A 121,896-nucleotide genomic window follows, 5' to 3' on the forward strand; every position below is an offset into this window, starting at 1 on the left:
CCTTCAAACATCTGTGACAGCTACCAGTCAGCAAAGACAGTCTGGATTTTTTGGATACAAACATCAATATAATATTTGAGATTACCAAACAATTTGAGATACCAAAAAATACAAAAAAAAAATAATTGATTGACATCAAGAAGATGACAAATAAAATATTTTACTTTTAGAGACTGGAAATCCTCACTCTCTTTTCTTTCCCCTCACCCTAATGGTACTTTTTTGGATCTTTTTTTTTCCTCCATTAGAGATCGCCTAATTTTCAAATATTAAATGTTGATCACAAGCAACCACACTTAAACTTTGCGTCTTAAATTGGCATAAATAAATCAGGAACTATCTGATCAAAGAATAAGTAACGAAATTATGAAACTGATGCTACAACCTCTACAAACCAGCTGTCCCAATAGCATCTGTAACCAGAGTCATAGCTATCAGTGAGGACACTGAGGTCATGTCCTCTGTATTTTGTCAGCAACCTACTGGGAGTTTACCATCTATATTTAAAAATTGATCTATCATTTTTTTTTTTTTTTTTTTTTTTGCCCACAATGGCACTAAATTAGTACAGATTGGTAGATTCACTATTTCATTTCTGGCATTGTCAACTGGATTTATCATGTGGAAAAGATTATAGAAACTATAAACAGTTGAACAACTAAAATATGAAAAACCCCAAATAACAACATTTTATGTACTTGTCTGGGCAGAAGTTTGGGATGGAATGGGGTCGCCTTCAGGGGACTTGGCCTCATGACCTCAATATTTCTAAAATCCTGATCTTGTCTGTAACTCGACTTAATTCATAGCTTCTTTCAGTCTTCCAGAAATCTAATAAAAAACACTGAGGTTTTTTTTCCATATTCTGATGAGTATCTATCTACTAATGCCAGTAAAATGTGAACTGTCATTTTTCTTCTCATTCAACAGCTAAGCTCCCATGAGGCTTGGACAGTGGGCCAATGGCTTGCTACGAAAAGGGGGTGGGACTCTATATATACACACTGCAAATATGCCCATAGAAGGGTAGTAAAATACAAAATGAATGCTAAATCTCTATGGAGTACTCCATGCAAAGCATATGCAAAAGAAACAATTGTGTTGACTGACATCAAGAAGAAGACGAACAAAACATTCACAAATTCAGGCTCCTTGTTTCTTTTAGTGACTGGAAATTCTCACTCTCCTTTCTTTCCGTCACTCCCCCAATCTGAATGTGCTTCCTCTACCTCCTCATGTTCAATTTTCCACTCATGTTCGTCTCATTCTTTTCACATTTACTCACTATCCACCCACTGCATCACGGCTAGGTGCTTGTGACAAGCTGTGCCGCGAGGCATTATGAAAGTAAAGTCCCCAGTGAGTGGGATTAACAAAGAGGTTAATTAACTTATGTTACACACCCAATGTTTGTGGCCCATTGGCCTCAACAGATCAGACCGGACAGGTCCAGATTACCCTCAATCTGGAGCCACAGCAAAGACACTGAGACCAGGCTGCAAAGCTGCGCACACACACGTCTGCCTCGCTATCTGACATGTGAGTATATGGGAGAGCACTGATACAGAGGGGCCCCTCAGGCTTCAATAGGAATGTAATGGCATGCATTATGCGCACACACACACACACCTGCACAAACACATTAATCTATGACAGGAGGTACAACAGATGGGAGCTGGTGTGTGTATCTCTTTCTGTGTCCGTCAGCTAGTTGCCATTTTTGCATTTACCCCCCCACCTCCAAAATACATGCTGTACCGGTTCATGTTTCAATCCTTCTCAGGGTTCAAATGAACCCTCCAAAAAATCACCTCCGACATCTCCCATCCATCCAGGACTAAAAACAGATATTCATTAACCAGCTTTTGCTCTTAAAATACTCTCCACGCTCTCCTACTCTGGTTGCCGGGATGCAGGAAGCACCGTGCAAAATAATCAGGAGGAGTGTAGTGAGAGAGGGGAGGCTGGAGAGGGACTGGCAAACACTTGTAACTATCGTTGTTTGGGCTGGGGGAGCAATCCAAGAAACAAGAATGAAAGACACCCAGGCCCATGAGCAGGGTTACTTTCACCCAATGTAAGCAGCGCTGCAGTGAAACATCCAGGTTCTGCTCCAGAAGTAAAACAAAAAACTCATTCAAAGTCACACAGACATTTGTAATAACGCTGATTACTAAAAACACAATAATATAAAGAAACATATCAATGCCTCATGTCAGATGAAGTCTGTCATTGGCCCTGTACGAGCTTTCAGAAAACTTTCCCAGTTATAAATCTGATTGTTTTTTCTTTTTTACATCTAAAAGGTTTGATGTGAAAAGATAAAGAAGTTATGAAGACTAAGCGCACAGCCATACTGGTACAACTTGATGGGAACTGTAGTTTTATAATCCCAATTATCTATAATAATATTTATTAAATCCATGAAGGGTTCAAGAGCAATAGTAGACAAATGATAAATTATATAGCTACAGTTTAAAATACACACTCTGCTCTAACATACCAGTAATAGTTCTATGTTTATTTGACCTATCTTTGTTCGCTTGTTTTAGCTGTATATCTATTTCTGTCCTCCTGTAAATTGTGTGTAACATTGAGAGTGAACTTAAAACCAGAGTCAAATTTCCTTGTATGTGTATATACTTGGCTAATAAAGCCAATAAAGCTAACAAAACATAATTGAAAATTCGGTTTCGTTGTATGGCAGCCCGGTCTCCTAAAAATTACGTTCCCATTCACCCAGGAGGCTGTTCGTGTGAAAACAAAAGCCAACGTAACAAACATACTTATTTTAATCCAAACCATGATGTTTTACTAAACTTAACCAAGTACTTTTGTTGCGTTTTCGTTTTTCTTTTGTTTCAATTAACATCGTTAACCACGTGTTTAAAACTGTGACCGTAATCTGGGAGAAAATATGACAATGCAGTTTAGTTGTATGGGAACGTAACGTTAGGAGACCAACGTCGTCAGTGAAACATCTCCCTATGTAGCTTTAAACAAAGCGTTAGATCAAACAGATTTTAGATTTCAGATTTATGAAACTGCCATACAGTGTTTTTGCAAACGTTGAAGCTACTTAAGGGGAATTTTTAGCTCTAAATTAGCTTATTTTGGACACACTGACGGAACAGAAGTGGACACCTCAAAGGGCTCATCATACAAGAATCGATTCAGCAGTGCTGACAGATCCTCCTCAGTGCACCACAGAGACCTTGACACACAAACACAGACTTTTATGGCAGCAATCTAATCTGCTAGCGTGGCGTTTGACTATCAATGATTTCTCAATCTCGTTAGCGCAGAGCATGCAGCTACCCAGGTGGCATATGCAAATCTCCAGCCATTGACTGTAAAGCTTTTGATTACATATACATTGGGTCAAAAAAAAAAAATGCTGAATGGCCATTATAGTGAATGCAAATGAGGCTGAAGGTCGCGCATATTGAAGAATCAGTGAATTTTCTGCCCTGGGTTTGTTATCAGTAGCCTCTGAAGTGCAGGGACTGATCTGTGTGCATGTTGTCGTGGCTTTTACATTCAGTTCTTTATAGGAGAACACATAAAACAGATCTTCTTAATGTATATTAATGTGTTTCACAGCAGTATACCAACATGCTGCACTTAAAAACATATCAGTAATATATAACAAGTCATTTATTCTTACTAAAGAAACTTTGGTTACTGGAATGAGAGTTTGCAGGGTTCATTTGACTGCAGTGTTTTAGAACAATTAATCGTGTTTTATAGGAATTAGAAAAAAACATGTATTGGTTTGTTGGTCCTATACCAACGTAGCAACAGCCAATGATACAAAAATAAGAAAAAGAGCTTATTCTCATTGTGGATAAACTAAAACTAGCTAATGTTTGTTATCTAAACTTAAATATTTATTTATTAAACATTGATTGATTTCCTGACAATTACTGCTATCCAAATCATGTTACTATGTAGTATAGATTGATCAGTGAAGTCTGCGCTACAGTGGAACTTTTCCAGAAACACAGGAGCCTTTTTTTGAAAACATTAACCTTGACCAAAGGAACCAGGGTCTAAATTTAGTTCCTGGCCTGAAAAAAAACCTCCCTGCTCTGTGGGTAGTACCTTTCATACTGCTGTTGTTTGGTCTTTATGGTTCTTTAGATGCAGAGGAAACATAAACAGGATTGAGAGACTTTTAGTTCCCTTGTTTAGTTTAGAATTGAATTTCGTGGGATACATACAAATTATAGTGCATTACTTTTCGTAGGTGTAGCTACAAACAGTGTATGAGAACAGCCTGACAAATGACCAACCGTATGACAGCTGGTACAATGGAAGATCGAGCATCGAGTGAAAATGTCAAAATTAACAAGTTATTTTTAATCCAATTCCAATATGACAAGTCAATTGAAAAAAATGTCCTTTCCCAGCGTTACTTAGAATCATCAATTGGATTGGATTTTTTAAATCACAAGTTCAGTGTTGACAGATGATGAAAATGGTTTTGCTTTTATCAGATTACAAGTGTTACCGAATCATCATGGCATTGTATCACTGTCTCGCTTTAGTATGTACAGCTGCATTTTTTAAATCACATCTCATTAATCTCAGTTTCACTTCACAAGCTCTTCATCACATGTATTCTTGGCCTTTCATTTGTGTGACATCGTCCCCTCATCGAGGGCCTGCTCCAAATCCAATAATTCAACCCCTTAAGGGCCTCTCAGGGCCCCATAACTAACGACGTGAAGCACTGCACCATTATATTGTGTTACACCACATTTCTCCTATAACAATGTTAGCAGCGACAACATGATGCACAGAGATCTAAAAAACTGATACGCACATGCATTCAATCAAAAGATAACACGTCGTCATGGTAATTCTAAGGGCCTCCCCAACAATGGCAGGATGGAAAAAGCCAGTCAGAGACGCAGCGGTGAGGCAATGTTTGCCCAACAGTCAGATCTCGTAAACAGAGAGGGGGGGCTTTTGCAAGCAGCTGCAAAAATTCCAGGCTGCTGCGATTAAAAAGTAACACCCACATTGAGGGTGGGGAGGGTGTTTGAACAAGCTAACCCTGGCTCTGTTTTAATGAAAAGAGAAGAAGCCATTTGCAGTGAAAACAAGTATACGTCTCAATGGCGCATTGTGCCGAGCCCACTTTTCACTGCGTGCTGACTCCCAGGTCCCTTCACGCAGAGATAGTTCCAACGTTCTGTCATCCGAGGCACGGTCGAGGCTCTGCAAAGGAACCGGTGGATCTGTGTGTGTGTGTGTGTGAGGAGGGAGGGGGAGTGAAGCGATCAATGACATACTGATACCGGGGTTCCTGCAAGTTTCATCAACTGAGAATTAAGATGTTTCAAGACCCTTTAAATGCTATACTATGAATGGGAAAAATGTCAATACTTTTGGTCTCGCTGTTAGTCAGATAAAACAAATAATGAAAATGATTAAATGAATAATAGAAACAATTTTACAATAAAATCAACTACTGATCTATCAGAGCCAGGTGCTTCAATAACTGGTTTAATTTCCAACTGTTTACAAAAAAGCTGCAACAATGGAAGAAATTCAAAATCTAAATTCGAGTTCAAAGTGTAAAATGTGAAATCCCATTAACAACCATTTATTAATGCGGGGCACTCCTGGTGCTTAGTGGATACAACGCCGACCATGAACCTCAACCTTGAGTCTGGGGACCTTTGTTGCATCTTTCGCCTGTCATTTCCTGTCATCTCTCTACTGTCTAAAAATGCCCAAAAAATACTTTTAAGGTCTTGAAATGAGATAACTAGCATTGGATATCGACACTCAGAACTTTTTGATTATGGACCCCAATGTGTCTGAGTATTAACAAGTGTTGAAAGTGTCGACAAATTGAAAGTTGTCATCGAATGCTTGGTTACATTCTCAGTCTTATTACTTATACTTTGATCAGGTAACAAACATTTCTAACTTTGAACGTGTTTATATTCTGCAAACTAAGATATTGTTTTTGTATCAGTCATGTACATCAGTTTCACTACAATATGTACCCAGAGATTAGAGAACATTACATGGCCCCATTTTTTCTGTGTACAAATTTGTTTTTGGTCATTTTGATTAAATACAACTGTATTCAGGAACCATGTGAGCACACAGTATACATTTTATATAGGCTGAATACATATATATAATTGTTTTTAAATATATATTTGTATAGACTCCTATTTTTCACCTACTTGTCCGTACATAGTATATTTTACCTATATTTGCTGTTCAGCTTGGTTGCCCTTGTTTTCAGCTGTATGTCTATTTCTATCTTCCTGTAAATTGCTCTGTGTGCGTGAGAAGCAACTTATAAACCGGAGTCAAATTCCTTATACGTGTACACATACTTGGCCAGTAAATCTGATTCTGATAATAAAGGTCTTAATATAGATTCTGTCACATGGGCCCCCACATGATCACACAAGATCAGGACCTGGCTTAGTTGACACTGTGGTACAAATGGAAAACATCTGTGATGAATCTGCAATTATAACAAATTATTACCAAAAACCAATAGACACGCGGTGAGTCGGGGCTTTTGGGGGCCCGCTTGTTAATCCCACTCTACTAGTACTGAATCTGAAGACTTGTCCAGGTCTTACAGAGACCGCGGGATGCCAACTAGGCTGACCACACGATCACACACACACTTCAGAGCCTCCTTTCCCTCGATCACTTTTTCTGTTTTCCTTTTACAGCCCCCCCCCCCCCCCTCCCCCACCAACCCCCGCCCATGTGGCAGCCCACCGTATAACTGTAATGGCACACAGTGAAAGAATCCAGGAATGCCATTAAAGCATTTCCAGTGACGGAGCACATTTTAAAGTGAGGTACAGCTGTTAAATGAATATGTGGAGCCAAAGATCCTGGCGGGAGGCCGGGGCCCCCGTGCACTCCACCTGACTCTACTGCCTGATAAAAAAAAAAAGAATTTAAATCTAGCATTGTACCATGTGGATAATTTGATAGTTTATTACAGTAGCTTCATGAGATTGGACTGGGTTTCCACATCCCTGACAGAATGTTGACACAGGAGTTACAGTGCATTCAGCATGTGTCTATTTCAAAGTGGGTCTCCCTGATCAGGTTTTATGGTCACATTAAAGTGGGTGGTGCAGGGTTGGAGGGGGAGGGGTCAGACCGGACGGCTGATTGTTTTTCAAGACGAGCCCTTTGATACACGGCTGAAAAATACTGAATAAACATTCAAAGAACCACACCAGTGGTTTAGCCCTTCAGTGTATGCTATACAACACACTTAACCATGATGCCTCCTGTAGTAATGCGAATGTACTTTGTCCAACTCTCCAGGAATACACGCTTCCATTCATTTCTGTACGATATGAAACTCCAGTAAGAGAATCTTGAAACTGGCTTAATGCAGACTTGATGTTCTCTGTGATGAATCACAAAGGTTTCCAGAGTGTGTTAATTGATTTTCCAGCCGTACTGAAAATAAATGGAAACCAACAGCTGCTTGGAGATAACTTGGATTAATAGGCCGTATTCTCAGAAGCTGTCGGATAAAGGAACAAATATACGACAACGATCCTTCCTCGACACACTGCCGGTTGGTCGAAATCACTGTCCTCTCTGTAACATTGAGTGAACTCAATACTTTCATTTGGATTTTGTCAAGAGGTATGAAAAGTAAAATATGAAATTGCTGCTAGAGTTTGGAGACTCCAGTGCTGACTAGACACACACAAAGAAAACTATGTGCTATGGCTTTAAGGCAATGAAACCAACAGCTTCTTGGAACAAAAGCTTGACCAATAAATTGTCCGGGCCGATATATCCGCCCAATTTTGGTTTATCATATAGACATGTCAGCATCACATATATGTCGACTGCAGCCCGGTCGCCAGGACTTTTTTTTTTGGCATTGTACGTTTCTGCAAACGACAGATAAGTTTTTTTGAGAGAGCAAGTGACGCAGTATATCGAGCAACCGTTATTGAAAGTTACGTGGTATATTAATGAGTATAACAAGCGAGAAACCACTAAGGACAGGTAGGAGGAACGGTGGATGGGTCCAACAAACATAGGACTTTCACCCAGGAGACCGCTGTTCCAAAAGTAAACGTTGACTTGACGACTGTTACGTAAACGTTACGGTAAGAAAGTCCACTAGGGGCGGTTGTTATTTATTTACGTTAGTTATGTTACACTTGTTACGTTATTATTTTAACCCAAATCATGATGTTTTTTCTAACCTTAACCAAGTGGTTTTGTTGCCCAAACCTAACCAATCGTTTCACAATGTTAACCACGTGTGCATTTCTGCAAACGTGATACGAGGCTGATTTAAAACGTATTTATGAAACGTACTTTAGGTTCAGTAACGTCGACATTCAGCGTATCCGCGGTTTGCAGAAACGTACAATACCAACAGTTTTTCTGGTGACTGGGTTGGTCGACTGATAATTAGAGAGAAATATCAGTACAGATGTGCAAAAGATATGTTCTAGGTCGTAAGTAAGAAACACTGTCTCCATAACATAGATTGTCCACCAGAGAGCACTCACAAGCTCACTTTCATACTGTAAAATATTACGCTTAGCACATATCTGGGTCACAATTCTTTAACGACCACATTTAAGGGATCCTCATCAAAAATGTTTATGTTATGTGTTTATGCATTAAACACTGAATAAAAGCCAAAATATTGTTATTTTTTTAATTGGAACAGGAGGAAACTTGCTGTGTTTGTTCCCTCACTGTACCATTCCCTTACAGCCATCAGTGTTTGGCTATAATCTTATACAAAAGCTCAGTGTACAGTTGAGTCTCATGAATACAGAGGGACATAGAGGACAGTTTAAAATTGAAAAAAAAAATGAGCCACGCAGCAAAGAAATACCTTAACCCGGCATTTTGTCTGTTATCGAATGCTTGAAATCCATTTAAATCAAGTCATTCAGTTTTCAAACAAGCAAGGGTACATTCAAGAACATCACACTATTCTAAAAAAAATTGTCATTGTTTTAAGTAAATGTGCCTTAAATGACTTACTAGTAAACAACATGACATGACATGTTAAGATGAATATTTTTTCAGTACGGATGATTTGAGTGGCAGGGGGAGGGGAGTGAAATCATACACCGCTACAGCTGAAGCTCCCTCCTCCTCCTCCTCCGCCACTTTTCTATAGTTGTTAGAAAAACAAGCTGGAAGAGGCACAATCCACAACAAGGAGTGGCTCCATTCATATACTGACATGTTCAATACATGACAGTACAGTATTCACACAAGGAAATGTCATGTCTAATGCTTCAGAATCAGCTTTGCTGTCTGTCTTGTGAAGGTTTTGAGAAATGACACAAAGCAGGGAACTGCTCTGAATGTCAGTGTTTTAAGGCGAGACACTACAGGAAAAAACATTGTTTTTTCATGCACTGGTCCATTTTGAGATTTTGAGCTATTTTGCTTCCATAACACGTTTTCTTTCAGACTAGTGGAAAGAAAACATCCAAAATACACATTTAGGTGTTTATTTTACTACTTTGTCTATTTGTATCTGTAGATTTCTCCTAAATTCACCAAAAGTTAGCATTAGATAATGCCTCATTTGCATATTTAAAAATAAAATGTCAGAAAACTTGTGATACAAAACAATAGTTGTCTTGATATAAGTAATCAACTGGGGAAGTTTCATGGTGGTATCTATTAATTAGATTGTCTGTACCCTATTCACCTGTAGTGTATGGAATTTTACAGTACATATCTTTAAAGCCTGTTTTCTCAAAAAAAAGTTGTATATTCTGAAGGTTTTTACTGAGGGGGGTGTTCATAGCCTGCTATAACAGTTTATTCCTAAAAACATGGTGAAAATTGATTTCATTGATTTCATTGATTTCATTGATTTCATTGATCATTGATCATTATTTTCTGATTCCTGGAGTGATGAAAAGAGATATCCAAAACCCCCTCTGTAAAAACCTTTGACTGTAATATGTCAACAAAAGGAAATATATAGGTATATACTGTTACAACCCTACAGGGACAAAGACGGAATAAGATCAGGACTTAATCATTTTATCCCTAACAAAGATGGATATGTTGTTATGTTAAGGGAGTGGCATAAAAATCCAAATTCATGCACTCCAGGGAATTTAGTTATAGTTTTAGTTTACTGTTGCTTTTTTGATGCATGTTTGGGGGATTTGGAGCACATTTCTCTCAATGTTTGTGTTTTCACTCTTGGATTTGCAGTGCATTGCCTCACTGTTTTGTCCTTATAAAACCACCAGAAGATCCAGATGCTAAACATTTTCTGTTATTTAAGAAAAATAGAAGATGCCGCCAAGAAGGGTCCCTCTGACTGCAATTCTAGTTTACTAAAAGCCCCTTCATATTTCAGTGGATCAAGTCAATATTTTACAAATGATAAAACACTCCCTCCCTTGCGTGTTTTAGTAGATTTTCTACAACTAAACACACGTTCTGGATTACTGCTGAACATCTTTTGAAGCATAACATTGTCTTTTTCCCTTCCTTCCAGACTGTGTTTTTATGTTCCAGTTACACTTGAAAATCAACTTGCAGAGACTTGAAACTGCAGTCAGTAATCCACCAGCGTGAACATCATGTCTGCTTTGATTGTTGTAGGAGTTCCATTATTGTTTTGTGGTAAAGAAGTGCAGGCTTTTCAGATCACATAACTTTGACAATAATAAAAGCAAGTTCAAAGTATATTCTATAGTGGCCTTTAAACAGCAAACAAAGGCTGTAAATGGGAGGGTTGGGGGTGGGGAGGGCGTGAGATAATGCACATATCCACTTTCATGTTACTCCTGTCATTAGATATTTTGCAGACAAAGAAAGAATACAGCTTTTTGAGTAGACATGTGAGTTCATATGAAACAGTACAATTGACTCTCTTCCAGTTTGCTATCATGTTTGTTTATGCAAAATGCCTGCAAGCTCACAAATCCATGCCAACAACCATTGTAAATAATGTGTGTGTGTGTGCGTGTGTGTGTGTGTGTGTGTGTGTGTGTGTGTGTGTGTAAGAGAGGAAGCATGGCCGAGTGTGTAACAGCACACGATTTTGTGTTTCTGTTTCGTAATAGTTTGGCACAGAGCCGACTCCCAGCTTCACTCATACACACTGCCAGACAGGGAGATCCCTGCATTTTTTGGGTGTGAGCCAGGCTGGAATACCACCAGATCCAGTTTCCTGCATTTCCTGAGCCGCTGCCAAAACTATACGCAACAGCTCCCTACACTCTCTCTCTCTCTCTCTCTCTGCCTCGGGTCTTTTTGTCGTCTCCGTCCGCTCAGCATCTTTTTCTGTCATCACCAGGAATTTCTTTTATGTTTTACACTCTCATCTCTTTAGATTTCTGACGCACATTGTCTCCTGCTGGGTCATCAAGATAAAATACCTTTAAACCAGGTGCCTGTCATCATTCTTTGCACAGAATATTTGGGTTATGGTTACCTTTAAATTGTATTAAAGAATATACAGTATACATATATATATATATAGTGTTTTTGCCAGCATTGCCTCCCATGTTGTTCCTGAGGTCTACAGAAGTGATTTAGGAGCTACCGTAAACACCGGCTGGTCCCATTTGGTTCAGATCAGATTAAAACTTCTCCGCCTGCACTGAGGCCTTTTTATATTTAGCCCACATCTTGTTCCTATTTCCAAAGATGCATTTACTGCCTTCAAATGTGGTTTTGTTTTGCAGCTTTGAGCATGCTTAGTATGCTGGCTCCACTCTGTCTGCCAAGCAGCCATAAGCATCCTTTTATTGTCCCATGACCATTACACTGAATGACTACATACAAATGACCCCCACAATAACTGCACATCCTGAGGAATCTTTTGAAGCGTATATAGCCTGATGGGTACATGGAGCACGCATGCACGGCCACAGGAAACTTTGTCTTAATGAATGAATAGTATAGAGTTTTTCTGCAAAAATTTAAAGGCTTTACGACGACAATAATAGAAGCTGAAGCTTTTCTGTTGTTCATATAACTTGAGCAAGGAACACTTACATCATATCCTGTGATGGTAAATGCCAAGCAAGCTATGAAGCCGACACACATAACATGAATAATTCTAAACATGCCATTGATGAGATGTGAAGATAAAACAAGGAATTGGACGGAGAGCGCTTTCTCTCACAGGCTCATTTCACCATGCATCCTCCACACCGTAATTGTCTCTATATTGAGGCTATTGGTTTCAGCCCCTATTTAAATTGCATTTCCATGCATTGGGTTGCTTTAATGTGCAGCACTAATGCAGTCACTAATGTACACATCACATTTAGGGAAGTCTGTAAATGATCCATCATAAATAAAAGATGACATGGAGCATCCACAACCGCTCAGAGAGTATAGATCTGCCTGCTGCAGGCTGGAAACATACAGACGGTATCAATCAAATAACTTACTGTCATTAACTGCTAACAAAACAATAGAGCAAAATAATGATTGACTTTATTAATGCTTAACAAATAATTTACTGAAGCCATTAATAGGAACAACTTTTGGGGGGAAAAAATACCGTTGACTGATATGGCCACTTACCTTCTGGGAAAGGGTTTGAAGCAAAGTCCATTTATTAATAACTTATTAAGCATTTACTATTGGATTACCAAACTTTTATTACCAAATTGAAAGGATAAAGCATTTTTATCAACCTGGCAACCAGAAAGGTGTTCTTATTAATGGTTTAGCTGAGTAAATATACTTTTTAGTTGGTTATAAATGTTTGCAACCCATCAAATAATGCTTGTTCATAAATGGACTTTGATCCAGATCCTCTGCTGACTCCTGTCAACTTAAAAGTTGTTTCTTATTAATCTTATAACTGGTCTATAAAGTATTAGTGAATGACTTAATTATAATTATTGATTAATAAAGCTATTAGTCACAGTTTATATCCCTTTATAAATGATGCCTTGTTTGCAAGACTCATTCTAACTTGTACCCAAGTTTCCTCAGCTCAGTTCCATTTTCAACTTTTTACAGCATCAGCTTAGTTCAAACTCTGCATTTCTGCAAACACATGTGTTGTGTGCTCACTGAGAAGCAAACAGACTCTTTCTGAACATGTTTTCCTTCCAGAAAGTACCCTCCTATAGCAATATCTTCTTTTTTTATACTCTATTTTTTTCCCTTTTTTCAAGGCTGTTTTCATATATGCAATCCACTGTTTCTAATCACAACAGTCTATAAACCAACTTTTAAGTAGATTAGCTTACAGACAAACCCATCAAGTACACTATAAGAGAAAACAACCTCAACATTCAAAACCAAAGCAAAACCAAGAAGAGAAATAACAATAATAATACTATAGCAATATCAAGTGATGTCAGCCATATGCGTTATATGATGTGTCCAAATGCGCAAAAATAGAAGTTGGCACAAAAAGCGTAAAAAAGTTTCCCAAAGTCTTTCAAAGCAGAACTTTTGTTTTTATAGGACGAATTAAATGAAGAAAACCCTCATAATTATTCAGAGATACTCTTCAGAGTGTATGGAGCAGAAAGCTCTGGAGTGACTCCACAGAGTGGGTTGAAGCGTCTCTTACCTGCTTGAACTGCTCCTCGTAGGTCCAGTCGTGGTGCTGTGGCTGCGGGTGCGCTGATGGAGACTCTGCGCGGCGCGCCGGAGCCGGAGCGAAGGCAGCAGCCGGGACTCTGCAGGCCATGAGCTGCACCGGGTGGCTCTTCGGAGGCAGACAGGCTCCCTGGAGGAGCGAGGAGGGCTGCCGGTGCAGGTAGTGGTTCAACCCGGCGTCGCCTTCGCCCTCCTCCTCCTCTTCTTCTTCTTCTTCTTCTTCTTCATCCATGATCTCTTGCTCCTCCATGTCACCCTCCTCGTTCTCCTCCATGTCCCGCTCCGAGTCTCTGCTGCGGACCTCCATGAGCGGGAGCGTCGAGTTGTTGTTGTTGTTGGTGACTCCTCCGGCGGCCAGGGCGCCTCGCATCGCCGCCTGGTAGTGGCGAAAAGCCAGAGCTTGTTGGTGTATCTGGGACTCCACCATGGAGCGGAGGTCTTTCTCCGTCTCCGCCTGCCGGAGCTTCTCCTCCAGGGCTAAACGCGCCGCCTGTTGCCGCTGCAGGTTCTCCATGACCGCCTCGAGCTTCATGCCGCCGCCGCCGCTGCCGCTGCTGCTGCTGCTGCTGGAGGCGGGCTGCTGCTGGTGGGACTGGTGGCCGGGGAACGGAGCGTGAGAGGCGGAGGAGGAGGGAGGCTGGAGGGAGAGGCTGCTGGAGGACGAGAAGGAGCCGTGCTGTGTGGAGAGGATGGTCGTGTAATGATTATCATATAAGATTAAAACACACACACTGACAATTAGCCTCATTACGCACACCTGGAGTCCAACTTTTAGTCTAATATAAAGAGGACAAACTTGCTCCAAATGGCTAAAACACTGTAAAAACTGTCCAAATACAAAGTTTCTAAAATGTGTAACAGTATTAGTAAAAGTGCATTTGAGAAAGAGTTAAAGACAACCTTAACTGTGAAGTATATTAAGTCTAATAATAATCCACTAGCCGCTTACCAAAGCAGATTTAGTTGCTATACTTGCGTTATCAACCATGCTTCTTCTCCGTCAAGATGCGCAGAAACAAATATCTATGAACCGGATCACAAGAGTCTTCCTTTCCTTCCTTCAGTCCTGCTGGTGACGCTCCGCATTCAACATCCAGATTATGTATAGGTCTCGATATAGTTGAGCTGAATGAATAAATACTTGAAATGTGTTTGGTGTTGAATGGTGGAGCCCCGAGCTGCTTTGGCAACAAGTGGCAACTGTAGTGAGAATGACCTCTGGAGGCAGAGATCAGCCAGCCCTGCTCCATCTGCTAACTACACGTCAATATACTGACAAATACAGTATGAGAGGCAGGCAGGCAGGCAGGCAGGCAGGCAGGGAGACTGTACACTGACACACCGCAAGACTGTCTGCTCAGACCATGCTCTGATGAAACTCCAAGTTATGTGAAATAAAAATATTAAATTAATTAAAAAAAAAATTGTCATGTAATTAAAAAAAAATAGGCGTACATTAATCATTATTTTGTATTATTTGAATGCAGTTCCCATAAACCATAGTAACAAGTTTTTAGAACAGATTTTTTCTAAATTATGTATCTGTCTAATATTATATATCATATCATAATCACAAGATTATTGATAGAGCTGTATCTTTTTTATGTTACATGTAATTTTATTCAGCCGATTAAACTGTTGTCAGGCTATTAAATAGGCGTTATCAGTCGCTATAAGCCCCATAGATGTGGCCTACTACACCCACTAGTAGGTTTTATCGTCTATTCACATGGTAGATCACTGAAAGAAAGAATAGAAGCACACGACAGCGACCTCTAGCGACCGTAGTAATTATGACAGGAGCAGAAGCGGAAGTCAGGCGCTGTAGTATAGATAGTGTGAAACTCCGTAAGGGGTGGAGGTCGGGTTTTCACCCAGGAGACCAGTGTTCGCATCCCGTGTGAAACCAACAATGTGTGGTTGTCTTTGTGTTCGTAGTTATTTTAACCAAAAACACAATGTTTTTCCCTAAACTTAACCAAGTTCTTTTTTGCCTAAACATAAAGAAGTTGTAGTTTTATTGCCTAAACCTGTTTTTTGCCTAAACCTAAAGAAGCCTTTTGTTTGTTTTCAAAACGTGACTTTTCATTCAGTTTTTCAACATGTTCACTTTCACAACGTAGTAGGTGTAGTAGGCCCCTAATGACCCACATCTATGGTGCTTATAGTGACTGATAACGCCTATTTAATGGCCTGATAACAGTCCAATTGGGTGGTTTTATTTTGCAATATCCATAGTGATACAGTATATCTTCTGTAAAGTAAATTGAAAAACTCTAACTGCTTTGTATTATAGTATAATGATAATACTAAATAATGCAATTGATTTATTTATGTTTATTTATATATATATATGATATTGTTTAAAACATTGCTATGATGCCCATGTCTATAATGCATTATAAACATACTTATAATGTGTTATAATCTGTTTAAACACTCATTCATAATGTGTTCTAACAATAATCATAACACATTATAAATCATTTTATAATGACTTATAAAGTCAAGTATCATAATACTTCATAATTGCTGGTCATTCACTGACATTTTTGTTTTTGCTATGATCAAAGTGTATTACAATTCCCATAGTTGTAATCCATTATAATCTTTTTAATAATGCATTGTAATCACTGTTATAATGCATTATAAGGTGCATTATAAGTGACTCTAAGTGGTGTTTGCTTGAAAACAAATACGATTATATCTATGCAAGAACAACACACAACGTTGTAAAATACATTTTTACTTTACTTAAAGCAAACAATGACCACTTAGAGTAACTTATAATTACACTATAATGCATTATTAAAAGATTATAATGTAATGTATTGTACCTGTGATATTATCAATATATCTGCGACCCGCATTTTAATCTGCATGATAATTAAAGATGAAAGTTGAAACTGAACTGTCTGTTTCTGACTAATCCCGCCTGACAACTGACAAAATACTGTTCAATCTTATCTTATCTCAGGTAGGCTACTTCATCACATTGATGCAAACTCATATAAAAGTCCAATATTGCCACGAAGCAGTCCTGCTCATTGATTTGCAGCATTGACCATGGTGCCTTACTAAACTCAGAGATATGATCAGGTACGATACCGCTGCATAAAACACTAGATTTGCTGATAGTTGACAAATTGGAATTTCAGCCAACCCTACTGGGACCTTTCACCTGTATTTTCATGTGTACGTTCATTATCGTGACCTCGGAGAGCACAGACGCCTCATGTTAATTCTCACGTATGCTCACAGATGGAGGGAAAAAGGACACCTGTCCTCCACTGACTGTCACACAGCCACTATTGCTGGAAAGTCTTGCGTTCGGCCTTTCAACCGGTGTTGTTTGTGATCCATAATGGTATCCAAAAGCAAAGCACTTTCACATATTCACTTTCAAAAATGTTGTTTGAAGTGAATAACTATTATACTTACAGTCCATGTCTGCATTGGAGTGTAAACACAATTTCTGTGAACCCTACAATTGGCCACCATTTACCACAGTGACCCTACAATTAAGGCTTACTGTGATGTCGGATATATCATTTGGCTGAAGCAAATCAATTATCATCAGCAGGGTCAGCACTGGTATGGTAATCTATTCTCTCTGAGAATAGCTGCTTCTTCTGGGAACTTAGCCGAGTGCCGCACGTCAAAAAAGCAGTCTGAGCTTCAGTTTAAAGTTTTTTTTTTCCAACATTAACCGGAGCTGTCTGTCTGCCTTTTATCCAATAAGTTCATCTGTTACACGCTGGCTAAAATGTATGTTTTTATGGAGTCATGTAAAAGACAAATTTCTGCCACTTTGTGATTGACTACTACTGATATAAGAATAATAACAATAAGAAGAATCACACATAGTTTTACCTACAGTTACGCTTTTAGTTACAGCGCCTCTCTCTTGTTTGAGCACATATGACTGAATATTTCAGTTCTTCACTTCTTTCAGTCTCAGATAAAAAAAAAAAAGTCTTCAGTCTTCCTCTGCTCAGTGACGAGTCACATCAGCTCTTCATGGGTAGGAAACTAGAGACAGGTAGGTCTGGAGAAACTTTTCATTATTCATGCAAAACTAATGTGATCTAAGGAATGTCAAATGAAATAACATGAATAAAAGCCTGAGCTATAGAGGGGCTGCATCTCAACCTTTTTTCAGGTTAACTTTTTATTTATAATGTATTTATCTTTTGTGAACTCTCTCTATATATATTGTGCTTTACACTAAAATTAAACCATAGGAACAGTTATCCCAAGTTAATTTGTTTTCTTTTTTCAGTGAGTTGTATGACTTTTTTTCAGTCATTTTATGATTATTATTATTTCTGCTATTACTGCTCTCATTATATGTATAATTTCTGTTATATGGATAGTCTAAGTTGTCATTTTATTACAGATGGATGTTATTATGGCCCATCTGTCTGTCCAGGGAGAGAGATACGTCCTCAGTTGCTCTCCCTAAAGTTTCTTCCATTTTTGAAGTTTGACCTTATCTGATGCGAGGGTCCAGGGACAGAAGGTGTTGTATGCTGTACAGATTGTAAAGCCAACATGAGGAAGAAATGTGTTGTGCGTTAAGTTATTGTAAAACATATAACACAATCCCATTTTTTATTTCTTAAAAGGATTCTAGAGATTTTTTTTTTGTATTTTCTAAAAGCATTACACGTACCTCTAACTCATCATAAATAGTTGTTAGTTGGTTTGATGTCTGAATTTGATCTATTTCCATACAAAGTGTTTTACCTTGAAGGTTTGGAGCAGCCTTGAGTGTTAGCAGGCAGACACCGACACAGTGTGCTGTAGAACAGTGCTGCCTAGTGGAGGTTCACAAGACTTCACTAGAGCAGCTGAAGTCTCCCGAGCTGACAGTGAGGACTGTCACAGTTACACATACACTTTATTGCAGTATTGTTCAGAACAAATGTTGCTGTATTTAGTCTGTGTGTTGTGTTACTCGCTCCCTGAGGGGCTGATTTAATCAGGAGAGCATCATTTTGTGTCCACGGACAGGCGCCGTGATTATCTTTAACGTGTCGTGACCTCCTGTTTTTCACATTATGCCGTACTGATCTCTTAAACAAATCATGCAGCCTCTCTCTCATCCATTTGGAAATAACACTGTGCATTATAAGAAGGTTGTATTGACATAATATCTTTTTCACTCACAGTTTGGTGATGTTTATGGCCTTACACCTTTCCCTGTGGTTGGTGAACAGTATATCCATCATGCATATACTAAATCATATCAAGACAATAGAGAAAGCCCATAAACATTCAATCCAACACATGGCTTTGAGTGAATGGATTTATCGGGGTGGGGGAGAAAGGAAGATGTAGGGAGAGAAAAAGCAGAGCAGATGTGAAGGTCAATAATGATCAGTGATATTGACCAGCCACTTGGAAATGGAAACATAAAAACACTGGGTTAGATAGGATGAACAGAGGAGGCAAGTGCATCCTGACTCATGGCCTTGTCCCATTTTCTGCTGTAAATCAGTTCAACAAACACCTAATACTAACCGGCTCAACATAGATAATAAATGAAGGTACGGTAATGCTTTATATTAAGGTCCTTGTACTAAGCGTTAGTTAATAGGTAATAAAGCCCATATAAGTCCTATTAAGATGCTTATTGACATTAATATGTGGTAATAAAACTATTTTAGTGGTAATAATAGCATTATAAACATGTTTATATTAGATTATATTATTTATTATATTATTATTATTATTTTAAGACATTTATAAGCACTTATAGGAAACTTGTTAATAGTTTATAGACTGTTTAAGAACCTTAATAAAGCCTTGGATTTCTTATGATTGTTTATACCAGCATTACCAACACATTTATTGAGTTTAAAGCTGCAGTTGGTAACTTTGAGCAAATATGATAAAAAGTTATATTTTATAAAACTGTTACTATATCCTGACAGTATAGTGTATGAGACAGGTAATTTATTGAAAAAAAAAAAAAAAATCAGGTTCCTCTTCCTCCTCCTAGTGCTCATAAAGGCATTTGCAAGATTTCCCCGCGCCTGAACAAAATCAACCAATCAAAGCCAAGCAGTCTTGGGGCAGCTGTCAATTCGCGAACTCCAATCAAACGGGTCAAACTAGGCAGCGCTGATCAAATCTGAATTAAGATTCTGTTACTGTAATGCCTATTTTTTTCTTAACTCAAATGTTTTCAGAAACATATTTTAGTGTACTGTTTAGCTGATCAGCAAACTTTGCGCTGCTGCACCGTTACACAGGCTAGACCCAGCGCACCGCCAGCACCGCTGTGACTCCTGGCGCTGGGGTTCGTGCTGGCCAGATTTGAGTTTCTGCCGCCGCTGACTGGACATACGTCTCCTGGAGCTGCAGAGTGCCGACCAACTTTCCTCCTGGTGAGGTGGTCTCCCGACTGAAGGGAGGACGAGATGAAGGTTGGAGTTGTTTTCCCGTTTCTGCCACTTTGTATTTAATCCAATAAACAAAGTATCAAAGCGTACGTGGACCGTACAGCCCCGGTTAGTGTCACAGTAGACACACAGATGGATAACGGAAACCTTTTTTTTTTTTAATAACTGATGACTGTGAATTTAGATTGAATGGACCCAGTAGTAGAGGTGAAATGCTGCCCCCATTTCTTTGGAGCAGGTGACTCACTGTTACACGTTGCACCTTTAAGATGATGAAAGACAGGAAATGAACTTCATTACTTTTCACCACTGTTGTCATCCCTGAGTTTAGCCTCAACCTTTTTCTTTGGAATCCAACAGATTGAGATCATGAGCTCATGTTTCTAATTTGAATAATCTTGAGATATTAATAAACTATGTGAAGCTTTAAAATGCAACTTAATGTAATTTGTGTCTCACAGCTCCTTTGAAGTTTCTTTTAATCAGTGTAACAAGGTGTGTGTATGTATAGTTTATCTGCTCAGGGGACACATTAAAAATGGTTCATTTTACTCCGTTATAACATAAACTACATAGAATAATGTCATATACTCTTTTATTGTCTCAGTAGTTTTCAGACAGCCTGTTGCTCACCAGAAACCGCTTCCTCCTCATCCTCCAAGGCCTTCCATGTTTCTAATCTCTTCATAAAGTTGGGAGCTATTGGTGATTTGAGGAGTGGCGGCTCTCGAGACAAATTCTCAGCGAGCTCCAGATGAAGGGTTATTGACCGAACCCCGTACGCCTTGAGCCATGGAGAGGTTGACCCCTCCATCCTGTCAATGATTAACCTCCAGGGATTGTCGGCCAAATCGCCGGGTGCAATCAATGGCTTCACAACTGTCACACACTGACCACTTCCACTAATGACGACAAGCTAATTAGTTGTCTTCTCACTGCAAGGGCATCAACTCTTCAATAATTTATTTAGCCTTTTTTATTCTAAGGAAGTATAATGACTGTGTCCTGCGGTTCAGAGGGCATCGTCTGGGATCCTCTGTTCCTGTCTACCTGTCACCCTGCTATTGTTTTTGCTCCTCTCTCTGTGTTCCAGCAAACAGGACAGCGCAATAATAAATAAATCAATCAAACACTCATGAACATGATTGCTTCTGCATTTTAATACTTTTATTCATTATTATTATTATTATTATTTATACTTTATTACAATGTTTCTTTTATCATCTTCCAGGCTATTGTTTACTTCAGAGTCCATTGCACATTTTTGTACGACTTAGTTTAATTTATTTTTTATATATATAAATAACAGAAAATAACTAAGAGACACAAAACTCAACCAAACCGCAAAACAAAACAAAAATAAATAAATAAATAAATGAAAATTTGTTAAATTTTATTTATGTCATCTCTGTTTGTAAAGGTTCCTTTTCCATGTCAAAAATGTGTTCTGTTGTTGATAGCCATTAATTTAGTTTTGGTTTTAAGTAAAACAGAAATGAGAAAAATAATTAGAAATGAACATATCATTAAAAGATTGGAAAGACTCAAGTAGAAACTTTAAGACATCACAAAATGTTTTATTACGCCTTATAAGTATGTGAAATGTTAACCCTTAGCAGGGACTAGAGGAGAGGATGTGGGGAACAAGTAGAAAACTATACACACATTCTTTAAATGTCCAATATTAATACCCTTTTGGTAAAAGTATATTTTTGACTTAAAAGAACCTCTGAAACTAGAAAATATTTAGAGTATTAATTTACTAGGAGAGATAAAGTCGGCAGATGCGCTAGCTACATTTGAAATGTGTATTTTGCTACACCTAAAGCTCATCATTTTCAGTTATGAAGAAAATGAAGAAAATCTGAAATAATAATAATATTATAATATATGAGTTTCAAGCTCATATATATTGCTGTCATACTTTGTGCTCTAGGCCAATGTGGGGGATTGCATCAGGAAGGGCAACCGTCACGCTGTCGTCATGGTTGCTAACTCCTCCTCCCAGCCCTCGATCCAGCCTCGGTCTGGGTCTCATTCACATGAACGGAGGAAGGGAAATAACTCTGGATTCGGCTGTTAGTGTGTTTTACAACTTTTAGGAGCTAATGATTTAAATAAGGGCTATTAGCGTGTTCGTACTGGGAAGTTGATTCACCTCAAAAAAAAACATCCGCTGAGTTACAGACATCTCTTTCCCATTGTAAGTCTATGGGAAAAAGTCTTTTAGTCTTTTAGTTTCTAGTAGTGCCGTTTGGCCACTACGAAAATTGGCATCAACGACCGGCGCTCTCCCTGCGGCTTGGCTAAGGGAGGGGTTATGCCAAGGATGCCTCCAGTTTGTCGTCAAGCCATGATTTCAGGCCCGGAGGAGGCTACATTTAGAAATATGCAACATGTACCCACGACACTGGGAAAGAAATGTCCTTAAAACTAGATTTTGACAGAGGGACCCTCTTCAAGACAGGGCCCCGAGGTCACATAATAAGCAGGACCCACTTTAAGGCCCTCATCATGTCCGTTTACTGGTGCACATTCTCAGATGTATTTTCGATTAAATCAGCACAATAAACGTGGAGCTTTTGGGGCCTCTATGGTCTGGGGGCCCTGGGTCAGTTGCCCTCTTTTCTCTGGTTGGTGATCCAGCCATGATTAGCATCTGTAGCTGTACACACTCTTCTACCTTAAATTCTGATCGGGACAAAAACAGGATAATAACTATAATACTATGGCACAATACAGACTGAGGGCTGTGAGTCCACTGAGGTTAATTGTGTGGCTCTCAGATCAGAGGAATATATATTCAACCAATAGAGGGTGCTCTTACCTAGCAGACAGAAGATGGGGATTCAGTTCCATTACACCTTTAAATGTGGACAAATCAGTGATCTAGTTAAACAGAGAGAATAGTAGACGGACCTCTGGGTTGTCTGTTTCAAGGTCAGTGTTTGGGACTTTCCTTCATGTGCAGCTCCTGTATAGCCTATATTATTCTACAATATGTTTTGCTCCTTGCATATGTACTGTATGTGTGGCTATTAATCAAACACCTTGCATGTGAAAAAATACTTTTTGCTGATGAAATCTTCACTTCACAGCTGAGTTGTGGCTGAACCTGTAGTGTCACAGTCTGTCTCTCTGTCCCTCCTCTCCAGCTACATATACCCTATTCTCCAGGCCCCTTCATTGCCATTTCCATCCAGAAAAAAGCCAGATGCCCTCAAACTTTTCCTCCTTTTCCCATCACCTGACTGCCCCAACCATCTACACACCTGTTCCCACCGCTCTCATCTGCTCTGCAGTCACCTGAGCTTCCCCGCCCATCTCCCCACCTGCACCTCATTCCCTCATCAGCCACTCCCCAGATCCATTGCTCCTCTGCCAGATCGTCAAAGTTGCCATGTGCATTAGACCTCTGCTTTCTTGTTCTCTGTAAATCTGTTATCTGAGACTGGAAACCTGTTACCTGCCTGTTTTGAACCTCTGCATGATCTTCTTTTGGACTTCCTTCCTGCCCCTTTTGGATTTGTTTGCCTGTTTGGACTGCCATCTTGGTTTTGACCAAGGATATTAAATGAAGACTGAGACACAGAATGCTTTTCATTATGCTGTTTCCTCATGTCCTCTCTTCTCTCTCTCATAAGATGCTGTTCTACCGTAGTCCTTAATGACATTTCACCTTGACATTACTTACATTTTTATCTTGAATGTATAGGCAGCACCCAATTTAAATGCTATAATCGTGACATGATGTTTACAAGTGCTGTTTAAGTCAAATTATTATATCAATAAGAACAATCTCTTGCGTTCAGCACCAATTTGTTGTATTTCACGTTGTTATGTTATGTTGTCATAGTCAGGACTGTGTGATGTATGTATGTATGTATAAATACTGACATGGCACATCAGTTCCAGTTAACAATTTAGAATTATTTGCTGATATTTTCTTTTTTCCTTTTTAAATATAGCTTTTTTGTGATAAAATACAACAGACATGTATGACAAATGTATTCCCACAACTTTATTGAATATCAAACAGTACAGAATTGCTGCAGTACCCCCATGGAAAATTATTCTGTTTATGCTGTTTGCTTTTCTTACATGAGGTATACTGTATATCCTGCAAGTAACCTACAGACCTGATGAAAAAAGAAGACATGAAAGGCAGATAGCAGAAAATAAAAGGCTTCAAGATATGATCTTGTCTGACTACAGTAACAAGTTCATCATGTATTACATGATAGTGTGATCCATAAGATGCTACTTGGGGAAGGAAGATGGATTTCATCCAAATATAGAAAAAAAGCACACACAAGCAAAACCTGGTTTATTGGTTTGGAAAGAAATGTATAAAACGGTTAGTCACCAGCTCTAGCAGTCAAAGTTAAAGGGTTAATATATTGAACATATATTACTTGTGGGACACCATCCATGTAATAAATTTGTTTGTTTTTTTAAAAAGAGCTTTTTTTTTACACCTCCACATACTTGGCCAATCAGTGTGTAAATTGGAAGTGAATATGGGATGGACAGTTTTAGAAAGATACAGAAATTGTTGGATGCAGTTCCCCCAATTCTGATGTCAAAGAGGTGTGTGTGAGGAGGGGGGGGGGGTTCAGATCCCAACACGTTATCACTCCCAACTCGTCAATTACCGCTGCCGCTTAGTCAGTGGCCCCGCGCTTCAAAGTATGAAGCTCTACGTTCCCCTCTAGCAGTACGTAGCAGTCTAGTTTTGGACGTGTCAGCACGTCAAATCTAGAACAAAACTACTTGGTTAGGAAAAGTTGGTGGTTTGGGTTAAAATAAATAGCCTATGTAACGTTATGCGCCCCAAACGTTGACTTAAAATAAGTCAAGTTTCACAGGAAACACGATCACCGGACTTTATTGCTCTTTATACTATGTAACCCGACTTCATCCTTTAGTCCTGCCATATCTACGGCCACATCATAGTTTGACACGCAGAGCCACTGACCAAGCTGCCGTATTTGACGAGTTGGGAGTGAGAACAGGCTGCAGATGCCGTTCGATGATCTAACAAGAACTTAATTTGTAGCATACTGACACCATTACATTGGCTCATGCACTAAACTCCCAGGTTGGCCAAACTCATTTGGAAGAGGAACTGGAGGTGAACATCAAAAGTATTTATAGCAATGGCGTTCCAAGATCCAAGCAGTTAACCTTGGTGAGTAATACATTGTTAAATAATGACTCAAACTATGAGACAACAAATGTTGTATAGTAAACCGAAATGATTCTGTAAGGGAAACAGGTGTGATCTGTTTACTGGTGCCTAACATGGTGGTTCCAGTATCTCATAAAACAATCATGATGGACTCATGAACTATCGTGTTTAGGGTGAATAGAATGGTGAGAGAAGCAAGTAGAAGAAAAGCTGACAGGAAAAAAACCTAGTTCCAGACTTCTGAGTCACTGCCCACGTCTCCCCATACAGCCTGGTTAACAGCCTAAACAGGAAGACCAAGGTACATTAACAGCTCAACAGTGGCGTAGCCTACAGAAGGCCTGGACATCCGAATGCACAGCAGAACATTGAAAAGTCTGCAGGTCAGCATGTATCAAACCTCCAAGGTTCCCAGCACCTTATAGAATCCATGCCTTGAAAAGATACTGATAAACAGATGACGGAGGATTTACCAAAAAATATCCGTGAACACCTAAATTGTGACTTAAGACTGAAGCTGGACACAAATCCTTTGTCACAGTGGAACTAACATAAAAAAAATCTTGCATGAAATCTGATGAAAAAATAACCTACACGACCTTATTAGTTATATTCTGAGATGAGATATGTGAGAAATATCAGCACAGTACTGGCTTTCAAACTTGAAGCTTGTCCATGGCGAAGCGCTAAGTGTCCCTAACAAAAGTCCCTTTCCCTGACATCCCATCTCCCTCAATCCATGTGTGAATTCAAACATCGGATACTATAAACAAATATGTACAGAACAGAAGTATACAAACAATAGTTCAATAGTGGAAGCCCAAATAAAAGGATCATTATTGCCTATTCTTAATGTTTTCATGGTGGTGGTGTTGTGTGGATGTGTGCTTTGTTTCCTCCCAGATGGAACAGCAGACAAGGCCCAGCGTCACTATGCACCAAAGTGGCCAAATATTTGTTTCGCCCGTTCTTTTCTTCCATACAGATTTCCATTTCTGAGCCTTAAAGCCCAGTTAGGCTGAGCTGGACCTCCCTGAGCAGAAAAAGTCATCTGATTGTTAAGTCAGTTTCATCTCCCCCTCTTTGGGATGGAATCAACTATTTAGCGTCCAGTTTTTTAAATAACGAGCGCTGTACCATACAGGATGAGGTTGGCAATGTTCTATTTGTGAATAAGAGCCGGATATCTCTTCTTCCTCTGTGCCATAGAGCTCCATTGTTGTCTAAACTATTAAAAACACATCAATGAGTCGCACTCCGTCACTGGGTGACGTGTTCCTTTATTACCATGAACACACACTGTATTTTATTCTTTGTTCTCAGTCCCACATACACCGTCCTGCTGTCCCAAATACTTATAGAGCACTAAATGTGTATTAATCCGCTGTTGAAAATAGTCCCCAACAAATAAGGTATTTCCTCCTGTTTTAGTTTAGTTAAAACTACAGTGACCAGCTGCTTTAGGAAATTATAGAACCTTTTTAAAAAAAAAATGAAATGAAATATCTGTGAGGTTTATTTTACAAGGTAGGGTAGCAAGAAATTATTGAGAGACGGACCAACACATTGTTGGTTTTGGTCTTATCGTGGGACTGTTTGACAATAAGAAGAATATAGCACATTACAGTTATATCCTTTAATACAAATTAAATTGAAGTGGGATTGTAACAAAACCCTTTGTAGCTATAGTACCCACAACACTCACAATTAAGCAACTGTAGTATTTGTTCACTGTACGCAGTTTCCAGGTGTAGTTTTGTGCCTCAAACTGTCATGTATAAAATCACTTGAGTGACATCACTTAAAGGTATCCAGTGGAGTCTGCTACGGAGCAATTTTTTTCTACGTTTTGTTTGATTTGCATCATTTGCAGATGCATTCCTGCCAATGGACAAACATTATCCCACTGATCAACAGGTGGCAGTAACACACCAATAAGCACAGCAATGTGCCAACAAAAGATGAGTAGCTCAGCTTGGGCTTGGAGACGAAGCATTTATAATCAAAGCCTGCATTACAAACTGGGGGGCCTGGAGTTTAAAAGATGTCGCTGTTTACCAGACAGGAAGGGTTTAATGAAAATATACCACTGAGCTGAATTATGGGCACTGTGGGAGTTTGACTCATACTGGACTATGACCATTCTTTTTTTTTAGTCACTTGCAAGCCTTTCAACTTTATGGAATCGCAATATGAAATCACTGGATTACTTTACTTGACTTTAAGTTGTGTCTTATATACGGCTCTATGTTCACACTGTCAGAATCTGTGTCTTGAGCCCATCTGTATCAAAAATGCCCTTTATTATCCAGGTATCTTGCTAATGGTGTCAAATGTAATGTAGTATGTCACCCCAACGAAAGGACCAAAGAAAGCTACATGTCAGGTTTGTTTTTTAAGCGAGTGTCCTGGCTCATTAGTTTCAACTCAAAAGCAGCTGGGCAAAGACTTCATGGATGTGTTGGTTTATTATATAACAAAAAATGAAAATGGCAGAGCAGTAGTGCTTTGTAACTGAAATAGCTATTTTCATTGACCTACGGCAAATATTTATGCGACTTTTCGTGCATAGTGTCAACAGGCCTTTACACTGGATTGTGGTTGTGTATCTGAGTGTCATGAGATGAGGTGCGATGTTGTGAGATGTAATGTTGTCACAAGGAGAAATCACCAGCACTCGTCAGTGTGTAATCCAATTCCATTATCTTGAACTGTGATCAGAGAAACACTAAGAACTAAAGCACAAACATTGAAATTTGCTGGACTGGGACGTGAAGAAAGACAGCAGTACAGTGTGGTGGAGGTCCTTGCTGCAACATAAGCATTGCTCTACAACTTTGTAAATTGTCTTAGTGGATTGTTCACATTCACACTTCTGAAAGCCACCCAGCCCAACTCTGAAAAGACTACCAAGCATTTATACAGAAAGACGTCCCGCCAGCCTCAGTTCTCAATCTCATTGAAATACTCTGAGAAGCCTGAGTATGGAGTGATGTCACCGGGATCTGAAGGAGGACAAGACAACACAGAGATTATAGTTCCTCTCATAAAACAATGCATATATCATTGCTTAAACACCGACATTGTATCAATATCTGTTTCTTGTGTAGTAATATGTCTGCATTAATTTGACTTAGAGGTGACAGTGAGACACAAGTAGAGACACAACACCAGCTGTTTAGAGTGAAATAGGTCTGTTGTATTATACTAACCTTCACATGGTCCCCTTTTAAAATGGATGTCATCAATAGCGATATCACTTCGTAGTGTTGGGCCTCGGATGGCTTCAAATATAATCTGAAGGAAACACAAACACATGTGAAACTGAGTGTGATGTCCACTAACAACCCAGTCGCCAGAAAAAAATGTTGGCATGGTATGTTTCGGCAAACCAAGGATACGTTGAATGTTGACATTGACACATATATATATATATACATATATATATATATATCTGTGGTAACTTCATCATGCAGGTCACATGTGAAAACATTTTAGAAGGGCTTGGGAAAATAGCATTTTGATACTAAAAAATACGTGCTTCAACCAAAATTTGGGAAGCTACAGAATGATATAAAAACATTAAAATTAATAATAATAATGGACCCGCCCTTTAACTGAGAGTATTTTTCTTAATCACAATTAATAATCAGTACAAAGAATTATAAAGGGGTCAAGTGTGAAGACAGATAATCTGCTGCACGAGTGAATCTAACAAAAGATTGGATAGATTCATATATCATTACAGAGGTTAATTTGACGATAAATCTTGATATAGCATATTATCAATAGAGCTGAAGTTCTTGAGAAACCATATTGCCCAGCTGTGGTCTTGAGACCAGGCACATACATTTTGATCCGCCATAAAGGTACAAAGGAGTTTCTGATAGCTCAAAGTGCTAAATTTGTACCATTATACCAGCCTTGTTTAAACATGTATTATCATTATTTGGGGTACTTAATAACTTCGAAGATACAAATAGAAGGGATATAAAAATAATTTTGAAAGAAATGAGACCATAATGTGCTCTGTACTCTGCCACCTTGTTGTACTATGCAGTCTGAATTAGATTCATTTGATGATGAGTAGAGACAAGGGAAACATTTGTTGGTGTTTTCTCACTATCTGTCTTAAGAGCCAGCAGTCTGTGACTCCTATAATCTACACACTGACGTACCTGGTGTCGCACATCACAGTGGTAGTCCACCATCGCCCTCATCCAGCTGACGCTCTGCTCACCGCGGCGTCTCCACAGCAACGTGTCCTGCTCTCTGCTGCCGCCTCGGTGCAGGAGCACGCTCAGTATGCCGGTGCCGGATCCGTACATGTGGTAGTAGAAGATCAGACACTGAGGGGACGAGGAACCCCGCAGGTCAGAGGTCAGCAGTCGAGCTTTGTGACCCGGACGCATCAGTGACGCCTCGATGTACATGAAGTAACCTGGAGGAAGCACGTGAACAACTCAGTCTCATCTCAGTGGAGACTTGTTAGTACAGCTGTCAAAATACAACACACAAAGAAGAGCAGAATACTGTGTAGAACAAAGCATGCAACAACAACTCCAATATTCAGAATTTACGCAGGATTATATGAATAGATGATTGTCAAATTCTGCATTCCAACAGTGGGATGATGCATTAATCCTCTCACATCACACACACAGGGTTCCATGCAGACACCATGTGGGGGGGTATGACCTCTGAATGAATGAATAAAGCAATGAATGAGGAAATGACTCACCCACCCCAGTAGTGTGATCTCCCCTGGGTCCTGTATAGGAGGTGGGGGTGTGTCCTCGGACTCGCAGCCAGTCGGCTTTGTCTTCTTTCTTATCCTGGATGTAGCCACAGACTCCACTTTCAAAGTTACACTGGCCTGGGAGGGAGCCTGTGGAGCAAACACACACACACACACACACACACACAGTCAGCACATAAGGCGAGCAAAGACCCTCGAGGCTCGATTTACTGACAGCTCAGCAAAATGTGTGCTGCGGTTTTCATTCATGGAAACACCAGGAACATCCTGCGAGTTAAGGAGTGTTCATGTGTGGGTTCAGCCCATAGACTATACAGATGGATGACGCGTCTCCCACTGTACAAAAGTGAAGCCAGATTATCCCGGAGAGGGAGCTGCCATCTTGAGATTTTGACGCCATTTGGAGCCAGAGTCTGTATAGTAGTGATCGGGGTCAGTGTATCTTTTGGTCATTCGATTTTCCTTTCACAAACGGATATTAAAAAACAAAAAATAAGTGGTTATTGGATTTTCGTTTTAAAATACAAAAATGAATATTGAAATACAATGTGTTTTTCTTTATCAGGGTCAAAAAGGGATGAACTAAACGTAAAAAAACAGGTTAATTTTCATTTTTCTATTTCTAAAAACAAAAAATAAAATCACTAAAAGACAGAAACGAAAAAAACGCCTGTTTTTTCATATTCTACGACCGGAAGTTGTCATTTACAAAGTAAGAGCGCGTATGAAGACGGTGATGTGTATGAGAGTGGGAAAAGACATGACTGCAGAAAAACTGGAGTCATGTCTCCTTCCCTGGGACACACTCTTTTATTGTTTCAAAAAACTACGTACTGATCCGTGTCCATCACCTTCAGTTACACAGCAGCACCGTACATTTTTTCTCTCATACACAGTACCGTCCTCATACGCGCTCTTATTTTGTAAATGGTAATTTCAGGTCGCAGAATATGAAAAAACAGGCATTTTTTTTTCGTTTCTGTCTTCTAGTGATTTGATTTTTTGTTTTTAGAAATAGAAAATGAAAATCAACACGTTTTTTAAGTTTAGTTCACCCCTTTTTGACCCTGATAAAGAAAAACATTTTGTATTTCAATTTTAATTTTTGTAAAAAAGGAAAATCGAATAACCAAAAGATACACTGACCGATCGGGGGCTGGTGACATATGTTCTGTTACACAGACTCGTGTCGGTTATGGAAAAAAAGTTACATCTCTCTCATACCTATTCCTGAGCCTCTGGCTGTGGGACTACTTCACTCAGAGCAGCTGTCAATCACAACTGTCAGTTTAACGTTTTTGGAACTTTAAAGAGGCTCCTGGCTTATGTCTGACATCATCAATAGTTGTCAGTGTATGTCTCAGTGAGTCTTTTACCTGCTGTGACTTGACAGTCCCCGAGGCTGACAGTGATGTCGTCGATGGCTGCCAGGCCACATTCCCAGAAGTTCTTACATATACTGACAAACACTACCTGAGAAACAGAGAAAAAGACTGAATACTGCTACCAACCGTTTATCCAGTTAACATTCTTATCCATCCATCCATCCATTCATCCATCCATCTGTCTTTCCATTCTTCCATTCAGGCCTTTTATCGGTCATTCAAAAGCATCAATTTCCACATGCATCCCCCATCTATTGCTTCATACCTTGGACAGCATGGGCTTCATGTAGGTGATCTCCACCTGGGTCCATACAGCCCTGGTGGTGTCATGCAGGCTCCACACCTTCTCCTGGGCCACGTTGTTCTCGTCATAAATGTAAAGAACCAGAGCATTGTCTGCTTTCCTAAATCCATGAAGCAGGTAGTAGAACCTCAGGCAGTATTTGTGGTTCCCTGGTAAAAAGGGACCATGAAGCCGACCCACATAGCCGGGCCTCGAAGAGAAATGAGTGTTTGCCAGAAGGAAACAGCCTGAGGAAGAAAAGACAAAGAGCATTATTAAGAACAAAGCTGGTAGTGTTCAACGACAATGTGTTTAACTACAATGGTACACGGTGCAAAGTAAAGCTGTACTAAGAGTGGAACAATTTCACAAAATTCACATTTCAGTACAACACTGTGATGTCACATATAATGTAAAGTATGCTGTCCCCGATTTGGGGGCGAGTTCCTGGAGTTGAATTAGGACACTGTTCAGGAGACGATACCAAATCCAAGTTCCAGCTACTTTCGACGACAGTGCTGGGCAGATGTGTCGTCACATCCTGACATCCCGCACATTCTCACCCTACAGCCTTCCTTTATAAATACCAGTATATGTGTGAGGAAAAGATGTACGCATGTATTTTGTGTGTGAAAACTCTACAAAGTGGTTTGTTGTGCTGGATGTTGCTTTGGGCCACCCGGCATGGGCCATCAAAGTAAATATATCACCTCCACTTCTTCCATGATTGTGTGTCCCACAACTGCTCACCCCACTCTCTAACCAAATAGACCATAAAAATGACAGATTGGTGTATCATCATGTAACAGGTGTTGGAGTCTGCGGTGCAGTGTGTGACTCACCTGATCCTGTGGTATGGTCTCCTATCCTGTAGGCATTAGGCTTCACTGAAACTCTGCTCCACTCTTTAGTCTCCGTTCTCTCGTGATAGTACAGACACAGCCCATTCTCAAAGTCACAGTTGGCTATGGAGGGGTCAACGGTTGGCTCTGGAACACAAAACGCAGCATCTCCAATGTGAACGGAGCATTGACAACAGAGGTCAGTGATGTGAATAGAGTGCATCCTTCAGGTAAAATAGAAACCAGGGGTTAGGCTTAGGATGTTATTGTAGAAAATAAGAGGGTTTTCTGATCATCGCTGCATCACTGCTGTATTTGAAAAATGATTTTGCAGTTAAATGACCATTGATCATTTAAAAATCCCTAAAGTTACCTGTGTCAGTGTGGCAGAACTCAGGAGAAAAGGAGATGTCATCTATGGCCACGTACCCACCTCTGGCACTGTTAAAAGCCACCTCAAACACCACCTGGTAACACACACAGACATAAACAGCAACCATTAACAGATGGGAAACAAGCAATGTATGACTTAGACTCTAAGTCATACATTGCTCATTACCCATCATGCATTGCTCATCTACCCATATAAGTCTTAAACCTGAGAACATGCTCTGTGAATTATCATAAAGAAATGTTGTGAACGCATGACATATACTGATAGAGAAGACAGCTATAGAAGCCAGACAGTGACATCAGTGTAGGGTAAATTGAGGAACATGTGTTAGTCAGCAGAGTGCTGCTTGATGGAAAAGCTCTGTACGACTCTTGGCTCGACTGGACAGATGAACTGACCCAGTTAGTAATGTTACGCAAGCTTCTTTCCACAGCGACAGCAGCCGGCTGTGGGAGTCTTTCTGGCTGAAAGCACAAGGAGAGGAAACCTTGGAGTCATAGAGAAGAATACACATTTGAAAGTGCAGTGGAAATCCACAGAGGAGCGAGTGTATGTGAGTGTGTCTGTCCACTCAGCTGCACACAACATAATGAGACCGTGAAGTATTATTTTTTCTTACATGATATTTGGAAAAATAGGATCTTTCTGCAGCATACAATTAAAGAAAAACAAATTGGACTAATAACAGAAACATTTGAAATAAGTTCATTACAAAGAAAGAGAGTAAAAACCATCTCATTCACAGTTACAGTTTAAAGCTGCTGAAATGAGAGAGTGCTTACAGCAAAGGGGTTACCCTACAACTAGGGTTGAATAATTCATCTTTTTTTTTTATATCAAAATTGTGATTTGACAAAGTGTAAATCATTTTTAAAAGGGTCTTAACTGTCGGAGGTGAAAAATGTTGCCGCAATCATGGCGTTCTCAGCTCTAATGACAACTGTCATCAGCAACTTTAACCATCTATAGTTAATGTTAATCCTAACCATAACCATAACCGCTAACTTCATCCAGTATAAACGAATCAATCCTCAAACTGCTTTCAAACCAAACTAGCTGGATGAGAATAAACAGGATTATTTTAGCCTGATAACGGCTTGTTAGCCTGAAGCAGTTAATAATAGATAATAGTTCCTGCTGCCAAGATTAAGGGAGAATTAGTTGAGCGGGTCTCAAGTTATAAATACCTTGGAGTTGAAATCAATGATTAAAATTCAGTGTATGTGCACAAAGTAAGTCTAATAAACTACAACAGAGGCTGTTCTTTCTTAGGAAATTGAATCATTTTAGAGTTGAACGTTGTATTCGTCAAATGTTTTACAATGCTGTTTTGCAGAGCGTTCTGTCTTTCGGTCTGATTTGCACCTTTGGTAATATGCGTGCTCAAGATCATGTCAAACTGCAGCGCCTGATCAAGACAGCAAGCAGGATCATTGGGATCGATCAGGTGTCTGCAGCACAGCTGTATAGGGACCTTGTTCTAAAAAAAAGCAGATCAGATCCTCAATGATCCTACCCGTCCTCTACATCAGAAATTCAAAAGGAGTAGCAGACCAAATAGCAGATTCCTGCAGAAAAAAATGAGAACAACGAGGTATAGCAAATCTTTTGTGCCGACGGCAATTAGACTCCTAAACGAGAGGTAAATAGGCTGTAGCCCATCCTATACTGTATACTGTTTTGGATGGTGTTTCTCTGTATACTAAGACTTTCGGATTGCACTTTGTATAGAGTTTATATTTTATATTGTGGAGGGTGTATTTTTTGTACCGGCGGTATTGTATCGGATGTTCTGCTAGTGTGTGTGTGTGTGTGTGTGTGTGTGTGTGTGTGTGCTGGAGGGGGGGAGTGTGCATGGGACTGCGCTGTGCGCATGATCCTGGGAAGTGTGTGATGTTTTTATATGTTGTTTTTATGAGACGTGTATATGACCACATGAATTTCTCCTTGTGGGATAATAAAGTTGACCTTTGACCTTTGAGTTGGGCCACATTTGAAGGACCCTAGTCCACCGGGTTCAATTCCAGCCTTTGGGCATTTGATGCATGTCATGCCCCTCACTCTCCCCCATTTCCACTCTGCCTCTATTCTGTAAAATAAAGGTGTAAAAAACAAATCTTAAGAAAAAAAGAAGAAGAATAAGGCTGCCACCCTGTGGGATAGGCATTAACCCTAACCCGGGTGCATTTGCTGGGCGGCAGTCAAAGGCAGAGACCTAGGCATGCTGAACCGAAGCATCGCTGACAGGAACTTCATCTCTGGCGGAGAAAGAACCAGAGCTAGTGTGGGAGGTGGAGCGAGACTAGTCTCTCCTTTTCTGGACTTGCCCAGGGTGAGAAGCACCGGGTGGGTGTGGGGATACTCATGAGGTATCGGTATTGGTTGTGCTCTGGCAGAGGAGGCTGCCTGACAGACCTGGTAAACCCAAACGTGTAGTGAGGTGTGAACTGGGAACATCTGGCTGAGGCCCCTGTTCACGAGGTCTTTAACTCTCACATCCGGAAGATTTCTCATGCACTCCGGGGGGAAGGTGGGGACGTGGAAGTCGAGTGGGCCATGTTGGAGTGCCTCCATTGTGGAGGCGGCTGCTAGGAGTTGTGGCAACACCAGCGGTGAAAGAGGCCGTCAAGCTGAAGAAGTAGGCATTTTGGGCTTGGTTGGCCCAGCAGCAGACAATAACTGGGAGGCCAGAAGGGCTGTGGCTTCTGTGGTCACTAAAGCAAAAACTTGGGTGTGGGAGGAGTCCAGTGAAGTAATGGAGAAGGATTTTCAGTCGGCCTCAAGGAAGAAAACACAGTTTTTCATGGTGGAAAAACATGGAACCTGGTCTCTAAACCCTGTAAGGGTCATCAGTTGGTCTCAGTCTGCACTTGCATAATACATCGGCATCTACACCAGACTGTGCAGGACCAGGGAAAGGAGACTCATTAGTGACTCGCAATAGTGGAGTTTTTCAGCTGCTGCAGTCAGACAAATTCCTCCACAATCAAATCAGTTCGATTAGCAACTTGAGATGTGAGACTGGAGTTAGAGTTGAGAGACGACGTGTACGACCGGATTGTTGCACAAGTAGCCAGTTTAAAAGCTCATTCTAAACCAATAAAAAGCGAAATCATCGTCAAACGATAGCCAATGGGTTCCCAGATTGCATTTCGGCCCATGTGTTCTCTCCACACGGATTGTTTACCTGCATTCAACCAAAGTCTGCTTGAATGTGATCGGTCAATACTACTCGGACTACAAACGGAAAACCGGAATGCTTCCGATGCCAAAGTCTTGTCCCTTTGCCTTCAAATGATGCATATAACTGACAGAACTAATCTAAAAAGCTTCAAAAATAAAACTCAATTTGCAGTAAGATGGAATTAACCTTTAAAAAAACCCATGCAGCCATTTTCCACAGCAGACCACAGTTGCTGTTTTTTATAATTATAGGTCTAGTCGCTGTATTCGTGAATAGTAGCTCCAGTACTGACCTCCAGGGGGTGTGGGGCCTTGATATCAACGTAGACCAGTCTCCAGCCGGCGGTAGCATACACCCCTGGCCTCCAGATCTCCTCATAGTGGCCCAGTTGGTCTCTGGTGAAAAGTGAAAAGATGTTTCCCCTCTCCTGGTCTCGGTGGTAGTAGAAGGACAGGCAGCCGGCGATGGGCACCGTGGTCATGGGTGAGGTCAGCTTGGCTACTTCCTGGAAGTGCTTGGCGTACACAGAGTCCACATACATGTAGTGGCCTGGAGCAGTGGAAGATATAGATGAGCTGAAGGTACACGGTTATGGGCTCATTTATTGGTTTTACAAGTAACCATAAGACATTTACTACTGGATTTTTACGTTGAATCACGTATAATGATTTATTCATACCCACCTCCATCAGTGCTTGGAAATGAAACAGATGTTTTCTTGACAGACTACAATGAGCATTGACTATGTCATTGCTTTTAAACATATAAAGCAGAGATGGATAACCACGAGGTCCAAACAATAGTATATAATAGTTCATTTCATTGGCCAGCACACCGTCCTGATTACAGATTCTGCCTCCAGAACCATCAATCCATGTAAACTGACTGTCAAACTACAGAGCCTTTATATGCAGCTGGATCCAGGATGTTTTAAACTGGTAGACCATGAACTGTTATCTACACAGATTGTGTCATGATGTAGAATTGTAATGGGATTTTGCCTGGTTCAAGTTCAAGTTTATTTAACTGCAGCACAATGTGCTCTACAGAGTGATAAACGTATAATAAAAATAAAAACGAGAACACCACAACACTATAAAATTCATTGAAGACAACACTTGGTTTTCTAAGAAATTAGAATTAAGCATCTTACAGAGAAGTCTTAAATGTCGACACAAACCAAATACTACAGAAAAAAACTTTAAAACCCACAATTCCAGGATCACAACAATGCTGCAGTGCTGGAAAATGTGGATAAACTTAAGATAAGACATTGTATGCAAAGATTTTTTGTTCTTTTATCTTAAACATCTCTTAATTTTGTCCATAATGCAAACCTGCTTCATTGCATGAACTTGTCGAATGTTGATGAGCGCCACCTTTTCATGTTCGTGACATTTGATTGTTAGCACAACTGATGAACCCAAATTGCTGGATAAGGCTACAGTGCCTGTTCTGCTCCATTTGTGGGCAGTGGCAACCACTTTATATAGAAAACATAAGGACAGCAAACAGCAAAACTGGCACCATTTTTTAAGTATTTGTTGCATTAGTGATATTTAAATATTGCCGTTACAATCTGAACTGGAACCAGACAACGCTGCATGTGACAACGCTGCACGTGCGTTGCTTCTCAAGCTCCTGCCGAAATAAAGACATGCAGGTGCGCTGTTATGATGTAACCATGAGTCTAAAGTATGGCGTCAAAATTGTTCCTATGCTTCCTCATATCATGAGCAAAATGAACACTGTGACTGCCGGTCTGTCAGATGCAGCGGTCAGACCACAGTACTGCACAATAATAACCGGTTGGGAGCTGCAGACGTAAACAGCTAACCACACTAGTGACAAATGTGAGCTGTATATTTAGCCATATTTTGGCAGAAATATGTGTTTGGAGAGTTCGGAACATACTAATCATAGAAACAGACAGAGGAGAAGTGATTTGTGCTGCAGTAATGTTTTAAAAAGTTTCTGTGGACAACTTGATACTTCTTTTTTGCAGTAAAACTGGGCTGCTCTTGGAATCCATTGGAAGTTATGGATGCAGGTTATGAATGTTACTATATACTGTATATACAGACGTAGGCAAAGTTGTTGGTAACGTTCCGTTAAAGAGAGAAAAACCCACAATGGTCACTGAAATAACTTGAAACTGACAAAAGTAATAATAAATAAAAATTTACTGAAAATTAACTAATGAAAATCAGATATTGTTTTTGAATTATGGTTCAGCAGAATCATTTAAAAAAACAAACTAATGAAACTGACCTGGACAAAAATGATGGTACCCCTAGAAAAGATGTAAAATAATGTGACCATAGGGACATATTAAACTAAGGTGTGTCCTGTAAATAGCATCACAGGTATCTTCAAACTTGTAATCAGTCAGTCTGCCTATTTAAAGGGTGAAAAGTAGTCACTGTGCTGTTTGGCATCATGGTGTGTACCACACTGAACATGGACCACAGAAAGCTAAGGAGAGAGTTGTCTCAGGAGATCAGAAAGAACATTATAGACCTTCATGTTAAAGGTAAAGGCTATAAGACCATCTCCAAGCAGCCTGATGTTCCTGTGACTACAGCTGCTCATATTATTCAGAAGTTTAAGGTCCATGGGACTGTAGCCAACCTCCCTGGACGTGGCCGCAAGGGGAAAATTGATGACATATTGAAGAGACGGATAATACGAATGGTAACCAAAGAGCCCAGAACAACTTCCAAAGAGATTAGAGGTGAACTCCAAGGTCAAGGTACATCAGTGTCAGATCGCACCATCCGTCACTGTTTGAGCCAAAGTGGACTTAATGGAAGACGACCCAGGAGGACACCAAATCATAAAAAAGCGAGACTGGAATTTTCCAAAATGCATATTGACAAGCCACAAAGCTTCTGGGAGAATGTCCTTTGGACAGATGAGACAAAACTGGAGCTTTTTGGCAAGTCACATCAGCTCTATGTTCACAGACGAAGAGATGAAGCATCCAAAGAAAAGAACACTGTACCTAATGTGAAACATGGAGGAGGCTCGGTTATGTTATGGGGCTGCTTTGTTGCATCTGGCACAGGGTGTCTTGAATCTGTGCAGGGTGCAATGAAATCTCAAGACTATCAAGGCATTCTGGAGCGAAATGTGCTGCCCAGTGTCAGAAAGCTTGGTCTCCGTCGCAGGTCATGGGTCCTCAAACAGGATAATGACCCAAAACACAGCTAAAAACACCCAAGAATGACTAAGAACAAAACATTGGACTATTCTGAAGTGGCCTTCTATGAGCCCTGATCTAAATCCTATCGAACATCTGTGGAAGGAGCTGAAACATGCAGTCTGGAGAAGGCACCCTTCAAACCTGAGACAGCTGGAGCAGTTTGCTCACGAGGAGTGGGCCAACATACCTGTCGACAGGTGCAGAAGTCTCATTGAGAGTTACAGAAATCGCTTGATTGAAGTGATTGCCTCAAAAGGTTGTGCAACAAAATATTAAGTTAATGTTACCATCATTTTTGTCTAGGCCAGTTTCATTAGTTTGTTTTTTTAAATGATTCTGCTGAACCATAATTCAAAAACAATATCTGATTTTCATTAGTTAATTTTCAGTGAATTTTTATTTATTATTACTTTTGTCAGTTTCAAGTTATTTCAGTGACCATTGTGGGTTTTTCTCTCTTTAACGGAACGTTACCAACAACTTTGCCTACGTCTGTATATACACACACACCAACTGCACTGGTGCAATAAACCTGCACATGCACAGTTCTGGACGTGCATTTGCACTCATGAATTCAGACCATAGACTGTATGTAAAGATGGACGACATGACAGTTCCCTTAAAGTGAAGCCAAAACATCTGGATTGCCCCCCTGGTGGCTGGCTGCAGTATAGGTCATAAAGCCCGCCCCCTCCCTGTTGGCGGATGGGACATGGGCCAAATTAAAATGTCAAAGTACACATACACATACACTCGCAATTGGTTTGGGCAGGTGGCCTCAATACCGCGGCTCCACCCCCCCGATCACTACTGCGTTAAAATCTTAAGATGCCAGCTCCCATATCTGAGGTATTTTGGTTTCACTTCTGTTCAATGGGAGGAAGTGGAGATGCGTCGTCCATCTATATAGTCTGTGGTTCAGACAGGCTGTATGAATGCATTATGTATGTATTTATAGGCGTGAATGTGTGTGTGTGTGCATATACCTCTCTGGTTATCGCTGGGGTGGTGTACAAGCAGGTTCGACTCAGGCTCTCTAGCCACACTCCCCCCAACGTACCAGTTGACATTTGGGTTCCAGCTGTTGCTGTAGCTGCACAGGTGATGCTCCTCAAAATTACACTCTGGTAACAGAAACAGCAAAGACAACCATTATTCTTTACTCGATCTTGCATATTTTGTATGAATAAATACAGTTTCACATCAGATATCACTTGATAAAAAACACTGACCTATACAGTAACCAGGAACTATGTGAATTTCAAAGATGGCCACGCTGTTCCCCAAGCCACGTTCAGGTCGACCCTCCAGCAAAAGCTGTGGGGGAAAAAAAAACAAGTTTTTGTTGTTGTTTGAGGTGGGGCTGATTTGAACTACTTTATGTACTGTTGGGCAGTTAAACTATAACTGCATCAAATATTTTTTTAAACTCATATATTTTGTATATAAAATCTTAGTAACCACATAAAGCAAAATGCATTAAAGGACCTCATCTCCGGCAATGAGCTTTCCATGTTGGCCCCCCATGGGCCATCTTTCCATTTATGGACGGTCTGGTGGCGGAGAGGGCCGAGATAGGACATCACAGCTTTCTAGCTGCTGCATCGCAGCTTGTGGCTCATCCTCTCCCACAGTTTTACGAGGAGTGGTGACACAATTGCGCATTAACAGAACGGATGGACTGGACGCTGAGACTGGGATGTTCTCGCCAGTTTTGCAGCGTTCCTTCCTCCTCCGCTCATGGGGGTCAAGGAGGAGAAAGTATCTCCCCAGGAGGAGATAGATTACCTCTAAGCAGAGATCCAGAACCTGATACAGAAACAGGCTGTGTCTGTCATCCACATTCACAACAGACAGAGGGGGTTTTTACTCAGCATACTTCCTGGTTCCCAAGAAGATGGGAGATTTCAGACCCATTTCTTCGCATCCTAAACCGATGTATTGCCCGCAAGACGTTCCGTATGCTGACCATCAAACGGATACTGGAACTGGTTCAGCCGGGAGACTGATTCACCACCATCTACTCAAAGGACGTATACTTTCATGTCGAGTTGGCACCGAAACACAGGAAATACTTTCGCATTTCGCCTTCCAGTGTATAGCCTACGAGTAAAACAGACTACCGTTCAGCTATTCGCTGGCCCCCGCACCTTCAGCAAATGTGAGGACACAGCATTGCATCCGCTACGCAACTGTGGCATGAGGGTCATATTTTATCTCGACGACCTAATTGTCATGTCCAAGTCCAGGGAATGGGCGAATGGGCGGTGGTGCCGTTGGGGCTGCTGCATATGCGACGCCTGCAGAGGTGGTTAGGCAGCTTACACTTGGATGCCAAGAAGCACAAGCAACGCTTGGTTACCATTTCCCCCTCGGTAGAGAATGTTCTACTCTACTCGGGGTCCCCACGACACCTGTTTCAGGGAACACCACCCGAACGAGTGACCTCCTACGTCACACTGTTCACGGACGCATCCCTGACGGGGTGGGAGGGGGGGACTTGCCTAGGGAGAGTGGTTGGTGGAGTGTGGCCTCTGGCAGAGGACCGACACATCAACCTCCTCGAGCTCCAGGCAGTGTTCTTGGTCCTCCAGCACTTCAGGCCCCTGATACGGGGAAAGCACATGCTGTTGAGGACCGACAACCGTATCATGGTGGCTCACATCAACAGGCAGTCGCATCGATTCTCTCCTTTCGACAGTGTGTGATGGATAGAGGGCTGTTTCATGCACTATTAAAGTGAATGCAGCAGTCATTTCTTCTTGTCGTGCATGTGTTTGGAGAAGAGTATTATCCATAGAGTCCAGTAGAGAGCTCTGCTTGGTCTCATAGAACTAGGGTTACAATATTGTAACCTTTGTTTTTTGCTAGCCAAAATTAGCATCCCAATTAATATCACAGTTAACGTGAATTACGGATGCACCTTGATAACCAAGCTAGCTGCTAATGGTACCTGGCCCCGGCGGGCCTCGCTCTTCCTCAGCTCCACACTCCCATCCAAATATGGTCACTTCTGGTTCCAAAAAAACAAGATTGTAACGGCCAAACTCAAGGCTTTAAAATGGTAGTCCACAAACCAGTGGGTGACATCACGGTGATTACTTCCACTTCTAGTCTTTGGCATGGCCATGGCCTAAATCATCCCCCATACATCAAATCTCATCACCCAGTATGTCATCACATAACGCATCACATGTCGTAACACATCACTGTCATGTCTTTATAATGAAATGCCCACTGAGTCAGAAATATTGGTTGTCATTGCAAGTCTAGGGGATGAACTCTGACTAACTTCCAAGCTAAATGAGTTCATATCTACCCACAGACAGATGACCCTTCCAGTCAGTGCATTGGAGCACACTGGCCAGTAATGCAAGCACTGATCCTAGAGCTATAAACACTGATCTGCAGACTGCAGCCATACTTTAGCAATTTAAGATAACAGTCTTTAAATGTTTGCCACGCCATTACTTTAAGTACCGACATGATGTAGTTCTGTTTTCCCCTCATAACTCACAACCTCTGCCAGAGATTTAATTTGCCATTTATTCTTTCTCAGGTTCTGTGTGTTCTCTTTAAGAATTGTTCTCAGAGAACACAAGATGCAGGAGGTTAGTGCTCTGGTTGACAATAAGGAAGCAAGTTAAATTTAGAAAGAGGCTCCGATGACATCATCGTTTCTTTTATAGTACTTGTGGGCCTTGGCCTCAAACTCACTCTGTATTTAAGGAGGGTTAGCTTTTGTTAAATTTAGATTAGCAAAGCAAAACGCACCAGAGACCCTCCTTTACAAGTGGTCTCGGTTCGGTTGTTTGGTTCGCACCATTATTATAGGTGGGTGACGACATTTTGGCCAGGGTGGAGACACCGGGTAAAAGACTGACAGGAGCGGACGGCCCTGAGGGAGTTATAAGTGGAGCAAGATGTTTTAAGTGATTCACAATTTTCCGCCTACATGCCTGTTGATGTGCAGAACGAACTGTGTGGAATAATGAATCAAAACGACACGTTTGACATAAGCATGAGGGGTTCTGTGGTTATTTTACAACAGTCTGATGGTTGCATCAAATGTAACCAGCGGATCTGCCGTGGCCGTGCTTAATTATGTCTTGACAGCCTGCAATATGCTCTAGTTAGAGACTACAGCAGGGTGCGCTGTGCTGGCTCTCTGTATAACTTGTGCGCAAATTAGTAAATTATGGCCTCAGTATATAGGCTATATTCTCTCTATGGCCACTCCCGGGCTCCGTAACAACGACAAAACATGATAAACGTCTATATAAGTATAATATTGTTTTCATTATTTTAATTATGGTGATATATGGGACAATTCGGTAACAGGGACATTTGAGTGTTTTACAGATATTTTTCGGGACTTTGACACCCAGCTTGAAACCGGGACAATCCCGGACAAACCGGGACGTCTGGTCACCGTACGCTGTAAGCCACACACAAAGCACGAAGCAGTACTAACAAGTGCAAACTGTAGTACCATGTTTTATACACACAAACTCATTGCAGAATAATAATGGTGTCGCCTACATTTGAAGCTCCATTACCAGCCTGCTACAAACCGTACCACGGTAACAGTAACAAAAGCGTCGGCACTGTCCTTGGTGCGTAACCATATTCCTCTGTTTAATATTCCCTCCCTTTTTTGGGAGGGGGGCTTAAAGAGACAGGCACTAAAACAGAGCGTTTCAGACAGAGGGTGAATGCAGGTATTTTCAGACAGACAGGATGAGAAAAATAATGTATTTTTTGAACATCAAAGCAGGTAAACGTTACATGTAGTATAGAAACTCAAAATACAAGTATGAACCTAAAATGAGCATGATATCTCTTCTTTAATATCTGCATGTGTGAAATAATATAATGTTGTTTGTGAGCATGTTTTATCACGCTCGCAACATATGACATAAATCTCACGCCACAGCAGGTGGAGCAGTTTTGACTTTCCAAGATCTTCAGCACTAGCGGTAGACATATTGACATGACGACAGGTGCACTGATTAGGAGGGATGAAGGAGGATCAGGATTGGATGAAGGAAAACCACATCTGTTATGGTATAGGATGGCAAATTCAACCTAACAGGGATCACTTTGTTTATGGTCTTTATAGCCATTCCTACCTGGTAGGGGATTGTGGTGTTTGCTATGTCCACACTAGCAATGAGCCAGCTGTCAGAGGCTTTGTTGGCAGTCCACAATCGGTAGTCAAAGTTATCCCCATCTGGTCTGAGGTGGAGCTGCAGGGAACCCAGTCCAGTGATCTGGTACACCAGCCTCACACAGCTCCAGTCGTGCTGCTCCAGAACTGGACTGACAAGAACCGCCTGCTCCTGGTCCTTTAAGAGGGCTGAGTCCACTGTTATCAAATGCCCTATGACAACAACATGAAAATAAGTCATATTAATCTACAGTACATATGATTGTTATAATATTTTACTGTGGTTGAGGATATATTTTTAGACTTGTTATCTTCTGCTGGCTGCTTTTTACATTAAGTAGAGTGATAACTAAAGGTTTGCCATATGTAGAGAACTTTGCAATTGTTTTGTTGGTGATCAGGAATGTGTCATTATCTTGGGCGTCTGTACCTTGTGGCCTATCAACATCAGTTTCCTCAGAAAGAATCAACCTTGACAGAGACAGGTGTCCCAGAAGACAACACAGTAAACTGTTATGATATAGAAAGTAATAACACATATAAAATTGCTTCATGGAAGGTCAGTGGCTGGACCACAATGCCGTCTATAGAGCTATATAAGACAAGTTTCACCTGTGTCACTGTGACCAATTCACCTATCCTGCATGTCTTTAGACTGTGGGAGGAAACCCATACAGACCCAAGGAGAACAGCTAGCAGGGGATTCAAACCCAGGACCTTCAGATAAGCTATAATAGCATAGTAATAATAATAATAAAGTTTATTTGTATAGCACCTTTCATACAAGAAATGCAGCTCAAAGACATTGCATGCACTGAGTGCTTCACATGAAAATGAATATAAAAACATATTAAAATGATTAAGATGGAAAATAAAACTAAAAAGAAAACGATGAAATTATGACCCAGCAGTTGCTAAACAGCAAACTGTGGGTTCCTCACTGTCATTAAATAAAAGCAAGCTGAGATAGAATAAACAGGTATAAAATACAATAATAAAAGTTACAGTGCAGTGTAAGAAATTAATAATTTCAGGCCTGAGCTAGTTAAAGGCTAAAATGAAGACATAAGTTTTCAGCTTTCTTTTAAAACTATTTATCGAGCTGGCTTCCCTGATATCTATATGCAGTGTATTCAATAGTTACGGGGCTTAATTGACAAAGGCAACCGCGATTTTCTTACCGAAAATGGATTTTCTGCTTCCTGACTCTGCACTCAGGCTTGATTGTCTAAAAATGATACACCAGTATTTACTGCAACAGCAACATGCATTTGAGTGCCACAACAAATCTGCTTAACCAGCTTGTCTTTTAGTTAAAAAAAATCCCCCCGCAGAGTGAGTGACACACAAGTATGAAATAAACATGTACTGAATCATACTGAATGGACATGCTCACTTCACAATGATCTAAATGCTAATAGTTTCCTGAAATGTTATGTTTAAATATGCAAATGAGGCATTGTCTTATTAAAGGGACTGTTTGTAAGAATCAGAAATTGGTTGTAACAGCAACACCTGTGGCCGTTAAGTCAACGAAAGTCAGCGTCCTGTTGCTCGCCTTGGCTCAGATCATACAGCTTTGGATATGTGTATTATTTACTGCCGTATTATGAAGTAAAGAGAGACAATGGTGTATTTTCTGAAAAAAAATTGTTATGACTGTAACCGTGAAATAGAGTTTCTATCTCCCCCCTTTATGTCACAACTGAGAGTCTTTTCACCCATTCACCCAGGTCTGAGAGAGCAGAGAGGCAATTTCATGGATATAAACAGTGTTTATGGAGAGCTGGTTGAAGTGCCATCAGTTCTACATCTGGTTGGGGAAGGGAGGCGGGGGGGATTTACAGTTGTGATCCCTTATTTGGTCAAATGAAGTTCAACGAGAATCTTCCCTAGCAGGAGAAGTCTTTGAGCAGTGATTTGCTCAAACAGTGAGCCACGGAGGAGCAGACAGGACAGGGCAGACATCGTCCGACACGTACTAATGTATACAGAAATCTTAAAGAGACATATCACTGTTTTTGTATGTTCAAAGATAACCATTCTGCAAACCTTGCAGCTGCTTTTTAAAAGTTGTGCAGCCTTTTGAAAGTTGCACGAGTTATGTAATCCATCACGGTACTCATTAAAGTGATAGTCTGGGTGTTTTTAAGTGGGGTCGTATGAGGTACTTATGCATAGTCAGTGTATTACCTACAGTAGAAGACGGCCAGCACGCCCCACTTTGGAGAAGCAGACAGAGTTACTGCACGGGAACAAAACAATGTACTGTTTCTCCAAACTGGGGGCGTGCCGGCCGTCTTCTACAGTAGGTTATACACCGACTATGGATAAGTACCTCATACGACCCCACTTAAAAACAACCGAACTATCCCTTTAACTCAAATCTTTTGCCACATAATGTTATGAGCTAATGCCGTGCAGACCTTTAAAATTAATATGCACTTAAACTGCACTAGTATGCAATGGTCAAAAATGTATAACTGTGACAAAAATTATTGCACAAACAAGTTTCAATAGTCGGCTAATTGATATTCATGCTGCACAGATATGAATGTAACAACCAGTACAAAGTACATTTTGGAGGAAATATAATGTCGACCGGATTATGTTTCCATTAACATGATGGTGAAATGTTGTTAATTAACGTATCTGACAAGTCGTAAACATGTTGGTACAGAACGTGAAAGTACAATTTTCACTGACAAATGATTTTATATGCTTTCTACCAAAATAGACGATCTTGTAATACAATATCTGCTTGCAGTGACCACAGCTTTATTTCACCTTTTTATGGTTATGTGATTTGATCGTCATCAACACTGTGCAAAGTGTGCGTCCAAAAATCCTAGTTCAGTAATAAAATCCTAGAACACGATGGAGTGCCTCTCCTGTGTGGCTGCGTGACAGCGCTGCAGTAGATGAGGCAGTGTGCCAGAGTCTGCTTAGATGAGCTGTTTAAACATCTTCACTAACATTCATCAGCAAACTGATAATATCAGCAACATCAACATATCCTTCACTGCTAACTGGGCATTGTGTACCTCAGTTCCAGAGTCATCATCATTTACCAGGGCTGTCAATTGATGTCCATAGTTAATTGCGATTGATCGCAAATTAATCACACATTTTTTATCTGTTCAAAATGTAAAAAAGGGAGATTTGTCAAGTATTTAATACTCTTATCAACATGGGAGTGGGCATATATGCTTGATTTATGCAAATGCATATATATATATATTTATTTTGTCTGTGGCTCAGAGGTAGAGCGGGTCGCCCACCAATCGGAAGGTTGGTTTGGGGTTCGATCCCCGGCTCCTCCAGTCATATGTCAAAGTGTTCTTGAGCAAGATAATTAACCCTAGATTGCTCCTGAAGGCTGTGCCATCGGTGTGTGAATGAGTGTGTGAATGGATGAATGCTGACATGTAGTGTAAACCGCTTTGAGTGGTCTGAAGACTAGAAAGGCGCTATATAAATGCAAGTCAATTTTACAGTTATTGGAAATCAATTAACAACACAAAACAATGACGAATATTGTCCAGAAACCCTCACAGGTACTGCATTTAGCATAAAAAATATGTTCAAATCATAACATGGCAAACTGCAGCCCAACAGGCAACAACAGCTGTCAGTGTGTCAGTGTGCTGACTTGACTATGACTTGCCCCAAACTGCATGTGATTATCATAAAGTGGGCATGTCTGTAAAGGGGAGACAGGTCAAGGGACCCCCTTTGAATATGGCCATGCCAGTGTTTCCTCGCTAAAATTTAGTGTAAGTTTGGAGGGTTATTTATTTGTTATTTATGGATCCTTTAGGTTACCATATGATGCCAGTATCTTCACTCAATCTTTCAAACTGAGCCCGCTACAACCTAAAAAATCACAGGTTGCGTTAATGCGTTAAAGAGATTAGTGCTGTTAAAACTAATTTGAGTTAACGTGTTATTATCACGTTGACTTGACAGCCTGTCTGACAGCCCTATCATTTACTGCATGAACACAATGTGACTCATTGTTCTCGAAAATTCAAAAAATAATCTAAACTTTGGTTCAGTTGCAACTGAGATGAGGAGAAGATGAGAGGAGAGGAGAGGAGGTTAGGTGGAGGGGGGAGGTGAAACTCTAAACAGTCCAGAGAGAGAGATGAAGAGTATGGGTGGTGGTCTGAGGCCCTGACAGCTCTCCACCTCACTCCATCCGTCCCTGTCTGTCTGTTTATCCTGTTCCAGCACAACCTCAAGTCTTTGTCTCTGATGTCTCTGTTTAGTGAATATAATCACCTAGGATATCCATCCTGGTTTGAACCACAAACTCTGCCTTGGGTTCTTTTTTTGGGTGTAGCCTCCTTAGTTGAAGCCCACATTGCCATGGCAACCAAACAGAAAACACTACCGTGGTCCCGTCTTCTTTTTATGAGCCTATTTATTGCCACAACGGGTGTAGTCTGTCACCATCTCCAAGGCCGGGTTGGTTGCTGGAGCTCATTCCATCTCCAGTCTGGTTGGTGGTTAAGTGCAGACCACACTGGGTCTCTGCTGCAGCTTCTGTTTCGGGGGTAGAGCTCTGTTTTTCAGTGAATATGCAGCGTATACTAGTATACAAGCTACAGAGAGAACAACACTGAGAGCTAAGGGCTTGGCTGGAAGAGAGATGGCACTTACAATTTACAGTTCTGACACTTATCTTAACAGTGGGAACATAAACTGTGCTGACAGATTATCATAAACAGAGGGAGCTGCTTCGGGACGCTCTGTGGCTCGACACATACAATGAAGCAGCCGGTGGAAAACAAGACAAAAGGGGGGAGTCGATCGGAATGTCTGGCTTGGCAAGTGGAATGTGGTGACACACTTCTATAATGCAGGACACCGAAATACAGCAAATCTCACAGCGTAACATTTCAAAAATTGTTATTTATTCAACTCGTCTTTCACCAATAAGTCAGCGTGATTGCATATGCGTTAGAAGCAGGGCAAGAATTTCAGCGGCAGCCACGGCGGGCCCCTCTGACTGGCCTTGATGCCCTTCTGAAAAAATGCATGCCCATCGGCCACAGTGGCCTTGATGCCACTCCCACACTGCCCCAGCTGATTTCACCGTTTCTTCCTCTTCCTGTCAACACTTTTTCCAGACACCAGTGACTTTTGTTGAGATTCTGAATTCCTATTCGGCAACGCTGCGCACATAAGTGGGTTAGATTTTGAGCCTGTTATGAACCACTGGAAACCCGGGCTATTTATCACCATAGTTTGACATAGCTGTGCAGCGTGCCGCCAGAGCTGATTGCGGCCACTCTAGACAATCTGAAGTCTTTCAAGTAGGAGAAGAAATGCGAGCGCTCTCCTCCTGCTAACAGGCACTGCATGTGAAATATAGATACAACATAATTATGAGGATGAATGTATTTTTAACAACTAAAACACAGCCACAAATCTTTGATCCATGTTGTTCATAACTGGACGTTTTACTGTTAACTTTCCGTAGGCTACAACAGCACAACAAAGTAGGAATCAACAAAGAACTTACAAATATTGGTAATTTGCAAGCATTTAGGTAACGTAAAATTGTTAAAGTTTCTCTCTAGAGCCAGTGTTTGGTTTGTCCGTTTTGGGCTACTGTAGAAACATGGCGTTGCAACCTGGCGGACTCCGTGAAGAGGACCCGCTCCCTATGTAGATATGAAGGGCTTATTCTAAGCTAAAAGAAACAAACATGATTCTTAGTTTCAGGCGATTATACACGAATGAAAACATAGTTATGAATATTATATTCCATTTATGCTAATAGATCCCCCAAAATGTTACACACTGGTCCTTTAATTTACAATAGGTTGAGAACCCTTGGTTTAGGCAGCAAAACTACTTGGTTAGGTTTAGGAAAAGATCGTGGTTTGGTCAAAATAACTACGGAAGTGGCGTTATTTAAAGCTAGGGTTGGTAATGTTAAGAAACTAGCAAGAGAGCACTAGATTTTTAAAATGAGCCAACCGAAAAACCCAGCCCAGTGTTGTTAACTCTCCAATGAAAGCAGCTAGCAGCTATCGCTCCAAAGGTCACTAAATCTTACAATAAAATCTTCCACACTGACAGTCCGTCCGATAAGGCCTCCCTCCAAAGCCACTCCCCCAAAATAAAATAATATAAATTGAACGTAAACCTATTGAAATGAACATAAAAAACAAACATGGCCATTGCTAGTACCAACAGCTATTTTGCTAGCAGCTTGTGGAAGAACGTGCAATGAGTGCACGGGCAGAGTGCGCACAGGCAGGCGGGCAGGCAGGCCGTTCAATCATTTCCTTCAGGCCGAATGGGATTATTACAGTCCTGCGACAGCAACAGATACAGATTCTTTTCTTTTTTTTGTCAGAGTATTTGATGTATTGATTGCTGTTGGGATGAAATGAGAGTTAAACAAATACAACAAAAAACGTATTTGAACAACTTTACCCACCATAGTACATAAGTTATTTAACAAATAAACCAACGTTTGGGTTAAAAAACACTACGGAAGTTACGCTACAAATAAGTCAAAAATGACTTTTGGATTCACACAGGACACGCACAGTGGTCTCCTGAGTGAAAGTTCTATGTTGTTTTAGACCCACCCGTCCACCACAACCTCCTCCCAACGAGGTCTTTCTCGTTCTTTATTACACGGCTGTGTTGAATACTTGATTCTGATTGGTCAATCACGGCGTTCTGCGGTCTGTAATTTCTGCATAACAGACCAGATTACATATGAATTGATTATGTGGGATATATACGAATTATAGTGCATTATTTTTCGTAGTAATAAGTACGAACATTGTATGAGAACAGCCTGAACAGTACCATAAAGCTGTATTGATATTGATTAGTGGTATATATACACTTTCCTCTAATGCATCCAATATGGAATGAGCTGTAGTTGTGGTGTCAGTGCCGTTGTGTGAATAAGCACATTTCAAGCAGCCTTGAACACAGACTGAATTCTTTCCCAGCACCAAATGCATCAACTTTGCTTTCACAAATTTGCTCTTCTCAGATTTCACCTTGTGTAATCCCATCACTTTTGTCTCTCAACCCTCAAAAAATGTTCAAACTAGGGCAGAGCCCACCTGATTCCTCCCTGGCAGCTCTTCCCTGTGGGAGCACAGCTACCCTGCAATATTCTGGTTTGGCATTCCAGTGTCTTTGACCCATTTAAAGAGTCTTTGTGCCACCACACTGCAACTCACTAATAACAGACTCTTATCGAAGGCTACACTTGTAGTATTAAATATAATTGCACTACTATTATTCAAAAGAAGAGGTTTAAATGCTTGCGTTTGCAAAAAGCAAAAAGTTGGTATTCATACTGTAATGGATAAGTGTTCAATAATTGAGACAAATGAAGGCTGATCGTAAATAAAGGCCTACAAAAATGAATAAAAAACACTGAGAGGGGATGGAATTACTGTACTACTATAATGGCTAACATGGTAAACATGTCTATTTCCACAGCACTAATTTACAACAACACAGTCATGTCATGCTCACTACTCTGCACACACAAACACATTGACTTGCATTCCTTTCCTGGAGACTAACTCTAACTACCTACTGCTACTAGCCTAATACTAACACTTTCCCTAACCTTAAACCAAGTCTTCAACCTAACATGTAATGATTTAACGTTATGGGGATGTGCATTTTGTACCCAACAGGAAGGCGAGTCCCCACAATGTGCCTGTGTAAACAGATTTATGTCCCCACAACATGAGTAATACACGCCCACACGCACACAAATCCAATGACATCATGAGTGTGATAACCACAGCAGCTACAGCATCTTTCTGTTTCTATTGAACTCAGAAAAGTTGGGATAAACATCCAATTAGAGCTGACATTTCCTTAAAAGCGCTAAGGTCCAGATTCAGAGCTTATCTATGATTGAGGGATAGCCTCCACACGGCTCTCAACATGGTGACGGCTGAGCCAGTAGCTAGCAGCTAACGGTGCTAACAGCACGAAAAGTGCAAACAACGGCAACAGTGCTGACAGAGCTTGCAGTGTTTTGCCAGACCGGCTATGTTAAAAAAAAGCACAGAGAAAGCTTGAATTACAACATACAGGGGGAAAGTGACTACCTTCTCTGCTCAGGTAGACGTTACTCCACTATATCTTTACATAGACAATAGTTGTTTGCTCTGAATTTCAAATGTAGCACCTTTAATATCATTACAAACATTGCTCAAATGCAAATCTGACAACTGCACTGAGGAGAAGCTTATAAAAAGTATTTCAGTCGCTCGTAAACACATAATATTCTAATAGGGAGGAATGCATTTGACTCCAAAAATAAGCAGCAGGTTGTAAAGCACATGATGAGACGAGCGAGACAGCAGAGGAACTGAGCCGTCTGGTCCGAGGTTGTGGTTAACGTCCTTCTCTAGTCCAGCTTTTGTGAGATTCTACTCATCGTTTATAATTAGTGGTTTTGCAGATGTCTTTTTGAGGTGAGGTGACAGCCAAGCACCCTATAAAAATGCAGCTGGCAAGTGGGAAGACGGTGAGGGATCATTTCACGGTCACAAGTGACTTCAACTGAAAAAGAAGTAGCTGGTGGAGACACGTGTCTGTCTACACCATCATCACGACAAAAGTGCAGTTAAAGGTGAAAAGGACCACTCTGTGAGGGCAACTACTCAACCCAAAGTAAAAGAAGAAAAACACACAGGAAATAAAATATGATTCAACTTCATGAAAGTTGGAAATGCAAATCTGCAGCCATCTGTTCTATTATGTTATTATTAAAGAGTCTGTTTGAGCTCTTCCTCTTTAATATCACAGCAAGGATGACACGAGGAGCGATCATTTGATTTCACTATATAGTATATAGGCTGATCTTCAAGAAACAGAATATTCCCAAAGTACAGGTGCAAACTCAACAACAGAATGTAAAAAAATGAACACCAATATGCTGTAGAGCGTCGCAACCTTTGACATATGTCAGTTGACGCCTGTAGAGTACACCAAACACGTCATAGGGACAGCGGAAGTAGTCAAGGTACCAGAGGTGTGGACTCGAGTCACATGACTTGGACTCGAGTCAGACTCGAGTCACAAATTTGATGACTTTAGACTTGACTTGACAAAATCAAAAAAGACGCCAGTGACTTGTGACTTCACTTGGACTTGAGCCTTTTGACTTGAAAATACTTGATGCCATCCCCCCCAAGCCCAAAGATTAAAAAGTATGTTATTCAAAAAGTGTGCCATGTATCAAGTCATTTCCTGAATCAACAAACGTTAACTCTGTTTATTCCCCGCAAGTCGACACTAAATTCCCAAGATCCACTTTGTTTGAATCAATCTGACAGCCTCCAATCAAGATGCAGGAGAGAACCATGAAGAACTAACGTTACGTTACGGAGCGCCATTTGGGAAAACATGATACCAAAGATCATTTTGTTTGCATACAAAGATTAAACGGTGGTCAACAAAAAAAATGTGTATGCAAAACATGAGGGGTTGAAAATTACACACGGAGAAGCAAATGGCTTAACATTTGGTGACAAGCACATTATGACTAGTTTTGGACTAACAACTCAAAGTTTAGGACTTGGCACTTGACTCGGGACTTGTGTGCAAAGACCTGAGACTTACTCGTGACTTGCAAAAGAATGACTTAGTCCCACCTCTGCAAGGTAGAGTAGCTGGGATGTGCAGATGTGATAAAAGAAGACATATTATGGAAGCAAAATAGCCCAAAATCTAAAAACTGACCAGAGCATAACAAAACAATGTTTTTTAGCCTGTAGTATCTTGCTATAACTAATGGTGCACTTACTACCTTTGTTTAGCTTTCAACAGCACTTTGTGATCTCCATGAGCGGTTAGAGTTTGCTCAGTTGTGATGACAACTGGACCATCCCCGTGACAAATGAGCAAACTCTGTCTGCTTCATTAAGATTGCAAGATGTGGTTGAAAGATCCAGGAAAAGCGAGTGAGGGGATCTTGAGTTAAGTCATTTTGTAATGCGTGCATATTGTACATTTTACTGATGAAAGAGGAGAAACAAGAAATGAAGGCCTGTCTCTAATACTCTACATCCATGGGTAAATTGTTTAGGCTAAACAAACAGGGCTCCAAAGAGAATAGTAGCACCTGGAGCTGCACATTTGATGAGCTTTTACTGGGTCTTTCTCTCCTGTCGTCGTATCGGTTCCCAAACAGTCCTATACTACGTTGCTGTTAGTATGTTTCCATCTATCAGATTAGCAAACAAGCAACATTTTTGACTTCCTCCATTTTCACACAAAAGTCACATTGTACACCGAGGAAACAAAGAATAAAAAAGAAGGATACATCTCAAGGACGTCTGGATTTAAATCACAGGAGTACCAGCCAGTTCACAGAATAGCAGGAGGTCATTGTGGCTGTAATTCTCAGTCCGCACATGATTAAAATCACTGACCAGCGAAGCTAATGTTAAAATCACACCACACACAAGTGTGATGTGGAAACTTGAAAGCACCTCCAGTGCAGTATACAGTATAGAGTACAGTATACTGTATTCTACACTGTCCAGTGCCCTTAGAGTAAACATTTCAGTGAAGTAGGAGACATCTTGTCTCTAGCAGATCAACTATTAAAATGAAACATATTTGTATACTCATACATTGTGGAGTTTTCACTGAGGGGCGGGGGCGTAGATGTGGTTTGAAGAAGTTTAACTTCTAATTGAACTTTTTTCGTGGAAAAACTACATCATGTCTGGAAAATATGCCTGGAGGGCATCTTTAAGGCCTCTCTCACTTGAAGAAAATAAATGTCCTGGCCACCATTTGGCACTATTCACTACAAGTTTAACATAATTACACTGCTTCTGTAGTCAGCGATAAAAGAACATAGGTCGGGCGGTTGTGAAACATGATAATGAGGAAAAGAGCTGATGTCACCCAGTAGAATTAAGCTTAAGAGGGTCCAGTGGGAGACGTGACATGACGGCACCGAGTCTACTCACAGGAAATCCTCAAAGAGCTGTTTTATGACAGCGAAAACCCTGATCATGTTTTATTACCTATCTCGGTGACTCTTAACTGACTCAAACACACAAACACACACACACATACACACGCACACACACACACACACACACACACACACACACACACAAATACTCACACTCAGCATGATGTTTTTGGGAATAAAACACACATGTGGTTCTTAAACTCGGGGGTTTCCAACCCAGGGGTCAGAGACCAAACAAGTGGTTGCCAGATGATGACTGAGTTAGAGAATAATAATCTTTTAAAAGAAAATCTGCTATTTTTTTGATATTTTTTAAAGACTTTATTCTAATCTTTGCTTTTTTCTTGATGAGCTGCGTAGCTTTGCGCCTTTAAAGGTACCATGTGGAGTTTTAGACCACTAGTAGTGCTACGGAGCAATGTTCCCCCGTTTTGTATCATGTTTGTAGAAAGTATGAAGTCCTCTCCTCAGTCAATGAAATACCTGTAGTCATCATGCTGCTAAAGGTATATGTGTATTGCCAACACACTCTCACTGCCAACTCGTCAAATACGACACTTTGGTCAGTGGCTTCAAACTATGATGCTCTTTGTACTCCTCAGTTTTGCACGTGTCAATTTCCGCTCATTACATGCATACACTGTCTTTCCAAAATAAACTTCTGTCTTCACAGGAAACAGCTCGGTTAGGTTTATTAAAAGGGCCGTGGTTTGGGTTAAAATAAGTATGTTTGTCATGTAGTTAAGTTGGCTACATTACATAAGCAACGCAATAATGTTATGTAACGTTACATAACTTTAAATAAGTCAACGTTGACTTTTGGTTTCACAAAAGACACAAGCAAGTCCAGTGTTTTTGGACCCGTCCATCCACCCCGACCTGGCTTCCTCCTTTACTCCCGCCATGACTACGACCACGTAGAGCGTTTGACACATAAGGCCACTGACCAAGCGGCCATGTTTGACGCGTTGGGAGTGAGAACGGGCTGGTGTCGCATCCTGTAGTCTCTAATTTTGCAGATGACCTCCTCCAACTGTATGTGCGTTCATCTCCAACAGAGTCGGTACCTTCATTCATTATTTCAATCTTCTGACATGGTACCAGAATATAACTGCAATTAGCCTTCTGTGGGTTATGTACACACTTCTGAGATTTTCTACATTGTGATTATTTGGAGTGTAGCTGACATTTTCATTCAATCAACTAAAAAAAAAACACCATACTAGACAGTTATAACCAAAACATATCTTTTAAAGTGTAGTCCCAATTGTTTCCTAAACTAACTTGATGTGCAGTATACACACAGTGACAGTCTCTCTTGACATATTCATGCAACATCATCTGCCGTTGAAAGTATATTTGTGGCTTTGATAATAAATGTACAGTGGTGTATATAAATATATGACGTAATGTATATTTTTCCCCAGAAAGACAGCGTGAACTCTCCTCTCAGCTGCACCAATACCGATACCGGATTGGACATCGGGCCGATAATGACTCAAATAGCTGGATCGGGTATCGGTGACAACGGGGCCGATCTATTCAAAATAATTCTATGTTTGTACACTACATACATTATAGGAAAGCAATGTTTAAGTCAAGCCTGATGTTAACTTACACATAAAAGAATGATCCAGTCACTTCCACACAGTGAGGCATACAGCTTATTAATTAAACACTGGTATCGGATCGGTACTCGGTATCGTCTGATACCCAAAGCCCAGGTATCAGTATGGTATCGGGACGGACGAAGTCGGATGGGTGCATCCCTACTCCTGATTTGAAATGGTTAAAGAGGATGAGGGGGAGCAGATTGGGTGATTGGGTGAAACTAACTCCACCAACTACTGTGAACAATATTTGTATATGTATACACAAAAGTCAGAGCACACTGAACATTTCTACATGGTTACAGGATATCTGTCGCCTGGATGGATCCACACCAGAATCACTTACAGATCATCATACTTTTTCCACTTTCCCCCCTGGTAAGCCTATATTTAAATAGTAGTATGAGTGACAGAGAAGTATTCCAAGCATGTTTATTTCTGTCAATAAGCAGAGCTCATGATGACACTGTACCTTCTTCATTCATGCTCCAGCTGCCATACGCTGGTTCTGATGTGTAGCCACAGGTGCCCAGCTCAAAGTTGCAGGACCCGGGCAGCAGCAGCTGCTGCTGTTGCTGCGCCCTGAGGAACCCGCACAGTAGCAGCACTGCAAGAAGAGAGAACAGACAAGCATCCATGCGGCTGAGTTCACCTCTGCTTTATCAATGCAATTTGTCTTTGTAGTTGCTTGAGACACTATGGTGAAGAGGGTCAACATTTTAACTAATAGATACCACCATGCAACTTCCCCAGTTGATTACTTACATTAAAGGTCCCATATTATAAAAAAGTGAGATTTTCATGTTTTTGTTTTTTTTATATAAAGCAGGCTTAAATCCTATATAAATACTGTGAAAGTATCGAAACACTCAATCCACAGGGAAATACACACAGCCCGTATTCAGAAACTCTGCATTTGAAACATGCTGTCAGGATTTCTGTCCATTTGTGATGTCACGAAATATACAATATTTAGACCCTTTACACAGATTTAACCTTAAACATTCTAATCCCAGTTTATTCCGAGTTGCAGTGTATGTGAATGACATCAGCTGACAGGAAGTAAACATTGACCCAGGCTGTTGCCTATGTAGCAATGCAATTCTGTTGCAATGCGCTAACACGAAGCGTTTCAGACAGAGGGTAAATACAGGCATATTCAGGCCAACAGTATGAGGAAAATAAAGGTGTTTTTTTTTTAACATTACAGCATGTAAACATGTTCTAGTAGAAACACAAAACAAAAGTATGATCCTGAAAATGAGCATAATATGGGACCTTTAAAACTAGTATTTTTTTGTATTACAAATTATCTGAAATGTTATGTTTAAATATACTAATGGGGCATTATACTAATGTTAACTTTTGGTGAACTTAGGAGAAATCAACAGACACAAATATACAAAGTAGTAAAATAAACATCTAAATGTGCATTTTGGAAGTTTTCTTTACACTAATCTAAGAATTGTAGAAGCAAAATAGCCCAAACTCTCAAAATTGACCAATGCATGAAAAAGAAACGATGTTTCTGCATGTAAGTGTCTCGTCTTAAACTAACTAACAAGACCAAAGTTAGAAGAATCCTAGTGCAACTTTGTGCATGTTTCCCTCAGAGTGAGATGGGTTTACCGTGCAGGGAGAGGAGGACGCTGCTCATCTTATCCGCGGTGCAGGGACTGTATGGAGCTCCTTCTGTAGAGTTTCAGTCTCCTCCGGTTATAATCCCACAAAGAACTACTGCAGCGCCAACAACACCTCGTCGAGACTCTCACGAGTTGTGTTTCACATGTTGCAGCAATGTCAGCAGGAGAGATGGAGGGAGTATCGTGGTGGATGAATGGATGAATGAATGTAGGCTACCGGGGGCGGGGAAGGAGAAGCAACGGTCCTCCAGAGTCCTGCAGGCGCCTCTCCGCCTACCTCTACTGTTCTGCTCTGCTCTGTCCCACTGATGAGCCAGGGCCGGTACCACACTGGTTCAGGGCTGGACCCACACTGGGTCAGGGCCTTTGTAGAGTTCCCCCTCAACCACCCTGCAACCATGAACATATATGTTTCGGGCTCAAATAAGAGTGATAAAAGTCTTACCAGTTCTGAGTAAATCAGCATTGTAGCTTTATTTGTCAGTAGGGATTCAGTTTTTTTTTGTTTTGTTTTTTTTTAAATAAAGAAAGTTGCTGGGTACGACGGAGTATTAGGGCCACATTGAGGAAAAAAACGTTACGAGAAAAAACAGTTGTAAAATTATGAGAATAAAGTCATAAATTTCCGAGAAAAAAAATCGTAATATTACCAGAATAAAGTCGTAATTTTACATGATAAAGTCGTAATTTTACATGATAAAGTCGTAATTTTACGAGAAAAACAGTCGGAATATTACCAGAATAAAGTCGTAATTTTACGAGAAAAAAAGTCTTAATATTACGAGAATAAAATCGTAATTTTACGAGGAAAAAAGTCGTAACATTACGAGAATACAGTCTTAATTTTACGAGAAAAAAGTCGTAATATTACGACAATAAAGTCGTAATATTTCGAGAATAAAGTCGAAATTTTACGAGAAAAAAAGTCACAATATAGCGAGAATAAAGTCAGAAGTTTTACGTGTTATTTTAGAGGTAAAATAGAGCATTGTGCCGCCTTTGTGAAAATGAGGAACGTGGAGCATCTTGTGAAGTTATACTTTAGTAAAGGTTTCGCAAATAAGGAAATACTTAATGTTTTGGTACATCAGCACCACACTATCATCAGTATCAGGACCTTGAAAAGATTGTGCAAGAAACTGCATTCATTCTGAAGAAATAAACCGAGACAAACAGCTGCTACCCGTCCAGAAGCAGGCTCAGGCTGCTATGTCCTCTCGCCTGTTTTGTTGGTTGCTGGTAATATGTTTTCCTAATATTACGTCAGTATATTAAATCAGTATCTTTAAAAGTATAAAAGGAGGGTAAGCCATATCATTTCATGTATATATTTTGCTAAGACATTAAATCAAATCAATTATGTAAATCTCATCTGCCGAAAAACTGGGATTGTTAAGAGTGAGTAATATCTCAGTCTTTGTTAGTATGATATCTTTTTTTCAAAATGTTTTGAGAAGCTCTTCTGTAAATTAAACCAAAAAGAAGTAGCATGAAAACAATCCACAAACACATGTTCAGATTACCCTTCACAATTGCAAAAAAGTGCATCAATTATGCATAACTTCAAACCTTAAAGTGTAACTTCACCCCCAGGTCTGAGCCACCCACTGCATGAATTAGAAAAAAGTGATCAAGGGGCTGAGAGATGAAACCGCACCTATTTCCCGTACGATGAAAGCCTCGACGCAGCGTCAACAAATATGTCACATCTACACTAAAAACAGGAAAATAGCTATATGGGGCGCTGAATTTGATGAATTTACTATTGACCCTCTGCCTCCCCGCCGCTGGGAGACCTCTTTGCCGGTACGAGAGCGCTCAGAGGCGAGGGGTGTCTGATTAGAGGGCGTAAACATTCTTTTTTTTATATATTGAAATTCACCCGTAGAGTTGTCTTGTACCAGGCTGTGAACATGTTTATTTCTGCTGTAAAGTTGGGCATTTTAACATGGGGGTCTGTGGGGATCGACTCGCTTTTGGAGCCAGCCTCAAGTGGCCATTTGAGGAACTGCAGGTTTTGGCGCTTCTCCATTGGCTTCATTTTTTTGGACCGGAGGTTGCCACTTGGCTAAAAAGCACCTTTGCACAGAGATCAAGCCAGGCAATATAACTAACAGGAAGTGTATTAATATTAGCCTAGATAGAGAATAATTATGAGGATGAATGTATTTTTAACAACTAAAACACAGCCACAAATCTTCTTTCATAACTGGACTTCTGCCGCACAACAAAGTAGAAAATAACAACAATAAACATGTAGTTGTCCATTGTGAATTTTGATGTAATATACTGTTTCAGTGTACATAATAATTTGCATGAAACATGCTATTCCAATCTATAAAATTCAATCTACATTTATCTTCATGCAGAGTTTTTCACAGGTTTATGAATTACAGACTTTGGAAGTATTTCTGAACATGGTGTTACAAGCTCAAAATCTTATTGACTCTTAATTGAGCCCATACATGTCTTATGACCTGTGCTTTCCGCGTTCCCACAGCCCACCCTGTAACATGCAACAGAGCGAGTGTCATCAGGAATAAAGCTACAAATAACTTTCATAACATGAAGATTTACTCAGACATTGGTTCGAATGAGGTGATTTCAGGGCAGATGGGAGTGGAGTGAAGGGAGAAAAGTCTGAGAGCATCTGGTGGACGGATAGAGAATAACGCTGAAGGTTCCTGGGAAATGTGGAAATGGTTGAAAAGGGGGAATACACACAATAGAGGTGGACATTGTAACACACGGTGCTATAGTGCAAAATAAAAAGGAAGGTTAAATATGATACAACAACCACCAAAACATGAGCAGTCTCAAAGCACTGGGTTCATCCTTGGCATCCCTACATACTCCTCTGTAGTTCCTGTTTCAAACTGAGAGTGTTTTTTTTTTCCAGGGGATGAAACACCTAATGTGAAATATATGTGGGCTCTGCAGGATATACCCAGAGCTCAGAAGCTGCCTGTGGAAACATACTACACATCTGGATATTGTTACATTAAAAAACATCACATCCAAATACATAATACTACAAGTCTGCTTCTGCTTACTGAGCAAAATATGAGTCGCTTTTTTTCTCTGTAATTATAATAACATAACTGAGAACGTGAAACGTTTTAATCACTGCTCCTACATTCTTAACTGTTAAACTCCCTAATTTACAACATAAAGACCTTGAACTGAAATGAACTATCAGTCGATTGAATGAGCATTATCAGCATCATAGATATGTTGGAATGGGCCTGCTATTGGGTTCAGGAGGTCGTTATCATCTATTCACATGGTTTATCATCGATACGAATACAAGAAGACGACGCCGACCTCTAGTGGCCGTAGTAATTTTGACGGGAGCAAAGGAATAAGTCAGGTGATGTAGTGTACAGAGCGACACACAGGAAGGTGGTCGGGTTGGAGGGATCGTGTCTAGATGGTAACCCTCAATTTGCAAAACTTCTGCGAGATGGTTAAGGTTAGGCATTGACCTTGAATGGTTAAGGTCAGGATAGGTGGTCGGGCAGCAAGGCTCACAAGAGTTTTTGCAGGTTTTCACAAATCTAGGGTTACCATCTAGACAAACTGAAACCAGAAGTCAACGTTGACATACACCGTACTTTTGTTACATAACTTACCTAGGCTTATAACTTAAACCACGTAGGTAAGTTACGCAACAAACACAGTTATTTTAACTGTTTCTGTCCCACAAAACACGATGAATTAAACAGGAAAGCAATAAAATACAAGTATTTGGTTTTGAGCCAGGGACACATCTGTGAGTAGATGCTGATTAATTGTCCTCCTACAACAACCCGGGAGCTGCACCTGAGCTATGCGGACAAACTCCCACTGTTTCTGCATAGCACAGTCTAAAAATAGACTAAAAACTTCTTCAACCTCACAGACGCTTTGATAGCTGCATTATTTCATGTTGTGCAAACATGCAACCCACAGAACTAGTCAATATCCAGAGATATTAAACATGTTACATTGGCTTACAGAGAGATTTGTATAAATGATGCCCAAATGATGTAATGATGCAGACTTCCCACCCCAGTGTAAGGTCAGGTGAATGGAATCTTTATTGTGGTACTCACTGCATTGAAAATTTTAACGTGTCTTTCTAGAAACAGTGCTATAGATACTCTGGATAATACACACTGTCAACAGTTTAATAGGAACTACGTCATACTGGAGAAATAGACCCAATGCCAGTAATTCCTAACCTTTTTTTGTGATCCTTTATAACTCATAACTTATTGTCAAAGGTTACATATTTTTATGACATATGAGCTCTTGAAACAAGAATGATTTCAACCCTCTCAGATCCTTGTTTTGAAGGACTTTTATAGGCCTAAAGAGAAAACGATCCAGTATTTCACAAGAAAATAGCAAAGATACGGGCGAGTGACGGGAATATTTAAGTTTTTTTTTATTTTTCTTCTGCCCTATAACTTGTTTGTCATTTTGCAAACCACTGCCCTATGAAAGACGTTGACAGTGAGGTCTGCGGTTTATTTGTGGAGTAACAAGGGGATACTGCTTCAGGGAAGACATGTTGCTGTTTTTCAAACACCATTTTTCAATGCTGTGACGACCACAAACTAATTTCCATTGTATTGGGGTGGAGACAGAAATCCCCAAACCTGGACAAATAAAACCAAAACTATCTGCATGGATAGCCGTGGTGCAATGTAACTGAGTACATTTACTCAAGTACTGTAGCCTACTTAAGTATACATTTGAGGTATTTGTACTTGACTTGAGTATCACTCCAACTCCAGGTCCACAGATGGTAACGGAAGATACACTGAGCTTTATAGTGAAGGCGATGGGGAAGAAATCCCAGAGCCTGTCCTTCGTGACCTGTCAAACCTGGAGCCTGTCTACGCTTTCAGATCCCGCTTGAGCTACCAGCGAGGAAGAAGCCAGGTCTCCCTAACCCGCTACACTCCTTGAGAGGTTCTGTTGCCACCTATGCCAGCTCTCAAGAGCAGCTCTAAACAACCCCTCAAAGCTTCATCCGAAGGTAGCCTTTGATACATCTTCAGATTTAGCCTGGCTTGAGTTGTGCTTTTGATCTGATTTTCAACGTGGTCTCTTTCCCCATGTTACCATTGAAGCTTCTATGGCTTGGATAGTAGCCAACGGTCTGGTCAAATGGAGAATTCATTTGCACAAAGCTTAAAGGCTTGCAATTTTTCAAGATTGTCCTTAAGTCAGATACCCATATGTACATTAAAAAAATCCTAAATTTTGTAGTCAAGCATTCAAATTTGGAACAACTTGGGATCTCTTAACATTTCTTACTTCATGTCAAGTCAGCAGAAACCCTGTGCCTTGAAGAAGCGGTAAGGTAATTAATAACAAATGTTTTAGCTTGGAGGCACAACGGCATATCGGTTACACTGAAAGGAACTTAACTCTTCAACCACTGTGTAATAAAGGTGGCACTGGAAACAGTGCTAAACATGTCTATGGAATCGCTAAGCATCTTATATCCAGGCAATTTGGAAGAGGCTTAAAACTGAATTGAAGGTTGGGACAAGTGAACATGATTTTTTTTGTAAAAGTATAAAATGTTAGCTCCAGCAGCTTCCAACCTTTACCACATTGATTTCAGGTCTCATTGTTTTTCAACAGTAATACATATTTCTGCCATCCCAAATCAGATCTGTATTTTTGGTCTCAATTTTTTTGCGTCAACATTCTTATGATGCATCTTAGCGCTATTTGATACCTGGCATCCAAGGTGACAATAAAAAAATGTACCCAAAAATTAACAGATAGAGAAATTTGAATGGAGAAAGGTTCATTTGTCATTCTACAACATAGGGTTGCACAACGAAATGTATTTGTAGTCCCCCAAGAAGGAAAAACTACTATTTTCAGTTCATTGCCCTTCACAATAAAACTTTTCAGATGGGAAAACTCCCATCAGTGGGACTTTTTTGTTGCTGTTGTTATTGTTATTACCGCTATGGCCATTAGAAAAAATATTTTTGACTGATCTGCTTTAGGATTATAGGCACAAAACAAGTGGTCATGGTTAAAACTACAAATGGCGCATGCTGTTCATAGGAAATTGGAAATGGTCGCACACTTGGCCAAGCCATCCACCCAGACGTCCACCCAAAAAGGATTTGCAAAACTAAATATTGTATGACGACATCCCACGACTTAGGACTTTGCTCCTGACATGAGAGTTTATAATTCACATGGCTGCTAGAGGTCTTGGTTAAAAGGATGGTTACAGTCTAGTGGCTTTGTGAATTAAAAATGTTACTGTTTGGTGGACAAGACCTCAGGAATTGGGTGTTGGGAGTTGAACCCAGACTTAAATCCCTTCAGCTATATTACCATGCATTGACAAAATGAATCCTAGAGATCTGATTGCCTATCAAGCCAGCCTCAAGTCACTGCAGGATGATTGTCAGTGCATACTAAAATATATGGAAGTCAATTATTGCTTATGAGGTAGGAAACGTGTTAAAATCTAAAACTGTGGTGTGCTTTGACAAACAGTCAATGTTAAAGTATTTATGAATGCAAAGTCTGTGATATGACATGATGCATTATTATCTATATGTCTAGCTTTGTTAGAGCTCTTAGTGTGTGGTCACTACCTTTCCATTATTGGCTTTTGTACAGTTTACACTTTTGTATTCTGCTCTGGTAACTTGTAAATTATCATCACTCGGTTTTCTACTTGGCATAAAAGTAATCCAATCGCTCATTCTGTGACCTGTTTGTCAGGATTGTCTTCTCACTGTAGTGAAATCCTAATGAGTAATTCAAGCCATTTGTGTTGTGTTGGATCACTTTCTTAGATGAAACACAGACCCGAACAAAACACAGCTGTAGTTCCAGTGAAAGGGAAAAATCCCCCCAGAGTCTGGCAGTTGGATGGGAAAGCAAATAATCGTATTTCCCAAATGATTTACTATTGCTGTAAATTTCAATGGAAGTAGACCTAGATTTTTTTTGTTGAAAAGTATAAAAAATCAATTCTATTTGTATAGCCTCTGTGTACCCTATGTCCTTAGACCATTGAATCCGATTAGGAAAAGCATCACAGAAAACTATTTTAAGTGGAGGAAACAGAGCAGACCAATATTGTGAAATTACACAATGGTTGAAATTAGGAAGACATTATTATATCTGGGAGGGCATCCCAGCCACATGACCTCCTCTCCACCATAGAGACCTGGGAAGAGGAAAGACTAGCACATCATTCACACAGAGAGAGGGAGAGACAAGGACACCATTCATAAGGGAAGAGAGAGTCTGAGTCTCCTGGAAGACAAACATCCAGATCCATTAAATTGAATATGGTTTTGGATAAATAAGAATTTTCAAGGACATGCATGTGTTCTGTTTCTAATTATTAAGCATCAGTAATTTGTTTTACTGCTTTTCATTGCTTACGACATTAGAAAGAAGCAGGTTGAATCAATAGCTTTGACGGTTTTTGGCCAGTAAACAGTTGACTCCCCCAGCGTGGTTCACCCCCACATCAGGATAACACAATTTTTCCACAGATGTTCTCCATCTCTTATGTAAGATTGTTTGAAAGTGAAGTTGCAGGCGTTACTGAGTTTTCAGGTAGGGGCGACAATGAGAGACTGTCAAGCTGTTCAATATCCTAAACACGTTTCAAGAGTTGTTTGTATTTCTAAGTGTTGCATACACTGATTTAACTCAATCTTATCTTAAGTAAATTGTTTCAATTAGGGATTTTTTGGATTATAAAACAGCAGGATTTAAAGTAAACTGCGGGAGGAAAATTTCAGGAAGATTGCATTATGTGGGACAAATGATGCATTGAATAATGTTGTAGATTAGCTTCATTTTGCAAGATTCTCTGACTGCAAAGGAACCCTATATGGTTTAGGTACACAGTCACACATCCCCCCCTTCTGGCAGGTCTGTTGTGTGCATGTTTTCTAGTTGAAAGGGAACAGACAAAAGGCAGACAAATGAATGTCAACACTTTAATTTAAAATAACATAGACACTTATTACAAATTATTGTAACACTTTACAATAAGGTACACAAAAATGTGAGTAGTTACTGTGGAACGAATGAGGAACTAACTGCTAGTGAACCATTCGTAAGGGACCCATCATTATCGCTGTCATATCTCTTTTTAGTTTATATGTGACACTTGACCCGGCAAGCCTTTGACAAACTACTGTGTCCCTCTGTCTGCAGGATGTATGTTTTTGGTGATTCCTGTACCAGAGTCAGACGAACACAATGCTTCAGGAACTGAATGGATCTGCGGGGACTCCTTAAATGTTCTCAACTTAGGTCAGTACATTTCTCTAAAAATAGCCCACATTTATTAACTTATCAAGTTTCAAGTTTCACGTTATTTAATAAATAACTTGTATAAGTAAGTAATCATTAAATAATCATTGACTAATCATTACCTCATTACCTACCCTCAGGGGCCACAAAGGCCCTTGGGACACTGTGTGGTAAGTTTCAAGTAATTTTATTAATTTAACAGGTGTTTATGGAAAATTGCACCATTAAAGCACACTATTGAGTGATTTATGGCACATCCTGCACCTAATCTTGTAGAAGAGCCCTGTGTGTTGGTCTGTATGTGTCAGTTGATATCATTTACCTTGTGCATAATCCTCAATAACTAATTAACAAGAAGCGAATGTGGTTGTTCTGGGTAAATCTGGGTAGTATAGAGACAAGGAGTGGGCAACACGAGGATCCCAACCGGGCTCCAAGGAGCTGCCATCATAGTAGCCTGCGTTCCCATTGCAGGATCATTGGTAAATAAAAATGAAGGGAACACAGGAAGGGGCCGTCTGGAACAAGCATCATACAACATATACAACAAACACCACTGAAGCGACAGACAAGAACAGCCGTCACAGACAGCCCAAACGGGCATATGCAATATTTTTTATGATATAATAATATGTCATGTCATATAAAAGAGTTTAGTTGATGCCTATACTGAACAAAGGAACAAACAAATGCCAAAAGGAGTCAAGGATATATATATATATATATATATATATATATATATATATTTTTTATTATTATTTTTTTAATTAATTCATATTATTAGCTATATTCTAAACATAATAATTACATCATTACATTATTATATATATATATTTCTTGTTATTATTTTGTATTTATTTATATTATTAGCTATATTCTAAACATAATTATTACATCATTACATTATTACATATATTTATATATATATATGGATATATATATATGTATATATATGTATATGTATTTCTTATTATTATTTTGTATTTATTTATATTATAAGCTATATTCTAATCATAATTATTAAATCGCAAGACAACCCCACATAGAAATATTGCAGCTATTTCCAATGAGTGATTCGTATTATAGCTTTGCCTTTTGGTCTACCCGGGCTTCCGTAGTATTGTTTTTTTTTTACCCGGAAAAACTTTTCGGTCCACGTGACGTCATCAGGTGCCCTAAAGATGGCGGAGTCGGAGGAGGAGGTGGACGTCCTGGTCCAGAGAGTTGTGAAAGACATCACGAACGCCTTCAAGAGAAACCCCAACATGTGAGTAGAGTTGACTGTGAACATACCAGACAGACCGGAGCGGCGTTAGCCAGACCCGAAACCAAAACAACAGCATGAAGCAGCCTTTACACTGAGAGGGGCTCGGACTATCACCTGGAGTCAGAGCCTTTCAGCTGAGAGGGGCTCGGACTATCACCTGGAGTCAGAGCCTTTCAGCTGAGAGGGGCTCGGACTATCACCTGGAGTCAGAGCCTTTACACTGAGAGGGGTTCGGACTATCACCTGGAGTCAGAGCCTTTCAGCTGAGAGGGGCTCGGACTATCACCTGGAGTCAGAGCCTTTACACTGAGAGGGGCTCGGACTATCACCTGGAGTCAGAGCCTTTACACTGAGAGGGGCTCGGACTATCACCTGGAGTCAGCCTTTACACTGAGAGGGGCTCGGACTATCACCTGGAGTCAGAGCGGTGCAGGGAAAGTTGACAGTTTCGCCAGCTAGCTTAGCTCATAGCTGTCTGTTGTCTCTAAGAGCCAGATGACAGGTTTACAGGAGCAGCCCCCGGGTAACTACGGGTTACTCTCCGTTGTGTTGGATACCAACATACAGTAAAGTGTTATTTGGTGTAACTAGTTAGCTCGTCCTTTGACGTGGTGAGGCGGCTGTCAGGGCCAGTAACGTTTAGCTCATTAATGGATCAATTAATTAATTTAGTAGTTGAAAGGTGTTTAATTATTACTGTTGTTGTTGTTTCCCTCTGCTTCCGTTGTTATGGGGCTGCTTCAGTCTCTAGCAGAGGTACACCGGTACCTCTTTTAGTTATTCCTCTGTATATTTCCATATTCATTTTCTTATTCTTTTTTCTTTATTATTGCACTCTTATGACTCCACAGGCAATGCCACTAGTCCCAATATGATATCATATCAAGTTTGAATGTATGGAACATTTGGAAACATTGTGATTTCCTCTGCAGTTGTTTTAAATATGGTTTGGCAAATGCTAACGTTACTAGCCTCTCATCTATTTATAATGCAAATAACAAATGAAGCAGTACATTAACCCTTTAATCCTACCAACACATACACTAGTACTGACTGACTGGGGTCCCTGGAGAATACACTAGAATAAACCACTGTAAGAAGTAACCATCATAGCAAAACATCTACTTATTTCTTATCAACACATTATTAGTTATGTAATTAATGTCATCTGAAGGAAAAACAGATTCTTATTAATTCAGGAAAGTTACAGTTAATTTGTGTAATATTGTGTAAAACGAGCAAAGGAAATCTGTGTGCGCTGCATCTGTGTTTGTCTCCTTCAAAATGACAGAGTGCCCCTACCCCCCTGATAGTGTGTGATAATTTAAATTAAGACCCATGGCAAACATTTTATCTATTTATTATATTTTATCTATTAAAACTGCATGGACTGCAATGGAGTGCTTTTGACTGGGGTAGGAATGGTATGAAAATGTCATATTATGATTATCGTGACCAAAATGATCACGGATACCAGTTTTATTGCGGTGTTGTTAAAATGTTGTGCGATGAAACCTACCTTGGCGGAGGTCTGTGCTCTCCGAGTGCACTTGTAGTTATTATTCTGTCACTCACAGACACACAAGGTCCATCTTCTGTGTTGCATTTGAATAACTGCATTGAGCCCAACAATTGACATAAATACAGAGGAGTCCTGATAGGAGTCAACCCACGTTGCAGAATAGCTGGTTCACCTGAACAGCCATACTTAAGTGAGTCTGATGCGTTGTTATTGCTAACCTGGGGGCTAACCCCCTTCACTTTAATCAGAAGGTAACAAGCAAGACACAGGAACTTGGTTTGGGTCTTGAGGAGTTGCAACATTTATTCTCCAACAGCCTGAACTGAACACATACTGCTACTGCTACGTTCACAGCTATAACATTACTGATAACTACATACTCACTATAGGTCCGTGACACACATGCTCGCTCTCTCTCTCTCAACTGCACACTTGCTAACATTACAGGCCGCCAGGCTTGCAATACACTAGTGTTGCACGGTATACCGATACTAGAAAGGTATTGCAATACCTGTCCCTCCACGCAGGGAGAGAGGGCACAACGAGCATTAGTCCATGGCCCTGTGATTCACTTTCACACTAGGCCTTTCCGAGCTGAACTAGAGCCGGTCGCTGCACAGTGTGTGTGCGCACCGTCGTGGAGGAAATGCACCCGGTGAGGGCAAACCCACCCATTGAGTTAATTATGAAACTGTTATGGCCCACATGTAGAGGCGCAAGGAGCGGCTTTCACAGACGCAGACTGCCATTTGCAGTGGCATTTATATACCCACCGTTCCCAATTCTCGGTGCTGATAACAACACAGCGGTGTAATGCCGAAATTGCAGTTATAAATGAAAGGAAATACACCAAGTGCAACACTTGGTAGAAAAATGTTGTTCAGTGTCAGAGTTTTGTCGATAGCTGAGGGAGGGACAAAATTTGACGGACGCAGCTGCCTCATAATTCTCTATGCAAGAAGACTCTGCTGGTAAAAGGCCCCGCCCCGGGTTAGACCCAGAACACGCTGGAGAGATTATATATATCTATTATATTATATATCTGGTCTGGCCCGGGAACGCATCGGGGTCCCCCAGGAAAACTTTGCTTGGGAGAGGGATGTCTGGAATTCCCTGCTAACCCTGATGCAACCGCTGCCCGGCCCCAGATAAGAGGAAGCAAATGGATGGATGGATGGATGGATGGATGGGAAGGGGCCTTAAGAACCAGACAAGACTTAGTAAAAAAAAAAAAAAGTATTGTAAAAAGACCAAGCTGGGCTTTGACTGATGGATGTTACCCTGAAGATATAGCCTGGAGTACAGAGCCAGTTGAAATGGCTAAGAAAAGAAATGGCCCTGTGTCTTGGTTTCTGAGCAAAAGCTCTTTCATAAGTTGTCAGGCTATTCCTGAGAACGTGACACACATGTTGTGTTGTGTCGTCAGAACGATTCTTCCATGTCCATATACATTAAGTAAAAACCTCCCTCAGCCCTCATTCTTAGTATCTGCTGATTCTGCTCCCTCAGTGATGAGATTGGCGTGATCCCGTGTCCAGAGGCCCGCTACAACCGCAGTCCCATTGTGTTGGTGGAGAACAAGCTGGGTGTTGAGAGCTGGTGTGTCAAGTTCCTGCTGCCATATGTCCACAACAAGCTGCTGCTCTACCGCCAGCGCAAGCACTGGCTGGACAGGGAAGGTAACTGAACTCACTCAACATATACCACAACAAAATCATTCCTGAAGGTTACAGGCAGATCAGTAAATATGTTATTGTATTATGAGAAAGTTTGTTTATTTTGACCTGTGTGTCTTTGAAATTGATTTGAACAATGTTAACAATGTTAATAATCAGATAACCTAACAGTTCATGTTTGTGTGTCCCTTAGCTTTAGCAGATATCACCTGCACTCTGTTGCTGCTTAACCCGGACTTCACCACCGCATGGAATGTCAGGTACAGAAACAGTACAGCCATGTACAACACAACTACAGAAATATTTGTTCTCATGAATGTCAGCTGTTCATTGTTTATGCCCCTTGAAATTGTCAACCATCCCTACACAATACTCAACGCTGAACATGGAGAGACTGGTTGCATTGGCTGACTGATCACAGCTCAACACGCCACAGTGTGGCTAAAGCATGCTATACTGACCCTGTGGAAGAAGGTCATAGTCTGCTGTGTAGGTCTATTGTAATAAATGGTTGATTGTTGTTGCAGGAAGGAGCTACTGCAGTGTGGAGTTCTTAACCCAGAGAAGGACCTCTACCTGGGCAAGCTGGCCCTCACCAAATTCCCCAAGAGCCCGGAGACGTGGATACACCGGTAAAACTTCGCTGCAGGGCACCCCGTTCTCCTCAAAACACTGTGATATTCACTTCCACATATTTCAAGCAGGCTACATTTAATACATAATGTATGTGGACCGCTCAGCGGCTGCTGCAACACTACGCTTCCACTATAAAGAATGAAACTGGCTGCACGCGTAAGTGCTTTAGGTGCTTAATATACACCACAGAGATCTGCTCAACAAATGTAAAAATAGGCCAGTCTTCTGTTTATGAGGTATGTGCAGGACTCTTACACAGAAATGGGTCATAAAGTGTCTACATTATTTTTAAATTAAACTATGATATACAGGAAATGACTTAATGACGGTCAACGAGCGTATTGGCAGTTTGGTTTTGTGATTTTCTAATTTATTGTTTCTTGTCACCTAAGTCCTTTGATAATAGCTTACAAGAGAGATTGAAATAGCACATTGAAGGACGGAAATGATAAAAGTAGATAAAATAGAAGAAAAGATTAGCAATCAGAACTTATTATTTTACAGTCTTGTTGGTCTCATTGCTCTCATCTTTAAGAAACCTGGTCTGTTGTGAATTATCAACGTTGCCATGTTCCATTTTTGTCACAAAAAAAAAATCCTTTGTTTTATATAGTGCTTGTGTCCTCTCCACACAACAAAAACCCATCCATACATACGAGTGTCTAAGGACGTTAACTACATGATACATAAACTAATCGGAACCCAAAATTGATGCTAAGGCTAGCTGTTCTGGCTAGCACCGTTCCGTGACCAACATGTAACGTTAGCAAGTGCATATCAGCTACATAACCATCTTTATCATATCCCAGCTGCTGGTCGATCTCAAGCCATATATTGTCCCTTATTTGGTTATTGAGGTAGTCTTCGCAGTGTTTCTCGTACAATATTGGATGTTGAGAAACCAAATTGATAAGATGTTCACCCATGTTGGCAGCGAGCTACCTGGAGCTATGACATCACTTGGAACAAAGGATTTTATGCAAGCATTCATAAGAACCCACAAAATCAGTTTTTATTAAATTATTTACGAATTTTTCGGACAAAAATCCGTGCTTGTTGTGAAACTGCATTTGACTTCCCACCTCCAGTGGCAGGAGTGATAGATGGAGAGACACTGTGTGGTTTAGCAGTAACTGTACACCAGGTTGTTGGAGTTACCTCACCCAGCAGTTGTTGTCTCTCTGCAGACGCTGGGTGCTGCAGCAGATCCTGCGTCAGTTCTCTGCTGTGGGCCGCAGCAGGAAGCATCAGCAGGGTGAAGCAGAGCAGCCTGATGCAGAGAGGAACCAGCAGCTCAGCGACCATCTGGCCAGGACGCTCCATCAAGAGATGAAGGTGTGCTCTGACGCTGCATGCCGCTATCCCAGCAACTACAACGCCTGGTCCCACCGCATCTGGGTGCTGCAGCACATGGCCAAGAGCAACGTCAAGGTAGGATGAGGAAGAGATGCTTTTATTTATTCTATATTTTTTTAAAGATTCAAGGAGTATGCCACCAGTGCATTTTCATAAAATGAAAATGTGTGCCACAGAGTACACAAACAAGCAAGTGTTCTGATGGGGGTGAAGTGAGATTTTAACATTGCACATTAGGGCTGCAGCTAACGATTATTTTCATTGTTGATTAATCTGTTGATCATTTTCTCAATTAATTGATTAGTTGTTTTGTCTATAAATTGTCAGAAAATGGTGGAAAATGTCGATCAGTGTTTCCCAAAAGCCCAAGATGAGATCTTATTCAGTTTCATTTTCGTAATCTGGAATCAGAGAATTTTGCTTTTTTTGTCTTAAAAAAAAAGATGAATCGATTTTCCAAATAGTTGGCGATTAAATTAATAGTTGCCAACTAATCAATTAATCGTTGCAGCTCTATTGCTCATGCTATATTTGAGAGCAGGTGTGTAATTTGTCCTCCATCCCCAGATATTAATGTTTGCCCCAAATGCCTGTTTTGGTTGCTACACCAATAATTAAAAAATAATTTAGGTAGTTTTCAACCTGGACCCTATTTCCCCAGGTTTTTGTTTGTAAGTGACTAATGGGGACAATATGTTTTGAAATTGGTTGAGTATTGAGGGAGAGTGCAGCAGCCTGTAAACAAACTGCAATGTAATCTTGGGGGCAATTGCTTGGGGCAATTTTTGTCATCATCAATGTATGTCAACTAAAAGTGTTTGTTTTTGCCACTGACGGGCTCAAATTGTTGTTATAAGTGTCGGACAACATTATAGAAAGGACCCTACAGAGAAATAATAAGTTTTTCTTACCTTTCACTTGATCCGGTCTGTTTGTTATGATGCGTCTCGCTCAAGGAGATGTGTTGCTCTGAAATCTTGCGTCTCATCCACATTGTTGAAATCATCTAAATATTCAGTCATGACATTGAAAACCTTGCTTTCTGTTCTCCAACACAACAATCAACACCGTCACCGGCACTCCTCTCTCCAACTCTCACTCTTGTTTCCACTGTTGTCTTCCGGCAACAAGTCACAAGTCACATGACACAATAACAAACAGACTGGATCAAGTGATATTTGAAAGTGGGTCTCGGAGTATTTACTCATTGCGGTTACTGAATTTCATCAGCCCTGCACACTTTCTGTAGGTGCTCTGGCAGAACTGAGTAATGTTTTCTAAACTGATGGGTAAGAACCATTTCACACTGGCACACAGTCCTAACTGCTGTAGAAGTCTGTTTGTTAAAAACAAAAGCAAAAAGAGGAAAAAAAGGTCAAGAGAGTCAGACCCTGCGAGCTAAATAGACTGATGTAAGAGACAGCTCCGATTTCTATCATGGTTAGAGGGTAGATTACTTTCTTATAACTGGTTTGGTGACCTGGAGAGTCTGTTTATTACAAGCAACCTGCTATAATTTTACGCTTTTAGGCGGTCAATCCATCTGGAGGGTAAAGCTGACAAGTAGGATTCAATTTATATTTTAGCTTAGACATTTTGACTGTGTGCCAATATCAAAAATGGGAGCTTCAGTTGTTGAGTGGTAATTATGAAAGTCATAATGCAGTCCTAGATCTGCCAGCATATGTTGTGCAACAATTAATTAATGCAGTAGGGATGTCATGACACCAGAAATGTAGTAATCCATACCAATACCAGTGAAATTCCACAATTCTTGATGCCAATTCGATACCAGGGTAAACATTCAAACTATAAATCCCATGTACTCCAACATAAACTCCTTTATTACCACTTGCATAGTGGTTTTTGCTAATTTATTATTAATCCATAATGATCTGCCTCAAGATCCTTGCCAAATTTACAAGGTCACATCATGACAATGTTATAATTTACCTTCGTCCAATCCTCATTTTTACTGAATAGAGCTAGAATGCATCATTAGCTCCGTTATTTAGCCGAGCAGGACTGTGCTGCCCAACGGTTGCCAACAGCTAGCGTTAGTAGCTCTGCTCCCGCCGACACAGATTTGTTGTTCACAATGAAGCATTATCAGGGAAATGATCCCCGGGACGACGGGACACCATTAGTCATGAGCCCTGATGGAAAAAATGTGTAGTCACATTTTTTGGACTTGGTACCGAAGTATCGGTGGTTCTCGTGACATCCCTACAATGCAGTGTATTATATAAGACATCTTGAATAAGATTTCCCAAATATGTGTTGGATTTCCTAAATATTAGTCCTCTGTTCTTCACAAACACCTGTACTCACTGCCATGTTTCCTCCCAGGTTTTCCATGATGAGCTGTCCTCTATGCGCCTATGGGTGTCCATGCACGTGTCTGACCACAGTGGCTTCCACTACCGACAGTTCCTGCTCAAGGAGCTGATCACTGAGCTCTCCCAGACTCCAGCTACCACCACCACAACCACCACCACCACCAATTCACCCCAGCACCGGTGCAGCACAGTCCCCAGCAGCAGTCCCCAGCATCACAGCCACGGCCAGGCTAATGGGGAGCTGTCGGGAGCAGAAGCAGCGGGTGAGGAGGAGAGGCAGCTCGGCTCCACCGCAGTCCTTCAACTCTTCCACCAGGAGATGGAGCTGTGCTCAGACCTGATCCAGTCCTTCCCTGGTCACGAAACACTTTGGAGTCACAGGTGAGGCCACAGAGGTTAACATAACACAAGACGCTTGTCATTTTGCGGGACTCTGAATGTGGGACTTTTACTTGTAATGGAATATTTTTACATCGCTGTATTGCAAATTTTACTTTTTAAGTAGAAAATCTGAATATTTCTTCCACCAAAGAAGGTACCCTGAAGCTTCCTGTGTGTTCTGCCTGAATGAAAAAGTTGTACGTTTTAACTTCCTGTCAAAAAATGCGACCTATTTTCTTACCATTAGTATTTAAAAGTATTAAATTCCAAATTCAGAGCATATCTATAATTGAGGGATTGCCTCCGCACGGCTCCCAACATGACAACGGAGACCAGAAAAGACATGGATATCTCACTTTCTACAATATGGGACCTTTAATGCTCTGAATTTGGAATTTAGCACCTTTTAAGATGCATATTGCAGAGTAATAAAAAAACGCACACCTATTCTAGAGAGGTGCTGGCTCACAGCTTTTGTCATTCCAAGACCGTGAAACCAGGGAGTTTAGCTCAATCCATGAAAAACAGCACACTACAGTACTTTTGGCTGTGTATTTGTACAGTACATTTCAATAATAAGGTGTTGTATGTGTGTTTCCACCCCTTCCAGGCGGCACGTCTTCTACTTGTGGCAACACTGGAGGAGGGAACACCAGCACCACTGCAGCAGCAGCAATGGAGGCAGCAAGTCGGACCTCCTTAACAACAGTGACCCGGGTCTGCCGAAGGTCAGCGCTCCAAGCTGTGCAGGCAGGGGGGACAGTGTGAACGGACAGAAGCATGCTAGTGAAGCTATGGAGGTAGACGGAGCTTCCTTGCCGGACCCGCGTGACAGCAAGCGACTGAAGAGAGGCGTCCTGCTGCCCAGCACCCCCGCCCTGCCCTCTGAGCACAGCTTTGTGAGCGGTATCCTGGACAGCTGCTGTAACCCCGAGCAGAGACGCTTCGCCCTGGCGTACAAGAAGTGGTTAGACACTGTTATTGGTCAGCAGCCTTGAGAGAGGGAGAGAGCAAGGGAGAGAGAAAACAGTTAGCCTCATCAATCTTTCTCAACATTGAAGTTGCCTTTAGACACAGATTTAGGATCAGCTTACCTACCTGTAGTGCTGACTTTAACTAATAGTGCTTCAGATGCAGTGATGACTTTAGAAATCAGTCATGGGGCAGCACGGTTACTGTCCTATTCTATTCTCCTGACAGTGAGTAGAGAGGATGGGGTCCTAGAGTAAGGAAGATTTGACGTCTGTTATTCCTCGGATACATCTGGATTCTCTTGAGCTTCATCTGAGCCAGTACCCCTTCAGAATGGAAATCTGCACACACAGAGCCGGTTGGCTCGCTATGTGTCTGTTGGTAGATTCTGTTCTTATTCCAGGTGTCTCAATGCCTCAGGTCAAATTGCCACTGCTTGTTTTAGTGCCAGTTTGACATTCATTTTGCACATTTTACTTCATTTCTGTTCAAATATTTCAGCAAAGAAAGTAAATGAAGCTGCTACAGGAGGAGAGGAACAACGTATTTGCAGATGTGAGAGCAGAGCAGAATTTACACTCACTAAAAATCCCACTTGCTCGTATGGAATGCCTAAATAACCAGTATTATATAAATAAGTAAGACATTAAATAATAATAATATAAAATAATCTTATGAATAAATAGAGCAGAATATATAAATGACCCAATAAATTGTGACATTATTTAATAAATTGTTAAAACTCAGTTATTATAAAGTGTTATTTGTTATAAGTTTTATTGGAGCTATAAAAAAAAGTATTTTTCTCAAGTGATTGGCTGAAAGCTGAGGAGGCAGGGAGTGGTGACAACAAGTCTGGAGCATTTTTAGCTATAAATGTAGGGAAAATGAATTTAAATTGCTACTATGCAAGTGATGAAATGTAATTTCACAATAACAAGTTGAGTTTTAACAATGTACATTTTATTTATTTTTTTCAGCTGCTCACGAGCTGCAGTGTAATCCTATTGGGGCAAGCTGGCACCGTCATTTACATCCACTAAAAGTGCATGTTTTTGCCATGGCAGGCTCTGATTGTTGTTACAAGTGTCTGACATTATGGGAAGAGTCTCGCTCAAGGAGAAGTCTTGTTCTGAAATCTGGCGAGGGAACGTCTTGCTGGAAGACAACGGTGGAATAGTGGGCAGAGTTTGTTGTGTTGGAGTACAGAAAGCATAGCTTAGTGTCATCTAAAAAAATTCTCAATGTCATAGCTGAATATTTAGATGATTTCCACAATGTGGATGAGGTCTTTGAATTAGATGGCCGCCCTTATTTATTTGAGCCAGAGTATTGGGATATTCAGATTTCACAATGAGACTTCTCCTTGAGTGGGAGTTGAACACAATAACAAACAGACCAGATCAAACGAAACGGAAAGAAAAATGTTTTATTTCTCTGTTTCCATAATGTTGTCAGACACTTATAATAAAAATCTGTTTGTGTTGAAATTCACTCAGCCCCTCACGTGTTGCAGTGGCAGGTTTTAAGCACAGCCAGACTCCTGTTTTTTCTTTGAAACTCCTTAGATTTCCATTCTGAAGGCGGTAACATTTATTAACCATGTCATGTTCTCTTTGTCTTTTCTTCTGTTTGGTCCTCGGTTTGCTGCTCCTGGTCGATTTTTACTGGTCAATATAGTCAGTAAGTCCTAACTATGTAGCTAAGTGCTAAGTTACAGTAGCTTGCAACAGAAAGCCAAAAAGTTAGTCGTTAGCTAAATAAACAGGTTACGTTTGCTCTGTGAGAAGTCATGGCTAACTTGCAAGTCTTACATTCTGCCAACCTGAAGCACTAAATATATAAGCAGAGAAAACGTTAGCTTTACCAGTTTAGCGGTACTGAAGGATAGGGAAGCGAGTCTCCCCAACATTCACTGGTGCTACATGCTGCCGTTTCTACAACTACATCTGTTACAGGTGTGTGGTGTGCAACAGGTGAAAACTGAACAGCACTTTGGACTATTTGATGATAATAGGCAATCATTGTTTTGTGGGGTATATTATTGCTAATCTATTTTTGAAATATTGTCTGTTATTTTGCACCAGGCTAGTTAACAGTAGTCCTAGCTTGCTGCTTTCGTCACTACTACCTTGTACAAAAATAGAGGTAACATCAAAAAAAGGTCAAAGTCTACATTCTGTTTTTGTGTTGAGGAATAATTTATATAGCACACTCTTAAAAAAAACATGTTGTAACATACTGTATCTGCACAGTCCATCCCTTCAATAATGTAGAAGGTGAAAACGATAGCTCTTCCCGCCACGTCGTCTCATCTATATTGATAAGGGAAGAACGGTATTCTTGAATTTGATTCTAACAAATCTGAAGTCACCTGTATTCCAAATAGTTGCCTATAGAACATAGGATTCAAACACGCAGCTTGAATAGGATCCATCATTTTGTTGCCCAAGGATGTTATGGGTCGTCGTGACTATAGTTGTTTAGCTTTGTCAATGACAATATCGGCACACAAGTGAACAAATGCAGACATTTACACAGATGATGTTGTTCCATCCGTGTAGCCATGGACACATTAGCATTCACTATATGTACTATGTGGTCACATGCATCACACCTAAATGTGGCAGGAGCATTGGCGTCCCATTGGGGCCCTATAATGCAGTTTGGGTGCCATTACACCTCTATATAGTGGCTTGATTGGATTGCCTACATTGGCTCATTCTCAGAGACAAAACGGCGGATTTGTGGAGGAGGGAAAAAAATGGATTCAGTGGCCACTGTGCACAGGCTGGCTAGCCAAAATTGCCTAGCTCCCCATTACACGTTCTCCATGTGCTTCCATGTAACCCTTACCACGTTGTACTTAGCTTCTCTTAGAAAACTACAATGTAAGAGTTATGAAGTAAGATGCTTTATCACCTCAAAATCACTGTGTACATGATCATAGATAATCTTGAAACTAGTATTTTTGAGCCATGTATTCTTTAGGTTTGTTCATCGAGAACGGGTGCATATCAGAACTGTATGGTGGGGGGGTATTTTAACAACCTTGCAGACCTAGAACACAAACTTTGAATACAAGACTATCTATGCAGTAATGTTTTTTTAAAGGTTCAACAAGCTTTTAAAAAGAATAATGTAGCTTCTGTTTTTTGTTTTTTTTTCTAATTTATTCTTCAGTTTACTTCAATGGAGGGTATGTCCTTCATGAATAATCCCTAGCATCTCATTAATTTTTCTATTTATTTATAGAGTTTAAAGTCTTTTATCTTCACTTTAAGTGTTTTGTCATCTGCTTACCAAGAAAATAAAGCTCATCTGGGATAAAGGTATTTTTTTTTTTACCTGCTGTTTATTTTGAGTCTGAGGTTTGTGTGTGTGTGTGTGTGGCTGCCTGGATCACTTAATGAACTACTGCGCTGATTGATGCATAAGACTTTAACAAAGCCTGAGAATCGGTCGGATAGTCAAATAACTTTGAAACCCCACCACCACCACCCACACAAACTTTTGTGACGTTGGAACTGGAGAGGAGGTTGCGCTCTGCAATTTCTGTACCTGTCTGAAACTAACAATCCCACATTCACTGCCACTTCCCTCAGTGATTGGCCAGGAATTTTTTTTAATTAACAGTTTACATGTAAAGATTAACTCAGTCAACACTTTATTTCATTTGCGGAGATATGCTCCCTCTCGGTTAATGTGCCCTCTCAAAGAAGTGCTAAGATGTTGGATGTTACAAGGACTGCAATAAATGCAAATGCAGATCCCACTGTTCTGATTGCATACAATGTAACTTTTTTTTTTTACTCAGATTTTATTCATATGGTGGTGTGTTCTCTATACTATGACATATTTTCCTAAAATTTAATTTAAAAAAATTGCAATATAGCACAAAATATTGAATTGTAACCCCTGTATCGTGACACAGCCCTGCAGTGAACAACTGAGAGCAACACGATGAAAGTTCCAGTAGAGATTGTCTCAAAATCTGCTCTGTTATCCATATTCTAACACCACTGGGTTGGTCTTTGTGCAACTCATAATAACTGGTTATGGTCTGAACAGGAAGGTCTTCATTAGCTTTTGAGATCATGTCTCAGAAACATGTGATCCAGTGCATTCAGACCCTTTCACTTTTTCACATGTATGTTGCAGCCTTATGCTAAAATCATTTAAATATGTGTTTCCCCTCATCAATGGACACTCAATACCCCATAATCAAAAGCAAAATCTGAATTTTAGATTTGTTTCCAAATTTAAAAAATGTAACTATCACAATAATTTTTTTAAAACAGGAAATACATTTACTTTGGATGCCAAGATTAAGAGTGATATTTTTTCACAAAAGTTTGTCAATCTGGATCAAATCATTGGCTCACATTTAAACAATTTATTTGAATTACTTATTCTTTTTTTATTTCTGATTTATGACTAGAACAACTTGACACACAGTGCTGAGCTGCATCTCAAATTAATCTTCAGGTTCCCAGCTTTCAGATGATGTACACCACTTCTATGTGATATCTACTGCTGACCTGCTATCTCCCCCAAAAGACCCCCTGTACCCCTTAAAAAATAGAAAAATTAGTCCATGTGGGTCTCAGAGAGTTAATTAAATGTTTTTAATGTTTTAAAGCTCCAGTGGGTAGAATTGGAGCAAATATGATTAAAAAAAGTTATTTTTATAAAACAGTCACTATATCCTGACAGTAGTGCATGAGACAGGTAATCTGAAAAAAAAAATCATGTACCTCTGTGTCCTCCGGTGTCCTCCGTAATGGCATCTGCAAGATTTCACAGACCAGAGGAAAACAACCAATCAGAGCTGATCTGGAGTCTGCTGTCCAGCTGCCGTCTATGTCAATCACTCGCGAACACTCCGATCAAACGGTCAAACTAGGCAGCGCTGATCAAATATGAATCAATATTCTGTTACTGTAATGCCTAATTTCTCTCCTCAAATGTTTTCAGAATCATCTGTTTAACTGTAAGATTAGAAAGTTTGTGACCCGGCAGCCATGTTGAGATCAAGTTGAGGAAATATCAAGCACCGCCCACCAGCAGGAGCACAGCCAATAGGAACGCTCTCTCCCTCTCTGGAATGACCAGTGATTGGTCAAAGTCTCCTGATGGATTTGATGGGGGGGGGTGGGGGGCGGCTTCTAAAGGCTTCTAAAGCCTTCATTTTAGATTTAAAAATATTTAATGATAACAGCTCCTTGATTTTTAGGTCATTTTGGAGCAAATTCAGGCTGAGGGTGTAGAATATGCAAAAGCCCTTTCCCTAATTTGTGTCCGAGCTTTTGAGACAGATAGCACAAGGAGGTCCTGTGAACGCAGTGAATACTGTCCACAATTTTTTTGCGTAATAAAAACACTTAAGTATTGTGGGAGCAGACCCAGAATCACCTTATATATGAGGATGTACCAATGGGAGAACCTACGGGTTGCCAGTGCAGGCCATCCCACCCGAGAGTACAACTCACAGTGGTGAGTCAGAGCTTTACAATTTGTGATGAACCTTAAGGATGCATGGTGAGCTACATCAAGCATATGAAGGCACTGAGCAGAGGCGTGCATGTACAAAACATCTCCGTAATCTAAAACCGGTAAAAATGTTGTAGAAACAAGACGCTTTTTTACATTAAAAGAAAAACACAACTTGTTTCGGAAATAAAAAAAGAGTTTTAGCCTCAGTTTTTTTTACAAGGTACAGCACGTGTGGTTTAAAGGTAAGGGAGTCATCAATCAAGATGCCAAGGTATTTATAGGCCTTGACAACCTCTGAATATGCTGAAAGGTTATGGCATTTCTGCCAAAATAATGATGCCAAAAATATACTGCCTACTGCAGCTTTAACAAAAACTGTTTAAGTTTTTTTTTTTCTCTGTTTTTTACATGATTATTTAATAGTCTGATTTCTGTATTGTTTTAATCACATGGATTTCCATATTTCAGAACCTTTCTCAACCCTGAAAAGTGGCCAGCATTGGTCCTCTGATGATGTGACGGTGGAGAGGAAGGAGGGGCTGGGAGGCTGGGAGGCTGGCACACACACACACACACACACACACACAGAGAGACACACAGAGAGAGAGAGAGAGAGACAGACGGACGGACAGACAGCAGCCGCTACAGGGAAGATGGAGGATGGTGTGTCTGCGGCGGAGCGGACCTCCAGCCTGCAGCAACGTCGCTGCTGAAAGCTGAAAGCAGGTGAGTCCTCCTCTCTCCTCGGCTCGTATTCCTGCTCACAGTTACAGCCGACACCTCCAACACGACACGGTGACACAGAGCAGCGAACAGCTCGGTGTAGCGGCTGTGTGGTGTGTCGGTGTTTCGGTCGCTGCTCGGTTTGTTGACTGTTTTGAGGAGTGGCTTACAGGAAAAGATAACAGCACGTTTCAGAGGGAAACGCCATACCGGGATTCAGACGGGAGGAAAAGCAGCACTGGGTGTATATATAGCGGCTTAATAGTGCCGGTGCTGAGGCTGGGACCAGTCACCGGGTGGACTGAGTGAAACGGCCCCATAGAGGCCCTGTTGTTGGCAGCAGGTGCAGCAAAGTCCCAGCAGGGCTAACCACCACAACCCAGTCCACAATCTAGCCTGGTTCAGTCTGTTCTTCTAGCTTGGGCCTCCATCATCACCTCATGTGGTGATGCAGAAGCCAGAATCACACACAGTGTTGTTCTGCAGAGAGACAGCCTGCCTCTGTTGTTGTTGACAGAGATGCTGCAGGTTGCTGGTTGTGCAGTCAGTCCAGTCTGCTGGGCTGCATGACCTCATGCAACAGGGAGAAGCAGGTTTTTACCATGTCCTCAAACCATATACTGGAAAAAGTCCACATTCTGCCATTCACACCAGCCTTGTTTAGTCCGGCTTCATCTGAAACCCTGCAGCTTTTACCCACGTTGGTAAACGCGGTTTGTTTTTGGGGTTGGTGTGAACGCCGGACTTGAATTGTGGTATTGGTACAGACCAACAAACTGCTCTCTGGTGCACCTCGAAGGGGTTGGTCTCGGACCGCCGTCAAGTGAACTCTGGAGCCGGTTCATTTCTGGTGTGGACACCATTCAAACCAATCACAGGAAGCGTACCATTTATGTGTCATTTCATTGGTTAAAAAACGTTGGCGTTTCCTGTTTTGGTGACTGGTGAACTAGTAGCCTATTTGTGTGTTTGCTACCACTGAATCTGATGAATTTACTGTTCATCACACCACAGTAATTAGCTAGCTAGCGCACTCCACGGCTAACATGTGCGGTCCCTCCCCCTCACTCCCGAGGCCTATGGAAAGGAGGCTGGGTCACGCGTCATATCTTCGGGGGTACAACACATGCGCAGTAAAATCTGGTCTGCACTCGCCGAAATTGCCGAAAACACAATGATCCTTATTTTCAGGTGATTATACACTAAAGAAAACATACTTATTAATAGTATAATCCATTTCTGCCAATAGATCCCCCTTATTGTTACACGCTGGTCCTTTAAGCCAGTGGACAGGTGGACAGTGTGCTGTCCACCTGTCCACTGGCCGTTCACAAAACGCTTTCATCCTTTTATCCAAAGTGTTTGGGAGGTTGCGCTCCTGTCTTACCTGCCGTTACTAAGCAACCAAAACCTGCGCGCTGCGATGATGATGATGATGATGATGATGATGATGAAGTTGTGGTAATTTAGCAGTAAAAGACTCAAAACAAAGATAAATGCATTTCCAGAACATAAATCCCTCACAGTAGTTGTACTGCTGGATTTCTCTGTGTCAGTTTGGCTGACCTTCCAACTGGATGTTGCGATGTCCTCGGACGGAAAGGGTGAAGAAAGTAAAGTCCGTGGGACAGATGGTAAAGCTCTGGGTAGCCCTGCAGTAAAGTGATTAACTTCTCCTCCATATAGGCTCTTTATTTACCGTTGGGAACGCTTGCATGTTGCTCTGGCGTGGCGTCGCTCTGGCGTTTGAGCGTTCCTGCCGTGCATCTACATTGACAATTGACTACATTGACAATGAATTCGAAGGTGCAAAAAACGCAGCATGTGCATGGACCCTAAGGATCTCACCGCCATTTGAATAGACAGAGTGATATTTGCAGACATGCTGCTGGGCTATTTAGCCTGCAAACTGATGTTATCAGAGCACTTTTCCCTGGTGAATGTTTATTTAGTCCCTGGTTCAACAAGTTATGGTGCAGGACAAGACGTGTGTTCCTGTTCGTAAGTTAGATATGAATAGTCTGTGGCTCTTGTGTTGTGTAGCAGGTTGCTGTTTGGCTATTAAAGACACTTTCCAGTTTCAATTTTGGTTCTCAGTCCTGGTCCCGGAGGTTAGGGACTCTCAGTTCTTGTCCTGGAACAGGACCTATGCAGCCTGCCTAGCTGTACCTTCTGTCAGCTTGTTAATTGCATTTAGATGTCAGATGACAGTAAGGATGTGTTTCAGATTGGTTGCTACAGCTCAGCGCTGATAACATTTTGACATGTCATAACAGGAAAAGTATAAATAATAAAAATGAAGGACGGCTGCGTCAGTTTCGGGTCCTGCCTGGTATTGTGCATACCGAGCCATCGTTAATATCATTACTTAACATCTGTGCTTTTCCTATGTTGACAAGTGATAATGCTGTGAAAAAGGATTATTCAGTGAACACTGGACGCCAGACAGCCTGTGACCTGTCATAACAGCTTATGCACTACACATTAACTACACACTGTTCATATACAACTGTGACATAGTAAGTAAGTAAAAGATAAAGTAAAATCAGATAATAAATGATGTAATGATGATGATCTATAAAAATTAACTTGAAAGCCAGACGCTGGTAATGTGGAAGATGAGTTGTAGGCTAGTTGCTCTCGATTTCCATTTACTGGTGATCAGAAGGGGAAGCTAAATCAATCAGTACCCGGGAATCAAACTGAATATGGAGGCTAAATATGCAGTTTCATCAAGTGTGTCTCAACAGGATTTCATTGTTTTGTGTCACTCCTGTGGGGGAAAAAAAAATGGAGACCCTTGACATCAAGTCCACAATTTAGCCTCCTTTGATATTAATAGAAAAAAAAGCTTATTTTGTTAATATATGGAAGGCATGGCATTTACAGTATCAATTAATACCAACACCTCCCAAGTTTTGACAAAGACTGTCTTTGGATTCATTCTGAGCCTTATGACAGAATCAATATTGTATGTGTTTACCTGTCTCTACCAGAGTTGAGACCTGGGGCCAGACGCATAAAAACTCACGTGCGTCACGCATTCTTTTCGTCAGATTTATAAAGCAGCACGTAGGCCTGATTCTGTTTTTATAAGTCTCAGTCATTGTGGAGCTGGCCACACAAGCCTCATCTCCACTCCCACAGGTAGCACTGTAGAAACGCCCTTAAATAACATTGCATATTGATTCTTGCACCCGCTCCACCACCCATTAGACCTGTCAGTGAGACAGAACGGCAAAGAAGAGGTGCAAATTCAGATTGTGTTGCATCGGCGAGGTTCTCCAACACCACCAGAGCAGCTGTCATTACGCAGGGCTGTGGCTATTTATAGCACCGAAACCACTAATTAATCACATGTACCTTTAAACCATCATCGCGTTATTGCAATCATAAACGTCAGGAGGATGATCAATGATAATCTTTTTAAAGCTCATATTGAAACAGACTTTACAAAGTGCTTCACAATTATTGACAGAGAAATAATGACTCCAATGTAAATATGTTAAATAATAGGAATGATCAAATGAATCACTCATAGATCATTTAAAAATTAAGTTTGTAAATGTGCCCTTTATTATAAGGTTACGTCTTTCACCTTATGTTTCATGTCCACCTTATCATATCACCCACAGCTATCTCTTGAAATCTGTGTGTAGGTATGCATGTTTTTTTGTGCATTCACATCGTTTAAACATCTGGCCCCTGGTGTGAGTTCTACACACCTGCTGGTGTGCAGCCTCTGTGGAAAGTATCACTTGGAAGTGTAGTCAGTGAGCACATATATGTCACATGGAGGTTAACTTATTTCCAACTTGTTTAACTTGTTCATCAACATCCTAGAGGTAATTATGGCAGTAAGTACGAATCTGAAAGACTGAATCAATGCTGCCTCACAGCAAAGTCAAAGTAACTAAACTCTAATTTAATGCTATGCACTATACTTTACCTTCTCATGACAGTCTCTGCCTACGCCATCATACTATTTTCAGTAGTCCAATGATAATGACCCCTATGGGAACCTTTTCTATGGCTCCCTTCCATCCCACATGGTGTGAATGCAACATTAACTCAACATAAACATCCAGTGCGCTGGAATGATTTTTGGCCAGTCAGACACTCTGGCTGGCACACAGAGGCACTGAGGCAGTTCACTACCTCCTGAGATTGGTGGCAGTTATAATTCCCCCCTCCCCCCTTCAACATCATCTGTCATCATTGACCATGGATTTCTCTTATTCTTTATCTTCTACTCACAGTTTTATCATGTTTGCATATACTTGAGTTTGTTGTTTCTGCTGATTTGAGGGACAACTGTTGTTTTGAAGCTCGTACTGTTACCACTGTGCATCAGTGTGATCCAAAAACTGAACTGAAACAAGCACTTGCACAAGATTGAACCATAGACTGTATATATAAGAAGTGGACGTAGTCAATGTGGCGTCACCCATTGGCTTGTGGACTACGATTTTTTAGCCTGGAGTTGGTTTTTGGCCATCGCCATCTTGCTTTCTCGCAACCAGAAGTTACACGAGTGGGTGGAGCTAAGTACAATTCACCGCTGAATAAGACATCTTTAAGCGACCAAAATGTTACAATTAACATTGATGAACTGAAAACACACTGTGAAAGGGTTAAAGTTCTAAGATGAAAACACGGACAACTCCCAGATCGGACAACGCCGTGGTAGCGACCTGTCAATCACAAGGTAACCCAGCCCTAAAGCATCCCCTGCTTTATGGTCTATTTGAGTCTAAATGGGACCATAATTTACTAAATGAACATCATGCTGTATTAAAAAAGACTTGAAACTAGTGATTGAGACATAAACACATGTTTACAATGTTTATTGAGGTAATAAATCAAGTGAGAAGTAGGCTCATTTTCTCACAGACTTCTATACAATCAGTCTTCCCCCTGCTGGCTGTTAGAGAGAATGCAAGTTTAAGGCACTTCCACACCGACTTCACTCTTCAGACCGAGAGGTTGCCTTTTTTTTTGGCACGTAAGAACATGCTGACAGGGAGGCACTTTTTTAGGTGATAAAAATGGGGACACAACCTCAGCCCGCTGCTCCTGACAAATGTGAGGTGATGGATGGATGAAGAGCGGTGGATCCAGAAATGCCCACGGCTCCAGGAGCTGCTCCCCCCCCCCTGTCATATCACACAGTCTACCTCACACAGCGTCTCACAATGAAGGCAGGTTACTGTTAGTCTTATGAGTCTTTTGAGTGTGGTGTTTGCTGTGTGGTGAACAGTTATCTGCTTCTTATTAAACACGCTAAGCAGGTAACCACACAGATAAGCATTTAATGGCGAGGTGTTGACTGCCCAAACAGTTGAGCCCACAAATCTCAAAATCTATTAATTGTATATTTGTGTACATAGTAACCTAGCAGAAGAACTGAGCTCTGCCACATGAACTGCGAAGTATTGTGTATTTGTTACGCTAAATTTTCACAGTAAAATGTTCTTTTAACTGTTGAATTCTTCCATAATGTTCTTCCGAGATCCTCCGTGTTGCAGTTTGCCGTTTTGTCGGATGTCCATTCAGTGGTCAGCAACAAGCAGACAGCTCCACTACTGCTTACCACTAGCTTTTATTTTCAGCCTGTTTGTCTCTGGCCCTTTTGTGTCTGTGTCAGTGGACAGAGGCTGTGGCAGCCTGCAGTCAGCCGCCTGCTTAGACAAAAGGAGGATGAAATAAGTGGACATCTTGGCAGCCATGGTAAAGGAGCCCTTTTGCCACTAGCAAATAGCATCTCTATTTGTTCCTGCTGGTGTTTGTATCAGTGTGAGCAGAGACTGGATTTCTCCTGAGAGAGGCCATCCAGTCCTCCGGCCTCAGTGGGAATACACTCAGGTTAGGTAAATACAGGAAACGGTAACAGGCTGAATCCATTTGATGATGTAAATTTCTGCCTCCTTGAGCATTAAAAGGCAGCCTGAAGCAACTAGTTCGCCTCTAAAAGCACAGTCATTGTCCGCTGTGAAGTAGCGTATAGAGGCTGAAACACACTGAGAGGACATTTTTTGTTGTTGTGGTCAAAGGTGTTTCGATGGATTCAAGAAGATGCAGCCTGATTAGATGAGCTGTTCATCGCTGTTATCACAGATCAGTGAAACAGACTTTGAATGGATGCTAGACTGTGCCTCTATTTTAGTCAGCATTGTTTTTATGCTGACTAAAAAAAACAATGCTGTCCATTGTCCAGCAGCTGTCCAGTTGTTCCAAAAATAGATTGAAGACTAAATAATAGTGGAACAGAGGCTATAAGATGGAATTGGAGCAGGAACTCAGGTCTCCATCCAGCCTATTGCGTTTGCGTCAGCCTGTCTGCTGCAATGTGTGATGATTGTTTTTTAAATTCACTGTTCAGCCACCCACAGCTCTTCACTGCAGTAAAGTGTGTAAATTACACCCTTCTAAACTCACTTGATTTGAAGAACGGAGGGGAGACTTGAAGAATGCTGTGGGGAGAATCAGACGCCTCACCCCTATTTTGCATTTTGAATGTTTTATGGCATCATGTTTTATTAACTCAGAGAAATGCAGCCATTGGTAATATCAGGGCATACTGCAACTATATACACAGTATGATAAGTTCATTCAGCGTGATATAAAGCTGGTTATCTACAATGTCTTTTGATAAATTAATATATGTTTTGAGAATAATCGTAAAAAACACAAACAGGCACAGTACGAGGAGACTCTGCTTTTGAGAAATAATGAGCTGTTTGTCAGGGGGACAATATTAATAAAGTCTGTTGAAAGCAGAGTCAGCACACTTAGGGGCGAGGGCTATCTCCCTCACTATCTCCCGATTTGATACTATCGAATCGCAATACGTAAAAATCGCAATACATATGGAATCTGCACCCAAGTAACGTTAGTTGAATCTTACACTTTTAGGGACTTTTAATTTGAAAAATATCTAAATTAATCCAGTAAAAATGTTCGATTTTCAGAATGTATGTAGTCAGAGATGTCCTGAAGTCAAATATATCAGTCATTGTCAGGGATTATTTATCATATTTTACAACAACCCCAAAATCAAAGAATAGATTTTCTCTCACAAATTAGTGGTATTTTCTTGTTAATTTATAAGGGACATGTAATGTTTTATACTTCTTGTGAATATAATCCAATTGATTGATTGATCCAATCAATCCTAAAAAAAAAAAAAAACGCGATACATGGGTGAATCGATTTTTTTCCCACCCCTGCAGACTATGGATAAGTACCTCATACAACCCCACTTCAAAACACTGGAACTATCCCTTTATAATTGCATCATGACCAACAGTCAGAAAATCTAAAGCTACTTAATTTACAGTATGAAACTGCTACTTACAAGCAAATCATAACATTTGTAAAGCTGTAACCAACCAAATGTTTGGTATTTTGTTTTGATACATTACTTAAAAGGTTAACAAATTTGGCACAAACATCCACTTGGATAGTTCATCCACGAGGATGAACTGTTTAGATGGTGGTGGTCAAAGGTCAAGATCACTGTAACCTCACAAAACACCATAACTCAAGAATTCCTATGATAACTATGGCAGTTTTACACAAAAGTCTTTAAGGATAAAATGATGAAGTGATGACATTTTGGACAGACATGGATGTAAACTGTGACTTGACTGGCTAGCGGAGGCATACAACCACTAGGCTGTAATTCTAGTTTTTTTATATTTGTGTCAATATCTCATCACTCTGGTGGCCTCTTCCAGTGCTTCTACCCGGGTCACTGATGGAATGAGGTACAGATGAGCTGCTGGATAATGCAGAAGAGTATAATGTAGTGGAACCTGTACTGGGTCTGAAGTGAAAACAGTGATTTTCAAACATGGTCTGATCTTTCTGCAGGTTTTACCTCTGGCTTGATTGTACGTTCTAAGGAACAACTGGTTTTGTTTGCGGGTGGGAAGCCATTGAGGGCTCTGGTCCTTTTTTTGCACTAGTGACTCCTATTGATGGTTTAGGGCTACTACACAGAGGGCTATGAGATGGGGATGCAGGGGGTGAAGTTTTTCTTCCTTCATGGCTTAAATCCTGTTGCATCTCGTAGATTGTTTGTCAATTCATTAGCAGGACAAAGACGTGATTGGTCCCTGATGTAGGCTTTTGACAGTAGTACAGTATATCATTCTTTAGCCTTAAGTAGATGCAGGAATTCTGCTGGACAAAAACATTCTGGTGTCCATCGTATATATAAAAAGGCTCCTGCACTCCAGTGCCACTCCCCATTCCCATCATTTATTTACAGGAGTGCAAACATTTCAATCAGCGACCTTTTCTCCGAGCATCTTCTCTACTCTGCAGTGTGGCAGCTTTTCACTAATTACATTTTCTCCAATTTCATGACAATCAGCACAAACATCACAGGGTTGTTTCCGCTCCAATATCCTCCTTATCATCTACAGTATTTCCTGTAAAGCCCTTGTCAGTCTGTTTTTTTTTCCTCAGCACCCCAACAGCCTGCTACAGCCCCGCTGCTATTTCATCAGGAGAGGAGGTGTAAATGGAGGAGACACAGCAGCAGCATATGAAATGAAAATGATCCAGATAAAATAAGGGTCCACATGGCTCTTCTGGCCTATTCCTGGCTGCTGTGTTTGTGTTTCCTCCTAATTAGTTTCTCAATTCAGAACCTAATAATAGACCCCTTCTTTACACCCCCACGCCACTTTAAAAGGAGTTAAATAATGTCAGATAGTATTAAAGTGGAAATGAAGCCGTCAACCAAGTTAAGCTGGTTTACTAAATAGATTTCCGTCTTGCTGATTTTCAACCGGCTCTCTCTGTGTGTGTCACTGTAGCGCAGCAGTACTTGCAGATGCACAGCAAAACACTGCCGGATGATGTGAACTGTTGATATTAATTGGGATGCAAATTCTGGCTACTGAAAAACAGGCTTAAAAATGAATGTGTGTACTGGAAAAAAAATGAACAGTCGACTCCTTAGAATGACTCTTAGTACAACCGAACGTTGAATTTTGACTTTTATTCCTTCAAAAATTAATCGATTATCGAAACAGTTGCCGATTAATTTAATAGTTGACAGCTATTCGATTAATCGTTGCAGCTCTACATACAGGCACAACCAAACTTACTGGCCAGGCACACGCCCCATAGCGTGGTGAAAGCCAATGATGTGGCAGAAATTTTGGGGTGACCATTCAGATTGTAGGGGTGGCACTGGCCACCCCGGCCCCACCCCTTTAAGACCTTCATTCACAATGTAAACTGCTGTAACTAATGATGATCCAGTGATGAGCATTAAGTTCTCAGAAGGCTGTTGTCTCATAAACAGAGCTGGCTGTGTGGAAGCAACAAGAGTAACAGCATTCTCCTCATTTATTTGAATGATTTATGCTTCAGGGACACAGCAGAACAATGGTCTTGTTTTGCTGTTTATTTTACATCATGATTGTGAGGTTTCATATGATGGAATTCAGAAAATGGACTGGCACTGGCTTTCACCTTTACTCTCCCATCAACGTTTTTTATAGCGGTAGGTAAAGGGCAGGGAGCGACAGCCGAGGTGGTGGAGGTGGGAGAACACTGCTGCCCCCTGGAGAGGTCACCTCTTCATCTGCCCTCCCACAGAGAGCAATTACCCGGCGGTTTCCATGACGACCAGCAGTCCTGCCCGCCGCCTGCCTGTGCTCCCGACAGTGAGAGGGAGGGGGAGAGAGGAAGCGCAGCAAATAATTCATCCTCTCTCTGCTAAACATCACCACTGTCTGGAACACAGTAGCATGACCTTAAATACACGTCGCCACATGATGGTGCTCTGTTGTTAAAGACACAACACTGCAAATCACAAACCTGAAGAAACATCACTCAACACATACAGTAGTGCTGCATGATAATGGCCAAAATGCTAATCACGATAATGTTGATCAATATTGATATCACAATTATTTATCAGGATTATTCATTGATTATAGCGACAACATATTTTTATTGCACTTTCACATTCAAATAAACAGAGCTCTGTTTTCACTTCAAAATGCTGTGCTTTCTGCTACATATATTGCAATATACAGTATATAGCAATATGAAAAGATACAGGAATGTTCACCCTACCCTTTTGTTAGCTACTGTTTAAAGTTAAATGCTTCAATCTGGTGCACTTCAAAAGCAAAATTAGCAACAATAAAAGCTAGATAAACAATTTTATGCTCCTAATTTAATCATAAACACATCGGTTGTATAGATAATATCTATCCCCAACAGTGAAGCCAAAACATCTGGATCACCGGCTGGTGGCTGGCTGTTAGTTTAGGAAGCGCATGATTTGATATGCTGCAGCGTTTTTTTATGAGCAGAACACGCATTTTAAACGTCAATATCGCAGGCGATCATGATCATTTAATTGTGGGAAGCCAAAATTGTGATTGCGATTAATATTCGATTAATTGTGCAGCCCTAGTGCTAACTGACTTTACTGAAAATTGCTGTTGCTTGTTACACTGGCACGCCTAAACATAAGTAAGTAGAGCTGCATTGTATTGACCTATATGTTGGTCACATTGGGTTCATATAAACCCACTGAAGTAGTACACCAGTCACACAGTGTAAGACATCCAGTGGCCTCCTCCATCAACTCCGTCTCCAAAAACTTACATGGATATTCAACTAATTTGCAACAGTTTTGAAAGTAACAAACAGTCATAACATATTCAAAGGCAAAAGGGTGCATATGCTTTTAAATCTGGTATAAACATTGCTAATTTACCATTTTAAGAGTGTGTTGACCATGATTTCCATCAAAAAACACTGGACATGTTGTTCATTTCTGTAACACAGACGTATTGAAGGAAAATAGAGAAGACTCTTGATTCAGAAGCCAACTTTGTTTCTTATCGTCTCCATGCAGAGGAAATCTGGGTTACAGCTCTCAGTTGAGTCAACATCCCTTTGACAGTTTGAGTTGTACTGTATGTGCGAGTGTATGCACTGTGAGTTAGTGCTATGGTGTGTATGTACGTGTGTGTTTGTGCGGAACCTCCTCGCAGTTAATATTCACATTTAACAAGGACAGAAGAGACACATCTCTCTGCCTTGTTATTATTATGCATCACTGGAGAAAAGACTAAGGAGTGACAAACAAGATCTACATCCTCCTTTATAAGTCTCTATTCTTAGCTCCATCAATTTCATGTTGAACTCGGATTAGTTAGTGAGGGTCTCCGGCGGGGATTTATAAGGACCGAAATGTTTAATAGATTATTGTCTTAACTGCACCGAGGTAATTTGACTTCCTCTCTCTGTTCGAGGGTGGATTTGAGAAAAGAGAACATCGCAGAATCTAAAACTACTGCAGTCAGTGCGCACATGATAACACAAGGCGAGTGAGTGAGTGCCCGACAAACTTAACATTTTATGATAATTTAACATCAAATTAGGCACGAACGGCCTTTCTCCTCCCACCCATCCTTAGTGGACTTTCTGGCTTGTTGTTATACTCGTCATTATACCCACGTACCAACTTTCAATAACGGTCGCTCGATGTACTATGTCATTTGCTCTGACGGAATGCAAAAACGTCCACATTCAACCTATCTGTGGTTTGCAGAAACGTAAAATGCCAAGTTTTTTTGCTAGCGACTGAGGTGTTACAGGTGTTGCTGGATTTGTACCTCTTTAGACTTTTTTCCCTTCTCCAAGCACCTTAGAAGTAGGTGAAGTTGTGCCGGAAATTGCCGGAAAAGCTAACAGTTATTTGCTATGTAAATATATAGAGGAGTAATGTCTACCTGAGCAGAGAATGAAGTCACTCTCCCTCTGTGTGTGTTATAATTCGAACTTCTCCTCGCTTCGTTGACATATTTGGGCCGGTCGCGTATGCTTTTAGTGTTAGTGCATGTGAGCGTGCCCCATTGGTTGGCTCACAGCCGCTGCTCTGCACTGCTCTCATACGGTGGTTACAGCTGATAACGCCGTCCCGACCTACGGCGGCGTCGCGGAAGTGTAGCACCCGCCCTCCTGTTCCCCCTCAGGTAAACACTGTTAGGTTTGCCAGCACTTTTGCCGTTGTTTGCACCGTTTAGCACTGTTAGCACTTTTAGCTGCAAACACTTTCAGCTGCAAGCACCTTCAGCTGCAAGCACCTTCAGCTGCAAGCACCTTCAGCTACAAGCCTTGGCTCGCCGTCGCCATGTTGAGACCCATCGAGAGGCAATAGAAATGCAATCCCGTATTTTGCACCTTTTAATTAAAGTTATTGTGGATACATATAAGCAGGGTATAACTCTAACAAACCCGATGAAAACCAGAGGAAGCTCAATGCTATAGACATAACACACAAATGGAAAAAAGAGCTAAATATTGCAATCAGAGGGTAAATGGTACAAAATGTGTGTCACACAAGTTCCAACAGACCCGCTGTACTCTAGCTGCTCAGCAGCAAACAGCAGACAGACACAGTTAGAGACTAGTTGGTGAACATAGTGGAGCATTTAGCAGCTAAAGAGACCAAAACAGTCAATATTGGACTTGGAATATTGGTGTTGTGTTTACAGCTTGTTCCACTGCACCCAAAAAAAATCAATGGATGCAGTTTATACTGCATTTATACTCCATTGATGTTATTACATTAAACTAAGCACTGACGACCAAAGTCACTAATTAGAAAAACAGATGGTAGTTTTTGTGTAATATTACTGAATCTGGGCTGGAAAATGTCGCTATTTCTTTGTACTTTTATGGTAATAGCCCACTCTCTCTGTGTGTCCTTGGTTCCGCTCCTAAATGACCTAGTTCTCTCAGCACTGAGCACCGGGTTCTGAGTGTGAATCGTGTTTTTCCAGTGACCTTAAAAGAAAATGAATCTGAGTGATATGCAACGCTGAGCGCTCTTGTCTTTATTACCCATGGTGTAAGATAAAAAAAAGAAAAGAATAATAAAACAGAAAAGCTTATTGTTCAGCCTGCATTATTTTCACTCCACCAAAACAACAGAGCTGTGTTTTTAGCATTTTAGCCAATGGAATAAGCATATTAAGATGTTACAAAATACATTGTTGTTGGTGTTTACTAGTAGACACATAAAGACATAAACCTTTGATTTTTCCCTGCCCTGATTTATAGTTATATTACATTCAAACTACCACCTGTGTTCCCAGCGATCCTGGCACTTTATATTCAGTCTAAATTAACATTAACAGGAAATAGGTGTTTTTTTTCACTTTATTGCATTGATAGATTTAATAATAGATTTTGTCATATTATTTTATTGGTTCTTTTAATTGTTTAATGATCATGTCATTGTCATCGTAATGTGGCTTGTGAACACAAACACTGCTTCATTCCATTCAGCACATTCATTTTCTTAAAGTGTAATGAACATTGCAGCCTCTAGAGGCCACTGCTGGGGCTTTAGACTGTCAGTTCAATTTACCTCTGTCTACTTATGTATTCTAGTCAAAGCATGAGAAGTAGTGTCCTGCCTTCCCCCCCATTTTAATGAGACGGCAGCAGGCTGACTGAGTGCTGTGATGGTTTACCCAGCCACAGCTCCAACAGGCGTGCTCTCTTTATAATGGTTCTGCATGAGCATGTCCTCCTCTATGTCACCACCGCTCCTCTTCTGTGAGCACAATCTGTGAAAATTTTGCCTTCTTCCACTTAACATCTTAAGTGTTCTGCCTCTTTGGTTTTTCATGCTGCTCCGTCTCTGGGGAGAATAATAAATGAAGTAATTCAGTGGGTCAAATTGAGCAGACTTTGTTGTTAGATAGCAATGAAAGGAAGCAAAGACGATCCTTTGTTTAAGGTGATTATTGTACTGAGAACTCAAACAATTCTGGTGTCTTTTTAAATGATGAGCAGTTTAATGAGCCGCAGCTGAAGGGACATTGTGCTATATAGTAGATGTGTTGACGCTGCCTCTGACAGCAATGACTGAGCCTGCAGTTAACTCTGCGTTGTTGGGTGATGAGCAGTCAGTAGTCTGATAGGAAGGGAGGGCAGTATGTTTTGACAGAAGTGACTGTAATGACATGATGAAATCAGATGTGTTGCAGTGTGCTACATTTCGGTTTGTTTATGCAGATTATAGTGTCCTGAAGGAATCCTAAAACCCTGAAATGAGTTTGCATTTTAGAACTTCCTGTTCCCTCGTCTCGGATTTAATAGTTTTTTTGAATGGGTTTTCGGTTAAATGCCTGAAATAAGGTTTGTTATTAACACAAGCTGAAGAGATTTGAAGTTGTTTTTTTTCTACAATGTAAAATATGTCAGTAAATATCCCGCTCGGGAATTTTGAAGCTTTTATGCGTTTTAAAAAAGGCGGTTGGTACTGTTACAGGTGGCCAAATGAGACTACTAAACGTCATCACGCCTAACACTAGTCCACCTTTAGCTTAGTGATGGTGACGTGAAGTCATGTGACCGTGGTTCGTTGAACGCAACGTTATCTTTTTACTTCCGGCGATTCCATTTACGCTTCAAACATCATAAAAGTGGTGTTCATTTGGGGAGATTATCTTGCTGAACAAAATGTGTAAGTATCATAATTGTTTGTTTGCCACAGAGCTGATTTTCTGGAATAACCCAAAACCCAGTGGAAAAAATCCCATTGGCTTTTAGTCGAGGGGAACCAGGGAGATGCTAAAATCTGTCATCCCTGCACCACTACAGTATATTACCCCCATTTTCATCCAGTGTGAAAAGTGACTCTGCACAACGGAGGCAATTGCATTAGTGAAGCCAAAGGTACCACTACCAGGACTCTGAGCAGGTCTTTGTGGTGCTGGATGGGAACTTGACCACCTGTGAGGTGAATAGTTGAATACATTATTAAAGGTCCCATGTTGTAAAAAGTGAGATTTTCATGTTTTTTTATTATAAAGCAGGTTTAAGTCCTATATAAATACTGTGAAAGTATCGAAATGCTCAATCCAGAGGGAAATACACACAGCCTGTATTCAGAAACTCTGCATTTGAAACAAGCTGTCGGGATTTCTGTCCATTTGTGATTTCACAAATATACAATATTTAGACCCTTGACACAGATTTAAACATAAATATTCTAAATATGTCCCAGTTTATTCCTGGTTGCAGTGTATGTGAATGTCATCAACTGACAGGAAGTACACATGGACCCAAGCTGTTGCCTAGCAACACAATTCTGTTGCAATTTCGTCGCAGTTCCGTCGAAATGCGCTAAAACGGAGCGTTTCAGACAGAGGGCAAATACAGGCATATTCAGGCCGACAGTATGAGGATAATAAAGTTTTTTTTTAACATTACAGCATGTAAACATGTTCTAGTAGAAACACAAAACACAAGTATGAACCTGAAAATGAGCACGATATGGGACCTTTAAATAATGTTAGTCACTACCTCAGACTACAATAATGTGTTTCACTACCTCTGTCTTCTCTGTTGCCCCAGGATGTATACATCTTTAGTTTTTGTAGATTTTCCATATGTTGCTTTTTACATTTTAAACATGGACAAAATACAAAACACAGGTAGATAAAAGATCCCTTTGGTCACGAGTAACAGTTGATATTTCTATTTGTGTTTTTTATGCAGGGGATTTATTTTGCACTCTTAATAACACTGAAAAATAAACAGCGTGTGAATATAGATCAACTTACATCTTGTGATTTCTGCTAATATAGTATTTATACTTGCTGTCGGTAGAAATCTCTCGGACTTGTTGGGTGTAATCCCCGTCTGTTTTGCTCCGGTGTGTGCCTGGGTTCTCTGTTCCCAGTTTGTGTCAGTCATGTGTGAATCCTCATCTTGGCAGGATATGTTGTCTGGAAACAAATCTGTTTCTTCTTCATCATTTCCTTCATGTCTTTGTTGTTCCCTCTTCAGCACAGAAGTTGTGTGCAAACCTGACCACTTTTCCCTCACAAGGGATGTTCTTTGCCCAGGCTGCTTTGAGTATTTTGTCTATGATGTCGTATCTCTGGAAATTAGCGGTGGTAAAGTCCACCTCCTCGCTACCAGGTTCCATCCCGTCCACGCTGGTTTTGTTGCCATGTTGCTGTCTTTTCTTTTTCCTTGTATGATTTTTAGTTCTCCTTAAAACTTTGTTGCCTCTAACTCCACTAATTCCAAGTCATTTTAGTTTCTTATGAGAGCTACAGTATCATGTTTTGGTGGAATTTCACACTAATTGGCCAGTAGAAGTTTACAATCTATGCTGCTTTAATATTTTGCCGATCAGTCCTGTCGTATTCACAATGTCACCAAACTTCCAGCACCACCTTTTTTGCAAGAAAGCACCAATTTCTGTGTCAGATTCTGATGTGACCAGAAACTTAACAATACATTTCACTCATATTTGTCCCTTTCTGTCTACCCCTTTCAGGCTCTTCCCAACAGCCTTTGCCCTGACCTCATAGAGGCGCCTGCTGATGTCGGACTCCTTAAACTTTTCTCACTGACATAGTTCAACCAACCAGAACCAGACAGCCATGAACCCCCAGGAGACGGAGCTCGGCCAGGAGGTTATGGAGGAGACCGATGCCCCTCCTCGCCATCGCCACAACAACCACAACGGCCGGTCCCGTAACCACAGCAACCAGGAAAAGCGCTACAGACGCTTCGAAGCCCCTGCTGGAGGAAGTGCTGGCAGCAGAGCGAGGGTGCCGCAGCAGCAGCGCAGGCCACAGGAGGAGCCAGACATGGAGCTGCAACACGGAGCTCAGTCTCCGCAGCCCCAGCAGTCCCAGCCCATTCCCCGACCCGCTGTGGCGCGTTATCGCCGACAGGGGGACAGCGAGGCTCGGATCAGAGCCCAGCAGCAGAGGCACAGACAGAGGCAGCAGAGAGAGGCGGAGAGAGCCCAACACTTAGCACAACAACAGGAAAAGCAGCACCACGCAGAGATGGCCCAGGAAGATGAACGAGAGAGGGACGATTCGGTGCTCGCCCGCTCAGCGAGCACCGAGAGCGGCTTCCACACCCATACCGACCGGGCCGAGGGGGACGACGGTCTGGTGATGATGTCTCTGGAGCCTGAGGGGCAGCCGGAGGCGGAGGACGAGGCGGGGAACTACGGAGTCCAGCTACGCCCGGAGGCGGAGGGGTACACTGAGAGTGCCGAGGCCGAACAGCAACATCTCCATCCACATCCTGACTATCCTCCTCAGCCCCCGCCACTGCCACGTGAACCCCTGCCTGATATCCAAAACCCCCAGAGACAGGACGAAGCAGAGGAGATGCTGAATGCCGGCTACTCCAACTACGTCTACGCCGAGCCCCTCAACCACTCCGGAGGAAGGGCCGACGTCTCCGCCGGTCAGAGCTTGGAGAGTTTAGACGGCGTTCTTGCGGACGAGGCCTACTCTGAGCCATATGACATTTACTCACTCTCCGAGCATGTTTACGAGGAAATCTGCGATGCTCCCGCTTCAGTTTCATCTGCTGCCGACGGAACCGAGGACACCGAGGACAACGAGTCACTCCGACAGAGGCGGGCCGGCTTTCAGCTGTTGGAGGGCCCGGCGGGAGGTGGAGACTACCATCAGCAGGAAGCGGTGGGCTCCCGTCTGCGCCACTACGACGAACGCTCGGACGGCGAGTCAGACAGCCCGGAGAAGGAGGCCGAGTTTGCCCCGTACCCCCGCGCCGACAGCTGCGACCAGGATGAGGACATCGACAGTATCGTGGCGGAGGTCAAAGAAAGCCTAAGCTCTCAGAGTCTTCATCGTGCCATGGAAGACACCATAGATGAAGAAAGCGAGCTACAGCAGGGAGAAGAAAAAGCCGAAACCGAGTCCCAAACCGACTCTGACAAAAACCACAAAGTTGCCAACCCAGGGAAGCCAGCCAGGAAGCAGGCGGGGAGTCCTTCAGAGGAGCTTGTAGCCGTGAGGAACAGTCAGGAGAAGAGGGACGCCATATCCCTGGCCATCAAGGACATTAAGGAGGCCATAGAAGAGGTGAAGACCAGAACGGTCAGATCTCCATACACACCTGATGAGCCCAAGGAACCCATTTGGGTAATGAGGCAGGACCTGAGCCCCACTGCCGAGTGTGACCTGCAGCCATCACTGGGGGGCGATGTAAGTACAGCAGCTCTACCTATTATTGATCAAGTTGTATTTGGTAACATGTCTGTTCTGTCAAATGTTGTTTGAATGTGTTGGTTTACTTCGCTTATGTTAAAGGATCAAGTCATCTACATTTTAGCGGCATCACAGTGGTAAGACACCTTAGAGTCTATTTTCTATTCAAAGCCAAAAGAGGGCAGAAAGACCAATGTACCAGAACTAAAGACCAGAACACTTCCTCAACTATCATCAACAGCACTAGTTACACAATCCATCTCATCTTGCTCAGAGTCTGAATGTATCAGACAGAAAAAAACACAAACACACAAGCTGTGATGAGGTGAGCTGACACCGACACATCGATCGAACAAATCGCAGCTTAGAGGCAAAACATCACAACACGTCACCTCTGTGTGGGACAGAGGGCAGCACATTGTCATAACACAGAAACATAAACCAGACAGAAACATGTTGCAGGCTACAGCTCGAATAAACTCCGCCTTTTAAGGCTTTAGAACTTGGGTACAGGTAACATTGGGAAAAAAAAACAGTATGCTAGATTTAAAAAAATTATCCAACCTAAAAACCCAGCCAACTCTTTTCTAATGAAAGCAGCTAATAGCACTAGCTTCAAAAGTCCCCAAATTTATCCAGAAAGTCGCCAAGTCAGTAAAACTGACAGCCCGTCCCTTCAGGCCTCCCTCCAAAGTCACTCCCCCAAAATTATCATTACGCGCATAAACTTATCAATATGAATGTAAACAATGAACATGGTTATTGTTAGTACTCACAGCTGTCAGGTAGGTAGACAGGCAGGTAACCTGTCCAATCACTTCATTCGGCCCAAATGAAATGATTGACTACAAGATGTTTCTGAAAACAGTTGAGGAGAGAAATAGGCATTACAGTAATAGAATATTGATTCATATATGATCAGCGCTGCCTAGTTTGACCGTTTAATCAGAATGTGATCTGAATCTGGTTGTTTTCCTCTGGTCTGTGAAATCTTGCAGATGCCGTTAGGAGCACCAGAGGACACAAGAGGAACATGATGTGTTTTTCAGGTTACCTGTCTCATGCACTACTGTCAGGATATAGGGACCGTTTTATAAAAATAACTTTTTTTAATCATATTTGCTCCATTTCTACCCACTGCAGCTTTAAATCTGGTGTTTTCCAAAGCGGAGAATTAAAAAAAAATGTTGTGAAGTTGAATTAATTATGTATGAATGTGTGTGTCCTACTCCTACACCTTTTGTAAACCCCACAGAGAAAGAACAGAAGGTTCGTGTGAGGTTGTTTAAAATATTAACCGATGAAGTCATTCCAACAGAAAGCACTCATGCGCACACACACACACACACACACACACACACACACACTGGTGTGTGGACGTGGTTAGCCTAGCTTAGCATACAAACTGGAATTATGGGTAAGATAGTTGCAGAACATAACTTCTCCTAAAACCACAACTTGTCGTTTTTACATTTCTCTTTGTGTTTTCGGACTCAGCAACCACGATTCAACATGTTAGTCAGTGAGCTTTAGAGATGTTGGTGTGTGTAATTCTTTAACTTTGAGAGCCAGGATATCTGTCTCCAGTATCTGAGTGCAGTGAGTGATGAAGAGAACTCCAGAATTGAGATGCTCCCCTCAGAAACCTCGACATCCTATAGAGAATTGCCCCGTCTTTGGATAGTATGCTAAACCCCTCACATTATTCGGCTTTCTTATCGGTCATGGTGATTCATCCGAACATTGTTCTCGGGCCTGAATAGAAATGATTTATTCAGTAAGGGTGAGAGAGAGAAAGGTAAAGGGCAAGACCAGTTAAATAATTCAGTGAGGATCCAATAGCAGAATGACACGCGCTGTTTTCCTGTTTACATCGCTGTGATCAGAGCGTATATCTGCAGCCTAACACTTCTGCTTTTAACTTCATCTATAGATTAATGCGTCCTCAACATACAATGTAAATTAATTTGATGAATAGAGATGACGCGACGTCACACTGTCGACAGAGCAAATCCAGGCAGACAGACCGACCCAGCCTGTTGATTCCATGATGAATCCTGATACCTGAGTGTCACCTGAGCAGCTGACTCCCAGTCTGTAGACACTGGTGTTGCATTTTAACCCCACACTACCACTCTCAACACTATACTTCATCTGAGGGCACTTGTTGAGCTTCAGCTGGGTTTGTGCATTTACTGAAAGCCATGGAAAACTATTGGATATATCAAGTAGAAAAGCTTGAGGAGGAACAAGCCAAGCAGAAGCAGCAGACTGACCCACATGACGGAGATGAGGTTTGAACCTTATGATGATTTTTTTCCATCGGCGTGTTGAAGCGATGGTTTATATTTTTGTAGAAGTGATGGAATAAATTTGTCTCATGAGTGTTGGGATTACGTGGCAGGTTCTGGTTCATAAGACCAAGCTTCTCATTTCAAAGCCCTTTTGTGGATTCATAGAGAAGCCGAGAGTGGTGGTGTTTGTTTCACAGATCATGACCATTATATTATCATGACCATAATATTATGCTTACCGTACTTTCACCTGACGCTTGCTCAGTGGCCCTCGGCGTCTGATACCGACGCAACGATGCACCCTTTAGCGTCTGTGTGAGATGCACTGAGCTTTCAACTAACCCCACTGTAAACCCATCCGTGTCAGTATTAGACGGTCAGAGCAACTGACGTAGTGTGAAGAGCCAGAAAATCCACTTAGGGCGGAGGTCAGGATGGAGGATTGGGTCAAACAAACACAGACTTTCACCCAGGAGACGTTGACTTATTTTAACTTACTTTTGTTACTAAACTTATGTACTAAATGTAACAACCTGCATACTTTATACTCCTAAATTAGTTTAAGTTGTTATCAATACATAGACTTTGACCCACTGCACATTTTCATGAGCCTGATAAAGTGCTGAGTGAAACGTGTTGCTCTTGTGGTCTCTATACCACAAACACGTAAAGTGGCAGTAGGCAGAAAGGTTTTGGCATCATTTGGGCATTCTATAATAACCTTTCAGCATATTGTAATTCAAGTGTTCTGAGAGAAAACTAGACTTCTACACGTCTTCATGGCTCTGTTTTCAGGCTTTAGAAAATTGGCAACACTTCATTTTACAGGTCCGCAAATTACATGGTAATAGCAAGTAACCTATTTGGAATTTCTTTTAACTTTATTATAAACATGACTTAATAATTATATGCTAAAATAGCATATAATGGTTAAATTAGGGCCCTTAGGCTTGAGAAGCAGCTGTGCGCTGCTCCACATCGGATTTGGAAAACCAAAACTAATAGAAGACACTTCTGATCAGGCACAAATCTCACCATTGTGTGGCTTATTGTCTACACAAATGTAACCTGGTAGCTAATGTCATGATTCAGGGAGTTTTTTTAAGACATTTCAAATAAGTTATTTGCTAATTATTATCTATTTATCAGTAGACATGGAAATAAAACATATCAATTAACTTTGTATTCTTTTCCTGGAAATGTATTAAATAAATTACCAGCTATTGGGCAATAGCGGAATTTAATTATTAAATAATGTTTATAATAAAGTAATTTTTGATAAATGTTGAGGTGAATATTGGGGTAATTTGGCAGTAATTCCAAAGAAATTTCAAATATGGTACTTGATAATTATTACCTATTTACCATGAAATTTGCAGAGCTGTAAAATGAAGTGTTACCAAAAAATCTAGCCTGTGACGGGAGACTTTGGCCAATCACAGGTCATTTCAGAGAGAAAGTTCCTATTGAGCATTTTATGTGTCCAGCTGTGGAAATATCGACTGCATGACGACATTGTTTCTGGTAAGACATGCAACGGTTGAATTTTTAAATGTTCTTTTTCCGAGTTGGAGCACCACAAATAAAATTATTTCCAATAAAACCAGAGCTATTTGCATGGAGACCACTAGAGGGAAGTGAGAACATGTAAGTACTGTCCCTGCCAACTGTAACAGACATACAACCTGGAGTTTATTCGAGCTGAAGCCTGCAACATGTTTCCGTCTGGTCTATGTTTCTGTGTTATGACAATGTGCTGCCCTCTGTCCCACACAGAGGTGATAAGTTGTGATGTTTTGCCTCTAAGCTGCGATTTGTTCGGTCGATGTGTCGGCGTCAGCTCACCTCATCACAGCCTGCGCGTTTGCGTTTTTGCTGTCTTACACAGTCAGACTCAACAAGATGAGATGGTTTGTGTAAGTAGTGCTGTTGATGTTGGCTGTGTGGGGCGTCTGCAATGATAGAAGTGTTCTGATCTTGCTTCCCTCTTCCACTCAAAGGCCCTGTTCACACCTGGCATTAACATGTGTCTTGGGTGATCTGTCCAAATGCGTTGTTGTTTTGAATGATTACATTTACTTACTTATGCCAAGCAAATGAAGCCGTTAGCTAGTTATGGACTGAGAAATAATAATTTAATTCACTGTACCGCTCAAAGGCTACTGACAGCTACTGTCAACTTTTAAGGTGGAATTTTTTTTTTGAGTTGACATCGTGAATCAATCAACACACCTTAAAGGTGCTAAATGCCAGATTGGGAGCATTTCTATTGTCTCCGTACAGCTCTCAACATGGCTACGGCTGAGCTATAGCCATGAATGTATAAAGAGAACTGGATACAGTGTTGAACCTAAATTTGAGACCTTTTCATTTAACTTTCTCTTGTGTTCTGCTTTTTGTCTCCCCTCCTCATTTTCTCCCTGCAGTCCCCTGGTTCTGGCTCGCCCTCTCCTCCAGGAGCAGAGTCATCCAGCAGCAGTCATCTGCTGCAGGATGACAGCTTTGAATCTTCTCCTTCCAGTAAAGAGGTGTGTTCAACATTTTACTTATTCATTAGATATTGTCCAATTTTCACTTTTGCACATGAAGTTGATGAGTAATGTTTGAAAGAATCATTCTCCTCTCTTTTTTATTAATAGTCCAGGAGAAGCCTTGCATCCTTCCCCACATATGTAGAAGGTGAGTGCTTCATCCTCCGGTGCAGAGGTTTTCAAACTGTGATGCGGAGTTTCGAGGGGAGCTACTTGATGAGGTGATAGGGATGAGTGCATGACGGTATTCTGAAAAAAATGGGAAGTTAGTTATTGTAGTTTATCCCACTGATTTGACACACAGAATTTTAAGGTCTCACATGCACAACGATATTGGCATGCTGGAAAACAGAATAAATCATGAAGAGGTGATGGGGGGATGGGTGTGTTGTCCTTATAACCTCTGCCTGGCCTATACGGTCAGTGTTTAGTATGTTGAAGCTGATTCCCTGGTAACACACATCTTATTGAACTGCACTGCTGATCTAAGCCCTGTTGTAAATGCAGCGTCAGCATCTCCTAAATGTCAAGGCCTTCGGTAGCCAATGGAGACGGAGGAGGGGAGAGAGGATGAGGAAAGATGGAGAGATTCTAGTTAACTAGTCACATTACATCAGTGGTTTCTCTCATAGACGTGCACAAAAAACACACACACACACACACACACACACACACACACTCACTGTGTCCTGCTCTGATTAAGAGAACACCTGACGCTATTGAAACGCTCCACGCCGCCATCTTGATGCACGCTGCTCTTCCTACCGGTCAACCTACCATGAGCAGCAGCAGCAGCAGTGGTGGGTGGGGCGAGGCCAGATCCAGAATTTATCAATGTGGGAGAAAGAGTAGAGTTTCTTTTTACTTTTTATGTGTGAAAACTATGTTGTAAAACCACGTCGTAACAAAATGTTAATCATAGCAGAGTATTTTCTACATCTTTTAAAATGTGTCTAAAAAGGGGGACTTTAAATTCAGTTTATTCTCCTAACTATAATCGATTGTTAATATAAAAATATTGATTAGTGCAGCTTACTTACCCTAACCCTTGGAGCGCCGGCTATGAGGCAGGCCCCTCACTCTGAAATCTCTCCATTCATGCATGTCTATAGGTGTGCGTGTAATGAATACCAACAACAGAGTTTAAACATTGGTTTCTTGTTGTTGTTGTTCTTCTTACTATATTGATCTCAAAGTGGGAGGGGAAACATTGTGTTATATAGTGAGACTGAACCCCTCTCCTGCCTCCAGTCCCAGGCCCATGTGACCCAGAGGACCTGATCGATGGCATCATTTTTGCAGCCAACTACCTGGGCTCCACCCAGCTGCTGTCGGATAAGACACCCTCCAAGAACATCCGCATGATGCAGGCACAGGAGGCCGTCAGCCGCATCAAGGTGAAAACACACAGTATACACCCAGACACACTCATGTAATGTATGCAGTTATATGACTATACAACCTATAGTATGTACAGTAGTACATCTAAACATCCAAAGCCACATCTTAATTGAGCTAATTCTGTAATTATCATACATTTAATGTTTTTCCGCTTTCAGATTATCAGATTATATTTTACTACTTATCTTATACTTGATAATAACTTGATAACAGGAGAGGTCGATCTCAAGCAACACTTGTAGTGTACAAAACAACTTTATTGTTGGACCAGCGCATTTCTGTTTGTAGCCTTCGTCAGGGTCATCCTGAAGGCCACGAGCAGAAACGTGAGTTTGTGCTGATCAGAGATGGTTTTTGAGGGAAGAAGCTCCACTCTGTAACACCACTGGACAATCAGAGAGGACTGAGTGCTTCTGTAGCTCCAATAACTCCCAGCAGAGTGAGACGTCTTCTCTTTAGCTGACAGAGATCCATTTAAACCCATACTAATTTAAAGACAGTTTTGCTTGTCTGTAATTTACACTACATAGAGAGACAGATTTTAAATATTTTTGCATGTGGTGCTCTGATTTAAGGATGGTTATTTTGGTAAAAAAAAATTGGAGTAATTGGAATTAATAGAAAGTATACTAATTAATAATTACATTTACATATTAAATACAATTACATAGTCCTCTTAGCAACTATTAAAGGTGCTAAATTCAATATCCAGAGCATTAATATAGCAAGATATAGAGGAGTAATGTCTGAGCAGAGAATGAAGTCCCTCTCCCTCTGTGTGTGTGTCGTTATCTGAGCTTCTCCTTGCTTTGTTGACATAGCCGGGCCGGCCGCGCATGCTTTTAGTGCATGTTCGTGCATGTGAGCGTGCCCCACTGGCTAGCTCACGGCCGCTGCTCTGCACTTGCTCTAATACGGCGGTTACAGCTGTAACGTTGTCCCGACCGTCTGCGTCATCTCGGTAGCGTACTTTAGCACCCATCCTCCGGTTCCCCCTCAGGTAAACACTGTTATCTCTGTCTGCACTTTCGCTGTTTTTTTGCACTGTTAGCACTTTTAGCTGCGAGCCGCTGGCTGTCGCCATGTTGAGTGCCGTTGAGAGGCAAAAGTAATGCTCCCAATCCCATATTTAGCACCTTTAAGAAACAAGGGATCTGTGAAATATACAGTGGTATTGCCTTAATGTCAACAAGTACATGTGTATGTCATGAAAAAACAAATTGAACTTGAAATGGAAAAGCTTTAGTGAAAATGATCAATACTCTTACACTTAAGTTAAGATGTTATAAACACATCTTTTATATGATATATATAAATAAAGATTAGCTGACAAAGTCCTATGATGAGTGACTTTCAATTGGCTAGTGTAAAAAAATGTTTGTAATGTGTATCTTCAGTGTGACTGCATGTCTATAGTTATATGTCTATATATATCCTGTTAATGGATGGACAGATAATGGATGTGTTTCAACCACATCCCGTTGTAGAGCTCCAGGCTCGGGCACCTCCGGCGCTGGGACCCATCTCCATTGCCAGGACAACGTCATGGAAAATCATGTGTGTTATCACGTGTCTTAAGGTGGAAAATCATGTGTTTATTGCTCCTCCAAATGACGTTTACATGCCACTGTATTATATTGCACTATGTATTGGTTTATTATATATATACTGTATATATAAATATTTAGGGTGTAGCCTATTGTTATTTGGGGAGGTCGTGTAGCTTATTCAAACTAATGAACGCATGCTATCGTATCCCGATGATCGTCTCTGGCGTACGCAATTTCAGACGTCAATTCCTTCGGGTCCGACGGAGGAGGTGGGCCCGAGCCTGGAGCTCTGCAGCTAGCCCCTTCTCCTCTTGTTGGTTGTAATAATCGTGTGTTTCCCTGTGACCTGTTTCACTTCCTTCACTCCCGTCCTGTCGCATGACCAGGTTCCTCCTGTCCGAACATTTTAAATCCACTTTGTTTACATCCATGTTTACTAGCTAACAATATTCCTCTTCGCTGCCTTTTGTTAGTCCATTTCTGCATATCTTGGAGAGTTACTTCCACCTGTAGATCAGTGGAATAGTGTGACTCCATTGGCAGGAATGTACTGTATATCGCACCACCCGCATGCACACGTGTGCATGTGCGTCCTTGTGTGTGTGCACCCACTCATAGAAAACCATCCCCAGACAACTACTAGAGGTAAAAACAGCAAACCTTTTATTAATGAAACACCCCATGCCCAGGAGAGAGAGGTCATGGCAGCAGTGTTTCCTTCTGCGGTTTTCTGAGATGACTGATCACCAGATATCTGTAAAACACCACTTCCAGAAGTGAGGACCACTCTTTGGTTTGGGATTTTCTTCTTCAAATCTCTGAAGCCTGTTCTAATACCTTTTGAACAGCTGTGATGCTCTTGTTGACTACTGTTATGTAGAGATATGTTAGGCCTCTGCAGGAAATGTGAAACCTGCACCTAACATGCCTGCAACTTGAGAGCCTGGTTTGTTGCAGGTTAACGTGACGGTGTACCTGTGTCACCCTCATCAGTGCATTCTGTTTCCTTGGCCTGAAAGAGTAGGTTTGATTTATCCGTATAGCCTCAGGACAGGACTCTGTATCACCAACATGATGCAACATCTCAAGTCAAGTCAAGTCAAGTCAATTTAGTTTATTTACCCAACATCACAAATTCCAAATTTGCCTCAAGGGGCTTTACAATCTGTACAGCTATAGGACACCCTCTGTCCTCAGACCCTCGATTCAGATCAGGAAAATCTCCCCAAGAAAACCTTTAATGGGGAAAAATGGAAGAAACCTCAGGAAGAGCAACTGAGAGGGGACACTGCCACTTTGGATTTAATCCAATAAACAAACTATCAAAACTCACAGTTTTAGTGGCACGGTAAACCGAAGATGGCTAAAGTAAAACATAGGCTGACACAACAAGTGAAGATTAAATGACATGTCATAATGTGAATGTTATTTTCAGTTAGGAATCAGTTGAGAAATGTAGACGTTATAGTGCTTTTTATCCAGAAAAAAAGCAGCTCCCCCGTTCACTTGTATGTGATTACGGGCCAGTCTTGCCAGGTCCAATATGGCGCCCACATTGACCTACGATCCAGGAGTCAATGTGGCGTCTATGTATACTGTATATGTCTATTGTCAAAGCACTCATGCCGTTAAGGATGTGAGCGGTGTTGGTACAAGAAGTTTTTTTTGGACATCAATAAATGAATTAAATGGACGTTATGGACTGTGTATGGTTTTGGAAATCCTTGACTTTATTACAAAATACACTTTTACTTACTGACAATCTACTCTGCAAATGGATTATTGGTAAATATGAATATATTGTAGGTATTTATTAATTTTGGCATTATATCTTTGCATTTATAGCTTAGATAACTTGGCAACCTATATAGTTTTGCAGTAAACACAAGGCCTACAACAAATTTCCAAGTAGTTACACAGTCCAAAACAGCCAATTAAAGAGTTCAACCTTGCGGGATCCTCTCAGTGTGGTATCACTCAACATCTCCACTGTTGCTTTCCTGAGTTTCAGGTATGTTTGCATCAGTGTCCACCCTGTGTGACATCAGCTCTGACACGCCAATTGTCCTACACATTGTCCTAATCTACCAAACTAAATTAGTGTTTTCTTTCAAATGATGTTTTAACACCGATCACTAAAGTTTCCAAGTAAAACGACCTTGACATTCTTGTCAAAGGCACAGGTTTTCTGCTTGTGTAAAAACAGAGCTGAGCAGCTTGAAGTGTGTGCTCAGCTGGTCATGCTTTTACTTCAAAAAGAGCATTAATGCACCCAGAACACATAGTGAATGAGCCCTCTCTAATAAAACCAGCAACTAGACAGCTCTGTGCCACTGATAAACATTGTGAAGCCTGATCGTTTGACAGACGTTAGCCGTCGTTAGAGTCTGTCTTTGTACAGCCAGTCCCACGAGTCTGAAGCTTTTCACACTAAAGAGAACAGACGAGCTGAACAGAACGTGCTGAGAGTCGGCTTCTCAGTCTGTTCTGGAGCTAAAACAACAACAGAGACACCTGCTGGTATTGGAAGGCTAATGCAAATACACTAGTCTTTATTATTCCCTTCAATGGTGACATATTCTGAGGCTTCTACTGCGCCATGACTGCATGCAGTTGTAGTGTGAACTGCGAATGAACACCGACAGCAGTCCGCATTTGGCTGAGGATGGGCTGTGTTGGTAGAAGGTATTATAAAGCCAGATGGTGGTGGTCAGGACAGATGAACTCTTCTGGTTCCTGTAGATAATCAGCCTATCTCTTTTGGACAGATTATGATGTAGCTGTTTAAGAACCCTAACAGCTGCAAATTAGACATTTTGGTTTGTACTATTAGAATAGCGGTAAAATTCAAAATGAATACAGTAGGTATTGATACACGAGTACCAGCTGCGCTTTCTGCTCTCCTCTCTGACAGCAAGTTGAACACACACACCACTATTCATCTTTTAATAACAATCTAAAAATGTTATGTTGTGTCAATTTTTCCCTGTGGTCCCGAAAATGTTATCAGATATCGATATTTTTCAAGGTATTGTATTGAAGTTAGAAATTCCATTATCGAGACAATACTAGTTTGTGGTTTCCCAAGAGTGGCTGACATTACATGAATACCAAATGTTGGGCACAAAGGTTAATAAGGAGTGTACAATAGCTGAAAGGTGGACAGTGGAGAAGAAGATGGAGAGGTGCACCACAGAGGGTTTGCAGCATCATTGCTGTGGATATTTCATGCGTCGTGAGTCAAACTATTAATTTATATTGTATATAAGTGGCTTGCCGGTGTTTACCGACAGCCCACTGCACATTTCTTATAGATAAATTTAGTTATGACTTTTAAGGTATTTCTTGATTTAGCATTGTAACTTAAAAGTTGGATAACTCAGTGGCCTGTATCGTTTGCTCTTACACATAAAGCCTACACCTAAAAATGTTCTGCGTTTTGAATTTTACCACCGGCACAATATTTCAAACCATAACTGTCAGAAAACTACAACACATCATCAAAATGTCTACTTTGTGTTCCAAAACAGTTACATCACACTTTCTCTTGCTGAAAGTCAGTGCAGGAAGCTTCATCAATAACTCTCAGGGGCGGGTTTACACCTAAAGGTTCCGGTTGCTGAATCAAACTAATGCGAGGATGATGCATTGTTTCAATTTTCCAACTGGTGTGGTTTCCGCCACAAAGGCAAAACTCGAATGGTCCAGAAAGTCATGTGGTGGAAATGTCATTGGATTATTGGTCATACAGTTGGCTCCTCCTATGCCTCAACAGTTGCCTCGCTGCGTGTGATGTGCTTTCCTACGCTGTGACAAGAGTGTGTGGATGAAGCAAAGTTGTTAAATTTTGCTCATTTAGCAGCTGGCTAGTTTGCTAATTCCACCATGCTTTCATGCTATACTGGTTAACATACAGAAAATGAGCCAAACAGCGGGCTGGCGGCCAGCAGCAGCACCAACAGCAGCAGCAGCAGCGCTGGGTCTAAATAGTCCATCCTTCATTCATTACTTTACCGCTAGGAGACTACGGAGTTGCCAACCGCTCTCCTACCAGCGAACTAGTCTCCTTGCAGCAGGGAGGAGGGAGGCGGAGGGATCGCAGGATGCGCTACCTAGTTAATTATTGTCTCATTTGTGGTGTGATAAACAGTAAATTCATCAAATTCAGTGGGGGCAAACGTGCAAATAGGCTGCTAGTTCACCAGTCACCAAAACAGGAAAAGAAAACGTTTTTTTTAAACCAATGAAATGACACACAAATGGCATGCTTCCTGTGATTGGTTCCAATGGTGTTCACACCAGAAATGAACCGCGCCAGAGTTAACTTGACAGCGGTCTGAGACCACCCCTTCGAGGTGGACCAGAGAGCGGTTATTTGCCCCGTACCAGAGTTCAAGTCCGGCGTTTACACCAAACCCAAGCGAACCGCACCAAAGGGGGTAAAACGCTGCAGGGTTCAGACCAGCCGGACTAACAAGGCTGGTGTGAACACAGAGCCATAGTCCTTTATCTGCAAATAAATAGACATACTCTGCTGGGTTGGTGTAGCCAGTTATGATGTTCATCACATACAAATACATAACAACCATACAACACTCGATGTGAACAAAATATCAAACACTTTACAGTACAACGGCACCACAGAATGTCCCATCTGACATACAGTGAACACCCCGTCCCTGCCTTCCTCTCTGTGATCCAGTCGGTGTCTCCTGTGCACACTGCTCTAACCCATTACTCTCCTGTCTGCTTTATTCCATGCCTGGCAGACGGCCCAGAAATTAGCCCAGAACAGGAAGAAGGTGCAGTACCTAACCTATCTATCCGTTTCTCGTCCGCCACACTGCAGAGCACAGTCTCTCTCTTCTTCCTCTGCTTGGCTCTTTGTCTCTTTCTGTGTCTGTCTGTGTATGCCACTGTCCTATCCTTTGTGTCCTCTTCAGTGTCTACTGTCATTCTGATGAATTGTTGGCATTTTCCTGAATCCAGCTTTGTATTGTTGGAGGTGATATTCATTCATTGTTACGGTCTCGGTCCATTCACCATTTTTTTTTTTTCATTTCATATCAGACATTTTGTTACCCATCATAGTTTGTAGTTTTTGTCAAACTGGTTCACTGCTTGTCGTGGAAGGAATACAGTTTGCTGGATGCAGGAAACGGCTGTAATCTTACTGGCTACTTGGTTGCAGGCCTATTCAGTGTGCTTTCTCTCTCTGCTGCTGATGATTCTGTATTTGTAGTGATACTATGTATGACTGTGCATAATAACATACATCCTCTTGTTTGCTAACCTATACCCAGAGTCAGATGACAACATGCTATGTCGAATCATCTCAGTGCGTCTTCTACAGACAGAAGTCTGTGATGTCAAAATAAGCATGGCTGTAATTAGGCACCGCAGTGCTTTAAAGGTCCCCATATTGTAAAAAGTGAGATTTCATGTTTTTTATGATATAAAGCAGGTCTAAGTGCTATATACTGTAAATACTGTTAAATTATCAAAACACTCAATATATGGAGAAATACACACAGCCCGTATTCAGAAATTGTGCGTTTGAAATAAGCTGTTAGGATTTCTATCCATTTGTGATGTCACAAATATACAATATATAGATCATTGCACAATTTTAAACATAAACATCCTAAATGTGTCCCAGTTTATTTCCTGTTGCAGTGTATGTAAATAACATCAGCTGACAGGAAGTACACATGGACCCAAACTGTTGCCTAGCAACACAATTCCGTTGCAATTCTGTTGAAATGCACTAAAACGGAGCGTTTCGGGCCGAGGGCAAATACAGGTATATTCAGGCAGACTGTATGAGAAAAATAAAGTTTTTTTTTAACATTACAGCATGTAAACATGTTCTAGTAGAAACAAAATACATGTATGAACCTGAAAATTAGCATGATATGGGACCTTTAAGTTAAATTTTTATGACAGGCATGCTCACATCATATATTATATAGTGTACAGTAACAAACATTTAAAAATCTAAGATATGACATTCTTTGGAAAATGGTCAGCAGCATTATGCATTTATTATGAATTCACCATTGACAGTTCAGTAAATGCGGCAAAAAAAAGGACAAATAAAGGTGGTATCTGTAAGGAGCTGTTAAAGTTAGCCCTGCAAAGCTTGAGTCCAGACTAGTTTAGTCAAAGACTCACTTTGGGGTTCATGGATCAGAAAGTTCAATACATTTCCTAGCTGTTTCTTTCACTGTGCTCTGGTTGACATGAGACGCTACTGAGCTCTAACTCTGTTCATTCAGGAACATCTGCTCATGAACATGTGGGCCTTTTTGTGTCTGTGTGTATGTTTTATGAATGTGTGTCTAATTTTGCTTTGTGAATGATGTGTGTATATGTGTATGTGTGTGTGTGTGTGTGTGTGTGTGTAGGCCCCTGAGGGTGAGCCTCAGCCCATGACAGAAGTGGATCTCTTCATCTCCACCCAGAGAATCAAAGTGCTCAACGCTGACTCCCAGGTACTCGCTCTGACACAACTCTAGTGCCTTTTCTTGTCACCTCACTGAGAACTCATGAATTTGCCATGCCTAAAATGCCGAAAATGTGCTTTCTGCTTCGGTGCGATAAAGAAACAAATAGAACATTTCCACCTTAACTCCCGCAACACATGAGAGTTGGTGCACTTCCACTGACATTTACACACATCCAACCTGTCCTCATTTGATACTGAAAGATAACCTACTTTTTCCTTTTTATCTTTAATGTATTCTGAAGTGTATATATATATATATATATATATATTAGGAATTCTTGTTATATAAAGCTGGAAAGAAGTGACAAAAATGCTGTTCTAAATGTCAATGAATTCATACACGTGGTAAATAATGGTAGACTGTGAAACAGGTATTAAATTGCATTCTATGTGGTATTTAAAAGGTCTTAAAAAGTCTTAAGTTTAACTCGGTGAGCAATGCTGAAGCTGAGCAGAAGTAGGGTTATTTTCCTACAGAACCGATGCAGAAAACACTCTGATGCACACACATGGATGCACATTCAGATCTCTGAGTTGATCCTGAGCTTGTTGTTGTTAAGACCAGTAATAAAGTTAGATACAGGGTTTCTCAGTTTGTTTCTTATTTGTTGGGTCATATGATGTGGAAAACTGTGTGAATGGATTGCTACTCTGTAAACAGCTTAGTAACTGTACGGGGGAAAGACTTCGGAGTGCTCAGTCAACATGTATTCAGGGGAACAATAGAACTTTCAATATGGACTTATATAGTACATTTGTATGAGCTGTGGTGTGGTTACTTTACATAGTTTGGTTACTAACCCCACATTTAGATGATTATAAGGAATGTTATGGTTCTGACTTCCAGGAGACAATGATGGACCACCCTTTGCGGACCATCTCCTACATTGCCGACATCGGCAACATCGTGGTTCTGATGGCCCGGCGCAGGATGCCTCGATCCGACTCTCAGGAGAATGTGGAGGCCTCAGACCCGGGTCAAGACACCAAGCGCCAGTACAAGATGATATGCCACGTGTTTGAGTCCGAGGATGTAAGTCCAACAACAACGTTATATGACGTCTTGCTCGTCAAAAGGGACAACATGCATTTTTTGTTTACTTTTTGCCCATTTAATCAGCTTGGAATTTGGACTACAGTCCGTTAAAAAGAACTTGCATTGACCATAAGATAATATAAATAATGATTACAATTTCAGAAATTGTCTTCTCCCACTTCTCCCATCCTGTCCTCTAGGCCCAGTTGATTGCCCAGTCCATCGGGCAGGCCTTCAGTGTGGCGTACCAAGAATTCTTACGGGCCAATGGCATTAACCCCGAGGACCTGAGCCAGAAGGAGTACAGTGACCTGCTCAACACTCAGGACATGTACAATGATGACCTCATCCACTTTTCCAAGTCTGAGAACTGCAAAGACGTAAGTAGGGCTGTGTATCATTCAAACATTTTTGTACTGATGCCGCAACAGTAATTTGTTCTTTCAATAAAGGTCATATATTGCTCAAAATAAAAAAGTCAATGATCATTTTCTTTACCACTGATTCATACTGCTCAGAACTGTCAATCACATTTACATGAATGCGTACTGTAACACAATGAAATAACCACTAAAACTACACAATTCCATGTTTTTGCGTTATGATGTGAAAAAGTGTACAGACGGGTTTCTGTGGAACGTCATCACAGAGATGCTCGCGCAACCAGGGGTCAGAAACATGTGTAGCAAAGCCGAGCTCTAAAGCAGAGACGACGACGAGGAGTTTAGTAAACTGCACCAACCGCAAAAAAGATGGATTGAAAATGTTTAGCATTCCGAGGAGATCACATGAGTTTGCTAAAAACAGAAGGAGATTATGGATCCAGGCCTGATGGGTAAAAGCATTCTGGTCACACAGCGCCAGCGAAGCAGCAGGTGGTCATAGCGAGCTGTTATGCTCCACAGATCAATAAATATGAACTGATCAACAACAGGGTGATCGACCCACACTCTAAGGAAATATTTCTATAGGTCTAGTATAGCCCCGTGAATGTGCACACACCCGGTAGTGTTTGTCTACAAGAAATCTGTCCAGTAAACAACATGAAAAGTCATATTTGATTTCACGCTGGCTTTTAAAATGGTTTTGTGTTGTTTGTGTCCTGCTGTGACCTCAGGTGTTCATAGAGAAAGCTAAAGGGGAGATTCTGGGCGTGGTCATCGTGGAGAGCGGGTGGGGCTCCATCCTGCCCACTGTCATCATTGCCAACATGATGCATGCTGGGCCGGCCGAGAGATCTGGCAGACTGAACATAGGAGACCAGATCATGTCCATTAATGGGACCAGTCTGGTGGGACTGCCACTGTCCACCTGCCAGAGCATCATCAAGGTATGCGTACGGTATTATTTTTAATCATGGTGGTCCACAGGTACGACTGCACAGACCCCGAGGTCAATACAGTTAGCTCTACCTGGTTGGGAGCCAGATTTAATTTTTTTCATAAATAATATTATTTTCCAAGACCTCATGGTGTTGCTTGGCAAATAATGTCTCCAGAATTTTTGCTATAAAGGGCAACTTGTAAATGGAAATGAAAAAAGATTCTGAGGAAGAGAGGGATCGGTTACAGACTTACATAAAAGGAGCTGTGTTTGCAGATGTGAAGCAAGTGAAAACCACCGCTGGTGTCTTATCATCTGTCCGTTTAGCGATGTGAACCTTTTGACATTTCACTGATGTGCTTTCCTTTATGTAGGGTCTGAAGAGCCAGTCTGGGATCAAGCTAAACATTGTCAGATGTCCCCCAGTGACCACTGTACTCATCAGACGGCCAGACCTCCGCTACCAGCTGGGCTTCAGCGTCCAAAATGGCATTGTGGGTAGCGCTGTGATTCTGCACTGTTTTTATGTTTAATGATTCTTGCAGTTTTTTTTGTTTTTTTTTATGGTGTAATACAAATTAGCAACATGATAACAACCATATGACCAAGCACAAGACAAGCCGGAGAACTAGACTCTAACTAACCGGAAAAAAAAAAAGAATATATATATAATATATATATATATATATATTAGATATTCTTATTGTAGGAAGCAAGTGAAGAAAGCATGGAAGCAAAATGGGTTTTTGGTGTGAAATATATAGAAGTGAGAGATAGCAGAAGAAAAATAGGGGGGACAGTAATAACCAAAGAAAGATGGAAAGAGAAATATGAAAATAAATAATAGATAACATAACATAACGTAACTACAATGCTCTCGGAGGGCATCTCTGGTTGGGCTCTAAGGGCAGAGGCGCAGGAGTGTATCTGAGACGGGTCAGAACAGCTGGGTCAGGGCAGAATTTTATCCTTTTTCTTTATTTTTTTCCCCAATTATTTAATCTTTAGGTCCTTTCCCTTCTTTCCCCTTCTCCTCTTCCTTGCTTTGATTTGTCATCTAAAAAAGAATCGATCTGTCCCCCTCAACAGATCTGTAGCCTTATGCGTGGTGGCATCGCTGAACGTGGCGGGGTCAGAGTGGGTCACCGCATCATCGAGATCAACAGCCAGAGCGTGGTGGCCACGCCCCATGAAAAGATTGTCCACATCCTGTCCAACGCTGTGGGAGAGGTAAGACACTGTCACACTGGACATAGACATAACAAACAAATGTGATCTGCATTCTTCCATAGACTTATTGAAGTCACTGCATGCAAGGACAATTGTTTGCATCCAAACATCTTTGTAAATCTATGGCATTAGTCTTTCGGTCATTGGCCCTTTCATGGATTTGGTGACAATAAGAAAAATGTAAAATAACACCTTATCCTTTAAAATCTAATGACCATTACCAAATAACAGCTATGAAACTTTCCTAGTACATTAATGTGCTTTCCTCCAGCAACATTACAACTTCAATTATCAGTGTGCTGTCTGTCCTGTCCAACACTTTTATGCCTTGTTTCCACTGCATAGTACTGCACAGCTCGACTCCACTCCACTCTCAACGCTTAGAAGCGTTCTTTTTTTGGTTTCCAAAAACCAAACCTCGGTCGAGGTTCCAAGTGCGCTGAGCTGATACTATAAGGTGGAGTTAAAATACTGCAGACCACTGATTGGGCAGAGAGAATCATCACTAGCGCAACACAAGACAACCTGCACAAACCAACCATTTTTAAATGGCCAAGCTACCGTCAATAGCAACCGCAATATTTTTATTCACTTTACTCAGATTAAAAAAAATTAAAAAAAACGAAATCGGTCAAAAAGATCAAAATCGGTACAAAACAAAAGTACGTGGTACCAAAAGTGAGTCGCGGCGAGCCGAGCAGAAGCATGCAGTGGAACGGCACACAGTGAAATGTACTCTCCGCATTTAACCCATCCTAGTATTAGGAGCAATGCTAAATAACGCCCATGGAGAGGTTTGGTTCAGTGCCTTGCCCAAAGGCATCCCTAGCAGTGCCCGGGAGGTGAACTGGCACCTCTCCAGCTACCAGTCCACAATCCATACTTGGTCTGTGCTGGACGACCCTCCAGTTCCCAAGCCAAGTCCCTACGGACTGAGCTACTGCCGCACATTGTGGGGTGTAAGGAGCATTGCGGCCTCTAGGAGTCAGTTTATGATAACTTCTGTCATTTGCAGGTGGCTACATGTTCATTTGGATGTTTCCACATTAGTCATGTCTATGTGTTGTTGAACTTTGTCTGCCAAAGAGCACAGAGAAGAGCTGATGTTGCCAAGCAACTGTGCTGTTACAACAACAGCGACAGTTACCGGTGTCCAACGGGGATGTCTGGGTTGGCAGTGACTACCAGCCTTTGGCACTCATGATCTTCAAAGGCATTTCCTATTAATAATTCCATGAATTGAATGCTTTGTTCTGTGTGTGTGTGTGTGTGTGTGTGTGTGTGTGACTGTCTCAGATCCACATGAAGACGATGCCTGCAGCCATGTACCGCCTGCTGACCGCCCAGGAGCAGCCTGTTTACATTTAACAAGACAAAGCCCTGACCTCACGCACCCTTTAAACTTCCTGCAGATCGACTGACCGTCACCCCCCCCAAGCCGACCCACCTTCTGCCCAGACCCAGTGCTCATCCTGTCCCCTTCTATTCACCGCTGATGGTTAGTAGGATTGTTCTGTTGCTCAGCCTCGTCTTCAAGTGACAACAATATAGAGAAACCCCCAAATTATCCATCATGTTGTCACTAAAAGATTTGTTTTCTTACTTTAGCTAAATGTACAATTGGTAAAAAGGGGTGTTTAACACCTGATGCATTTTCAGCGACCCAGTATAGTGCCCCAGAATCCTAAAAATGTTCTTCCTGGTTCACTATTGATGTTTTGAAAACTCAACACATTTCACACTTTTTAAAACATGGGAGCACTATAACAATTCCTAAGTGTATCTTTAATGTTTCGGTTTAGGCGACTAGGACAGTTTGGTGACAAATTTTGGTCATTGTTAAATAAGGAAAATGAGAAGCTCTCACACACTAGAAACCTTACGTTTAATGTGCAGGAACTGAACCATGATTGTGGACTTTGAAGGCAATCTGCACATCCGAAACCTGACCTTCACACCCTGACTGTACTTTCTGCCATGCTGCTATTTCACTGTGTCTTGTTATATTTCCTCCACCAAATCATTATTTTTTTCTCAGTGATCATGTTGTAGCTACATTTCATGGGACCAAGCTTTGCCTTTGCTCTCAGCTCTCCCTCCCTGCTACTGTAATCCACTCCCAATTACTGTACATTGGTGTTCTTTGCACAACACAGAAGCTCTCCACAGAGGGAGTATATGTGAATCTTGCTGACAAATGAGTGTGTGAGCACACAACCCCCTCCTCGTCACATTCCACACGTTGTAAGGGAGTTGACGCATTAGCTCCTTTTTGCACTTCATAATTTCCAACAGGAAAGCTTTCCAAACTCAACTGTAGTCAATTGTTAACAGCAGTTGTTGTGTTTCCATTGCATTTGGTTTCATTTATTTTATATCCTCTGTACATAGCACCAGCAGTAGCTCCAGTCACTTACACCCTGATGACCTATACCTATGTCAAGGTGTTTGCACAAGACGCAGTGATGGAATGTGAGTCTAAATAACCACCAGGCTGTTTTCCCACTGTAACAATATATGAATGTCCGCCCATTTTCCTCCCCCTCAAACTGAAAAAGAGAAAGTAAAACACTACTCTGCCTACACACAAACTGCTCATTGCTGGTTGGATAATG

The 121,896-nt window shown here is 41.1% G+C and overlaps 4 protein-coding genes across 8 annotated transcripts in view; 2 read left to right on the top strand and 2 right to left on the bottom strand.

Moving 5' to 3' along the window:
* arid3c (AT rich interactive domain 3C (BRIGHT-like)) overlaps positions 1 to 15,113 on the bottom strand; it is an 87,499-nt gene extending 72,386 nt beyond the window's left edge. The window contains exons 1-2 of one of the 3 annotated variants that reach the window (XM_037778072.1): positions 14,552 to 15,113; positions 13,574 to 14,278 (exon numbers count right to left, since the gene is read on the bottom strand). In XM_037778072.1, the coding sequence (XP_037634000.1) occupies positions 13,574 to 14,278; positions 14,552 to 14,590 (744 nt within the window). In that variant the 5' untranslated portion in view covers positions 14,591 to 15,113. The remainder of the gene's footprint in view (positions 1 to 13,573; positions 14,279 to 14,551) is intronic. The other 2 variants (XM_037778070.1, XM_037778071.1) reach the window with 2 other exon arrangements.
* An 11,836-nt stretch (positions 15,114 to 26,949) lies between these two features.
* On the bottom strand, positions 26,950 to 59,239 carry mamdc2a (MAM domain containing 2a). Of its 2 annotated transcripts, XM_037778870.1 has the most exons (14): positions 58,667 to 59,237; positions 57,510 to 57,644; positions 44,388 to 44,638; positions 40,488 to 40,572; positions 40,242 to 40,379; positions 36,343 to 36,599; positions 32,846 to 32,939; positions 32,473 to 32,619; positions 31,613 to 31,878; positions 31,339 to 31,435; positions 29,945 to 30,091; positions 29,382 to 29,644; positions 28,416 to 28,500; positions 26,950 to 28,208 (listed from the first exon to the last, which is right to left on the bottom strand). In XM_037778870.1, the coding sequence occupies exons 1-14, from the start codon at positions 58,692 to 58,694 to the stop codon at positions 28,147 to 28,149; spliced, it is 2,055 nt and encodes a 684-aa protein (XP_037634798.1). In that variant the 5' UTR covers positions 58,695 to 59,237; the 3' UTR covers positions 26,950 to 28,146. The 2 variants fall into 2 exon arrangements, with proteins under 2 accessions (XP_037634798.1, XP_037634799.1); XM_037778871.1 differs by lacking the exons at positions 26,950 to 28,208; positions 28,416 to 28,500 and having other exon boundaries at positions 29,463 to 29,644; positions 29,949 to 30,091; positions 58,667 to 59,239.
* An 8,893-nt stretch (positions 59,240 to 68,132) lies between these two features.
* ptar1 (protein prenyltransferase alpha subunit repeat containing 1) lies at positions 68,133 to 80,474 on the top strand. Its single transcript, XM_037778454.1, has 7 exons — positions 68,133 to 68,257; positions 71,289 to 71,458; positions 71,649 to 71,715; positions 71,983 to 72,087; positions 73,279 to 73,522; positions 75,797 to 76,167; positions 76,778 to 80,474. Exons 1-7 carry the CDS (start codon positions 68,172 to 68,174, stop codon positions 77,163 to 77,165), a joined length of 1,431 nt encoding a protein of 476 aa, XP_037634382.1. The 5' UTR covers positions 68,133 to 68,171; the 3' UTR covers positions 77,166 to 80,474.
* A 2,700-nt stretch (positions 80,475 to 83,174) lies between these two features.
* Positions 83,175 to 121,650, top strand: apba1a (amyloid beta (A4) precursor protein-binding, family A, member 1a). Of its 2 annotated transcripts, XM_037777124.1 has the most exons (13): positions 83,175 to 83,361; positions 99,707 to 101,405; positions 106,129 to 106,230; positions 106,342 to 106,381; positions 107,485 to 107,630; positions 113,954 to 113,986; positions 115,592 to 115,678; positions 116,540 to 116,725; positions 116,929 to 117,108; positions 117,846 to 118,058; positions 118,426 to 118,545; positions 119,141 to 119,281; positions 120,578 to 121,650. In XM_037777124.1, exons 2-13 carry the CDS (start codon positions 99,813 to 99,815, stop codon positions 120,647 to 120,649), a joined length of 2,913 nt encoding a protein of 970 aa, XP_037633052.1. In that variant the 5' UTR covers positions 83,175 to 83,361; positions 99,707 to 99,812; the 3' UTR covers positions 120,650 to 121,650. The 2 variants fall into 2 exon arrangements, with proteins under 2 accessions (XP_037633052.1, XP_037633053.1); XM_037777125.1 differs by lacking the exon at positions 113,954 to 113,986.
* The last annotated feature ends 246 nt before the right edge of the window (positions 121,651 to 121,896 follow it).

The sequence above is a fragment of the Sebastes umbrosus genome, chromosome 8 (genome assembly GCF_015220745.1).
Source record: "Sebastes umbrosus isolate fSebUmb1 chromosome 8, fSebUmb1.pri, whole genome shotgun sequence".
Lineage (NCBI taxonomy): Eukaryota > Metazoa > Chordata > Actinopteri > Perciformes > Sebastidae > Sebastes > Sebastes umbrosus.

Excerpts from the sequence above, each read along its gene's own strand:
- ptar1 (XM_037778454.1), top strand. The coding sequence starts at position 68,172 with ATGGCGGAGTCGGAGGAGGAGGTGGACGTCCTGGTCCAGAGAGTTGTG. Across the intron at positions 71,459-71,648 it reads GCACTGGCTGGACAGGGAAG|CTTTAGCAGATATCACCTGC; the intron begins GTAACTGAACTC and ends TGTGTCCCTTAG. Across the intron at positions 73,523-75,796 it reads TGGCCAAGAGCAACGTCAAG|GTTTTCCATGATGAGCTGTC; the intron begins GTAGGATGAGGA and ends GTTTCCTCCCAG.
- apba1a (XM_037777124.1), top strand. The coding sequence starts at position 99,813 with ATGAACCCCCAGGAGACGGAGCTCGGCCAGGAGGTTATGGAGGAGACC. Across the intron at positions 101,406-106,128 it reads AGCCATCACTGGGGGGCGAT|TCCCCTGGTTCTGGCTCGCC; the intron begins GTAAGTACAGCA and ends TTCTCCCTGCAG. Across the intron at positions 118,546-119,140 it reads TCAGCGTCCAAAATGGCATT|ATCTGTAGCCTTATGCGTGG; the intron begins GTGGGTAGCGCT and ends CCCCCTCAACAG.
- mamdc2a (XM_037778870.1), bottom strand. The coding sequence starts at position 58,694 with ATGAGCAGCGTCCTCCTCTCCCTGCACG. Across the intron at positions 44,639-57,509 it reads CTGGAGCATGAATGAAGAAG|GGCATTTGATAACAGTGGAC; the intron begins GTACAGTGTCAT and ends TTGTTGTCATAG. Across the intron at positions 28,209-28,415 it reads TAAAAGGGGACCATGTGAAG|ATCCCGGTGACATCACTCCA; the intron begins GTTAGTATAATA and ends GTCCTCCTTCAG.